The sequence below is a fragment of the Myotis yumanensis genome, unplaced genomic scaffold, assembly GCF_028538775.1.
Source record: "Myotis yumanensis isolate MYYU_CA2020_CCGP unplaced genomic scaffold, mMyoYum1.0.hap1 SCAF_4, whole genome shotgun sequence".
Lineage (NCBI taxonomy): Eukaryota > Metazoa > Chordata > Mammalia > Chiroptera > Vespertilionidae > Myotis > Myotis yumanensis.
Window position 1 is genome coordinate 101,710,536 of NW_027223755.1, and position 137,110 is coordinate 101,847,645.

Genomic DNA, 137,110 nt, shown 5'->3' on the forward strand with positions numbered 1-137,110 from the left:
TGTGTTTACTTTCCTATCTTTTTATTCTCAGCCTTCTGGGTTATTTATCTTAGCTTGTTCCTGTAAACACATTTAGTGTGTTTTCTTATGTGAGAAAATGTGTTCTTTAATAGGGAATTTGACTCATTCACATTTTCATCCATGTGCTTGGTCTTATTTTGTGTGTTCGATTGAAATACATTATTTCCTTTAAAAAAATTTATTGATTTTAGAGATAGAGGAATGGAGAAAGAAAGAGAAAGAGAGAGAGAGAAACAACAATCTGTTGTTCTGCTTATTTATGCATTCATAGGTTGGTTCTTGTATGTGCCCTGATTGAACCTGCAGTCTTGGCGTATTGGGACGAGACCCTAACCAACTGAGCTACCTACCAGGGCTTATTGTTTCATTTTTGTTTTTAAATTTTTTATTCATTTTAGAGAGGGAGGAAGGGATATATATATATATATATGATAGATAGATAGATAGATAGATAGATAGATGTGAGAGAGAGACATCAATTGGTTCCCTCCTGTTTTGCTGGGGCCAGGGATTGAACATGCCCTAACAGGGAACTGGACCTGAGACCTTTGAGTGCATGGGGATAATGCTGCAACCAACTTAGCCACACTGGCCAGGGCTCATTGTTTCCTTTTTAATCCTTCCCTGGACCAATCAGGTTTTTTGTTTGTTTGTTTGTTTATTTCTCCCCTTCCCGGCAGTTTCCACCTTTATTTTATGCTAATGGTTATATTAACTGTTAATAAAAACCTTAAAATCAATATCCAATCATGAATTAAGCGTTTCTCCAATGTCCCCCTCTCAGAATCAAACAAAGATCTTCGGTAAATTTTATTTTCTCTGTTTTACCACAAAGTTTGTTGAACTAGTCTGGAATTTCATTTTGAAATTATTAATTTATTCTTTAAACGTATCTATTTTCACTCTGGCCAGTGTGGCTCAGTTGGTTGGGCATCGTGCTTTGCACCAAAAGGTTGCTGGTTTGATTCCTGGTTAGGGCACATGCCTGGGTTTCAAGCTCCATCCTCTATAGGGGGTGTGCAAAAGGCAGCCTATCCATGTTCCGCTTTTGATGTTTCTCTTTCTCTACCTCCCTTCTTCTCTCTCTCTAAAAATCAATAAACTATGCCCTAACCGGTTTGGCTCAGTGGATAAAGTGTCGGCCTGCGGACTGAAAGGTCCCAGGTTCGATTCCGGTCAAAGGCATGTACCTTGGTTGTGGACACAACCCTGGTGGGGAGTGTGCAGGGGGCAGCTGGTCGATGTTTCTCTCTCACCGATGTTTCTAACTCTCTATCCCTCTCCCTTCCTCTCTGTAAAAAATCAATAAAATATATATTTAAATAAATAAATAAATAAATAAATAAAATAAAAATCAATAAACTATTAAAGAAAAAATATGTATTTTCTATTTCAGAAATATTTCCAAACAATTGCATTTATTCCACAACCATATTCAAACAATCATTTAGACTCGATTAATCTTTTTTCCTCATTTTGCACCACTGTTTTTCGTGTGGATATCTTCCCTCATCTTGAGTTCTTGACTCTTATCAGTTTGTCATTTGTCTGGATTTAAAAGTTTGGGTTTGGAATATAATCCCAGTTTTGGCATTTACCTGCTGTGTGATATGGCACATTTCTTAACCTCTCTGTGCTTTAGTTACGTCATTTAATAAAGAGAATAATAATAGACCTAGCTGGTTTGGCTCAGTGGATAGAGTGTCCGCCTGTGGACTGAAGGGTCCTAGGTTCCATTCTGGTCAAGGGCACATGCCCAGGTTTCGGGCTCCATCCCCAGTGGGGTGAGTGCAGGAGGCAGCCAATCAATGATTCTCTCATCATTGATGTTTCTATCTCTCTCTCCCTTCCTCTCTGAAATCAATAAAAATACTTAAAAAGAGAGAGAATAATAATAGTATCCACATCCTAGAGTCCTGAAGATTCAATGGAATAAGGCAGTGATGGCCAACCTTTAGAGCTCGGCGTGTCAGCATTTTGAAAAACCCTAACTTAACTCTTATGCCGTGTCACATATAGAAATTTTTTGATATTTGCAACCATAGTAAAACAAAGATTTATATTTTTGATATTTATTTTATATATTTAACTGCCATTTAACAAAGAAAAATCAACCAAAAAAATGAGAGGTGACACACATGTCATAGGTTCACCATCACTGGAATAAGGCAATGAATGAATGGATGGGGAAATGACAGATGTGGGATTCCTCCCTCCTATCTCTCGAGAAACTATCACTAATTTCCCCACTCGCTGTGCCCAATGATGGAACAGTTTTTTAAATTAAATATTTTTATTGACTTTTAGTGAGGGAAAGGGAGAAAGAGAAACATCTAGGTGAGAAAAAGAAAAAAATCAATGGGCTGCCTCCTGCACGCCCCCTACCAGGCATTGAGCCCACAACTCGGCACGTGTCCTGACTGGGAATGGAACCAGCAACCTTTTGGTGCAGAGGAGGACACCCAACCAACTGAGCCACACCCTCAGGGCTGGAACCATTTTATTATTTCTTCATTATTTAAAAAACTGAGATATAATTCACATACCATAAAATCCACCCTTTTAAGAGCACAAGACTGTGCAACCATCATCACTAATTCCATAGTATCGTCATCCCAAAAAGAAACCCCATATCCATTAGCAGCCACTCTCCATCTACCACACCCCCTGGAGCCACTGATCCACTTCCTGTCTTTATAGATTTGTCTATTTTGGACATTTCCTGTAAATGGAATCATAATAACATGTGGTCCTCTGCGTGGGACTTCTGAAGTGTTTTCCGAGTGCATTCACGTTGTTAGGTGTGTATTCTTCCCACCACGAGCGTTAGTTTTGTAATGAAATCTTGCACAGCCAGAGGAACAGATGCCTCCTCTCCAGAGCCGAGCACGGAGTACGTAGTGGGCAAGCGGCGGCCGGAGGCGGGGGACGCGGTGCCCCGTGAGCGAGCAGAGCGCAGTGCTGGCTGCTGGCAGGCGGGCGGCTGGGAGATGATGCCTTTCACTGTCCCAGGTGAGGCCACTGTGGGCGTCACCTTTGTGACTGCGGGGACTAGCAGTCCTGCCTCGCCGGCGCTCTGGCAGAACTCCAGGAGAGGACACAATGTATGTTTACATTTTTTAAAATATATTTTACTGATTTTTTACAGAGAGAAAGGGAGAGGGATAGAGAGTTAGAAACATCGATCAGCTGCCTCCTGCACACCTCCTACTGGGGATGTGCCCGCAACCAAGGTACATGCCCTTGACCGGAATCGAACCTGGGACCTTTCAGTCTGCAGGCCGACGCTCTATCCACTGAGCCAAACCGGTTAGGGACCGTCTACAGTGCGCCAGGTTCTCGGGATACCGCGCAAATTGAAAGGGACAGAGGCGCTGAGAGTGGATGAGCACGCACAGCAGGCGCCCCGAGATCTCCCTCTGAGATTGTTATTGCCGGTGCTTTCCGTGTGGAGACCGTGCGGGGCTGGGAGGCACCAAAGCGACCGGGAACTGAGCCGAGCGCACAGTGGAGTGCTGAGGGGGCGTGGCCATAGACGCCCCGCCCCTCGCGCCTCACCCCGTGCGGCGGCCACACTGCCAGAGTGAAGGGCGGAGCCTCCAGACGGTGACGGAGGGGGCGGAGCCTGTGGGCGCCCCGCCCCGCCCCGCCGCGCGGGGAGGAGGAGGACCCGGTGGCGGGCCGCATTGCAGCGCGAACGCGCGAGCGGGTGGCGGTGGACATTGCGCGTGGCGGGAGCGGGCGTCACGCAGGCAGACAGGCCACGGTCGCCCCTGGATCCCGCCCCGCCATGCCGTCCGCAGGCCCCGCCTGAGTCACGGCCGCCGGCGCCGGGCGGGCTCGGGGTCGGGGCCATGCGCGCGCTGCCCTGACGATGCCGCCCGCCCGCCTAGCGCTCGCCCTGGGCCTGGGCCTGTGGCTTGGGGCGCTGGCGGGGGACCCCGGGCGCGGCTGTGGGCCTTGCGCGCCCCCTTGCCTCTGCGGCCCGGCGCCCGGCGCCGCTTGCCGCGTCAATTGCTCCGGCCGCGGACTGCGGACGCTCGGGCCCGCGCTGCGCATCCCCGCGGATGCCACCGCGCTGTGAGTAACCCGCCGCCCCGCAATGCGGACCGGACAGTTGCCATGGCGCCGTGCGGGCGCGAGGACAGAGTTGGGCGGTGGGGGCCTAGCGGGGAGCGGGACGTGGGGAGGCCTCCGCGCGCCTGCACCCTCCTGGGAGAGGCTGGCCGGGCAGGCCGCCGGCCTGGCGGGCCTCGCAGGGCGTGGGCGCGTCCCCGGCCTCTAGAAGGGGAAACGGAGTGCGGGCCAGGCCTTTCCCAGGGCGAGGCTCCAGCGCAGTTAGGTCGGCCCAACTAAATAAGGAAAACCTGGGACCGCGGCCGGCTGTCAGCCCGCCTGGAGTGAGCCAGAGTGAAACAGAATAATCTCTGTTTCTGTGAAAGCAGAGACATCCCACCCGGTGGGGCTCTGCAAACGCGAGCTGACGGGGGGCGGAGGGTGGGGGCCGTGGCAGCGTGCGGGGGCGGGGTGGGGCGGTCTCTGAATGGAGACCGCAAACACTGAAGCCCTAATTAGGGACTAATAGGATTTGGCCGGCGGATACCCAGCACCTTAGAGCCCAAAGGGAAGCTAGGAGGTGGAGAGCTCTCTGTGGGATGGCAGGGAAGGGTTCCCAGGAGGGGTGTCTGGACACGGATTTGATGGATGTGTAAGAATTGGCCTGAAACCCAAGGATGGGCAGGGGTGGGGAAACTTTTTTCTGCCGAGGGCCATTTGGATATTTATAACATCGTTCCATCATTCGTGGGGGCCATACAAAATTATCAGCCTAAAAATGAGCCTAGCTATCTTTGGTCAAACATTTAATTAACTCACCCCCGGTGCCTTGGCAGGGCCAGACCAAATGATTTCACAGTCGGTCGGAGGGCTGGATGTTCCGTACCCCTGGTCTAGAGGAAGGGAGGAGGGAACCATGTCTGCAGAGACCTGGAGGCCGGGCTTGGTTGTGTGCAGCTGCAGTGTTGCAGCTGCAGGGAAAGTGTGAGGGAATGGAGGCAACATGGGCAGGGGTCCTGAGGGGCCTCAAGTGTCCTGTCTAGGGCTCTGATGTCATTCTGGGAGCACAGGGTGGTGAGGTTTACAACACCAAAGAGCTGTCAGGTTCGCATTTTGGAAGTAGTAACAAGTCAGCCTTTATGGAGAGCTTGCCTTGGGTGAGGTCCTGTGCCAAGCTCTGGTGGTGGTTGTCATGCTTAACCCTCACCCTAACCCTCTGAGGTGAAGGTACAGTGAAGATCCCCGTTTTACAGACGAGAAAACGGAGATGCAGGCGATGCATCTTGTCCAAGCACAGATACCAAGTAATAGCCAGTACGTGGCAGAGCTGGGTTTGACTGAGGTGCTCAGGATCCAGAGTTGGGATAAAAAGGTTGCAGGGGACCAAGATTTGCAGACAGTTTTCCCTGGGGGTGGGGGAGGCTCAGGGCCTGCTGATCCACATCCCTGTGGTCCCGTGTGGATTTCTTGGGCACTTCCAGGCACTAAGGCAGGACTCCATCTCTCCTTGGCCGAAGGTTGTTAAATCTGGGGGTGGACTCTGGCATTCAGTTTTGTAAAATTGTTCCCTGGGTGACTCCAGTCACCTTTAATTAGGGGGCCTGATGGTCAGTGTTTGGATGTTGGGGTGTGTGCTTCTCCTGAGCAGTCCAGATGTTCTTGGGGCTTTGCCAGGTGGACTTGGGGGAAGAGCAGGTTCTCCAGCACCAGCTAGGAGCTGTGGGGGCTGCTCTGGGCCTATTGTCTTGCTTCATGACCACTAAAGCATTTGCCATCTCTGCTGTCTCTGTGGAGATGAGCCTCCTGCCTGCCACCAGCGCTCACAGAGTTGCATCAGACCCACCCTATCCCTTGTTCCTGATGCTGTGGGTGAGATTACTTTAATCCCTGGTGGGCTGGGAGTTGCTAGGGATCTGGCCTGGCTCCTGCTGGCTAGTCCCAGCCGGCTTCTGGGAACTATCCAGGGAATAAACAATGCTGGTGGGTCCAAGGCCAGCAGCAGGGCCCATGCTCAGAGGCTCTAAGAGACAGTGATGGGGCCCAGGCCTGTTGCCTTGCATGTGTCGCCTTAGGCTCTGCTCCTGGGCTTTGGAGGTCCTGGGAGCTGGCGGCCTGGCCCGACCTGACCTGGCAGAATTCCAGGGTTGTTGGCCCCTCTGAGTGTGTGTGACAGGACCCTTGGAGGCAGGTGGATGGGGAATAGAGGACACTTCATGCTCTTCTTTACACCCCCAAGCTGCTTCTGGGAGATTTCCAGAAGGCTGAGGGCTAGGACTCAAGGGAGACTGGACCCTTGGGTGCAGATGGTGAGGCCCCTGCTGGCTCCCCATCTGCACTCTGTGGGCTGCCCCAGCCATTCTGCCTATCCACCCTGCAAGTCCCCTCCTCAGGGAAAGGGAGATAGATGAGCCTTCTCTTCTCCAAGGGAGAAGGGCTGAACTTGGAGAAGCCAGGAAGCCTTCTGGGCGAGGGTGTGGATGTGCAGGGGACCCAGCAGCCTCTTCTGGGAGGCTTGGTGCCTCTTTATCAATGTCTTGCAGCCACCCTCTATTTGGGACCCCTTGGCAGGACCTGGGTGAGAGTCTGACCCATTTGGGCTCCCAAAGCTCCCAGCCTTTCTTAGGTTAACCAAGCAGCCTGAAAACGGTGTCATCACTCAGCAAAATGCTGCTACTCTAATTGTAAAGCTTTATCATGGAGAATTTGAACATATATAGAGGTAGGCAGAATAGCCTGGTGAACCTCAGGGACCCACTGCTCTGTGGCCTAATCTGCCCTTCACCCCCACCCCCCTTTTTTGAAACAAATTCTAGCATCCTATTCTTTGATCTATAAGCATTTTGGAGTGTATGGCAACACCATGATTATACCTGCAACAGTGAGTAATTCCTTGATCCCATTACATGTCCATAGTGTTCAAATTTTTGGTTGTCTCAGTTTTTTAAAAATATATATATAATTGATTTCAGAGAGGAAGGGAAAGGGAAAGAGAGATAGGTCTATGATGAAAGAGAATCATTGATCAGCTGCCTCCTGCACGCCCCCTACTGGGGATCGAGCTTGCAACCCGGGCACGTCTCCTTGACTGGAATTGAACCCAGGACCCTTCAGTCTGCAGGCTGACACTCTGTCCATTGAGCCAAACTGGCTAGGGCAGCAGTCGTCAACTAGTGGTTTGTGAGGTTTGAAAGGTTGGCGACCGCTGGTTTAAGGAAACCTTTGGAGCAGTGGTTGCCAACCGGTGATCCGTGGACCACTGGTGGCCCATGAGGTCCAAAAGGTTGGCGACCGCTGGGCTAGGGCGTCTCAGTTTTTTATAGTAGTTTGAATTAGGATCCAAATAAGGCCCACACAGTGCAATTAGTTGGTGTCTTCTTTTTTTTTAAAAAGGTAGTCTTTTTTTTATTCCAATTTTTTAAAAATATATTTTATTGATTTTTTTTTTTTTACAGAGAGGAAGGGAGAGAGATAGAGAGTTAGAAACATTGATGAGAGAGAAACATCGATCAGCTGCCTCCTGCACATCTCCTATTGGGGATGTGCCCGCAACCCAGGTACATGCCCTTGACCGGAATCGAACCTGGGACCTTTCAGTCCGCAAGCCGACGCTCTATCCACTGAGCTAAACCGGTTTCGGCTATTCCAATTTTTTTAATTTTTATTTTTAATTGATTTTAGAGAGGGAGCGATACATCAATACATCCATCAATTATCTCCCCTATGAGCCCAGTATGTGCCCTGACCAGGAATCAAACCTGAGACCTTCCAGTCTATGGACGACACTCCAACCAGCAGCCTCACCAGCCAGGGCAATTAGTGTCTTTTAGATCTCTGCTGGTGGATAGGCTTTCCTTTCATCTTCCCGCCTGTGCACTTTGTTGAAGAAATTGGCTTGACAGTCCCTGGGGTTGGCTTGTGTCTCTGTGTCACCTCCTTGGCATCATCCAACGTATCCCTCTGCCCTGTTTCCTATAGATTGATGATAGTTGGATCCAGAGCTGCATTGTGTGGTGACCCATATTTCAAGTGCTCTGGAGCCCAGTGGCTCCTGTATTGGAAAGGACAGCACAAAGATAGGATGTTCGTGACCACAGAACGTTCTGGATGTGACAGCACTGCTGCTCCAGGTGTGGTCTGTCCATCAGTTAGTTTCAGGTGGGGGTGATTTTGGCCGACCGTTTCTCAGGTATTGTGTGCTGCGAATTTTGGCCAGGGGCCTTTCCTGGGTTTTGTGTACTGTCTTGTGCATGTTTTGTATCTGGGTCTAGGCTAGGAACAGGGACTCAATTGGTTTGCTGATTAAAATTTGGGGGGCCTTAGTATCATCTGTTGGCTGGGAGCACTCAGGGCCTCTCCCTTCCCTACCTGTACCCTTAAATGACAGGAGAGTGTGGGGGAGGCTCAGCCTCTGTTGTCTGCACAGGATGTGTGTGAGGTAAGGTGAGCAACTCCTGGACTTGGTCTGGCCTGGTGTGTGTGTGTGTGTGTGTGTGTGTGTGTGTAACATGTTAGACTGCAGGTGCCCCATGTGATGCTGCCTTAAGGGCTGGCTCAGCAACAGAGGGTTCCTTCCATGAGCCCTGGGCATGACTGCTGTGTGCCAGCCCTGTGCCAGGGGTCTTCAGGACCCACCTTTTTTGAGGCTCAGTTATGAGGGAGCCATTGTTAAACCATAGACAGATAATGGGCGGGGGCACTTTGGAGGGTCTGCCTACAAGGTCCCCCAGTGTAAGTGACATTGAAGTCAGGACTCACAGAAATCATGTAGGGGCTGGTGAGAGTATCCCAAACAGATGAGGGACAGCCTGGCAGAGTGTCAGATGGAGAGGTGGGAGGTGGGGCCTTTATTGAGAGAGCAGGTAGGGGCGGCATGGAAGGATCTAGGAGGAAAGTGGCATGGTTGGCATCTTCTAGAAAGAACATTAGCTGCTGTGTGGAGATAGCATGTACTAAGACAGTGGTCGGCAAACTCATTAGTCAACAGAGCCAAATATCAACAGTACAACGATTGAAATTTCTTTTGAGAGCCAAATTTTTTAAACTTAAACTGTATAGGTAGGTACATTGTTATTAACTTAATTAGGGTACTCCTCAGGCTTAGGAAGAGCCACACTCAAGGGGCCAAAGAGCCGCATGTGGCTCGCGAGCCGCAGTTTGCTGACCACGGCCCGAGGAGGATCCGTGTGTCCTGCACACTCTGCTGGTCTCACCCTCACATTTCCTGAGCTGCACATGACAGTTGGCACTTGGGAATTCAGACTATAAATGTGTGTGTGATGTTAGTTTCCTGATGAGACACAGAATGCAGATTTGCCAAAACAGTGGACAGGAGGGCACACACCTCCTATACGTGGTCCCCTGAATGGGGACCAGGCTGGAGAAAATGTTCAAGTCATCTATTTGATGAGGGACTTGTAGCCAGAATATATAAAAAACCCTTGTAACGCAATGCAAAAAGAGACAAATGACCCGATTAAAAAATGGGAAAACAGACATATCTCTAAAAGAGATATACAAGTGACCAATCAGCACATTAATAGATGCTCAGTGTTTAGCTTTCAGGGAAATGCAAATCAAACCCCAGTGATAACATCCACTGGGATGATTAACACCAAAAAGACAGACAATAACAAGTATTGATGAGGATGTGGAGAAATTGGAAACTTCCTCCACTGCTGGTGGGGCTGTAGAATGGGGCAGTCCTTTGGAAAACAGTTGGGCAGTTCCTCAGGAGAGTAAACATAGAGGTACCATAGGACCTAGCAATTTTGCTTCCAGATATCTATCCACGAGGAATGAAACGTACGTCCACACTAAAACTAGTATGGGAATCGAACCTGAGGCCTTCCAGTCTACCTCCTAGTGTGGCTCAGTTGGTTGTGCTTCATTCCATGCACCCAAAGGTTGCTGGTTCAATTCCCTGTCAGGGCACATGCCCCGGTAGGGGGTGTGCAGGAGACAGCTGATCAGTGTTTTGCTCTCACACATTGATGTTTCTCTCTTCTCCCTTCCTCTCTTTCTATAAATCAATAAACTATTCTTTTTAAAAAAAACAACAACAAACAAACGTGTATACAAGTGTTCATAGTAACATTATTCTTAGTAGCCAAAGGTGGAAACAACCCAAGTATCCCATCAGATGAATAAACAGAATGTAGTCTATTCACACAGTGGAATATTACTCAGCCTTAAAAAGGAATGGGATGCTGACACATGCTGTAATCATAGATGAATCTTGAAAACTTGATGCTGAGTGAAAGAAGCCAGACTCAGAAGGTCACATATTGAATAATTCCCCTGATATGAAATGTCCAGGGTGGCCAAATCCATGGAGGCAGAAAGCAGACTAATGTTGTCTACAGCTAGGGTGCGGGATGAGGGTGGGGCAATTATGGTCAAGGAGTGTGGTGATGAAAATGTTCTAGAAGTAGCCCTAACCGGTTTGGCTTAGTGGATAGATCGTCGGCCTTCGGACTGAAGGGTCTCAGGTTCGATTCCGGTCAAGGGCATGTACCTTGGTTTCAGGCACATCTCCAGTAGGGAGATGGGCAGGAAGCAGCTGATCGATGTTTCTCTCTCATCGATGTTTCTAACTCTCTATTCCTCTCCCTTCCTCTCTGTAAAATATCAATAAAATATATTAAAAAAAGAAAAAATGTTCTAGAAGTAGATAGTGGTGATGGTTGCACAACCTTGAGAATATCCTAAACCACTGAATTTATACTTTAGAAGGGTGAACTTTGTAGTATGTGAATTATGTCTAAATTAAAAAACAAATCTCTGAAGAAAATAACCACCACTGCCTTGTCCTAGCCCTCTAAAGTTGCCAAGTGCTGGGCTCTGTATTAGACCCTTTCTTGCCTTTCTCTCACGTGTCTCACAGTGCTGTGGGGGTGGAACCACTCTTGGTCCCATGTTACAGACCAGGACACTGGTCTCCTGGAGGTTGAGTCACTTCCTAGGGTGGCGTGACTGGTGTGTTGTGGCAGAGAGGTGATTTCATCAGCATGCTTTGGGGCATAGCCCCACGACTGCATGCGGGGGCCTGGGGTACAGCACCAGCAACCTGGCTTATAAATCAGAGAGAGGTAGCAGTGGGGGTATCCCTGAGTGGGACCAAGTGGGCTCTGGACTCAGGCCCCAGCTGCTTCCTTGGCCCTGCCCTTCCCACCAACTCCTCAGACCTCCCTCTGCCGTCTCTGTTCTAGTCCTTTCCACCGACTTCCTGTGTGGTTTTAGGAGGGAGGCATGAGAGCCCAGAAGTAGGGAATTCAGGCCCTGGGTCAAACCTGGTTCATATCCCAGCTCCTAAACTTCCGGTGTGCCCTTCGCCAAGTCATTCATCCTCTCTGAGTTTGTTTTCTCACCTGGGAAATGGTGCCATGAGTGGATACACAGCTCACGGGGTTGTGGGGCCTCAGAAGTAAAGGTGTATGGTACATCCACAGGAGTCAGTTGCCTATGGTCCCAATAATTGTAACTGTTGCCAGAGTGGCCCCTTCCATCTGTTCCTCTCCATGTTCTCAGAGCCCATTACTGTATCCTAAGCACTAGCCACCAGGAGATGGTTCCCTAGGACCTTCCCTGCTGCAAAGCAGACAGAACTCAAAAGCCTGAGTAGAAGTGCCCCTGAGCTGGTGCATATATGCCCATGACTTTGTTGCTTAGACCAAATGCCACAGCAGATAGAAACACAGATGAGGCTGAGCAGGCAGACTCCTACACACCCCTCAGCACCCAGGCTGGGAGACTACATCCAGAACCCTGGTCTGACCCTGGAAGCGCCTTCAACGCAGAGCCACACAGCTGGTGGGATTCGTCATGCCTAGGGCTAGCACATTCCACTTGTGTTTTTATCTCAGTTTTAAGCCTTTGTTTTTGATGCATTTAGGTGGGGATGTGTAAAACAGTGAAGTTACGAGGCATGAATAGAGTGCTGCGAACTCTCTTGAGCACCTTGGTCTTGGTGTGGAATCCACACGCATGTAAGCTGCTCAGGGTCCCCCGGCACATCGGCTCTGCTGCCACCTCAGCTGTCACGTGCACACCCTGTGATTTCACTGGGGGAGCTAACCTGTTATGCAGGTGCTTTAAGGGGACTCAGTTTCCTTTTTCCAGTTCTCTGCAGGTCTGGCCTGCAGCCCATGCCTCCACCCCGCTTCCCCAAGGCCAGGGCATCTCCTGGTAGACTTCCTATTAGGACCTCTTTGTCCTCTCTTCAAAGGCCATGCCTGGGGGCCACCATCATGTGACAACTGGCTGGGCTAGTTGGTACTGCCAGATGTGGTCCCACCCTCAGCCCCTCTCAGCTGCCCCTGTGCCGGTTGGGTAGGGAGTGTGGGGAGAGACCCTGGCTGGGTTCGGTTTCCAGAGAAGAAGCCATTTTGGATGTCGAGGCACATTTTCCTTTCTGGAACGTGGTGTGGTGGCAGTGCCGCGGTGAGAACCCAGTGGGCCCAGCCTGCTGAGCACTCTGGAATGAAAACATCCCGTTTCCCCTGCCACTGTCTGGGGTGGTGCGGTGTCTGGGCTCTCGGCACACCGGGGCCTGGCCCTGCCTGCTGGGTGTCTGCGTCTCCAGCTGGCCAAGGCGGCAGAGGCGCTGCCAAGTGAAAGGCAGCTGGAAAATGCAGCTCATGTCCTTTTTCCCCGGAACACCTCGTTCTCTATGGTTTGGCAGCCATCTCCGTCAAGGGGCCCAGTGATGCCCAGCTGCTGATGTCAGGGAGGAGACTGCATTTGGGGGCCAAGGTGGGCGGAGCTCTCTCTTCCTGAGGAGCCTGTGGGCCCAGGCCTGACAAAGTGTAGTGCTCCCAAGTTTAGCAGCCCCCATGCCCGGGAGGCACGGCGCCCGCTCCTGTATCCTGGGGCCACTCGGGAAGGGGCTTTATACCAAGGCAGAGCAGAGCCACCTTTTCCTTCTAGTCGGGATGGGGAATGAGGGCCAGGCTCAGGGCAAGGCCAACGGCACTGGAGGCTCCAGGGTCCCGCACCTCCAAACAGCTCTGTAGCCCTGGCCTCAGGCTGCACCATGCCATTGGCTGTGCCCAGCAGCCGAGTGGGTGGTGGGATTGCCGGCCATGCTGGACTGATGCTTCTGCCCCTGTGCTGGCCCCCTGGCCAGGTTGGGAGAGCCCGCTGCCTTCTTCATTCTTCAGATTCTGAAGAACTGATGGTGGGGTGCGGATGGTGGCTTCCCTGAGCCTCAGCATTCTCTGTAAAGGGGTGGTGCGGCCCCTGCTCGGCTGGCTGTGACAGGCCAGCGTGAGAGGGACATACCAGTTGAGTGCAGTGCCTGGGGGGCACCCAGGTGCTGGTTCTTTTCCTCTCAACTTGGAAGGGGGACCCCAACTCCCTAGCTCCAAGTGGAAGGGTGAGCTGAGCCCCTCTCCTGGGAGGGCCCCCTCTTTCCCAGCCCTGGCCCCCACCCTGGTCTGTTAGTACCCTGACAGTGGCTGATCTCCAAATGCACCTCCTCAGGGCTGGGCTGTGTGGAGGACACCCCACAGCTTCATCTGCCTGTGGTCCCAGGGGGGTCCTAGCCAGTCGTGTTACTGAACCAGACACCCATGGCTCATCCTGGTGACAGCTTAGTAGTAGGATGGCAAAGCTCCTTGAGGGAGCCCCACAGAACACCCTGTGAAATGGGCACCGCCTGCTGTTCCAAGCCCTGGGGCTGAGAGGCTGTGGCGGCTCTCACTCTGGCCTTTCCCTCCAGTTTTCAAGGCTGAGACGCCCCCCACCCCCCTTGCTGATTCCCTGGGCCCTGGTTTAGAGCCAGGTGGGGGCTTGGGCACAGAGCCAATGTGGGTCTGGTGGGCCCTCCCTGCCCCTTCTCCCTGGCAGGCCTGCCTCCTGCCCACCTCCCCAGCTCATCCTCTCTGCATGTTTTTCTTTAAATCGGCTCTCTCTCTTAAACTTGAATTCATTAAAAGTCATCGTTTCCGGCCCTGGAAGCCAGCCTCACTCTCCACAAATAGAAGGGAATGAAAACAAAATGAGGTTATTAGACTCAAACTGGCGCAGGACTGGGCTCCTGACTGCCTGTACCCAGTGCTACAGGACACATTAGTGAGTGACGAGGTGGCAAGTGGGTGGCACTACCTGGCCTGAGGGCTGAGGTGGGGGCAGGGGTCCCCTGAGGGGCCCAGGACCAGCACTGTGGCCTTTCTTCCCTTCTGCCTGAATCTGGCTTCCAGGGACTGTGTGTGGCGTTCCCCTTGATGGGTGGAGGGGAACCTGTTTCTCCCGGAGTGTATAGCACCTCCAAGGAGACGACAGGCTGGCCCAGCCAGAACCACTGACACTGTATTTCCAGGAGCTCTGAGGGTTCAGGCTGGAGGGAGCCTTGGGCCCTGGATGGGGAGTAGGGTGCCTTTTTCTGCTACCGCTGTGCTGTGCTGTCCTGCCGGAGGGAGGAGGCAGCTGCTGGCTTGGGAGGAGCAGGTTACATAACATGTGCAGGCGGCCCTTCTGGAGCCCATTCCCCTCAAGCCCTGTCTCCAGCACAGCGGCCAGCACTGGGGTGGGGGTGCTGGGCTGGGGCCTGGCACTCACCCCCGCCGCTGACCACATGTGTCTGGAATGTGCAGATGTTTCCTTGGGGGCTCTGACTGGCCCCCAGACCTCGCCCGGCATCTGGACTGGGGAGCTCTAGACTGGAGAGCAGGCACCCAGGCCAATCCCGTCCTCGGCCGAAGAGAAAACTTAGGCAGCTCTGGGCTGCAGGGCAGCTTCCCGCCTTGTCTGGGGCTTTATTTCCTCAGCTCTGAAAGGGACTGCCCTTGGAGCCACCCAAGGGACACTCCAGCCCTGCTGTCACAGCATCCTCTCTCCTTGGCCTTCACCTCTCCACCCACTTACCTTTGCACTCAGAGTCCCTTTCCATCTCTTTCTGTTCTGGTCCTGGGACTCCCTCCCCTCCCTTCTTTCTCCCCTCCCCTCTCTCCCCCCACCCCTCCACTGCCACCCTTCCTCACTGCAAGGCTTGGGATGTGAGCAGGGGCAGAGTCCTATGTGGGCAGGGGAAGCTGCCTTTGTCCATTGGATTGGGTGGGCCCTCAGCCCCTTCTGCTGGGCATCTCCAGCTTGGTGGTGGATGCAGGGATCCCCCCTTCCCTCACCCTACCCTCTCTCTTGCTTGGAGTAGGAAAGATCAGAGTCAGAGGCATAGGGATGTGCTATTGGTTGCTCAAACCCTGAAGACAAGGATGCAGGCCCAGGGGAAGCTAATGGTCCTCCCCTTGAGAATGTCTGATCTAGAAGGCAGAGGGAGTTGGAACCACCCCTGCATGGGGACAGACCGGGCTCCCCAGTGACTGGTGGGCCTGTTGGGGGAGGAGAAGGAGGGCCCAGATGTGTGGGGTAGACCAGGGATCTTCCCTTCTTCTCCATCACACTTGCCTGTCTTGGAGCAGGAGAGGGGACAGCAGAAGGAATGGGCTGGGAGTGAGAGTCCCCATCTCCGTGGGACTCGTGTTCAGTGTTGCAGGCAGTGGGGGCCCCTCCCAGCCGTATCCCTGGTGCCTAGGGAGGTGACACATGTCTTGTGCTGTTGTGGGTGTGTGCCTGTTCCCCGGTCATCCCCCCCCCCCCCCCCCCAAGCTGGCCTAATCTCTCCAACCTTGGCATCCCTGGAAGTTGCTGGCTTGGGGTTTGCAGGGACCTGGGATGGTCCAGCTGGCTCAGAGGGTGGGCCTGCTTGGCCTAGCATCTCTCAGGGTGCTGTCCAGCCAGGCTGCTGGCTCTCCTCCCGTGGGTCTGGCCTCTGCTGTTTCTGCCCACTGTGTGGGCTCCTATAGGCAGCTCCTTGGGCCTGCTGTGTCCTGTCGTTTTCCCCTCCCATGTCGTTTCCCCCCACTTTTGCAGGACTGTGGGCAACTGAGTGTGGGACAGGGTGTCAGATTGCGATGACATCACCTGGGGGTGCAGAGGAAGCTGAGGGGCTGGAGAGGGGATGGGGCTGGCCCGACGCCCTGGCGTTCCCCCAGAACAGTGATGGCAAAAGCAGATGGAGATGTGGAAAGTGGCTGTTCAGGGCCTCGGGGCTGTGGGGCTGGGTGAGGACTCTACCTCTGTCCCCTTCCAACGATTCTCCTTTTAGTGACCCTCCCCCATGACCCTTCCAGTGACCTCCACTCCAGTGATTTCTCTGCTCCCACCCTTCCCAGTGTACACTGAGCACAGAAATGGGTAGTGCTGCCCACTGTGCCCCCTAGAAGAAAGCATATGCCCCCCCATGTCTCTCAGACCCACTTTAAAAAAATATTTTTATTGACTTTAGAGAGGGGAAGGGAGAAGGAGAGAGAGAAAGAGAAACATCAGTGATGAGAGAGAATCATTGATTGGATGCCTCCTGCACGCCCCCTGCTGGGGATCAAGCCCGCAACCATGGCATGTGCCCTTGACCGGAATCGAACCCGGGACCCTTCAGTCCGCAGGCCCACACTCTATCCACTGAGCCAAGCCAGGTAGGGCCCAGACCCACTTTTGAGCATGTATCTCGGCTTACCTGATGGCAGCTGCCAGACTGAAAGGAAAAAGCCTCCTCCCACCCCCATGTCGGAGGGAAGGGGGAAGCTGGGTTCAGATGGGGAGAGCAGAGGTGTCCCTGCCCGAGGCCCCATCCCCATGTCCCCTAGTCCACAAAGGCTTCTCCCCTGGAGTTCTTGGAACCACACTCTGGGCATGGGTTCCTGTCCCACAGCCCTTGAGGCAAACAGACCTGCATGTGCAAGCACACACTCCCGTTCCCAGATGGAGAATCTCAGGTCTCGGTGAGAGTGGTGGGGCACCGAGCTCAGCGGCAGGGCAGGGATCTGACCCTGAGGCCACAGTGCCGCTTCCTGGAGTGGAGGAGGCCTGGGTCCTGACCTCCCTGGCTGGAGTGGCTTCTGACTACCCTTGCCCACCCTCCTACTTCAAGAGCAGAATGCGAGTGTGGAAAATCTAGGGTACCTGCCTGCTCTTGAGAATGGGTTTGTTACTCTGCACCTCTTCCGGCGCTTTCTTTAGTTCTCAGTTTGAACATTTGGGGAGCGGGGGCTGTGGTTTGCACCTGTGTTTCTTGTGCCCTTGTGTGCTGAGGAGGCACCGAGACACACCGCTGATGGGCTTAGGGCTCTCAAACTAGATCATGTCTCGTGTCACAGGTGAGGGCAAAGGACATCTGAGCCTCTCAGTGTGTGGCTACACTGGTTCCCAAAGCAGTCAGGCTCTCAGGGTGCTGGGTGGCATGACTGCATGAACTGGCACCTGCACTGCCATTTGACCTTCTTGCTGGGAGGAGAGCCTTGCCAAGTTAGGTGTCCTGGCATCCTGCCTGGTTGGGCCACTTGGTCAGAGCAGTGGTGGGGCTGCTGTGGGTCCTCCGGCGGAAGCCCCGTCCCTGTCTGGTCCCAGCAGGAGCTCGTCCACCAATGCCTCCCCCGCCCTGTAGGACCCCAGTCTGGTTTTGCAGAGGCTCCACTGCCGGGAGGACCTGCCTGCTTTTCTGCCAGCCTGGCCCATTTGACTGTGTTTGGAGTTCCCCTCAGCCCCTCTTGCTCACTAGAGGACCGTGTGCTTGCTCACTTGCTGCCTGTACCCTCTGACTGAGCTGCCCTTGGCCTGCTGCCCATCCCCGGCAGGCCTAGGCCAGTGTCAGTGGAGCTCTTCATGTCCATGTGCTGTCTGCTCGTCGGCAGAGAGAGACAGAGAGACAGACACACACACACCAGGTTCCCAGTGTTAGCTGACTGCGTCCGTAGTTCAATTCCCCACACCCCCTTAGTGGAAGCCACAGGGGGACTGGGCCAAGCCCCCTGCATTGGTCACTCAAAGGCCAGTGGTGTCCCCCCAAACTCCCTAGATAGCCCCCTGGCTATGTTGGGAGTCAGGATAGTGGGAGCAGCCTAGCTGAGACCCAGCCTTCAGTCCCTGTCCGTGGTAGGTGGCCAGCATTCAAATATTGGTTGCCATGAGGCTCCATGTGGACAGCAGGTCTCCAGGGAGGAGCAGTGGTCAGAGGCTGGGGTGGGGGTCATTTCCTGAGCCTGGCTCCAGAGGTGGTCCTGGTCGTGAGCTGAGCAGGTGGACTGTGCCAGGCATCCCAGTCAGCCAAGCCCTGGGACCTTGTCTTCCCCTCACCCCCATGACCTTGGGGCCTGTGTGTGTGGAGGCCCAGAGGCCTGGGCTGGTACTCGGTGCCTCGGCTCCAGGAGGACCTTGTTTCACACCAGCCTGTTCTTACTCAGCTCTTGTTGTGTTCAGAACAGGCTGGAGAAAGAGCCAGAGGGTGACTGACGGGAGCTGGGCTTCAGGACACTCTCCCACCCCAGGCTGCCATGGGAGCTTGGATAGGAGGGCCCATGGTGGCGGGGCCAGGGCCAGGGATGGAGGTAGGATGGGGAGGCTGTGTGTTTTAGGAGCTGGGCCTGGAGGAGGCATCAACGGACCCCGGTCTCTGCATGGCTGTGTGGTCACTGATGGGAAGACAGGGTTGGTGAGAGGCGTTCTGTGACATCAGAGGGCAGAGGCTTATGAGTAGGAGGTCCAGGCCTCATTTATTTAGAGACCATGGTCTGGGGTACACAGACCTATGGGAGCCTGGGGAGAGGATGAGGCGGATCGGGTGGTTAGGTGACTGGGGGTGTCTAAGTGGTCCATGGGTCCTCGTCCCAGGAGATAGATGGGCAAAGTGACTGTGATCTCCCCCTCTGGGCTGGGAGGGAAAGTGGGATTCTTGGCTAACGTCCTTATTGTGTCAGTCCCGTCTTCCTTTGCACAGATTCTGGTGGGGTCACAGTCTGTTTCAGGAGATTCCCTTGCTCTCATCTGTCAGTTCATCCACTCCTACACAGGTAGCACAGTTTAACATAGGGTCTACCCATGTTTCACCTTTTCTCGATGGTGCTTGCCCAATTATGCTTCTCACTGAATCTGTGTTATCTTGACCGTGTGGGGTCATGTTATCGAGGTCATGTTAACCTTGAGGTTTAACAGGGGCTGTTTCATCACTATGGTGCTGGGTCATCCACTAGGGCCCTATCCCTGTTCATCTGGACTTTGTGCCCCACTGTGTCTCAGGGACATTCAGAGGCCTCCCCAGTGGCAGCAGCTGGCCCCTGTGTGGAGGGGGGTGAAGTCTGCCCTCTGTGGTGTGGGATGGCCTTGCTGGGCCAACGGGAAGGGGACTGGGCAGGGCCTTGGATCTGCAGGAGAGGGGTCAGGGCATGGATGGAGTTTGAGGGGCCCCAGGCCTCTCCTGCCTTGGTTTCCCCAGCCGAGAGTTCATTCCGATTCTCCATTTTGGCCCTAGGGATAGGGAGCTTGGGGGTGGGTCCTGGGGAGCTTCCAGGACGGCCTCGGGGTGGCTTTGTGTCCTGCCCAGGGATCCAGTGCTGACCTGTGGCTACTTTGTTTCCCAGAGATGTCTCCCACAACCTGCTCCGGGCGCTGGATGTTGGGCTCCTGGCGAATCTCTCAGCGCTGACAGAGTTGTGAGTGTCCCCTTTGGCTCAGCTGTGGAATTCCACAGGGTGGGAAGGTGGCGGCAGCTTGTCACCATTGTGGTTATGGGGGCACCCCTCAGACCCTGCCGAATCCTCCCTTTCTTTCAGGGACATAAGCAACAACAAGATTTCTACACTAGAAGAAGGAACATTTGCTAATTTATTTAATTTAAGTGAAATGTAAGTTGCATTTTTAAAAAATATATATTTTTATTGATTTCAGAGAGGAAGGGAGAGGGAGAGAGAGATAGAAGCATCAGTGATGAGAGAGAATCATTGATTGGCTGCCTCCTGCTCGCTCCCCCACTGGGGATCGAGCTTGCAACACAGCATGTGCTCTTACTGGGAATTGAACTGTGACCTCCTGGTTCATAGGTCGGTGCTCAACCCACTGAGCAACCCGGCTGGGCTAAGTTGCATTGTTTTTGTTTTCTATTTATTTTTTGTTAATCTTCACCCAAGGATATTTTTCCATTGATTTTTTTTTTAGAGTGGAAGTGGGGGGTTAGGGGTGGGGAGAGGGAGAAACATCGATTGCTTGCCTCCTGCATGAGCCTGGACCAGGACCGATGATCGAGCCTGCAATCCAGGTACATGCCGTTGACCGGAATTGAACCTGGGACCCTTCAGTCCGAGGGCCAACACTATCCTGAGCCAAACCGGCTAGGGCTAAGTTGTGTTGTTTTTGATGGGTGTCAGTGGCTTGACCCACTGCCCCCCAACAACACCCTGCCCTCCTGACCTAGCCTTCATACTTGCTTCCTAGTTTGAGACCAGACTCTGAGGGGTTGTTTGTTCACTTGGGGGCTGGGGGGCTGACCTCCCTGGGATAAGGACGGCCTAGACTCTTCCTCAAGGCCAGGCCTGGTCCCCTGTACCTGCCCACCACACACTGAGTGCCTGGCCCTGCTCCTCCCACAGAAACCTGAGTGGGAACCCGTTGGAGTGTGACTGTGGCCTAGCTTGGCTGCCGCGCTGGGTAGAGGAGCAGCGGGTTCATGTGGTGCAGCCAGAGGCGGCCACTTGTGCGGGGCCTGGCCCCCTGGCTGGCCTGCCCCTCCTTCGAGTCCCCTTGTCTGACAGTGGCTGTGGTGAGTGTGGGCAGGGCCAGCTTCGTTTCCTGTGGTACAGCCCTTCCAAGCAGGGACTCTGCAGGTGCTCGGGTCCCCAGCCTACACAGTAGATGGGGACCTGGGGAACAGGGCTGAGACAGACTAACGGGGCCAGGAAGGCCCTCTGGACCAGGGTGTGGGCAGGGTGGGGGAAGACCAGCAGTGGGGTGGGGTGGGGTGGGGTGATCTGGGATCTAGAGTGGGGCCTGAGAGGCAGCCATCTGCCCCTTTCAGGTGAGAAGTACGTTGCCTGCCTCCCCAACAACAGCTCGGGTGCCACGGTGCTGGTGGCCTTCTCAGTTGCTCATGAGGGTCCACTGGTGCCCGAGGCCTGCAGTGCCTTCTGCTTCTCCACCGGCCAGGACTTCGCGGCCCTCTCAGAGCAGGGCCACTGCCTGTGCGGGACTGCCCATCCCCCCAACACCTCCTCCATCTGCCTGTCCTTCTGCTCTAGCTCCCCACAGCCCCCTGCCCCTGCCTGCGGGGGCCCCACCATCCTCCAGAATGTCTTCCCTGCCTCCCCAGGGGCTGCCCTGGTGGGGCCCCAAGGACCCCTGGCCTCTGGCCAGCCAGCAGCCTTCCATGTCACTGCCTTGCTGCCTGTCAGCTCCACACACTGGGACTTTGGTGACAGCTCCCCTGAGGTGGACATTGCTGGTCCTGCCAGCGTTCACCACTATGTGCTGCCTGGGCGCTATCACGTGACAGCAGTGCTGGCCCTGGGGGCTGGCTCAGCCCAACTGAGGACAGAGGTGCAGGTGGAGGCGGCTCCCGCTGCCCTAGAGCTCATGTGTCCAGCCTCGGTGCACAGTGATGAGACCCTTGAGCTCAGCATCCGAAATCGTGGTGGCTCAGGCCTTGAAGCTACCTACAGCATCATGGCCCTGGGCGAGGAGCCAGTCCAAGGTGGGTACTTTCCTGGGCCCAGGTCACCACTCCTGTTTCCCACCCCAGGGTCGGGGGGAGGGGGGGGCAGAGACCCAGGTGGGCACACATTAATGCCCCATCTCTCTCCCTGCTGGCCCCCAGTGGTGCATCCGCTATGTCCGTCTGACACCGAGATCTTCCCTGGTAACGGACACTGCTATCGCCTGGTAGCAGAGAAGGCAGCCTGGCTGCAGGCGCAGGAGCAGTGCCGGGCCTGGGCTGGGGCCGCCCTGGCCATGGTGGACAGTCCCGCCATCCAGCACTTCCTGGTTTCCCGGGTCACCAGGTACCTGAACCCAGCCCTGAGAGGCTGGGAGACTGGGGTGGCGAGGCTGAACACTATGGTGGGGACAGAGCCTGAGACAGTCAGGAGGATAAGGTGAGAGTGGCTGGAGAGGCCTCAGTACCAGCCGAGGCTAGCGATGGGGGCCAGATCCCCACCTCCTGGTTCCCTGTGTGGGCAGAGCCTAGTTAGACAGTGAAACCATATCCTGCCATCCTCAGTGTAGAGGAGGAGAAATCAGTTGAGGGTCAGAGTGGTCAAACCCATGCCCAAGGTCACTGGTTAATATGCTTGGCCCCAGTGCCTGGCTCTGACCACAGCTCCTCATTTCTCTCTCTGTGTCTATCCTGTCCCTCTGCTCGTCCCTGTGTCTGTCCCTATCCCTATCTCTCTGTCTGTTTCTGTGTCCATTCCTAGCTATGTGTCTACAGTTCTTGCCCCTAAGAGGGTCTTCCTACCTTGGCAGAGCTATGGAGAATATCCCTTCGGGAACTGATATGTGGGTGTCATGGCCCCCAAATGCCACACTCTGGGCCTCCCCACAGGACATAGTGCTGGTCTGATTGAGGCAAGATCCTTTGGCTGGGCCCCTAGCTGCATGGTGAGGGTGGCTGGATGGGAATTACTCTGGGCCTTGCTCTCCAGGTCATGTCTCTGAGCCTCGGTTTTCCCATCTGGAGAGTAGGGGCAGGGCCCACCTGAGGGACGGCTATGAGAAGCCTGCCCCTAGAGCGGATGAATGGAGGGGCACTTGTCTTTGGGGAGCCCCCTGAGTCCTCGCCCTCCCCATCATCTGCAGGGGCCTGGACGTGTGGATCGGCTTCTCGGCTGTGGAGGGCGCTGAGGCAGGCCCGCTGTCTCGGGGTGAGGCCTTCAGCCTAGAGAGCTGCCAGAATTGGCTACCTGGGGAGCCACATCCCGCTACTGCAGAGCGCTGTGTGCGGCTTGGGCCTGCCGGGCAGTGCAACACGGACCTGTGCTCGGCACCGCACAGCTACGTCTGTGAGCTGCGGCCTGGAGGTGCGCTGGGGCTGCTGGGCTGGGGGGTGCCTTCTGCCCTGGACCAGGACTGCTACTCTCCAAGCACAGTCTCCTGGCTCCAGAGCTCCTCCTACCCTTGGCTAAGACAAGCGCCCCCCCTGGCCCCCCCCCCCCCCGCCCCCCTGGCTCCTTTCTTAGCCGGTCAGTGTTCATTAGGTGTTTGCCGAGCAACTGCTGTCGTCCTGGGCTGGGTGTGCACTGGAGGAAACAGACAAAGATAGAGGAAGCTGGGGGGTTGGGGGGCTGCTGCCAGGTGGCTCAGTCCTGCCCTGGCCCCTTTCACTCTCCTCTTTGGCCTGGGACCAGTACCTCATTGCACACTTGCCACCACAGGCCCCGTGTGGGATGCGGAGAACTTCCTCCTGGGGGCGCCCAGCGGAGACCTGCAGGGACCACTGAGCCCCCTGGCACAGCAAGAGGCCCTCTCTGCCCCCCGGGAGCCCGTCGAGGTAGGCCAGCCAAGACCCTGCCCCCGCACACAGATCACTCTTACTGTGTGCCTCTTTAGAAAACAGCTGCCTTTTTAAGGGTCCTTTTTAATTTCCTGTGTGCCCAGTAGAGATGGTTTAGAACAGCAGTCGCCAACCTTTCGGACCTCGCGGACCACCAGTGGTCCGTGGACCACCAGTTGACGACACTGGTTTAGAAAACCCGCTGTTGCGCAGGGAGGAGAAGCCCCTGGCCTGGTATCCAGGAGAGTTCTGAGCTCCTGTGCCTTTTCTCTGTGTCTGTGGATTTTAAAAAACCCACGGTGGGGGTCCTGCTGCTCACAGATGCTTTGATACGACTTTTCCTCCCTAGCAAAGCGTGTGGGGAGCCTCATAAAGCCCCCTGTTGTGGCTCCTTCCCCTCTCGGCTGGTGGGGGCTACAGGCCAGGGTTTGTGGAGCTGAGCATGCCAAATCCCCCTCCTACCGGCACCTGCTCCCCACACCTCCCCCTTCCCCCTCCCCGTCCTTATCCCTTTCCACCTCACCAGGTGATGGTGTTCCCTGGCCTGGGCCTGAGCCGTGAAGCCTTCCTCACCGCTGCCGAGTTTGGAACCCAAGAGCTAGGCCGGCCTGCCCAGATGAGGCTACAGGTGTACCGGCCCATGGGAGGAGCAGGTGGGACCCTGTCCTGGTGGTGGGAGTTGGGGGGCTTGGGTAGCCTCTGTGCGTTGTCATGTCTGCTGGTCTCTTTACCATTGGACTGGTCTCCAGCCTCAAGGTGGACAGAATGGTGTCCACAGAGACCACTCGTGCTGGGGTCCCAGGGACAGATTGGATAGGGCTTGCCTGGGTGGGGGTTCTCCCGGCTCAGTCAGCTGGCCCGGTGTTGGGAAGGGGAGGGAATGATGGTAGAGGCCGGGAGTACTTTCTGGCAGGGCCCCAGGTAGTAGTGGACATCCTGACTGGAACTCCCTGTAAATCAGGACCTGTGACACCCTTCCTCTCCTCACAGGGGTCCCAGCAAACAGCAGTGAGCCTGAGAGTCGGTCCCTGGAGAACAGGACTGAGCTGGCTCCTGACTGTACACCAGAAGGAGTCTGGTGCCCCAGATCCAACATCTGCCTGCCACTGGACACCCCCTGCTACCCTCAGGCCAACGGGTCCACGGCAGGGCCGGGGCTCCCAGGGGCCTCCTACACACTGTGGAGGGAGTTCCTCTTCTCTGTACCTGCGGGGCCCCCTGCCCAGTACTCGGTGTGTGTCACTGGCCTGGGTGCCATCTGCCTCCCCCTCAGCCACCTGAAGTCTGGGTCTCCCCATTAAACAGACAATATGCAGATTCTTCCACATAGTCCACGGGCCCCCTGCCCACCCTGGCCTTGTCAGAGCCCTTGCTCATCTCCCAGCACAAGAAGCTCCCGCCCCAGGACCGTTAGCTTTCTGTGCCTTCTGAGGAAGGCTCTAAACCTCCTGGCCTGGCCTTTTCCTCCTCTTCTTTAAGTCTTGGCTGCTGTGTCCCTCAGAGGTCCCTCCCCTGTCCGGGAAGCCCCATCTGCTGCATTCTCTCTGTCTTGCCTTATGCATGTTCTGTTTGTCTGAGGCTGTCCCTTCTGTCCCTACCATGAGTGCCTGGGGCCCCTATGAAGCCTGGTAGAGTGAGTGAGTGGTGAGTGTTGAGATCCATGTGGAGGAGTGACTCCGGGTTACCCGCTAGGGTCCTACCTGCCTGTTGGAGCCCTGGCCCAGTGTTCTCTGCAGGCCCCTGACCAGAGGTGGCCCAGTGAGGCCCTGACACAGCCCCACCTCCCTCTCCTGTAGGTCGCCCTCCATGGCCAGGATGGCCCCCTGCTCCCTGGTGACCTCATAGGCTTCCAGCATGATGCCGGCCCGGGCGCCCTCCTGCGCTGTACCCCAGCACTCAGCCATCCTGGCCCCGAGGCCCCATACTTCTCTACTAATGCCTCGGCCTGGCTGGGCTGCCTGCCTACCCAGCTAGAGGCCAGCCGGGCTGGCCAGGCCTGTGACCTGCGGCTGCTCACTGCCACGGAACGGCTCACCCCCCTGCTGGGCCTCAGGCCCAATCCAGGGCTGAGGCAGCCGGGACGCTATGCGGTCCGGGCCTCAGTGGGCAACAGCGTGTCTAGGTGGAACCTATCCTGCAGCTTCGATGTGCTCTCCTCAGTGGCAGGGCTTCGGGTGGTCCACCCCACCCCCCATGATGGCCTCCTCTACGTGTCCACCAATGGCTCGGCCTTGGTGCTCCAGGTAGACTCCGGTGCCAATGCCACAGCCACGGTGCGCTGGCCTGGGGGCAACATCAGTGCGCCCTTCGAGGCCACCTGCCCAGATTCAGTGGCTGCCCTGGTGCCCAGCTGTGCCCATGAGGCCAACAACACCCTGTTCTCAGTGTTGGCACTGCCGAGACTCCATGAGGGCGAGTATGCAGTGGAGGTTGTGGTGGAGAACAGCGCCAGCCGGGCCAACCTCAGCCTGTGGGTGAAGGTGGAGGAGCCCATCTGCGGCCTCCGAGCCATGCCCAGCCCGGAGGCCCGTGTGCTGCAGGGCGTCCTGGTGGTGAGTGTGGCCAGCAGGTCTGTACGACCTCTCCTGAGATAAGGTGTCTGTGCAAAGCGTGGCCTCTCCCCGGTGATGAAAGAGCTTGGTTGGTTAATGAGCAGGTTCTGTTAGGTGGCCATTTATTCCTAAATTACTGAAAAGTCACTGCTGGAGCAGTGGCTCTAAAAACGTTTTGTCCACTCTCACATTTCAAGAAACAAATTGTAAAACTCTTCGCACACTTCTGACCTCATTAACCCTGGGTGTGTTTTCAGGCCCCGAGCACTTTTTGAGAAGGGGTCTGGTGCCACCTGGCCACATGAAGGCCTTCGGGGAAGGGACTGTCCCTGGGCCTGGGGTGCCCACCTGAACAAGGCAGCCACCAGCTCTGCACCTTTGCACAGGGACTTTGGAAGGCCTGTTTCTGACAGTCCTGCCACTGTACAGTGTGTCCCCCAGCTTGCCCAGTCACACCTGTTCACACCTGTTCTATCAGGTGATGCAGGTAAATATCTAGCATGAGACTCGTGTGCCTTCCCAAATGGCACTGTGCTGTTCAACTAAGGGGCTTGAGCAGGAGCCCTGGAAGGGGTGTGCCCATTCAGAGATGACAGGTGGGGAACTGAGGTACAGAGAGGTCAAGGTGTGACTAAACCCAAGGTCAGCCCCATACCATGTGGCTCAGTCGAGGGTGAGCCCTGAGGCCCTCCTCCTACCCCTTTTTGCCTCCCTCTCCCTGACAGTGTCTTCAAGTCTGTCCCAGGAAGCCCCACAGGGAGGTGTGTCCAGGATGGTAGACGTGGGCTGAGGGCAGAGTTGGTCCTCCACAGACCCTGCGCTGGGGCAGGGTCACCGTGGGCTGACGCTGTGCCCTTTCCTCAGAGGTACAGCCCCGTGGTGGAGGCCGGCTCAGACGTGGTCTTCCGCTGGACCATCGATGACAAGCAGTCGTTGACTTTTCACAATGTGGTCTTCAACGTCATCTACCAGAGTGCCGCGGTTTTCAAGCTCTCGGTGGGTGAAGGGCGCAGGAAAGGCTGCGGGCGGGCGGGCGGATGACTAGTGCTCGGCCTTGCCTTCTGTTTCTGTTCCGCGTTGCTCCTGCCCACCCTGTGGTAGCTGGGGGTGAGAGCCTGCTGGCTACCTGAACACCACCACCTGTCTCCACAGCTGACAGCCACCAACCATGTGAGCAATGTCACTGTGAACTACAACGTCACCGTGGAGCGGATGCATAAGATGCGGGGCCTGCGGGTGTCTGCAGTGCCACCGGTGCTGCCCCCCAATGCCACTCTGGAGCTGGCGGCTGATGTGCTAGTGGACTCGGCCGTGGAGGTGTCCTTTCTGTGAGTGCACTGGGCCCAGCAGGTAGCAGGGGTGCCAGGTTCTTTCTCAGCACCCCTTCCCCAGTCCCCTTCTCATCTGTCGGGAGGTGATGGGTACATAGGATCTAGGAGGGGGTGGGAGCTGCAGCAGGGCTGGGTGGTACCCTGAACGAAGGTACAAGAATAGTGACTATAGCCAGGCAAGGGTGCCCCCTATGAGACCGGCCAGCCTGTCCCACTCATCCTCCCAGATATTCACTGCCTGCCTGCTGCCCCGGCAGGTGGACCTTCGGGGATGGGGAGCAGGTGATCGGCCAGTTCAAGCCTCCATACGACGAGTCCTTCCAGGTCCCAGACCCCATGGTGGCCCAGGTGCTAGTGGAGCACAACACCACTCACACCTACACCGTCCCAGGTGAGGGCGGGCCCACAGCCCTGCTGGCCCCCACTGGGCAAGCCCTGCTAGGGGCAGCCCCTTTCAAGTAGCTTGGGGTGATGGCCCAGGGCCTTACTAGGGTGAAAGAGGGGTGGCTAGGGGTGAGGGGTGGAGTAGGTCACTGATCCCTGTGAACTGAATTTGCTGATAGGAAACTAGACCCTCCTGTGTCCTTCTCTGAGCCTTTTTTTGGAGAGAAGGGGTGGAGGGTTACTGTGTAGTTACTTTTAAAATCCCAGAACCCTCATACACAGAATGCAAAGTAAATAGCAGGGTTCCCACGATCCTTGCTTTGCACTGGCCTCACTCTGTTAACCCCAGTGAAGTCTTACTCAGAGACGGTCTGTTCCTCATCCCAGCTCTGCTGTAGCCCTGTGTCTTGCTCTGTGCTGATGGCACCTGACACACACCTCTCTGTGAGGACCCCGGGGGTGGGACCCAAGGGTGTTCTTTCCGTTTTGACCACGGCCCTACTCTGCCCTTCTGAGAGGTTCCTGCGCACAGCAGCCCTCATGGGGTTAGGGAGGGATTGTGCTAGCAGGCGGCATGGTGGCCACAGCGCCGTTGCCACTCGGGCCTGTCTCCCAGGTGAGTACAACTTGACCCTGCTCGTGTCTACCGCCTTCGAGAACTTGACGCAGCTGGTGCCTGTGAGTGTGCGTGCCATTCTGCCTGCCGTGGCTGTGGCTGTGGGCAGCCCTGTCCTGGTGGCTGGCCGGCCCGTCACCTTCTCCCCACACCCACTGCCTTCGCCTGGGAGCATCCTGTACACGTGGGACTTTGGGGATGGCTCCCCAGCCATGGTACATCACCAGCCAATGGTCAACCACATATACACCTCGAGGGGTACGTACCACATCTGCCTAGAGGTCAACAACACAGTGAGCAGCACGGGGGCGTGCACTGATGTCCGCGTCTTTGAAGAGCTCTGTGGCCTGCGTGTGAGCCTGAGCTCGGCTGTGGAGCAGGGCACGCCGGTGGTGGTCAGCGCCACCCTGGAGTCGGGCGACAATGTCACATGGACTTTTGACATGGGGGATGGCACGGTGCTCACGGGCCCGGAGGCCGCGGTGGAGCATGTGTACTTGCAGGCTCGGAACTACACGGTGACCGTGGGCGTGTCTAGCCCCGCTGGCCACCTAGCCCAGAGCCTGCCCATGCAGGTCTTTGTCCTGGAGGTGTTGTGGATTGACCCTGTGGCCTGCATACCGGTGCAACTGCAGGCCCGGCTCACGGCCCACGTCACAGGGAACCCTGCCCACTATGTCTTCGACTGGACCTTTGGGGATGGCTCCTCCAACACGACCATCTGGGGGGACCCGACTGTGACTCACAACTTCACACAGAGTGGCACGTTTCCCCTGGTGCTCATCCTGTCAAGCCGTGTGAACAAGGCGCATTACTTCACCAGTGTGTGCGTGGAGCCCGAGGTGGGCAACGTCACTCTGCTGCCTGAGAGGCAGTTTGTGCGGCTTGGAGACAAGGCCCAGCTGGTGGCCCACGCCTGGCCCCCGTTCCACTACCGCTACACCTGGGACTTTGGCACTGAGGATGCACCCTGCGTTGGGGCCCCTGAGGCCACATTCACCTATTGGGATGCAGGCTCCTACCTGGTGACGGTCACTGTGTCCAACAACATCTCGGCTGCCAACGACTCAGCGCTCGTGGAGGTGCAGGAGCCCGTGGAGCTCACGGGCATCAGGGTCAATGGGTCCCGTGTGCTGGAGCTGCAGCAGCCTTACCTCTTCTCCACTGTGGGCCACGGGCGCCCTGTCACCTACCTGTGGGAGCTTGGGGACGGCGCATGGCTGGAGGGCCCTTCGGTCACTCACATCTACACCAGCACAGGCCACTTCACCATCAGGGTGGCCGGCTGGAACGAGGTGAGCCGCGGGGAGGCCCAGCTGAACGTCTCAGTACAGCGGCGTGTGCAGGGGCTCAGTATCAATGCCAGCCGCACGGTGGTGCCCCTGAATGGTAGCGTGAGCTTCAGCACTTCGCTGGAGGCGGGCAGTGACGTGCGCTACTCTTGGGTGCTCTGTGACCGTTGCACACCCATTCCTGGGGGCCCCACTATCTCCTACACCTTTCGCTCTGTGGGCACCTTCAACATCATCGTCACAGCTGAGAATGAGGTGGGCGCTGCCCAGGATAGCATCTTTGTCTACGTCCTGCAACGCATTGAGGGGCTGCAGGTGGCTGGTGGTGGCGGCGGCTGCTGCTTCCCCACCAACAGCACCCTTCAGCTACAGGCTGTGGTCAGGGATGGTACCAACATCTCCTATGGCTGGACTGCCCAGCGGGACAGCGGCACAATCCTGGTTGGCAGCGGCAAAACCTTCTCACTCACTGTGCTTGAGGCTGGCACCTACCACGTCCAGCTGCGGGCCACAAACATGCTGGGCAGTGCCTCGACCAACCGCACCATAGAGTTTGTGGAGCCCGTAGGGTGGCTGTCTGTGGCTGCCTCCCCGAACCCAGCCCCTGTCAACGTGAGTGTCACCTTCTGTGCCGAATTGGCTGGTGGCAGTGATGTCATTTACACCTGGTCCCTGGAGGAAGGACTGAGCTGGGAGACCCCAGAACCGTCCACAACCCACACCTTTCCCACTCCCGGCCTATACCTGGTCACAGTCACGGCCAAGAACCAGCTGGGCTTGGCCAACACCACCATTGAGTTGGCCGTGCAAGTGCCTGTGAGTGGCCTCAGCATCAGGGCCAGTGAGCTGGATGGAAGCTTTGTGATGACTGGCTCCACTGTGCCCTTCTGGGGGCAGGTGGCTTCCGGCACCAATGTCAGCTGGTGCTGGGCTGTTCCAGGTGGCAGCAGACACGGCCAGCACGTCACTGTGGCCTTCCCTGATGCTGGCACCTTCTCTGTCCAGCTCAATGCCTCCAACGCAGTCAGCTGGCTCATCGCCACACACAGCCTCGTGGTGGAGGAGCCTGTCGTGGGCCTGGTACTGTGGGCCAGCAGCAAGGTGGTGGAGCCTGGGCAGCTGGTCCACTTCCAGATCCTGCTGGCCTCCGGGTCAGCCGTCAGCTTCCACTTGCAGGTCGCGGGGGCTGGCCTCGAGGCGCTCCCAGGGCCTCACTTTTCCCGCAGCTTCCCCCGGGTTGGGGACTACACAGTGAGCATCCAGGCCGAGAACCATGTGAGCCGGGCGCAGGCGCAGGCACGCATCCTGGTGCTGGAGGCCGTGGCTGGGCTCCAGGTGCCCAACTGCTGCGAAGCAGGCATCGCCACAGGCACTGAGAGGAACTTCACGGCCCGAGTGCAGCGGGGGTCTCGTGTTGCCTATGCTTGGTACTTCTCCTTACAGAAGGTCCAGGGGGACTCGCTGGTCATCCTGTCAGGCCGGGAGGTCACCTACACCCCTGTGGCCGCGGGGCTCCTGGAGATCCACGTGCGTGCCTTTAATGAGCTGGGCGGTGTGAACCAAACTCTGGTGGTTGAGGTCCAGGATGTCATCCAGTACGTGGCGCTGCGCAGCGGCCGCTGCTTCACCAACCGCTCCGCCCGGTTTGAGGCTGCAACCAGCCCCAGCCCCCGGCGCGTGGCCTACCACTGGGACTTCGGGGATGGGGCCCCGGCAGAGGACACAGAGGATCCCTGGGCTGAGCACTCCTACCTGCAGCCTGGGGACTACCACGTGGAGGTGAATGCCTCCAACCTGGTGAGCTTCTTTGTGGCACAGGCCACAGTTACTGTCCATGTGCTGGCCTGCAGGGAGCCCAAGGTGGACGTGGCCCTGCCCCCTCAGGTGCTGATGCGGCGCTCCCAGCGCAACTACCTGGAGGCCCACATTGACCTGCGCGGCTGTGTCAGCTACCAGACGGAGTACCGCTGGGAGGTGTACCGCGCCGCCAGCTGCCAGCGGCCTGGGCGCGCAGCCCGTGTGTCCCTGCCTGGCGTGGACGTGAGCCGGCCCCAGCTGGTGGTGCCTCGCCTGGTGCTGCCTGTGGGCCACTACTGCTTTGTGTTTGTGGTTTCGTTCGGGGACACACCCCTGTCGCAGAGCATCCAGGCCAACGTGACAGTAGCCCCGGAGCGCCTAGTGCCCATTGTTGAGGGAGGCTCCTACCGAGTGTGGTCAGACGTGCAGGACCTGGTGCTGGATGGGAGCAAGTCCTATGACCCCAACCTGGAGGATGGCGACCAGACACCGCTCAGCTTCCACTGGGCCTGTGTGGCCTCAACGCAGGTCAGATTCTCAGCAGGGCCAGAGGAAGGGGCGTCCTTCAGTCCCCTCGGGTGTTTGCACTCATGAGCCCAGCAGGGGGAGAGGGTTCATCTGCTGGCAGAGTCCTGGTGGGCTTGATCCCATCAGGGGGAGGGGTGTCCCCAGCTGTCCTCCGGGTCAGGCTCTGCTTTGGGGCGGGGGGGGGGGGGGGTGTCCAGGGTCTCACTGCCCCTGTTCTTGGCCACAGAGCGAGACTGGTGGGTGTGTGCTGAACTTCGGGCCTCGCGGAAACAGCATAGTCACCATCCCTCGGGAGCGTCTGCAAGCCGGCGTGGAGTACACCTTCAATCTGACTGTGTGGAAGGCTGGCCGGAAAGAGGAGGCCACCAACCAGACGGTGGGTGCCACCTGCCCTTGGTCTTAGCCCAGGAAAGTGGAGCCAGAGGCCTGCATTCCTGGGAGGGTGAGGGGGAGTGGGGGAGAGGAAGGGCTGCCAGGAAGGCTGAGTGCACAGGGCTGCCTCCTACGGATAGCACCAAACACCTTTAAGGTGTTCTGTGTTTAGTACTTCTAGCTGCTTCAGCATTATTTCCTTCCAAACCTTAGAGGAGCCGTACAGCTCTTGTGATTTGTGAAAAATAAACTGTCCCAACAGCACAAAGGCAACAGTGAGGAAACACATTCTCCCTGAGAGAGGCTGTCCTAGTCTCCTGACAGGGAGGCCTCTCTTCCCTCTCCATGGGCATGTGCTCTGCTCCCCTCTCCTGGACTGGCCAGGAGGTCAGGGCCCTGTGCAGTGAGCCCCTGACAGCCACTCCAGCTGCTGTTGAGCAGGGCCTTGCTGATGGGAGCAGGTGTGCCAGGCCCTGCTGGTGCCCGGGTTGGGGTGTCTGCCCCAGTGCCAGGCCTCTCCCGGACGGCCTGCCTCGGGAGTGTCTGGGAAGGTAGGCGCTCCGAGCAGGGTCCAGCCCAGATGGGCTGTCAGAGGTGGACCCTGCCCCCCAGGACAGCAGGAACCTCAGGAGGGGCTGTGTAGAACACAGCTGTCCTCATTCCTGTGTGCCTTCATATGTGAGCACATATCAGGTGCCTCCTGTGTGCCAGGCCCAAGATAGGCACTAGATGCTGCAGAAAATAAGCCCAACATGGTCTCTGCTCCTTTAGATGGTCCCCGCTCCCAAGTTGGAAGATACAAAACCCGATGAATGCCCTGGGTGAGGGCCAAGCTCACTGTCCTTTGGGAACTTGGACTTGGGGCCTAGAGGGGAGCTTCCCCATTTGGGACAACAGCGTGCGCAGAGGAAGAGGCCCTTCTCCTGGGCCCAACCACCCCGCTGACCTGGGCAGACTTGGGGTCTGGGCCTCAGAAGCAGAGGCCCTTATCTCAGGGCCTGGTGTTCCTGTCACCCCCCCACCCCCCATCATCTCCAGGTGCTGATCCGGAGTGGCCGGGTGCCCATAGTGTCCTTGGAGTGCGTGTCCTGCAAGGCGCAGGGGGTGTATGCAGTGAGCCGCAGCTCCTACGTTTACTTGGAGGGCCACTGTGACAACTGCAGTGAGGGCTCCAAGCGCGGGGTGAGCTGGGTGGACCTGGGTGGGCAGGGCTGGGTGTAGGGTCGGTGCTTAGGTGGCGACATGTCCAAGCCCTGAGGGCTCAGCAGCCCCCATCCTGCCCCTGAGTGCCCATCTACACCCACAGCTCTGGGCTGCTCGCACCTTCAGCAACAAGACGCTGGTGCTGGATGAGACAACCACCTCCACAGGCAGCACGGGCATGCGGCTGGTGGTACGGCGCGGTGTGCTGCGGGACGGTGAGGGCTACACGTTCACACTCACGGTGCTGGGCCGCTCTGGCGAGGAGGAGGGCTGCGCTTCCATCCGCCTCTCCCCCAACCGTCCTCCGCTGGGGGGTTCCTGCCACCTCTTCCCACTGGACGCCGTGCATGCGCTCACCACCAAGGTGCACTTCGAGTGCACAGGTGAGTGCGGCTGGGAGGGAGGCGGGAGGCCACGGTGATGCCCAGGGAGGCCTGCATGGAGCGGCTGAGGTGACGCTTGTGGCCCGCAGGCTGGTGGGATGCAGAGGATGCGGGTGCCCCCCTCGTGTACGCCTTGCTGCTGCAGCGCTGCCGCCAGGGCCACTGTGAGGAGTTCTGTGTGTACAAGGGCAGTCTCTCCACCTATGGGGCTGTGCTGCCACCCGGTTTCGCACCCCACTTTGAGGTGGGCCTGGCTGTGGTGGTGCAGGACCAGCTGGGTGCTGCTGTGGTCGCCCTCAACAGGTGAGCAGGGCCCCTGGGAGCAGGGCCTCGGGGATGGGAGCAGGGGCTGCTGCCTGTTCACCTGTGACCTCTGTGTGCAGGTCTCTGGCCATCACCCTGCCAGAGCCCCCAGGTGACCCCCTGGGCGGCCCCCCAGAACTCACCCCATGGCTGCACAGCCTCACGGAGAGTATGCTGCCGAGGCTGCTGAGACAGGCTGACCCCCAGCATGTCATCGAATACTCACTGGCCCTTATCACTGTGCTCAACGAGGTCAGTTCTGGGGCTGGGGCATTTGCCCTCAGCTGTTGGGTGCTGGGCCAGAGCAGTACTTCTGAGTGGAGCCTCGAATTCTTGCAAAGGGCTTGTCCCTGGCTCCCGACAAAGTCCCTAACCTCCTTGAAATGGCTTCTCCTCTCAGCAGGGGGCCGAGTGCCTTCATTGATGGTCCCTTCCTGGGACCCTCCCCAGTGTCAGATTCCCCCTGCCTTGCCTCTTCGTGCGCCCCAGAACCTCAGGAGGGCCCTTGGAGAAACAGGGTTCGAGTCACTGCCCACAGTATGCAGCACCTGAGATGGTCGGCACTGTGCCCACCAACACGGCTACCTGTTGTCCACTGATAGCTGCCTTGTGCCCACCACCCACAGTACGAGCAGACCCTGGCCACGGTGGCAGAGCCAGACTTAAGGTGGCAGCTGCAAGCCGAGATACGCAAGAATATCACAGAGACCCTGGTCTCCCTGCGGGTCAACACCGTGGACGACATCCAGCAGATCGCAGCCGTGCTGGCCCAGTGCATGGTAGGATGGGACCCGGGCTCTTTGGCAGCACTGGGCCTCCCTACCCAAGCGTCTCGCCGGCCGTGTGCCCTTCCTGGGGGAGCCCAGCATAAACCATAGGTGCCCCCCAGGATGACGCTGCAGGTTGGCCCAGGGCAAAAGGAGCAGCCCAGGTCTGGAGAGGGCTGACATGGCTTCTCCAGCCCCGAGAGGCTGCCCACCACCTCGCCTAGGAACCGGGAGCTGCTGGGCTGGGCCACATCTTGATGGGGTCGGGGGCACTGTACCTCGAGTGCCAGGGTTGCTACAGAGGCCTTAGCAGAGGAGCAAAGAGCCTTCTGGGAGTCTCCCTGTCTGCCATGTGGCCTTTGTGGCTATTTGTGTGGCTGGGGTGGCCAGTAGGGCCATATTACCTTGGGTTTTGCTGTAGGTAGGGAGGAGCCCCAGGAAGGCTCTCAACAGGGAGGCATGCGGGGGAAGCTGTGTTTGGGGTGGTTTGGAGAGACCCGATGGAAACAAACAGGCTGTGGTCATGGAGGTCACCCCAGAATCACAGTGAATGTGATGGAGTTAAGCTGGGCCAGGAGCTTAAGAGGGAGCTACCAGGCTGGAGCGAGGCTGGACATGGCCTGGGTTCCCTACAGGTGGCCAGCAGGGAGCCTGTGTGCCGCCCATGCCTACAGAAGACACTGCACAAGCTGGAGGCCATGATGCGCGTCCTGCAGGCCGAGACCACCGCGGGCACTGGGACACCCACTGCCATTGCCGACAGCATCCTCAACATCACAGGTGTGGGCTGGCGCCGGGGACCACATGGGACTCCTCCATTCCTCCATCTTTCTGCCCCCCTGCCGCTGCTCCGTTTCTCTCCCCCAACCCTTCTTCCCTGTCACAGTTCTTCCTACCAACCTCTCCCCCAACCCTCCCACCTTTCCTCCCAACCTCACCCCCCATGTCTCCTCCATCCACAGGCGACCTCATCCACCTGTCCAACTCAAACGTGCAGGACCTGCAGCCCTCAGAGCTGGGGGCTGAGCCGCCTGCATTGAGGGTGGCATCCAGGGCCTACAACCTGTCGTCAGCCCTCATGTGCATCCTCATGCGCTCCCGAGTGCTCAATGAGGAGCCCCTGACCCTGGTGGGCGAGGAGATTGTGGCACAGGGCAAGCGCTCAGACCCACTGAGCCTGCTGTGCCAGGGCAATGCCTCGGGTCCCGGCTGCCACTTCTCCATCCCTGCCGCCTTCAGTGGGGCTCTGTCCAACCTCAGCGACGTGGTGCAGCTCATTTTCCTTGTTGACTCCAACCCCTTTCCCTTTGGCTACATAAGCAACTACACCGTCTCCACCAAGGTGGCATCTATGGCCTTCCAGACACAGGCTGGCACCCAGATCCCCATTGGGCAGCTGGCCTCGGAGCGTGCCATCACCGTGAAGGTGCCCAACAGCCCTGACCAGGCTGCCCGGGTCCACCGCATCCCTGCTGGTTCCGCCATCGTCCCGCCCCGGGCTTCGGTCAGTGCTGTGGTCACCCCCAACCACAGCAAACCTGAGGCCGGGCTACACCTCCAGCTCACCTACACGGTGCTGAACGGTGGGTGCCATGGCCGGGCAGTGGGCTGCGGGGGAGCCAGGGAGGAGCAGGAACTGTTTCCCGCATGGAGTTCCTCCAGCCCTGCAGGAGGGAGGGTTCAGGGGCTCTCGGGGGTGTCGCCCAGATGGGTGGTCATCTGACCCTATACATGCCGCCCCCAGAGCACTACCTGTCTGAGGAGCCTGAGCCCTACCTGGCTGTCTACCTGCACTCGGCGCCCTGGCCCAACGAGCACAACTGCTCGGCCAGCAGGAAGATCAGCCTGGAGGCGCTGGTGGGCAAGGACCACAGGCCCTACACCTTTTTCATCGCCCCTGGGTGAGGACCGGGAGTGGCCTACATGCTGGGCCACTGGGTCTGACAAACGGGACCAGGACTTTTTGTCAGGGGTGGGCGAGCTGGACACGATGAGAACCTTATGTGCCGAGGTCGCGTGGGCTCCCGGCGGGAGCAGGTGTGCAGCAGAGTGACTGGGGCGTGGCCAGGCCTGGCCGTGAATGGTGAGCGTGGCTGTGGCTGAGAATACTGCGGTGACGTGAGACCAGGGGCGGAAAGGGTGTGGCTGTGACATCCCCCTGCTTCTACAGGACCCGAGACCTGGGCGGGAGTTACTACCTGAACCTGACCAGCCACTTCCGCTGGTCTGCGCTGGAAGTGTCTGTGGGCCTCTACACGTCCCTGTGCCAGTACTTCAGTGAGAAGGAGATGATGTGGCGGACGGAGGGGCTGGTGCCCCTGGAGGAGACCTCGCCCAGCCAGGCTGTCTGCCTCACCCGCCACCTCACGGCCTTCGGAGCCAGCCTCTTCGTGCCCCCCAGCCACGTCCACTTCATCTTCCCTGTGAGTGGGGCCATGGTCCTGAGCAGTGTGGGCCCAGCTCCATCCTGAGCCTGTGAGGCAAGGGCCACGCTTCCTGCGCCTGACGGCTCTGTCTTCCCAGGAGCCGGCCTTGGATGTGAACTACGTCGTCCTGCTGACGTGTGCCATGTGCCTGGTGACCTACGTGGTGACGGCTGTGATCCTCCGTAAGCTGGACCAGCTCGACGTTAGCCGGGTCCGCGTCATCCCTTTCTGTGGGAAGGGGGGCCGCTTCAAGTACGAGATCCTGGTCAAGACTGGCTGGGGCCGAGGCTCAGGTGAGGGGAGGCCACTTTCTTTAATAGCGATCGTCCTCATAGATGACAGGACAGGGCTCACTTGACATAACGCTGTGACCTGTGGACAGGTTGTCACCCTTCCTGAGAAGGAGGACAGTCTCTGTGCAGCAGGTGCTGTCGGCCTGGATGGTCCCGCTTTGTCCGGTCACACGGGACCTGCTAGTGTGCGCAGGGCATGTGAAAGCGAGCTCAGTGATCCAAAGGAGAAATTATTTTGTTGTTATTTTTTTGTTAATCCTCACCTGAGGATATTTTTCCATTGACTTTTTTTTTAGAGAGGGAGGGAAGGGGAGAAAGAGAAACACATCAATTGGTTGCCTCCTGCATGCGCCCTGACTAGGGCCAGAGAATGAACCTGCAACCCAGGTACATGCCCTTGACCAGGAATTGAACCCGTGACCCTGTGGTCTGCAGGCTGATGCTCTAACCACTGAGCACACCAGCCAGGGTGGGAAATGATTATTAAATGATAATAAATCATTGTGAAAACAATAAAGATTATTTCCAAGATGGTAAAAACCATTGGTTATAAACAGTACAGTATAACTTGAAACATTTAGTTAGTACAGCGTACTTAAAACAGACACACTGGGAATTAAAGTGTTTTATTTCTTTGTGAAAAACTTACCAAGAATAGTTTAACAGTGTTTTCTCATGTAACTCACAGTATGGAGTGACCATCTTTCTGTGCCCTGGCTAAAGGCCATATTCTAACACAGTGGTTCTCAACCTTCTGGCCCTTTAAATATAGTTCCTCATGTTGTGACCCAACCATAAAATTATTTTCGTTGCTACTTCAAAACTGTAATGTTGCTACTGTTATGAATCGTAATGTAAACATCTGATATGCAGGATGGTCTTAGGCGACTCCTGTGAAAGGGTCGTTCGACCGCCAAAGGGGTCACGACCCACAGGTTGAGAACCGCTGAACCTAACATTTCTCGTTTGCACTCTCCATATCATGAAACACCTTGGAGAGTTCTTTTAATATGAAGTTTTTGCCCCCATATTTGTTCTGTAACATCATTGTCCATTTTGTCACAGCCACTGTCCTTTTTTTTTTTTTTTAATATATTTTATTGATTTTTTACAGAGAGGAAGGGAGAGAGATAGAGTTAGAAACATGGATGAGAGAGAAACATCGATCAGCTGCCTCCTGCACATCTCCCACTGGGGATGTGCCCGCAACCCACGTACATGCCCTTGACCGGAATCGAACCTGGGACCCTTCAGTCCGCAGGCCGACGCTCTATCCACTGAGCCAAACCGGTTTCGGCAGCCACTGTCCTTATTTATGCTAGAAAGTTTGTCGCTGATGGCCTTTCTAGAGCCTCCGGCAGGGTCCGCACTCCCATGGCTGCTGCGTCAGTGGTTCATTTACCCTGGGTTCAGAGTTCACATCCAGCATTACCATTTTTCATTTATTTGCTGTACTTTCCTCTTTGCCGGCCAGTGCCCTGCTTTGATGGCTCATTCTTGTAAAACACGGGTGGCTTCCTTTTGGGGAGACCAGGAGGCAGCACCGTTACACACTGGGGGGTCTGTGGGAACTGAAAGACGCACCGTGACTGTCATCAGCCGGCTTTGGGAGAAGTGAGCGATGGCCACTGATCAGGCTGTGCATCCCTTATTTACACAGTGGACTGAAGAGCTAGCAGCCAAGTTTATATTTCACACAGTTACAGTTAACATACCGTCATATCTAACATATGAATCATGTCATTGGGGCTGTGTTTACTTAACAAATTAGGTAACTAAGATTTGTGTTCATAAGAGCTGAGCAGAGTGAGGGCTGCCTATGCTTGAATGAAGGAAGACAGGAAAAATCGGCTGGTGGGCAGCAAACCTAGAGTCCTACCTCCTCCCTTTCCATCCCCAGGCACCACGGCACATGTGGGCATCATGCTGTATGGGGCGGACAGCCGGAGTGGCCACCGGCACCTGGATGGGGACAGAGCCTTTCACCGCAATAGTTTGGACATCTTCCAGATTGCCACCCCGCACAGCTTGGGCAGCGTGTGGAAGATCCGAGTGTGGCACGACAACAAAGGTCTGAGTGGGCACCTGCTTCTGCCCCTCTCTCCTTCCCAACTGGCACTCTGCCGCCCTGACCCAGCACCCGCCCCCTCTGCAGGGCTCAGTCCCGCCTGGTTCCTGCAGCACGTCATCGTCAGGGATCTGCAGACTGCCCGCAGCACTTTCTTCTTGGTCAACGACTGGCTGTCAGTGGAGACTGAGGCTAATGGGGGCCTGGTGGAGAAGGAGGTGCTGGCAGCGAGTAAGGGCCTGCTACCCCTGTCGCACCCTGAGGCTGGAGGAGGAGCCAGCCCTCTGGCCTCCTGGAACCCCATCTGTGCCCTTTCTCTAGGTGACGCAGCCCTTCGGCGGTTCCAGCGCCTCCTGGTGGCTGAGCTCCAGCGTGGCTTTTTTGACAAGCACATCTGGCTCTCCATATGGGACCGGCCACCACGAAGCCGTTTCACTCGCGTCCAGCGGGCCACCTGCTGTGTTCTCCTCATCTGCCTGTTCCTGGGTGCCAATGCGGTGTGGTATGGGGTCGTGGGAGACACTGCCTACAGGTGGGTGCCTTGGGGGTTCGGATGTACTCCCTCTGCCCAACCCCTCTTCTGCCCCTCCCGGCCTAACCTAGCCAGGTCTCTCCTCTCTTGCCACATAGCTCGGGGCCTGTGTCCAGTCTGATTCCGTTGAGTGTTGACACGATCGCCGTTGGCCTAGTGTCCAGTGTGGTTGTCTACCCCATCTACCTGGTTATCCTGTTCCTCTTCCGGATGTCCCGGAGCAAGGTGGGTTGGGAACCTCGGAGCCTGGAGAATAGAGCCTCATTGCCTGTGCAGAGGGCTGTGCTGTCCAGCATGGCAGCTAAAGAGGGAAAATCAGCAAGGCCTTCAGCTGGAGGAAAGGAGAAATACAGTTGTTGAAATGATGGATGAATGAGGGGATGTCACTACCAACAGCACAGAAATTAACAGGACTGATAACTCAGAAGAAACAAACAAGTTCCTAGAAAGACAAACTACCAAAACTGCCTCAAGGAGAAATAGAAAACCTGAGCACGCATGTAGCAAGTACAGAGGTTGAATTTAAAACCTCCTATGAAGAGAAGCCCAGATGGCCTCACTGGTGATTATACCAAACAGTTACAGAAGAATCAGCAGTTCTTCCCAGGCTCAAAAGCAGAAGGGCACTTCCTAACTCACCCCACAAGGCCAGCATGGCCCTAACACCACAGCCAGACAAGGGCGCCACAGACCACTCTCGTTAGGAATATGCAGGCAAAAATCCTCAACAAAATAGCAAATCAAATCCAGCAGCTCATAAGAGGACTATACACATGACCAAGAGGGATGTATCCCAGGAATCCAGTACAGTGATATTAGCCATATGCAGCTGTTTATATTTAAACTAGAGGCCCGGTGCACAAATTCATGCACAGGTGGGGTCTGGCTGGCCCGCCCCAATTGGGGCCAAACTGTCCGGCCAGCTGCCTGCGGCCCCCACCCCCTGGTTGAACTGGTTGAGGGGACAATTTGCATATTAGCCTTTTATTATATAGGATAGGATCAACACCTTGGTTCCTCAGTTGCTCCAGCCACATTTGAAGTGCTCTGTAGTGGCTACTGCAAGCATGTCAAACTCAAAGGCTAACACGGGCCAAATAAACAAGGTTTAAGTTTATGTGGGCTGCAAAAAAACAAAAGCTTCAATTTTCATGGAAACAGGTTTATTTCAATACATGCTGAATACAAAGGGCTGAAATAAATGAGTAGTCATTAACACAAAATAATAGAACATCTTAATAAAAATTAATATTTTTTCTTGAACATTAACTTACTAGACACTGAATAACTGCACAAATTAATAAGCAAAATGCAAATAAACCTATTTTTCTTGTTCTCCAAAAGCGATACATTTCCTATTGCACACACCAAACAAGTCAGTACAAGACTAATGACGTGGCAGTCGGCTGCTAAAATATTCACTGCTAGTATTAGTGGAGAGAAATGGTGTGCCTGTGTGTAAGGGAAATGGATGCAACACAATTACAGTAAACAGTCATTAGCTAACATTGTAGTTCATTATTAATAATTATGTATAACAGGATATTGTAAAAATTAAGTTACGAAATTTTTATTAAGACGTTTCTTATATGCTGTTATAATGGCTGGGCCGCAAAAATATTCGTTGATGAGTTGCGAGTTTGACATGCTTAGGCTGCGGTGACAGTGCAGGTATAGAATGTGTGCGTCATTCTAGAACATTCTCTAGGAAAAACTAGACTCCGCCTGCTCAGGAGGTTGCATGTCTCCCTGAAATAGGAGCTAGAGCTGCCCCTGCTGACTACCTGCCTCTCCCTGCAGGTGGCTGGGGCCCCAAACCCCACACCCACAGGGCAGCAGGTCCTGGACATGGACAGCTACCTGGACTCTTCTGTGCTGGACAGCTCCTTCCTCACTTTCCCTGGGCTCCGTGCTGAGGTGAGGGCTCCCGACGGGCCCAGCCTGGGTTGGTGGGTCTCACTGCCTCTGGGCAGCTTGGAGTCTGAGGCTCTGTCTGTACTTTTCAACAGGCCTTTGCTGGACAAATGAAAAGTGACTTATTTCTGGACGATTCCAAAAGGTGGGGGCCCCTAGAGAAAATGTGGACCTTGGTGTAGGTCAGCTGCATGTGCCATGTCATGGTTACCTGGGCTGCATGTGCCATGTCATGGGTATCTGGGCTGCGTGTGTGCCATGTCAGGGGTATCTGGGCTGCGTGTGTGCCATGTCATGGTTACCTGGGCTGCATGTGTGCCATGTCATGGTTACCTGGGCTGTGTGTGTGCCATGTCATGGGTATCTGGGCTGCATGTGCTGTCGTGTGTCCTTGTCCAGTGTTTGTTGGCCCTTTGTGTTGTCACACTGTTCCAGGGGGGTGTTTGCTCAGAAGCCCCATGTATCCGTGTGTGACTGGATGTGCAGACGTGTTTCCTTGGGCTCCCCCTGCTGACCCGTGTCATCTATAGCCTAGTGTGCTGGCCATCCAGCGAAGGCACGCTCAGTTGGCCAGACTTGCTGAGTGACCCATCCATCATGGGCAGCACCCTGCAGCGGCTGGCACGCGGTCGGATGGGCCACATTCTGGGCCCTGAGGAGGACAGTCTCTCCCTGGTCAGCCCCTCCTCACCTGCCAAATACTTCTCAGCTTCAGGTGAGCAGGAATGGGAGACACCCGTAAGTTCTCCCAAGAGGGTTCTAAGGCTCAGGGTGGGAGGAGCCCAGCCTCCCTGATGACACATCCTGCTTTCTTTAGATGAAGACCTGATCCGGCAGATCCTGGCTGAAGGGGTCAGCAGCCTGGCCCCCACCCAGGACACTCAAGTAGAAACGGATCTACTCACCGGCCTGTGAGTGCCCAGCTCCTGGGGGGTGGAGCCATGTGTAGGGGACCCAGGCCAAGAAGCCCTGCTTCCTGCATGGGACTGGCCTCATGTTGTCCAGCCCCATGGCCCCAGTGTGGAGCTGGGGTAACGTTTGACCTCTGAGTCCCTCATTGGTTGAAAGGACTTCCTGGGGTCAGCCGTGGCCCAGCGAATGTTCCCTTTAGTATAGCAGGAGGAGGGACATTTGAGGAACAGAAAGGGTGGCTGTGACAAGAATCATCAGGTTTTTGAATGTCCCATTTTTTTCTTTTGAGACGACTTGTTTCCAATTTAGTAACAAGATTCACTAGGAACTCACTGCTACTTTTTGTTGTTGTCGTTAACCCTTACCCAAGGATATCTTTTTCATTGCTTTTTAGAGAGAGTGGAAGGAAAGAGGGAGGGAGGGAGAGAGAGAAACATTGATGTGAGAGAGACACATCAATTGGTTGCCTCCTGCACACGGCCCGACCAAGGCTGGGGATCGAACCTGCAAACCAGATACATGCCCTTGACTGGGAATCGAACCTGGGATCCTTGAGTGCGCAGGCTGGTGCTCTAACCACTGAGAAACACTGGTCTGGCACTTTGCTTCTTTTCTCGTATTTATTTTAATATCTATATTTCTATTCCTTTAACTCTTCTAATTTCAAGCAACCAAAAATTACTGAGATGCACAAATGGTCCCAGAACACAGAGAAAAAGGGAAAGTTTCTCCAGTCATTTTATGAAGACAGATAACCATGACATGATGGCATTTTTATGAAGAAATGCCAGTTGATTAAAAACTGTAACATAGGGAGATTCTAGGGTAGTAAGTATAAGCTGACCACCCCAAATACCTGAATACCTGCAGCAACACCACCCCCTGCGGATCCCTGCTCAGACACCGACCGTCTGCCCACAGCTTCTCCTCGTGGACAGTTAGTGTGCAGAACAGACTTAACAACATACACTGAGCACTTACTCCCCCCTGAGACAGTGCCACCCCGCGCCAAAAATTGTAGCTTCATCCTTGACTCCTTTCTGCATCCTTCTTCACACAAGTCTTCTCTCCACCTGCCCGTGCCCCTTCCATCCAGGCGTCATCTTCTGCCTGGTCCATTCCAGGGCCACCTTAGCAGAGTGCTCCATCGGCACCAGAGAGAGCCTGCTCCGTGAGGCAGGCCCTGTCACAGCCTTCCTGGGCACTGGTTAGCTACGGCTGCATAATGGGTTACCCTAAAATTCCGGGCTTAAAACAACTCAGATGACGGGCATCTTGGTGCTGGCTGTTGGTGGGAGGCCTCAGCTTCTCCGTCTGGACCACACCATTGAGCTGCCCAAGCGTCCCCACAGCGTGGCAGCCAGTGCCCCAGAGTGGATGGTCAGTTCCCTCGATGGTCAGCCTCGTTAGTCACACACTGTCATTCCACAAGGTCCTCTTGGTTTCTCCCTGGGAGGAAACTACGTAGGGGTGTCATGCCAGGAGGGAAATGTCATCGGGGCAACTTGGAGGTGTCCACCAGGACTGGGTGCTCTCCTTACGTGCCTCACAGCCGTACCCAGCCAGGCTCCACACCTTCCCAAGTCCTTTCCTGCCACCTTCCCTGTTACCCACTTCCTTCCGGCTACAACATCCCTCACTCTTCCGCCTCCATCTTTTGTTTCTGCTGCTCCCTCTGCCTAGCCTGCTCCTCCCCAAGACAAGAGCTTCATGGTCTACTTCCTTCAGGTCTTCACTCAAAGCTGCCTAACCAGAACCTTCCTTCTTGCCTTAAGCAAAGGCAGTAAGGTGCAATAACATGGACCCATGCACGTGTGCACATGCACGTGCGCGCGCACACACAGGTAGGCCTCGGTCCCCTCCCCTGCTTCCCATACAGTAAGCAATGTTCATGCTTAATGTTTGCTTCCCCCACTACTATGTGCACATTGTAAGTTTATGCACTTTGTTCTTTTCACTCAGTGCTTAGAATAGTGCCTATATTTCTAGGGGATCAACATACTAGTTGGGTGACTGAGGGAATCGGTGAATGCTTTCCAACAGCAAACAGTCTTTGCTGTCATGCGGCTTAGAGTTGAATGTAAATTTGTGTGTATTCTATGCTGTATCCACTATATGATTTGATACATGTTTATACACACATGTGAAATATAAACATGAACATATAGAAAAGGGATTAGAAATAACTGTAACAATACTGCTCCTGTCATGATGGAAATGCAGGTATTAAGTATCTGTTCTCTCTCTTTCGAAATTCAAATGTTTAATGAACTGTGTAGGGCTGGGGTGGGGTAAATTTGCCACATGTTGGGGATACCACAGCTGGGCCCATGGCGGTGGCTGGACTCGCTGCCTTTGTGTGGGGTGTGTGTGTGTGTGTGTGTGTGTGTGCGCGCGCGCGCGCGCGCTGAGATTGTAGAACTGTACAGACAGCTTTCTAAGTGGCTGGAGTGGTGGCCTCGGAGCCTTCTCGGTGTCGGTCATTGAGAGGTGACTCAGAAGCTGTCAGCATTCACCGTCTTCATGGGCTTGTTTTCATCCAGAGCAGGAGCTCTACCTGGACACACAGGCCTCTGTACATGGTCTCCACAGTGCGGCACAGTGTCTGAGTTCTGTTTCCAAATGGCTGATGTTGGCCCTTTTCTGGGTGAACTCTTGGAACCTTTCCTGAATGGTCTTGTAATTATAAAGCTGATGCATCCTCTCCTCCAGCTGCTGTCAGGTCCAAAACCTTGATCTTGAGGCTGTGCCTGAAGTTGGTCGTGAGTGCATGGTCCTGCCTGCTCTGGTTGATGTTTGCAATCAGCTCCTGGGCCCTCTCCTTCAGGATCTTGATGCTCAAGCCCAGAGAGGAAAAGGAGGGTCCTGACTTCCCATCCATCAGCAGCAGCTGGCGACTGGCCCTGGAGGCGGCAATAGGAGGGCTAGGAATCCGACTTCTGGCTGCCCCACCAGCTTCCTCTTGGCGGCCTCCTTGTCCTGCTGCTGCTCCTTGCTCTCCTCCAACGGCTGTGGCTCCTGGTCCTCACACTTCATGTGGGACATGTCTACTCCCTGTCGCTCCACCTTGTTTTTTCTGTTCTCTATTTATTATTAACCTACTTTCTACAAATAGTCTATGCTACTTTTGTAAGGAGAATTTGGCACTGCTATCCTCTGTGATCTCCCACTCCCCTGGACAATGTTGCCTTTGATCCTCTAGGACCGTGGTCGGCAAACTGCAGTTCTCGAGCCACATGCGACTCTTTGGTCCCTTGAGTGTGGCTCTTCCTAAGCCTTAGGAGTACCCTAATTAAGTTAATAACAATGTATCTACCTATATAGTTTAAGTTTAAAAAATTTGGCTCTCAAAAGAAATTTCAATCGTTGTACTGTTGATACTTGGCTCTGTTGACTAATGAGTTTGCCGACCACTGCTCTAGGAGATGCATAAACTAGAAATATTCAGGGTAGCTCCGTGGCAGGCAGGTTCTGAGATTGTGGGGCCTGTTCTCTTCTGTTTCTGTAATCAGGGCATAGCTGTGCAGATATCACCCTGAGTGTGTGCACTGCCTGCTCAGTAAGTGCCTGCCCCGGTCCTGCCCCCCTCGCCCCCTTTCTTCTTTCTCCCCATTTCCTCTCATTCTCTCTCCAGGGTAGCAGCTCTGGCGCTGGGAAGGCCAGTGGCACCATGAGAGACACGCAGTGTGTGGGTCCCATGGAGTGCTGTGTACTATTGGAATTTGTAAAACATACGTCCTCGTTCAAAAGTTAGTCTTAGGTTACAAAGGTGCACGAGCACAGGCTCTCTGTGCACCGTGAGCAGCGGGAGGCTGAGGAGGAAGGCCCGAGGCGTGGGCAGTGCTCACTGGAAGCCAGTCGTGGTTTGCTGGTGTGAAGAGCGGGCAGGGGGACGCTGCTGTAGTCCTGCTGTAAAGGCGATGGCTGCTGGAGTGGTGGCAGGACAGGTCACAGTTATGGGGCAAGGCCGATGGAGTAAGCAGGAAGTGAGGGGGCTGCCAGGACCTGGGGGCAGGAGTGAGGGGCAAGGCCCAGGGAGGCTCAAGGAACTGCCTCAGATGAGGTGGACAGTGTGTGGGCCGTCAGGTGAGTGTCCGCTGCTCCCCTCCTGTGCCTCAGGTCCAGCGCTCCTGGGGAGAAGACGGAGATGCTGATGCTGCGGAGACGGGGGGAGAGCGGCCTCCCCAGCCCAGGCCCGATGTGGGAGCAGCCCCCGTCAGCAAAGCTCGCCAGGACAGGTGCGCTGTGTCCCCAGGATGCCCCTCCCGGCCCTCCCTCTGGGCCCCTGGTCACCACCTGTCTCTGCCTCCCCAGGGCTGGTGGAGGGCCTGCGGAAGCGACTGCTGCCGGCCTGGTGTGCACCCCTGGCCCATGGGCTCAGCCTGCTGCTGGTGGCTGTGGCCGTGGGAGTCTCGGGGTGGGTCGGTGCCAGCTTCCCCCCTGGCGTGAGTGTCATGTGGCTCCTCTCAAGCAGCTCCAGCTTCCTGGCCTCGTTCCTCGGCTGGGAGCCGCTCAAGGTGAGTGGGATGCGGGGGCCAGGCTGCCAGCCTCTGGCACGCGTGGGCCTCTCTGATGCCACCCCTGGCTCAGGTTCTGCTGGAAGCCCTGTACTTCTCCCTGGTGGCCAAGCGGCTGCACCCTGATGAGGATGACACCCTGGTGGAGAGCCCGGCGGTGACACCTGTGAGCGAGCGTGTGCCCCGTGTGCGGCCCCCACACGGCTTTGCGCTCTTTCTGGCAAAGGAGGAAGCCCGAAAAGTCAAGAGGCTACACAAAATGCTGCGGGTGAGTCAGGCTGTCGTGGCCAGTGCCTGCCCACCCTCTTTGCCTCTTGGCCAGTGCAGCCTCTTCTCAAAAACCTCACATGCACCCCTTCCTCTCCAAAGAAGGCCCTAGGGCTCTGCAGCCTGGGTCCATCTCCCTCCCTTCACCCCAACTCCTGATGCCCCTAGTCCTTGCTCTGCCCCTTGTACCCACCTCCAGTGCCTGCTTCTGCCTGTTCTGGCAGGGCCCTAGGTGTGCCTTCCCTGGCCTTCCGTGGATCACGTGTCTGCCCCCAGGTGGGGTGTCTGTGCTGCCCTTCTCAGTGCTGGGTGCCCTGGCCGTGGGCAGTTGGCTGCCCAGAACCTCGCTGTTACCGCAGCTGGGCTGGGATTGGCTGACACGAGGCCGTCCCTGTCCCCCAGAGCCTCCTGGTGTACATGCTCTTCCTGCTGGTGACACTGCTGGCCAACTATGGGGACGCCTCGTGCCACAGCCACGCCTACCGCCTGCAAAGTGCCATCAGGCAGGAGCTAGATAGCCAGGCCTTCCTGGCCATCACCCGGTACGGACACCCTGGACGCATGTACACATCTGTTTGTTGGGCCCGGGTGGTGCTGATGCCAACCAGGGTTCACCGTGATCCTGCCCTTGGTCCAGCTCAACCCCCAAGGGACATTGGGAAGGGTCTTGACACAGTTTTGGTTATCAGGACTGAAGTGGGTGCTGCTGGCAATGGGTAGTGACCAGAGATACTGCTGAACGTGCTACGGCACCCAGGACAGACCATAAGAGTTATCTGTCCCCAAACGACAATAGGCCAAGGTTAAGGAAACGGGTCATGCCTCATCCCCTCTGACGCACTGACAGCCTCTTCTGGGCTGGGCCAGGCTTGCAGTAGTTGTGCTCCCTGGACCTCTGACCCCTGGCAGCACGGGGAGCTGAGGGGCGAAGCATGTGACTTGTTTCTGGTGCGGGCAGGTCTGATGAGTTCTGGCCGTGGATGTCCCATGTGCTGCTCCCCTACGTCCATGGGAACCAGTCCAGCCCAGAGCTGGGGCCCCCACGGTTGCGGCAGGTGCGGCTGAAGGAAGGTGAGCTGGGGGCCACTCTGGCACTTGTCCCTGCTCGTTTCCAAAGAGAAGCCTTTGGCAGGGTTTTGATTCAACTCCCTAGCCGTGCGACCTTACCCTCTCCCTGATTCATTTTCCTTATCAGTGAGACCAGGACATCCACCTTCAGGTTACTGGGAGGGTTTCAGGGGAGAGCATGTGGAGCTGGTCAGCAGTAAGCGATCCTGTTTGGGTCATGCTCAGTCCCCGCCCTCTGATTTCAGCTCTCTGCCCAGACCGGCCAGACTCAGGGGCGCACACGTGCTCAGCAGCTTCAGGTGGCTTCAGCACCAGCGACTATGGCGTTGGCTGGAGGAGTGCTGCCCATAACGGCTCTGAGATGTGGGCCTACTCTGCGCCAGACGCGCTGGGGTGAGCACAGGAGGGGCCAGGGTGTTCTCCAGAGGAGCCCCTCATCCCAGCCAGCATGGCTCCCAGGTTGCTGCAGGGCGGGGCTGTCTCACACTGCCCCTCACTTGCAGCGTCTGGTACTGGGGCTACTGCTCTGTGTACGACAGCGGGGGCTACGTGCAGGAGCTGGGGCTGAGCCTGGAGGAGAGCCGCGAGCAGCTGGGCTTTCTGCAGCTGCACAACTGGATCGACAATAGGTAGGCGCTCATGAGACAGGCTGCCTCGCTCTGCCGCGGCCCACTCAACCCTGGTCCCCTCATCAGAGATCCCAGTTTACTCCCACTCCCCAGCTTTGCCGCTCCAGATCAGTCACTGCACTTCCTCCCCCGTCCACACATTTCCCCCCACCCCGCCCCCACGACACCAGAGGCCCTGCCTCGGAGGTTCCTGCCCTCTCACCCCTCCCTTGTCCTGTTCCTCACCCCTGCCGTCTGAGAAGGAGCCGCGCAGTGTTCGTGGAGCTCACACGCTACAGCCCGGCTGTGGGACTGCACGCCGCCGTCACACTGCGTCTCGAGTTCCCCGTGGCGGGACACGCTGTGGCCTCCCTCAGCGTCCGTCCGTTTGCGCTGCGGCGCCTGAGCTCAGGCCTCTCATTGCCTCTGCTCACCACGGTAAGCTCCGCCCCCGCCCCGCCCCCAGCAAGCCCAACCCACCCTCACCCAGCCCCGCCCCCAGCGCCCCCTGACACCGCCCACACCCTCACCCAGCCCCGCCCCCAGCGCCCCCTGACACCGCCCACACCCTCACCCAGCCCCGCCCCCAGCGCCCCCTGACACCGCCCACACCCTCACCCAGCCCCGCCCCCAGCGCCCCCTGACACCGCCCACACCCTCACCCAGCCCCGCCCCCGGCACCCCCTGACACCGCCCACACCCTCACCCCAGCCCCGCCCCCAGCGCCCCCTGACACCGCCCACTCAGGTCCTGACCCGCCGCCGCCCCCTCCGCAGGTGAGCCTGTTGCTGTTCGCACTGTACTTCTCGGTGGCGGAGGCGCGTGCCTGGCGCAGGGAGGGGCGTGTGCGCTTGGCGCGGCCGGGGGCCTGGGCGCGGTGGCTGCTGGTGGCACTGACGGCTGCCGCCGCCCTCCTGCGCCTGGCCCAGCTGGGCGCTGCCGACCGCCAGTGGACGCGCTTCGTGCGCCGCCGCCCGCGCCGCTTCACCAGCTTTGAGCAGGTGGCACAGCTGAGCGCTGCGGCCCGTGGTCTGGCCGCCTCGCTGCTTTTCCTGCTCTTGGTCAAGGTGAGGGCTGGACCAGCGGGCACGGGGGTGGGCAGGCGGGGCCAGGGTTGGTTGGCTGACGCCCCTTGCCCACAGGCCACCCAGCAGCTGCGCTTCGTGCGTCAGTGGTCGGTTTTCGGCAAGACGCTGTGCCGGGCCCTGCCGGAGCTCCTGGGGGCAGCCTTAGGCCTGGTGGCGCTCGCGGTGGCCTATGCTCAGCTGGCTGTTCTGGTAGGTGATGGGGGGGCTCTAGGTGGAGGCTTAGCCCGGGGTGCACCCCTGACTCATGCCACCTTTCCCATAGCTGGTGTCCTCTTGCGTGGACTCACTGAAGAGTGCGGCCCAGGCCCTCTTGGTGGTGTGCCCCAGGGCTGGTTGGCCAGCCCTGTGCCCCGAGTCCTGGCGCCTGTCCCCTGTGCTGTGCACGGGGCTCTGGGCCCTGCGACTGTGGGGTGCTCTGAGGCTGGGGGCAGTCCTTCTCCGGTGGCGATACCATACTCTTCGTGGAGAGCTCTATCGCCCGGCTTGGGAGCCACAGGACTACGAGATGGTAGAATTGTTACTGCGCCGACTGCGCCTCTGGATGGGCTTCAGCAAGGTCAAGGAGGTGGGTACGGCCCAGTGGGGGGGAGAGGGACGCGCCCTGGGCTCACCAGGGCGCAGCCGGACTAACCGAGCCCCTGTGCCGCCCCCAGTTCCGCCACAAAGTCCGCTTCGAAGGGATGGAGCCACTGCCCTCCCGCTCATCCAGGGGCTCCAAGTCGTCCCCAGATGTGCCCCCGCCTACCGGGGACTCCGATGCCTCCCGTCTCTCAACCTCTTCTAGCCAGCTGGATGGGCTGGGTGTGGGCCTAGGCAGGCCAGGGCCACGGGTGGAACCCGAGCCCTCCCGCCTCCACGCCGTGTTCGAGGCCCTACTTGCCCAGTTTGACCGACTCAACCAGGCCACAGAGGACGTCTACCAGCTGGAGCGAAGGCTGCAGAGCCTGCACGGCCGAAGAACCAGCCGGTCCCCAGCCTTACCGCCCCCTGGCTCCTCCACAGGCCTGCAGTCAGCCTTGCCCAGCCGCCTTGCACGGGCCAGTCGAGGCATCGGCCTGACTACAAGCCCCAGCAGGGCCTCTTTCCGGGCCAAGAACAAGGTCCACCCCAGCAGCACTTAGTCCCCAGGGACCTGAGCTCACGCCTTTTCCCCGGAGTGGCCTGTGGCTTCACTCCAGCCCCTTGGGCCCAGGAGATAATGCTCAGTATTACTTTCTGCCACCCTCAAGGTCTAGGGCCAGGCAGAACAGCTGCATGCAGCTCCCCCAGAGCGGGCAGCACTTGTCTCTCTGTGGGCTTCAGCACTTTAAAGAGGCCAAGTGGCCAGTCAGGACCCAGGGTCCCCTCTCCAGCCCCCTGTGGGAGGACACAGCAGTATTGGACCAAGTGCCCGGCCTTTGAGATACTAATTTATTTCCCAAGTCCTCAGGTACAGCGGGCTGTGCCCGGCCCCACCTCCTGGGCAGACATTTCCCCCTTGCTAAGGATCCAGGCTGCGGGGAGGGAACCTGCACCCCTTATCCTCCCCCTAAATTATTACCTCTCCTGTCCCCTGCTGAGTGCACTTACTTCCAGCTGCCATCTATGTGTCTATTGTCAGTAATTTATATGGGGTTAAAAATGTATATATTTTTGTACGTCGCTATTTTTCACTAGGGCCAAGGGGCCTGGTGGCTGCAATGGCCTGGTGCCCACTGTTGCCTGCATGGAGGGGGAGTTGGGACTGCAGAGCTGGCCTCCTTCCCTTAGACATGTGCCCACATGGCCAGAGCCAAGAAAGTGACAGCTGCTGCTTGTTTCTGAGTCTGGCCTTGGGCAGGTGCTGGGGCTTTTGTTTGAGGGCATGGCTACTCCCTAGGCAGTTCTTATCACCACCATGGCCTTGCTGCCCTGCCCAAGGCCAGGCAGTGAGAGGCAGGGCCCAGGCCTGCTGGTGTCGGGTCTGAATCAGGAACAGCACTACTGTGGGGGAAGACTCCTCCCTGGGGCTGGCTCCCGGGGCTGGGGAAGGGGAGTGTGCAAACACTTGTGTGAGGCTTTCCTGAAGCGGGGAGGCCTTGAAAACAACCTGATGGGCCCCCTTAACTCTGTGGGCATGGCCAAAGCTTCAGCCTTGATCCTGCCCCTCTCCTCCTCCCCCCAACAGACAAAGTCAAATAAACGAGTTGGCTGACTGCTACCTGTGTCTGTCTGAGCATTGAGGGCCAGTGGGCACACGACCACTTTATTCATTTGCACAAATAAATGCTGCCCAATGCCTTGTAGGGGGCAGGGAGTCTAGCAGGGCAGCTGCAAGGAGCCCTGGGCATGTCCTCAGCGTCTTCGTGAGCTCCCCCAGGACCAGGCACTGCCCCAGCTGCAGCCTCACACGAACTCTGTGAAGTCATCCACGGAGGAGATGAGGCGCTTCCGCTGGCCTGTCTCATAGGTGGGCATGGGCTCGGCGGGGGCCTGCGCTGGGGCTTTGGCATGGCCCGTGGGGTGCATCAGGGGCAGGCTGGGGTTCGAGTAGTGGGCTTCCTCACGGATCTGAGGAGAGAGGAGGCCTTGGCAGCAAGCCCAGAGGGCAGCACATGTTTTCTCCCAGGTGAACATTGGCGCCCACCCTGGCCAGCCACCATTGTCTGGGGGAACCTCTGCAACCAGGTGCCCATCCTCCCTACCCGGTGGCGGAGCCTCTTGATGTGGCGGAGCCTGGCGATCCACTTGGAGGGATAGATGTCAGTGGGGTTGGAGCGGCTATGGTGCACCTGTGAGGCCATCTGGGGCAGGGTGGGCAGAGTGGTGAGTCCTCTATGGGTGGTACCTATGGCCTGTCCCACCTGCCCAAGATGCCGCCTCTGCTCACATTTGCATGTAGGGCCATCTGGCGGGCCACGAAGGGCAGGTTGCGGTCAGACACAATCTTGGCCACGCTGGTGTCCACAAGGCCCTCCATGTCTGGGGGAAACACAGCACTCACATGGGGCTCAGGACCCCGAAAGCCTCCCCACCAGGCCCCAGGCCTCACCTTTCCTGCACTGCAGCGACACCAGGTTGCACTCATAGTCCAGGGGGGTGATGATCACGTGGACGAAGTTGAACTGGCCCTGCTCAGACAGAAGCAGGGTCACCCCAGCACCAAGGCCACCTTCTGCCACTTCCTCATGAAGGGCAGCGGCTCATCAGTGCTAGATGCTCGCTGATGCCACTGCTGTTTTTGCACACTCCCTCCTATCCAGCCTGGGGACTGGGGCTGGTATATGTCCTCTTGGCTGCCTTATGTTCTAAAACCCAACTTCTCCCACACCAGGATCCCAGCATATGAATTTGCCAAAGTTTAAGTTCACAGTCATAATCTTAAACAGTCACAGAGCACCCCCCCCCACACACATACATACACACACACATACATACACACACACACACATACACACACACATACATACAACACTGTCTGGGGCACTTGCTGCCACCCAGCTGAAAACTGCCTCATTGTCAACTGAAAGCAGCACGCGTAGCTCTGCAGGCTCCCAGCCCCTGGCTCAGATGCCCTCCACACGCTGACAGCTCCCAAGAGCCTCACCAGCCGGCACGTCCCAGTACCGCACACTCACCTCACGGGGCAGCCTCACCACCCACGCCTCGGCACTCCCTGGGCTCCCAGCTTTGCAGCAAAGGAGAACCAACCAGCCTCCCTATAGGCACTCCTGCCCTCCACCAGTCTTCTGCCCAGAGCCTGTGTTCAGTAACCTCCAAAGCTTCCCGTTGCATCGAGAATAAATCTGAACCCCTCTGAGCACCAGCACCTCAGACACCTGGGCTGTGCTGGGCTCCCCACCCTGCTTGGCCTTGCGCTGTCTTTCTTGTCCCCACTCTGACAAGTTGCCAGGACTGAGCCTACCTCCTCCCCTTAGGACCTCAAGTCCAAGCACATGAAAAGGGGAGGGAATCCAGGGCCCATCCCCACCCCCACCACTCTGCAATGACAGGAGGTAGCAAGGGAACAGGGATCACAGCATTATGCGCACACTAAGCACCTACTACATGCACGCACCCTGCTAAGCACATGTGCATCCAGTTATTCCTCACAAAACCAAAGCTGTGTGCCACAGGCTCAAGGAAGAAACTGGCAGGGTTATCATCCTCATTACAAAGGACACAGGCTCAGGGGGGACCGGGCCACCCCAGCTGGCAGTGGGGGACACTAAAGCAAGTCAGTGCTGCTGCTTGTCACCACACTGATCTCAGTGGCACTCACTGCTTCTATTCAACATGTGCCAGTGGGCACTTCCCCAGAGACGTGGCCCCCAGCTAGGGTGCCCAGGGACCCAGATTCATGCCCACCCGCCCTGAAAGCCCCTTGCTCACTTTGATGGTACCCAGCTTGAAGTCCTCGCCAGAGTCATTGTAGACAATGGACACAAAGTCGTTACCCAGGTGGCGCTTCTTGTCACAGCGGTGCTTGTCCACGTCCTTGGTGGGCATCAGGGTGGCAATGTGGAAGACAGCTGTGAGGGAGAGGGGGAAGCTGCATGGGCCCGGCCCAGGCCAGGCAGGGTGCCGGCCAGGGGCAGTGGGGCCTCTATGCCTCTCGGCAGGAGCAGAGGCTCTGGGTGCCTGCAGGAGCCATGTCTCTGGTGCCTGGCCAGCAGCTTGGCTCCTCTCCCTGAGGGCAGAGCTTCCGGAAGCAGAGCTGCAACCCAACTGCTGCCTCAGTGCTCAGGCTGATGCCCTCAGGCCCTTGGACACCTCCCCTGCTCCCCTGAGGACAGGCCAATAGGAAGGAGGTTGGGAGGACACATGCCACAGGACGGCTCACACCTTGCATGATGTCATCATGCCAGCAGTACGTGAACTGGCCGTCCTCACCACACACGTCCAGGCCACCCAGGTACACCTTATCCGGCTGACAGTCCTTGAGCTCGATGAGCTTGCCCAGGCCTGTCAGGAACTCCGTGTACCTGTAGGAGCCATGCTCATTGGACAGGATGGCGAGTTCACTATTGCTCTGTAGAGAGAGAAGCATGGTGGCACCTCTCCCAAGTTGCCCTCCCCCGAGCACAGCTCCCAAGGGCCCCAGGGGGTTGCTGGGAGGCGGGGGTGGTTGGCGGGGGGGGGGGGGGGGGGTGAATGGTGTGGCTTGGCAAAGACCCCCACTTCTGTCATCAACCCGGACTCAGTACAAGGTAACTTCATTTCAACAGTTGCCCAGGTGACATCCTGGACTTCCCCCTTCTCCCATAATTAGTCTGCCCCAAATGTAGTCAGCTCAATTGTCAAAATACACCCAGAACCCTAGCCTTCCTCAGCACCCACTGATTACTCCTCAGACCTGTCCTCTCTCACTTGGACTGTCACTACCCCACTTCTCCACTCGGCAACCAGAGGATGCTTTTGAGGTTGAGTCATAGCAAACCCTTGACTCAAAGCCATCCAAGACCCTCCCACCTCAATGGGAATAGAAATGCAGCCTTATAGCGACCCACGAGGCTCTCGCTGATTGGCCCCTCCCCATTAGTTCCCCACCTCCACCTCCACCCCCTGCCCAGTGCTCACTCATTGCCAACCCTCAATTACACAAGGCGTGCCCCTCCCCAGGGCCTTTGCATGGGCTTTTCCCACAATGGATGCTCCCACACACCTGCACACATACTATCTCCCTCACATCTCTGCTCAGTGTCACCTCCCTTGGATCACTGACGAGAGCAGCACCCTCTGGGGTACATGTGCTTACACACTGACCTTTCTCACTCCTGGGTCCTCACATCAGAAGAGTACCTGGCATGGAGCTCAACAACCACTTCATACTCTAGCAACTTACAGGGTAACAGCTCTGTGGAGGACCAAGGTCCATACTCCCAACCCCCAACCCCCAACCCAAGCAGGAAGGCCGCCCAGCTCTGCCCTGGCACTCAGGCCAGGCCCTGCCTCCCAGCAGCCTCACCTGGCCTTCTCCCACGTACAGGACGGCAATCTTGTGCGTGTCATATGATGGGATCTGGTCGAGGAGCTGCACTGACCGCTCGAAAGACTATAGCCACAGAGCCTGGTCTGAGTCCAGGGCAGTGGCTTGTCCCCTGCCACCCGCCCTGCCTGGCCAGGCTCAGCCAGACGCCTGCCAAGGGAGGGCTCACCCCACCCAGGTAGATCACCACAGGCTGCCACAGGGGGCGGAGGCTGCAGCCTTCTGCAAGCCTGGGTTAAGGCCACCACTACCCAGAGCTGGCATCCCACTGTGCCCTGACCCCAGGCTCCAGGGAACCCCTGAAGGGGAGAAAAGGCATGCCCACCTCATTGGGCAGAAGGATTGGCTTGTTGGACTCGTCACCAAAGAAAGGCGAATGGTAGAGCTGTAGGAACACAAAGCTGCAGAGGGAAAGATGATGAGGGCCGAGCGTGGCACTGCAGGTCCCAGATCGAGGTCCTGGCAGTGCGATCACGGCACACACAGAGCAGCAGGGCCTGTGCCCACTGCCCAAGGACTGCCCTCTCCTGTGACTCCGAACAGCCCAGAACAGAGGATATGCAGACCTGTACCCCAGCCTTTTCTACCCAAGCAATTAGATGCCACGTCACCCGAGACTGTCCGGGAGCTCCAGCCCAGAGGGTGAGGCTCACCTGGGGTTGATACCTGGTACCTTCTCGGCATTGGAGGCTCCTGCTCTGCTTTTGAAGGAGTCCCTCTCCACCCTCTTGCCCCTGCGTGACGGGGCCGAATCGGAGATGGTGTAGCCTCGGGGCCGCAGGCCACTGGGGGAGCGGGGACAGCTGGAAGGCATGGGGCCCTCGGCGTGGGAGGGGCCCCGGCTGGCTTCGCCTGGGGCTGACCAGGCAGCGCCTTCCCCATCGAGGATCCCTGACTGTGACCGAGCCTTAGCCTCAGGGCTCAGCCGGCCAACATCAGCCTTGTTCCCAGGGTCCCCGAGGATGTCCTGCAGGGTCTGCAGTTCAGGTGAGGAGCTGGACTTGCTCAGGGGCTGCGAGGGCTGGAAGGAGAGGTCCACGGAGGGCCGGGCCGCCTCGGAGGAGACAGCCCGCTCGATGGGGATCCCCCCAGCAGACAGCTCCTCTGTGCGGAATGACTTCTCCTCCTGGCTAGAGGTTGAAGATGACTGGAAAGAATGTATCCCAAGAAAACATTCATTGTCACTGAGCCCACGTGGGGTTTACCTGGAGGCAATGAGGCCCCGCATGTCCTCCTGCCCAGGGCCACAGAGCCACCAGCACCAAGCTGATGATCCCAACCTCCCCCAGGACAGCACCTGCCTGTGCAACATGCTGGGCAAAAGAGCCAAGAACCCCACAAACCAAAGGCTGCCCCAGTGAGGAGCCACCCCTAGATGGAGCTCTTAGAAATCCACTGTCTGAGCAGAAGGGACTGGGAGGAGCAGCCATTTCTCTGATGAGAAAGGTGGGTTAAAAGACTGGCCAAAGCCCTGGCTCTATCAGTGGATAGAGCGTCAGCCTAGGGACTGAAGGGTCCCGGATTCTATTCCAGTCAAGGGCACATGCCCAGGTTGTAGGCTCAATCCCCAGTGGGGGGTGTGCAGGAGGCAACCGATCAATGATTCTCTCTCATCATTGATGTTTCTATCTCTCCCTCTCCCTTCCTCTCTGAAACGAACAAAAATATATTAAAAAAAAAAAAAAAAAGTTGGGGAAAAAAAAGACTTGCCCAAGTTCAGAACCACAAAGCTTGAGAATGGAGGGTCCCTGCCATCCGCTTGCCTGAGACCCTACCCCTTTGTCTTGGCTGTACCCCTGCTTCAGCCCCGGCCTTCGACCTCAGACCCTGCCTCAGTCTCACCCCTCCTCCCTCACCCAGTGGCTCAGGCTGGGATCTGAAAGCAAGCCTGGCTCTGAAGGCCCAAATGGAGAATACCCACAGGGCCCCTCAGGCCAGTGGCTCTGGTGCCCAGCGACACTCACCCTGCTGTAAGCCTCAGCGTGCCGACAGCGCCTGTCTGGGCCTAGTGTTGCCTCAAAGTCCTCCAGTTCTGGGGGCAGCAAATTAGCCTCGTCTGGACTTCCCTCCTCAAGAACCACGGCAGAGTCTGGGAGGACACACATGGCTGCTGGGTGCTGGTCCGGCCTAGGGAGCTCACGTGGCCTCAAAGGTACCAGCCTTTTCCCCATGACAGGGCACAGGTCCCCCCAGCAGAAGCTGACCCAAGGCCCTCCTTGCCTGTGGCTCTAAGCCACCCCTGCCCACCAAGCCAGCTGGAGTGGGTGTGAGCCCTGACACAGGGTGACTCCTACACGGGCTCTGGGGGGTCAGGATGAGGAGTCATCTGGCTTCTCTAATCCCCACCCACCCAGCCAGGTATCCAGAGAAGCGCCGCTGCTCCTGCAGCAAGACAGGGAGGCGAGGGCAGATGGTCCCCGAGAGGGCGGCCCAGCTCAGGAGGAGTGGCTGGACCAGCCCCAGGACCTGGGGAAAGAGGCCTGAGCTCCTCCCTGCCTGGGCTGGAGGAGAGACGGACACGGGAGAAGTCCCTGTGCAAACTGGGGAGCCTGTTCTGGGAAGCAGAGGCTTGCCTTCCAAATCCAAGCCAACCCCGAAGCCAGGTGTGCTCAGAAGGCATGATGCCCCAAAGCAGCGTTTCCTGTGCCAGTATCAGGGCCGGGGGCGGGTAAGAAGGCACCGAGGGTTAGCTCAGCCCAAGGCCACCCACAAACAGCCCTGCACATGCGCAGTGCGTTAGCTACCTGCCATAGCCCATCTGCACACTGCCCTTTCCTAACCGGCTCCTGCACACACAGGGGATCCAGGCAGACCAGAGTGCTGCCCAGGTCAAGCCCTCCCTGCCAGGGCCTGGGGGTAACAGGCCAGAGGCCAGTCTGCAGGGTCCTCAGCCAGCCCATGACTATAGGAAAGGCAGACAGCCCAACCTGTGAGACCACCAGAGGCCAGGGCAAGGTCAGCTCGGCTGAGCCGCCAGGGCCAGGCTCACCCCCAAAAAACTGTGCCCTGCCGGCACCTGTGGCTCAGCTGCTCAGTGTCACCTCATCAAACCTGAAGAAGGGGCTGGAAGGGCCCATCCAGCCTGGGAATAAAGCTCAGCCACAAAGGCTGAGCAGAGGGGTTCCTGCCGGCAAAGCAGACATTATGCACAGATATCTTCATGTGAGTCAGGACCCTGATCCTGGAGGGTAAGGAGAGGCCGACAAGATCACAGAGGGATGAGCGGAGGAGGGACAGTGAAAACAGCACCTATGAGGCAGAGCGGGGCTCTGCAGCAAGCCCTGCTTTCCTAAGGAGATGCACGAATACCAGCCCAGGAAATGCTCCTGTGCAACCTTCCTTGGCAACTAGACTGGTACAGGGGCGAGAAAGAGGCCACTGCAAGGGAAGCCAGCAGAGACTATGCACAGGTAGAGCAGAAAGGACAGGCACCACGAAAGTCTGGAGAGAGGGGAGGCCAGCAGCGTCCGGGCAGGTAGGTGGGCAGGTGCGCAGGGGGTCTCAGCTCTCTACGCTGCTGGAGTGGATTTGGGGGAGGGCGTGCATCCCTCCTCCTCGGGAACAGAGCTCAGCCTCTGAGCCTATCTGTGGCCAGAGGGTGGCCTAGGACGGCCCCAGTCCAGTCAGGCAGGGGCATTAGAGCTCACAGGCAGGCTCAGGCTATGTGCTTGGTGCATCCAAATCCACATCCCAACAAAAGTGGGGGTCCCCCTGTAGCCCCACACACTGAGCACCCCGAGAAGGGAGCAGGGCAAAGGCTTCTCACAGCCCTGCCACATCCATCCTTGAGTAGGACCGCGGAGGGGACATCAAGCCTGCCGCTCCCCCAGTGCCCAGTCTCTGAGAGTCTCGCCTGCTGGAGCAGGTCCTGCTCCCAAACATCGGGGTCGGCAGGGTAGGCACCCTCCTTGCAATGCCCGAGGCTGGCAGCACCAAGAAAGATTTGGGGACCCCATTGGGCATGTGCCCATAGTGTGGTGGGCCACACCGCCATCAGATGGTGTGTACCAGGTGGGAGACTGGCCAGTGCTCACCTGTGTTAGACCGTGGGGGCGGGGAAGGCTTGGCTGAGCTGGCTGCCGGCACTGACAGTGACTTGTACAGGGCCGTGTCGCGGCGCTCCTTGAAGCGCTCTGCGGCCATGAGGGCATTGGACAGCTCCTGCAGCGGCATGTTGTTGATGTCCGAGGAAAAGGGGCTGAGCGGGTTCTCCAGGCTCATCAGCCAGCTGGTATTCCCTGAGGGCAGGCAGTACCCCTCAGGCTGCAGGTCCATGCATCCAACCTGTCACCTCCCCACCCCCGCCCTCCCTGGGCAGCCCCTGGTACGCTGTCCTTTTGGGTATGCACCCGGGGCCTTCAGGGCTCTTCGTGCTCAAAGCAGAGTGATGGACCCCGGATCCCCAGGCCCCAAGGTCAGAGTAACACCTATCTAGTGGTCACCCTTCTTAGTGATGAGCAAGCCTCTGCCCCAGGTCAGCTCTTGCACCCAGACCAGGCTCAGGAGGCATTTCAAGGTAGCAGACTCCTCGCCAGTGGACTGGGCAGGGCCTAGTTTCAGAGGTTCTGGGCTCTGTCCTCCTCCACACAAGGCTCTGACCCTGGAGGGTATGGCTCAACCTTCCTTCCTGAGCCTCCTCACATCACAGTGTCTCACCTGACCCCACCCACATCCTCCTGCCCTATCTGGCCCTTTCTCACCTCGTCTCCTGCCTCCTGATGGCCCCCTCTCCAACGGGAACCCAGGGGGACTGGGCTAAAACACGAGTGAGGAGCCTCTCCGCGGCCCCGCCTCCAGGGCCTTGCAGCCCAGCATCCCATCCCTCTCACCACTCGGTCACCATCAGCCCAGACCATGACCGAGGTGCCTCCTCAACCCTGCGCCTTGGCTTCTAAGTCCTTCTTTAACCTGAAATACCTGTTATAGTCTGATTGTCTCCCTAAAAGTCATGTTGAGCCTTAACCCCCAGGATCTCAGAATGTGACTCTATTTGGAGATGAGGTCTTTAAATAGGAGATTAAGGTAAAATGAGATCGTACTGGTGGGCCCCATCCAATCTGACTGGTGTCCTCATAAGAGGCGATATGGGCAGAGACACGCATAGAAGGACATCAATGTGGGGACATGGGGAGGAGATGACCATCAATAAACAAACCAAGGCCTCAGCAAGAACCAGCCCTGCCGACATCTTGATCTCAGACTTCCAGACTCCAGGGCTGAGGAAATACATTCATTACGTAAGCCCCGCAGTCTATGGCGCTTCGTTATGGAACCTGGGCGGACTGTTTTGTTCCCACTTCGCCACCTGCATGTCCCCCACTGTCCACCTCTGCAGACCTAACTCAAATGCCCGTGGCCCAGCCTGCCTGTTGCTCGCTCGTGTGACTCCCCCTTATGGGTAAGTGTCCCCCACTACGTGGTAAGAGACCCACGCTGGCTGAGCACAGGGCCACCCCCTCAGTACCTGTGGGCCTCCGGACCAAGATCTCTGCCCAGCCCTGGGTCAGCAGGGGCACATAGGCCGCCAGGTTGGTCTTCTCCTTCTGCACCGGGCGCTGGGTGCTGGCGGAGGCCTTCTCAGGCTTGCTGGCTGGTGCGGTCTGTGGGCCCGGGAAAGCAGGGCTGCCTGGGAAGTGGGAGGCCGGAGTGTCCAAGGCACCAATGCGAAGGCCGTGGCCCCCTGAAGGGGTTGAGGGCAGAATGGCTGGTGACCACCTCTTGCCCGGTGCAAAGCCACCCACACAGAGCTGGCTGCTCCACCCAAGGCCCATCTGGCCAAGAAGCCCCACGTCAGTGCCCAGAACAGCTCAGCCCTCCCTGGGCATGGCCCTCTTAGGGCATTGGCTTTAGTGGACCCAGAACCACAGGAAGGGCCCCAGCACCTGTCCCATAACTGGACCATGGCTTATTCCAGCTGCATCTGAGAAGAGCCCAGGGGTGAGCTAAGCTAAAGGCCAGGATTGCTGAGGGCTCACAGGAAACACTGGCCGTGAGAACAGAACCCTCAGCGGCCTGTGTTACACCCTCTCCCACCCATGATGCGGGCTCACAGAGACAGCACCCCATCATTCAGGAACTGGGCCAGGCCTAAAGCCAACCACCTGGGCCCCTGGCTCTCAGGGTCTTGCTGAGCTCAGGGATCTAGAGACATGTCTGTGAGGGAGTGGGGTGGAGGCTCACCAGACATGGAGCGAACCCGGTCCCGGGCCCCGAGGCACACCTGCTGCCCAGCCTGGGACTCCAGTTTGGCTGGTGCCTCCTTTGTCTGTCTCCTGTGCATGCTGAGGTCAGAGCTGGAGACAGAGGGCCCATACAGAGCATGACCAGGGTGCCCCATGGGCTCAAGACCAGCACAGCACTGTCCCATGCAAGCCTGGGCACTGTCAGGGATGAGCAGGCAGGGGTGGAAGGTTCAGTCACCTCAACTCTGGACTGCCCTCCAGTTCTCCGGAGTCCAGGCCCAGAAGCGACCGGGTTCCAGTCCCCACACTCGTTGTCACGGTGATAAGCTTATTCCCAACCAGCCAGGTTTTGGTCCTACCTCCGGCCAGGAGAAACTCTCCCACGGGGGACCTGAAAGCACAGGAGTAGAGGCCCTGCTGCTGGACCACCCGGTGGAAGCACTGGAGGGGCATCCTCAGTCAGGCAGAGCTGCCCTGCCTGGGCCAACCCGAAGGAAGGAGCCTCACAGGCCACATCTGCTGCCACTACTCTGACCAAGTACAGTCACTGGTCAAAGCAGTGGCAGGAAAGCTGGCCCTATGCCCACCCTGCCCCGACCCTGGAGGCTGGCCCACACCTCTTAGGGACTGCTGTGAAGTTGGAGAACACGTATCTGGCCATCATATCCAGACATGTTTCTGTGAGCTCCAAGTGGAGATTTTTCAAGTTGTCATCAGCCTGGGCCATGGAGTTCTCATCTGCAGACCCCAAACTGGCGCTCGTGAGGGACGTCTGGATCCTGCTGGAGGGAGGGGCCATGGCAAGGTCAGGGCACTGGGCAGGCCAAATTATCTACCATGGGGACCAGAGATGGAGGCATGCATGTGCTGAGAGGGCCAAGCCAGAAAGACCCCACCAGTGCACGTGGCCACGGGAGCCACAGCTTGGCCAACAGAGTGGACATGTCACCCCAGAGAGGAAGTGCAGGAGCTGATTGCAGACCCAGGCCCACTCCTGGGAGCAGAGGCTTAGGAGGCAGGAGAGATAGGACATCCCCTCACCAAAGCACGGGAGTTAGGCGATGGCTTCCTGGCGGAAGTTTAGTCATGCACAGACAGCGAGACCACGGGACGCACGCACAAAGATTGCATTCTGCCCACAGGGCCTCCCATCGAGGACAGGAAGGGTCTGGGCTTCGTGTGTGGCTCTTTACCCTCACACTCAGGTCACCCTGTGCTCCACATGCACCCCAGTGACTAGAAGAGGGGGGCTTGTGCAGGTTTAATTCTGATACAAATGCCACATCACCTTTGCCATGTTTTGTGCATGAAAAAAGCTAAGAGGGAGCCTCAATGACCACTGCCCCTCCCCACCCCGAGCCAAACCCCATTCAGTGGAGGCCAGCCTGAGGCTGGAGCCCAAGCCAGGCATCAGGGAGGAGATGGGACTCTGAGCAGCAGGACACAGGTCTGAAGGGGCTTCCAAGTAAAGAGGCAGGTATCCCCTGCTTAGTGCAGCCTGGCCTGGTCAGCACGAACAGTGACCCCGAGAGCCAACACCTGCACCCCAACACAGCAGGGAGGAGACCAAGACTTCACCCCTCAAAAGTCCAGGCCTCCCGTGCCGCCCCCAGGCTGGCCCCCACCCCTACTGCCCTACAAACACCCCCGTTCCCTTTCAGCTACCACAGAAAGCAGGCCTTTTCTAGAAGAAAGCTCAAGAAGAATGTTCACTAGAGAGGATATGGAAAGCCAAACCCTGGAGAATGTGTTCCCACTGCTTTAACTTGCAAAGGCCCCTGATCACTGGGGACAGGCCTGCAGGAGGCTGCCAATGGACATTTGCTTCCGGCTCCCAGGTGGCCTGAGGAAGCCGTGTAGCCAGCCCGTGCTTGTTCGAGGCTTGGGGACAGAATGCAACCTTCCCACCCCTCACTGCCAGGCTCCCTGGACCAATGGCTGGGGTCAGCAGGGCAGGCCACTGTGGCCAAGAGGTGCCACTTGGGCTCTCCTGCTCCAGTCAGGGAGGGCACGGGCAGGCAACGAAGTCATGCAAGCAGCCCCATGCACCGCCACCCAGGTGCGCCCGCCTGGCAGCGCCACTTCACGGGCCAAGCTCCAGGGTCTGAGCCCCCCACCCCACAAAGCCCACTACCTGCGGACCACATGTTCAGACACACTGATGCTGCGGCACCGGAAGGCATCGGCTGCAGAGCTCTCCTTGAATTCTTTGACGGGTGGAGAGTTATTCAAGCCTTGTTTGGGGGGTCTGGCTATCCTCAAACTACCAGGTGAGGAAGGAAGGCCCAAGCCCCAGGGAGCCCAGCTCCCGGGAGGGGAGAGCAAGCCATTGGAGGGATGAGGAGGAAAGGTCACAGGCCACAGGGTCAGCATGGAGAGCCCGTGGGTGAGATGAACAAAAAATCATGCCAGAAGCCAGTTAGCAGGGGGAAGAAACAGAAAACAAAAACGCATGAAAATACATCTTGTAAACATGACAGAAAAAGGTTTCACTCGTGATACCAAAACAAAGAACACTAGTGCAAACTAAACGTGTGGATCTCCCCGCACGGCAGATTCCAGGCTGTGCTGACCAGTGTCCTGCGCCCTGAGGAAGGCCGCACTGCCCAGCGCAGGGACTAGGAAGAGCTGAGGCCCTGAGGGTAACTGTTCAGAGAGGCCAGTTCTTAACTGACGGCCCCCAGCCACCAGAGGCTTGAGAGAACAGCTTGTGACTTTTGGTCCCACTGACCTGGCCATTCTGGAAAATGCCGTATTCCCACTTAGGGAGAGCCAGAAAAGCTTAGGCAGGAAGGTGGGGGACAGGAAGGGGGGAGCCGTCCAAATGAAATGCAAACAAGAACACAAGGCCTAGCACAGATCTTTGTCAGATTTGGCAGAAGCGGCTGCGATGGTAGAGAAGAACATGTCCCCTAGTTAGCCAAGGGCTGGGAGGTGAGTTCTGGAGAAAGGGCACCCGGCCCGAGGCTGGGCTGACCACAGGGCCCTGGGTCCCCAGGGGAGGATGTTGGGGCCCTGAGGCTCCTCCCCATCCAGGCCAGGTGTTTGGCTTCTTAGGAGTCACAGATGCCCTAATACAACCCTGGGCTCGTTCAGTAGAGTCAGACCCAAACACAGATGTCCTACTTACTGCTGGCACCCCAATCCCCAGCTCAGCACCTCTTGCACTGGCCACCCAGGCAGGCCAGGACTGGCCACGGCCCAGCACGCAGTCTCCATGATGCCGCAGACCACACGGCCGCTTGGTGAGAAGAGCTCTGTGCTCTCCAACTGAACGTGGAACACTAGTGGCCTTCACAGGCCCTGCCCTGCCTCACAACCCAGGGCACCTTGGTGCCCAGCACAGCCTGCTCAGGGGCCTACCCTCAGCCACACGTCCCATTTCCATTTATTAGCCTGGGGACAGCCGGGCAGCCCCAGGCCCTGCATGCACCATGCTGGTCACAGGTCACAGCTCACAGACCTGCCCTGCCCCACCCGGACACCAGGCACACCCATGACAGGCCCCACACCTCTTGGGCCTCTCGTTGAGACTGGTGCTCCGTGCTCTGAAGCTGTCCTTCTCAGGGGTATCATCAAAAGACCGGAGCACGTTGGAGCGCAGGCCCTGTCAGAGTGGAACAGATTGAGCTGGAATTGGGGGAACTGGCCCTTGAGGCACCCACATGCTTCTTCCCTGTGCACTTATCCGCCCCACCCACGTGTGCTGCCAACCGGGATAAGCTGCAGGCCTAGGACAGCGGTGGCAGCTCCTGCCCCCATGCCCAAAAGTGTGTCCCAGTGGGCCAGGCTCAGCAGAGCAAGTTCCTGGGCATCGTAAGCATAGTACCAAACAATGCCCGACCTCTATCACCATCTATCACCCGCTCCAGCCATGGACAGCCGACAGCAAAGCCAGTCCCAGCCCTAACACTGGCTTACCTTCGTGATAAAAGGAACAAAGTCTTTCCGGAAGGGCAGGCGGCACCTAATGAACCACATAGCTATGACATGATGGGCCAGGCACACAATGTACTGATTGAACCTGTGAGAAGAAAGTGCAGGAGCTCCATCCCGGCACTTGAGAGAAATGCTCCAGGAACTGGAAGCACAGACCAATTAATTCCAGGGCACGGAGGCAACGTGGCTCTCTGCTCTAAGAGGCCTGGCTCCAAGAGGGCACGCACACCAGCACTTACTTGGAAGGGTTGGTATATGGCAGGGAGATGGCAAACACGCTCGCGTACTGCTCTGCTGCGAAGTTCCTGTAGAGATGAGGCAGCCTGGCCAGAGCTGCGAAGCAAGGAGATAGCCAGTGAGAGCGCCCAGGCTAGCCCGGCAAAGATGGCCCAAGGCTGCAGCGGGGGCTGAGGTTACCAGAGTCCTCTGTTGTCTCTGAAAGGCAGTGCTGTCATTTTGACCCAAGAGGGCTGCAAAGGAATAAAGGTCACAGCCCACCAATATGACCCTTGGCCCTGGCCCTCTATACCCAGGGCTGGCAAACTATGGTCCCTAGACCAAATCTGGCCAGTGGCCTGCATTTGTATGACCCATGAGCTAAGAATCATTTTTACATTTTTAAAAGGGTTGTAAACAAAATGAATGTACAGCATATGTGACCCTTTGCAGAAGTACTGGCCCTGTTTGGCTTCTGTTGTCCACACACCTGAGGGCCTACTTAGGGCCAAACACACACTAGGATACTGGGAATGGAGGGGTGAGCGAGGCACCTTTGGTTCCTGGAAGTCACAGTCTGAGAGGTGAGTCAGCAAAGCCCCTCCAAGCTGTGGTGTGTGCTTTGAGGGGGACAAAGAGGAGGCTGTGAAAGCCAGGCTGATTGCAGGGGCCAATGTCAGGTAACAGGAAGCTTCTGTGCAATTTAAACTGACACTGAGGGGAAAAAGGAGCCAGCCACTCAGAGGCTAGGAAGGAGGAAAGCATTCAAGGCACAGGTGCAAAGGCCCTGAGGCAGCAGAGGGTGGCATGTCCCAGGTTCCCAGGAGGACGGTGCACCTACATGCAGCCACAGAAAGGTTACGAGATGAGGTCAGAGAAGTCAGCTCAGGGTATTTCAGGCAGGGCAGGACACAGCCCCAAACTCAAGGGTCCACCCCACACTCACACATGCATGCACATGTGCACACATTTACACACATGGAGGTGCAGACACTTACTTGACAGGAACTCAAGAAGTGGAATGGCCATACTGGCCGTGGCCGAGATGTGTGTGAGCTTCACAACCAGGATGGGCAGAGCTTTGATCATGATGTCGGGCATCTCCACGCTGCAGATGGCCAGGGCCACCACACACTGGCTGGCGCAGCGGAAGATGAGGCCTTGCTCCAGGCAGTACACCATCTCCCGCTATGGGCAGCACAGATGCCTCAGACCCAGCCCCGGACAAACCAGCCCTCTGTACCCCCACCTGTCTGACAGCTGTTCTGGTGAACCAGGGCGTGGTCTACCCTCACCCGCTCTAAAATGTTCTGCACAGAAGGTCAAGGCTTATGAAGGTTAAGTGCCTTGTCCCAGGTTTCTGAGCATCTAAGTGGCAGAGCCACCAGCAGCTGGCCCCACCCAAGCTGACTGGATATGGGGGCTACTCCAGTCAGATGCTTCCTGACAGTTCCCCACCAGCCAACACCCTGGAGCCAGGACATACTGGGCCCATCATCCCCTGGGTTCTGGGACCCCCAACTTATTTAGGTTGGCCTAAATGAGCAAGGGGAGGTTCTGCCTGACACAGTAAGGCCGCTAGGCCCACACGGACCCCGGCATCATCCTCCATGAAGACAGCAAGGCTGGGCCAGTAGACTAAGGCCAAGTGCAGGCTTGGGCCACAGCCTCAGCACAAACCACCTGGCGGCTCGAGGCCCCACGGATGATTTTGATTTCCTGCAGCTGCCCCACCCCCCAGAAGTGTTTCGGGCCTCAAGGTTCTCAGGGAACTCAGCCCAGCATGGCTAGCTGCCCCTTGGGGGATACGAGGAGGGAACGGAGGAGGGAACGGGATGGGAAGTGAAGTGTGAATTCCCACAGTGCTGTGGTGATCAGGAACTCAGAAAGCCCAGAATCTTAGTACAGGCCTCTCTCCTTGCTGGCCATGACTTTGAGCATGCTACCTGACCTCTCTAAGGCAAGGTTTTGACAAAGAAAGATGTCAGGAATTTATTTTATAATTATTTTTTAATCCTCACCTAAGGATATGTTTTTATTTATTTTAGAGGAAGGGAGAGGGAGAGAGAAAACAAAACAAAACATCAATTTGAGAGAGAAACATCAATTGGTTGCCTCCTATATGCACCCTGAACAACCAGGGATCAAACCCACAACCTGGGTATGTGCCCTGACCAGGAATCAAACCCACAACCTTTTGGTGTATGGGCTGATGCTCCAACCAAGCTATTCTGGGCAGGGCAGGTGTTGTGGATTTAAATGAGATAGTAGTAAATGTAAGGGCTCAATGTGGGCCTCACTCACAGCAGCAATGAATAAATAAATCAAGCATTGCTATTCATGCTTGCTGCACCTGATGACAGATGTGGAGGTAGATGGAACTCAGGGGGCCCTCGGCCCAGCCACACTGCCTCTCAAAACAGGGCCAGCTCTGCCAAGAAGCTTGGCCACCTGGACTAAAGCTGTAGCAAGGACAAGCCAGGCAATATTCCTCAAAAAGACGCTTCTGCCCGGCCCTCATGGCTCAGTGGTTGAGCGTCGACCTGTGAATCAGGAGGTCACGGTTCGATTCTCGGTCAGGACATATTCCTGGTTTGTGGGCTCCATCCCCAGTGGAGGTGTGCAGGAGGTAGCTTATCAATGATTCTCATCACTGATGTTTTTCTCTTTCTCTCCCCCTCTCCTTTCCTCTCTGAAATCAATAAAAACATATTAAAAAAAAAAAAAAGATGTTTCTGGGTGTGTGTTGGGCGGGGGAGGGGGGCAATCTGGTGCTGCATTAAGCCCACACACCCCAGAGGAGTGCTCAGGAATGCCAGGGGATTCAGATGTCTGCAGTGCCAGGGTGGGTCAGGGGTCCAGTGGGCACACAGGGAAGCAAAGCCAGGCCCCTCGCCCTGGCCTAGCAGCCACAGGAAGTTAGGAGGAAAATGTTGAGTCCATTTGCCTGAAGCGAACACCCTGAGGATCAGACAGGCACCACAAAGTTCGACTGTCACTCTCCCATCTGGTACCTGTTTGGCTTTGTCCAAGTAGTTATGGTACGAGATCAATGCTGTCAGCACAGGAACCACAGCCAGATGTAGGTCAGTTCTGGAGAACCCTTCTGGGGTGCCTCGAAGTCGTTCGAGGGTCTTGGGACCTGAAAGCTAACAGACAAGGGCCAGATGTGAAGCCGTGCCTGGTGGCTAAGTCAACTGTCGGGCGGCCAGAAGTCCCTGGGAACACAGGCCCAGTGGGAGGAGGGTCAAAAGCCCAGGGGCCTCCTTACTTCCTTTTCCGGCCAAAGGTCTGCCTTTTCAGAGAGAGACAGGAAATGTGATTGATGTCCCTGTCACAGGAGCCCGGTGAGGAAGAGACCTCACACTCAGTATCCTGAGTTCTAGCTCCACATTGGGGACCTCCCATTTCCCGCCCCATAAGCTGGAAAGAAGGACGGGTCCTGGAAGCATGGTCTGTACTCTGGACAGAGATCACATCTCTGAAGGAAATGCTTTGATCATGATGTTGGTTTCACCATGCCTCCCAGGGCTTGAAGCCTTTTGGAGAGAGAGGAACTATGCTGCAGCACCACCACCAGTGGCACAGGAACCCTTCAGTGAGTGACACAGGAAGCAGCATGTTACCATGAAGCACAGAGCAGAAGACAGCTGGTCAACGCTGCACGGAGAGGTGAAAATGAGGACCTTGTAACGCAGCGACTCGGGCAGCTTGCTGAGCACAAGCTTCAGCACCTTCCAGTCAGTCTCCTGCAGGAAGAGGGGTCAGTCAGGGGGAGATGGAGTTTCCAAGTTTGAATCTCTAGGCCAGCGGTTCTCAACCTGTGGGTCGCGACCCCTTTGGCGGTCGAACGACCCTTTCACAGGGGTCGCCTAAGACCATCCTGCAGATCAGATATTTACATTACGATTCATAACAGTAGCAACATTACAGCTATGAAGTAGCAATGGAAATAATTTTATGGTTGGGTCACAACACGAGGAACTGTATTTAAAGGGCCAGAAGGTTGAGAACCACAGCTCTAGTTGGAGCTGAATAGCTGGTGGGGGTGGGGTGTGTGGACCCTCCTCTTCTGTTTTCCACGCTTCTGGGCAGGGCAACAGCTGCCCTTCCCTTTGCCAGGCCGAGTGAAGGCCCAGTGCAGAGCCAACATTGCCTCTCTCTTCTTAGCTGGATCTGGAACTTCCACCCACCTGGCTCCATCCTTCCCGTTCGCCCAACAGAGACCACGGGACGGCCTGCCTACTGCACTGAACCCCAGGGCCCTCACTGATGCCCACTCAGCACGACAGATAAGGTGCTAGTACAGGAGGAAAAGCTATTACACCAGCTCCAAGGGAGCAGCAGCAAGCATCCTCTACAATCCACGAGCCCGGGTAACTGTTGCAGGACTGAAGTCAACCCAGGGCCACAACAATGGGGAGGACATAGTCATGGCACCACCAGACCCATTTGGTGGCCCCCCAACCTCCATTAGAGGTGACCCTGCCATGAGCTACACCAACCGCCACAAGTCCTGAAAGCCTTCCTCAGACCCCATCTGTGATACGGAGGCCTTGAGAGTCACAGGAAATCTCTGACGGTGCCCTCCGCTGTAGCCCTCAGGAGCTCCCCCAGCCCGTTACAGGCTGTGCTGCCCCACCTTGCCCCGGCACACTGCTGTCCACTTCTTGCTTGCTGTCCCGTCAGGAAACGGGCCTAAACTCTTCTGCCTCCCCATCTCCACCCAGCTACACCTCTGCTAACAAAACTGCACCTACCCTACTTCAAAGCTTGCTTACTCCTGCCCCTGGAACCTTCCCCGCCTTTCAAAACTGCCTTACTTGCCCCTCCAGGTGCCCCAAGCAGATGTGACTGCATTCCCTTGCAGTCCCACAGGCCAATCTGCTCCGGAGGCCAGCCCTGCTCCGTGACTCCAGCTGTCTGTCTAGACACCTTAGTCTTGCACCAAAACCATCTCCTGGAGGCAGGAACGTTCCACACCCAGCTCTGCACACAGCAGGTGCTCAGCACATCATTACAGAACTGCTGTGCAACCTCAGGGCAGACACCTGAAAACCAGCAGCAAACCTCCCAAGGTCACTAATACAGGGAAAGGGACTGTATGACACTCTGCAGTACCAGTCATTGTTGTCTGCCATTAGGGAGCTCAAGGGACCAGCCAACTCACCTGCTTCAAACACTGCAGGAGGACACAGAAGACCAGGGAGTAGGGCAGAGAGCCAAGCCGTACGGCGGGGCCTGCAGATGCTGGGCCAGACAGCCCGGTGGGAGGGGACAGGGGGCCACTGGCCTTCTTCTCAGGGCCTCTCTCTACCTCCCTGTGGAAGCAAACGGGAAAGCACTGAGGCCGAAGCCCCCGATCCATAGGGTAAGAAGACCCACTGGGCCCCTCAGACACAGGGCAATCCTTGGGGTGAAGAGCAGCTAGCTCCACCAACCTGCCCCGTAACCTTAACGCCATGACACTGGGGGAAACGGGTCTGACAGTGGCAGAGGGAAAGAGGTCAGCCCACACGTACATGTAGTCACAGAGGCAGTAGGGGCTAAACCGCACAACGCCATCCTTGGTGGGCAGGCCAAGGCGATGCAGGGAGTCGGCCCGCAGCAGCAGCAGGAAGTCGAAGGCCTGCAGGGAATAGAAAGCGCCATCCACAGAGCAGGATCATACGGGACCCACGCCCTCAGACCCACACGTTTCTCAGGAAAGGCTGCTTCCACTAACAGCAAACACACCCCAACTTCTCCACGCAGGCAGTGGCAGGGGGTGAGCTGCAGCATTCACAGCCCTCTCCCTCAGAGCCCAAGGGCCCTGTGACAGTCCCATAGCAGATGGCAATGCTGTGGCCTCTCACACCATAGGTCCCACCCCAGGACAAAGGAAAGGGATGCCTTTCCTGCTGGCTGGACAGCACTGCACCAGGCCTGAAGTGCCGGAGAGCAGACCTCTACTCAGGACACTGTCACTTCCTCCAGTGAATGAAGGCTCACTTAACTGGGCTCCCTTTAGAGCTGCCCCATTAGGGAGATGCTCTGGGCAGGGCCGGGCTTCTGTCCCAGTGACCTCGGCTCAGCCTGGTGCCAGCACGCATAGTGGAAGCTCAAGGCAGTCTGTCCTGCCAAGCCCCCACCCCACACAGCCACACGCTTTGCTGCAGGTTGCCGACAGACTCTGAAGCACCAGGAATGGAACACATTGGTGTGACACCCTCTCTCTGTCCCCATCCCAGGCCACTGTGTGACTCCGAATGACATGCCACAGAAGCTCTCAGGCTGCAGGCAAAGAAAAGGGCAGCAGGTGCCACAGGTGGTACTAACGGAGGGACAGTCTGCTGGAGCCCCTTTCCCTCCCCGGGACATTTGCCACCAAGTCTCCTGTTCGAGGTCCCTATACCACCAACACTGAGGCAGCTGCTGGGCCCCCCGGGGAATCTACCTCAGGCCAGCCCAGCAGGCCCGTCATACCTGCAGCCGGATGCTGCTGGCAATGGGCAGGGTATAGCTGTGCTTATAGTGGAGCTGGATGTGACTGACGAGCATCTCGTACACACGCATAGCGTGGCTGGCAGGCAAGGTATACAGCTTGGTCTGCAGAGAAAGTATGCTGGTCACCAGGAGGGCAGGAGGCACAATGCAGCCAGGGAGCTGGCACCCTGGCACCCAGGAGGAGACAAACCAGAACAAGCTTTAGAGGCAACTGGGTAGCATCTACCATTTAAAATGCATGAACACTTCCAAGTCTCCAGGACTTTGCCCCTCAGACATCCCCACACACAGGCTCGCAGTAATAGCAAATATCAGAGCCAGCCTCGTCCCTATCATCACAGGGAATCAGTTACTACATCAGGAAAGTCCATCCAGCAGAGCACCATACAGCCGGGTGTGCGAGGAGACCCTGGGCTGACAGAGCACACTCAACACCACACGGCAGAGGAGGATAAACCAGGGCAGGACAAGCTCGCAGGGTGCTCTGTGAGGGGTATAGGGTGTCTTTTTATTTCATTTTTCTTAATTGAGTTCAGAGGAAGGGAGAATAGAAACATCAATGATAAGAGAGAATCACTGATCAGCTGCCTCCTGCACACCCCCTACTGGCAAATCAAGCCCACAACCCAGGTATGTGCCCTGACCAGGAATCGAATTGGTGATCTCTTGGTTCACAGGTCATAGGAGCCACATCAGTTGGGCATAGGTGTCTTTTGAAGTGATAAAGATGTTCTAAAAGTGTCTGTAGTGATGGCTACACAACTCTATGAATACACTGAAAACCACTGAATCATACACTTTAAACAGATGAATTGTATGGTATGTAAATCATATCTCAATAAAGCTGTTAATAAAATCAAACAGCCTTGCATATAAGCATAACTAATGGACATAAGACACTGGGGGGTAAGGGAGGGTAGGGGTTTGTCAAGGGCGGGGGGGAAAAAAGGACACTTATGTAATACCCTTTGTAATACTTTAAGCGAAAAATAAAAAATAAAAAAAATTAAAAAAAAAAAAAAATCAAACAGCCTTGGGGACAAATGGATGGCAGCCCTCCCCTCCTCAACTGCTGGGAGAGCTGAGGGCACTGTTGGGAATAACTCGGGAATGGCTCTGCACAGTATGGCCCTGACCAGGCTGCGTCCACCCCTCTCCATGCTGTGACAAGTCAGAATCACACCCAGGCTGCCCTCTTTGACCACCATGGAGTGCCCAGTTCTCCCAGGAGATGTGTCCCCTAAAGATCTAACAGACACAGCTGGTCATCACACTCCCTCCCAGAAGAGCGGAGGCCCACCTGAAGGATGACCAGGAGCCCCAGGACAGCAGTCTTCACGTCCTCCAAGGAGGCAGAGTATATCGCCATGTCTCTTTCCTCCAGCTCTGGGGGCGGAGAGAGGGAGCGGGCAATCACCTTTGGAGAGAAGATCTGTATTTAAATCCTGGTTCTAGGCTCCCAGAAGGAGCACCCATGAGATTCCGAACTTCCCCCAGCATGTACTTTCTCCTTTATTTCTCAAAAGGAGAGATGCACTCTATGCACCTGAGGAATCATTCAGACACTGTGGTGCCTTTCAAAATTAAAAGAAAAGGATGCTGGCTGTGTAGGCAGACCATGGCCAAGCCCCATCCCAGCTGACTTGGGCTACCACCATGGCCGCTTCCCAGGCCCCGGGCAGCAGGACATTGCTGAGCGCCCATCACTGCTGGGAGGCAGGCCCTGCCTCTGAGAGACCCAGCCAGTCATTCTGCAGAGGATGGGGACAGAGTCCAGAGCATGCTGCTGCATGCAGGGCTTTGCCCCAAACAGGAGGGGTCCTTCTAGCAGCCCAGGGACCCAGAGCCCCCGTAGCTCTCACTTTCTCAATGATGTCCAGCAGGCTGTTGAAGTGGTGGGTGTGGCAGCCTTCGGCCAGGTCCACCAGCAACTGGGTGGCCAACTTCCGGACCTGGTGGTCTCTGTCCTCAGGGATGTGGGAGAGCTGTGAGATGACCACCGTGTTGATCAGCTCCTCCTACAGCAAGCACAGTGGAGTGAGGGGAGCCGCCTGCGACAGAGGCTGGAAAGCAGCTAAGGCACCACTCCAAATGGGAAAACCATGGCAGGGACGTGTCAGCGCCTGAGGGGCCAGAGTCCCTCCCAGGGTGCTCTGCCTGGCCCCTCAGTTCAGGAGAATGGCAACGGCTACATGATGGCCCAGGCTAGGCACAGGCCCTCAGCCTCAGACATGATGCCACAGTGAATGTCCTCACTTGCTCTTTGTCACTGACCACCACAATTAACATCCTCTTACATGGAAGGCCCTCTGTGTGTGCGTCTGGGGTATGAAGGCCTTGTCCCTAAATCACGTAGTCCACCTTAATAGGACAGCATGACGAGAGCTTTTGGGAAGGCAGGGCAAGACTGACCCTGGTGGGAGGGATCCAAGAACCCAGAGCGGCTTCCTAGAAGAGCGGCACTAAGCTGGACTCTGAGGAGGGTGGAATGCCAAGACAGAGACTCAGGGAAAGGGAAGGCTGAGAGCGCAGGAGGACACCGGGAATGCCAAGTGCGCTGAAAAGCAAGGGAAGCACAGAGCCTGAGGTGCATCTGCTGGAGGAAAGAGCATGGCGGGCAGGCTCCGGCCACAAACCCAGTGAGAGATGAGCTGAAGGGAGGAAACTGGCAGTAGAGAGACAGGCAGGGCCTGGCACTACCCCAGCAGCTAGTGGTCGGCCTGGGTCCAGAGGGTGAGTGTGATTACAAAGACAAAAAGATAGAAAACATCCCCATGCAAGACTCTGCAAAAAACTCGTAACAGGACAGGAACTGTGCCCGCCTGGCTGCTCAGGCACACCTCTGAGCCCAGCACAGGCCTGGCAGAGGACACCATGGAATATATGGATGGATGGATGGGTAAACCAACAAGGGAGAAACGGACAAAGCCTATTGAGAAAACCTGCCACAAAGGAGTGGGTCAGATCCCAAGTCCCGGGCAGATCCCCGGAGGCTCTCAGTGCCCAGTGAGGGCCATGCAGGGCCCCGAGGGCGAGCCTCACCCTCACCCCTGATGCCCCAGGTGCCCCCGCCAGCCATCGGACACACACCTCATAGAACTGCCTGTTGATGAGCAGCACGAAGGACAGGACGTCCAGCACCTTGATGCGCACAGCACTGCGAGATTCACTCCTAGGGACGAAGGCACACCTCCTGGGGCCTGGTGGCAGCACCACTGCCGGCCTCACCCCCTGCATGCAGCCCTGCTAACACTGCATCCCAAACTCTGAGAGCTCCCCGGGGGACCCAGACCCCAGGCGCACTGCAGGAAACTAAGCCCTCCCACCCCAGCCTGGGGGGCAAGACACTGACTCTATTTCTCCCTGTGTGGGGCCCAGCTTGTCAACATCCAAGGAACTGGGGAACGAGACAGAGCTCGGCCCTCAGAGAGGCATCTTTCTAGACAACCACTTCGCATGAAGCAGCAGAGGCCTCCAGAATTCCGCCCTACAGGAAAGCAACATTTTCCTGCTCATTGAGAATGATTACTTCCAAGAATCAGAAAGGAAAGCCCTCACTCTTGGTGTCCTAGACCCCAGCCCAGTGGTCGGCAAACTCATTAGTCAACAGAGCCAAATATCAACAGTACAACGATTGAAATTTCTTTTGAGAGCCAAATTTTTTAAACAAACTATATAGGTAGGTGCACTGTTATTAACTTAATTAGGGTACTCCTAAGGCTTAGGAAGAGCCACACTCAAGGGGCCAAAGAGCCGCATGTGGCTCGCGAGCCGCAGTTTGCCGACCACTGCCCCAGCCCAAAGCATAGACACAGCGTCAGGTTCCAGGGCCCAAGAGGTCTCCAGAGTCTCCCTACCTGAAGAATTTCTCCATCAGTAACTGCAGGTTGTGAATCCAGCCAACCTTCGCTGGGTGGATTGACTGAGCCCTGTAGGTTATTAAGTTTAAGAGGGAGGACTCCTGTCAAAAGAAGAAAAACCTGTTGTGAATGAGCCACTGTGCCTCTCCAGAGATTCTGTAATAAGCACACCTTGTGCTAATGGCCCAGGAGAACAGTTTGCTCAGGGAGACCAGCCACTTCAAGGCCCAGGTGGGGAGTCTACCAAGACAAAGCTTTACTGGCAGCAGCAAAAATTCATTTAAAAGCGCATGTAAAAGCCTTGGCATTAAGCTGAGCATTTCTGGCACAAGGACTGCCTACCGCCGAGAGAGCAGACATGCTGAGCAACAAGTCTCCGCGGTGCTGGCCAGCACCTTCCTCCGCACAGGTGGGAGGAAACTGACAGTTAGGCTAGCGCTGTGCTCTGACCCACACATTGTTTTCTGACACCTTCACAGACTTCCCTGCTGGAGTACAAATCTCAGGAGAGCAGGAGCCTTTATTTCAAACACAATTTCAAACCCACGCAGCCATCGTTCCCAGAGCTGAGCAGAACCACCCTCCCTAGAAGCCTGGTGGAACCACCCTCTTGCCTGAGCAGCAAAGGCCCCACCAGGTTTGCGAGAGGTGGTCTTACAGGTCTTTGATCTGCACATCTCTCAATGAGCTCAAAGTATCTCTCCTGTGAGCCATGGAACTCGTTCTGATCACATAGCTCTTCCACTGTGGTCAGCAGGTCATGGACAATGGCTCTGAGCTCTGGGCTCTCCAGGCTCTGCAACACAAAGGTGCAATTACACAGGAGTGACTTCTGGCTTCCCTCAAGGACTCAAAACCAGCTGCATCCAGATCCCCCTCATGCCCTTCCACTGGACAGGGGGAATGACCCCCATAGTGCTGGGACCCCTGAGGCAGCCGGGCTGTTCCTGCTCATTCACCAACTCCAGGGAGTCCTGGCTGCGCCCACACAGGGACCAGCTCCCAGTACTTCACACACCCCCAGGCTCAAACACCCTCTGAAGACCCCAGGGAACGGTCTCCAGCCTGCCACTCTGGGCTGAAGCGCCAGCTGGTCAGTGGACAGTGAGGGATGAGAGTCCAGTCCTTCCTCCCCCTGGCTGGCCACCTAAACACTGGTCCACGCCGAGTCCCCCAGAAGACCCAGCTCTGAGCCCTTGCTAGACACGACTTTGTGATCTCTGCAGCCCCCACATCAGCATGTCCCCCTCCTGCTGTGGTCACACTGTCCATATTATACCAAGGTTATGGCTGGCTTTCTAGATGCTGAGGGAGCTGTCTTCAGGGTCCACTTCCAGGCCATCACATTGACCCAATCCTGACCAATGCCAGCACTGCCCCCTGAATGCCTGCTACATATTCCTGCTCCCAATGATGGAGTGCACTTGGAAAACCCCACTGTCTTTAGTGGATGGCGAGTTGACACCACTGAGAATCATCAGGGAACACACCAGGCAGGCTCAGAGGGAAGGGCTTATGAGAGCTATCGTTCAGGTGAGATCAGCCAGCCAGCCCCACAGGTCCAGGCCCTGGTCCCCAAGGAAAGGCCCTTGGGCCTGCTTGTCCATGGACTTGGTCCTCCCTGTGCCCAGTCTCCTCACTGGCCTGACCTGAAGCTGCTGAAGGAGGCGCTCGATAATGTTCAGTAGAATGTCCCACGTCACAGCCTGGAGCTCCCTCTTGTACTTCTTGATGAGCCTGGTTATAGAGAGGACGATCTCATAGGACACCACCTCGTTTGGACAGGTCATGGCCTGGAACACAAGGCCCAGGGAGCAGGCGATAGTTAGCCACTTCCTGCTCACCCACAGGAAGCCCCCATGAAACCAGGCATAAGATGCCTGAGAGGGCCACGCTCCCCACGCTTATCCCAGGGGCCACCCAAGTACCATAGGAATCCAGAAGTGTTTTCTACACTGGCTCCAAACGGCCTGACTCGGCTAAATTTCAGGGCCCTGCCCTAACAGATTTGGCTCAGTGGATAAAGCGTCGGCCTGCGGACTCAAGGGTCCCAGGTTCGATTCCGGTCAAGGGCATGTACCTTGGTTGCGGGCACATCCCCAGTGGGGGATGTGCAGGAGGCAGCTGATCGATGTTTCTCTCTCATAAATGTTTCTAACTCTCTTTCCCTCTCCCTTCCTCTCTGTAAAAAATCAATAAAATATATTTTTTTAAAAATAAAATAAAATAATAAATTTCAGGGCCCTGACTTACTGGCCTAGAGGAGCCTGAAAGCTACCTTGATGCAAGCTAAGCCCAAAGGCCCCACACTCCACTGCCCAATGAGGTACGGGCAGGGCAGGAAAAACAGCCCAAAGGAGATTCTTTGTTGACCCTGTACACAACACAGCTCGTCTGAGCTGCCTTCCCTGTGGTGAGATGAGGTTGGTAGGATGGCCCAGCTCACCGGGGTGCTGCGATAACTGCATGAGAAACATACACAGAAAGTACTCCAAATACGACCAGGCCCCATGGAAACAGAAGCCCCATCACTGGCCTCAATTCTAGAGCGAGTGATTTTACCAAATGAAATCCTCACCAGCTAATGTCGCCATCCCTGGCGGAACTTTGAGCAGTTCTAATGATAATTTTCAAGATACGAAATTCTTAAGATACACGATTTGCTTGAGGAAGAGACTTTCAAACGGCCCGAAACCTCATTTCCAGTTGCAAAGCAAGTGACTGGAAATATCCCCACAGCCCCTACAGCAGAACCCGTCCAATGGGTCTGTTCTGGCCAGGCAGGAAACCCGCTCCTGCGGCACAAAACGTGAGTTACCTCGTAAAATGATGGCAGCACAGATGTCGGGGAGTTCTTGAGAGAATGGAGTCGGTGGGCTCCCCAGAGAGCCATGCCAACAAAGAACACAGCTCCTCTCAGCAGAGGGGCATCTTCCATGTAGGCTCTGAAAATGTTCCCCAGAAGATGAATGTGAGCAGAGCCTGGGGCCAGCGTCGGCCTGCTGCAGGGCCCTAGGGTAGGCCCAGGGTGGGTCCAGGCTCCTTGTAGCCCCCAGAGGTCCCTGCACTTATGGGGCCAAAGCAAAGCTGGGTGAGGAGTGCTGGTCAGGGAACACAGAGGTCAGGGTCAGCAGCAACCATCTGATTCATTCACACATTGCTCACCACGGAGCCATGCTAGATGCCAGGGAATGGAGGTGAAAGAGAGGATACAGTCCAGGAGACACAGATAGGAACCAAAGAGCCACGTAAGGAAATGCCAAGTTGCTACCTCAAATCACAGCTAAGAAGCAATACCTGCTTGGGGTACTCAGGGAACCAACAATGGCGCCTAGATGTCAAGGAGCACTCAGAGAAACTTAAACAAGGTGAAAGATATTCCAGCAAGAGCAAAGGACACGTGCAGAGGCCCATGGCAAGACGGCGGGAGTGAGAGGCTATGGCTGGGGCAGGGCCTGACCACCGGGCCTTGCTGCAGTGAGGAGTTTGGTTTTGACTCTGAGAGCCCTGAGAGCCACTGTAGCTTCACGCACAGGGTGACAGAGATCTGCGATGGGAAAAGAACACGTGGCTGCCGTGTGGAGGAACGGACCGCAAAAGGCCAAGAGCGGGTAGAGGCGTCCATCGAGGAGATGAGAGCTGAGGGGGTGGGGTGGGGGCCCTCGGTGGACAGATGTAAGCCACCTCCAAGGGACAGAAGCAACAGGACTGATAATGGTTTGGCTGTGAGAGGTGAGGGCAAGGGCCTCAAAACAGGACCAAAGGTAGGCAGCCTCACTGGACAAGATCCAAATATGGGAGGGAGATTTCGAGTTCAGTTTTGAACGTTCTGATTTTACCAGCAGAAGCTGAAGAGGAGAGCAGATCAGGAGCATTAAAATGTACGCTCTAGTTTTAGGGCAGCTTCTGGAGCAGTCACCCCAAAGGAACAGGAAACCTCCCCGTTAGCCTATACCAGGCAAGAGCCGACACAGACAACTTCCTCACGAAGGCTCTGCAGCAGCAGATCCAGCACTTTACCCGCACCTTCTGCCCAGGCCTTCACCACACTCACCTGTCCTCCATGATGCGGCACATGTTATAGATAGCACTGTGGCCCAGGTGGGTGCCCAGAAGGTTACGCATCAGCTGGGAAACAAAACACACCAGATCCCATTGCAGATACAGGTCCCAGATACGAGTCCCAGGGCCCCAAACTCTGGCCAGCCCTGCAGAGCCACTGCTCCAACACCCTTCATGCCCAGCCATTTTCAACCATTTCTTCCCAAACACAGAGGCCACAGAGTTCCCAAAACGCCACCAAAACCCTGACTCAGCTCAACCACCTTGGGAAAATGTCGCTGGTCTCCCCTCAACAAGCCATTGTGTGGCCATTCCAAAAATCAGATGGCCATTCATTAAAGACTAGATGGCCCTTGTCCTGCCCTTGTGCCTGGCTTATAACTTCATCTAGGGAAGGACTCTAGGACAACAGTTCAGACCCCCACCTTCCAGCAAGGCTCACAGAGCTCCTTGACATTGATGGTGCGACAGAGAGTGACAATAAAGAGGGGGAGGCTCTCGGCTGGCAGGCAGTTGTAGCAGACCACGGCATCCAGCACCTGCAGAGATACCTGGGGGCGTGGAGAGAGGGGTCACACCAGCCCTGCCTCAACTCCTGCCCCTAGGGAGGCAACATCCCCAGCCTCCTTCCCACCCTCCTTTGGTCAGTGACTATTGCCCCTCCCCACTGCCAAAGCAGCCTTCCTCAGAACCACAAGAGCAAGTGTCTGGGGGGCACTTCTATATCCCAAACACTGTGGGTCAGCCCATCCTGAACTATGACCCCACAACAGAGGTCGCCCAATACCCTTACTTACAGGAGAGTGTGAGGCTCAGAGAAGCCGAGCAGCTTGCCTGGAGCCACATGCTCAGTGAGGGGACTTAATCCCAGAGCCCACCCAGACTACCCAGAAGGAGGCTGAAAGAAACTGCCTGAGAGCAGCTACTGACCTCTATGTCCATGGAGGACACAGTCTGCACACACAGCAGGCAGATCATGCTGTTGGAGGAAGCAGAAAGTCAACAGAAAGGTTATTTCCCAGAGGCTTCGTGGCTCCAATTCACTTTCCGATGACTCCACAGAGGAGCTCCGCCTCCCTAGGGCCCCACTCACCCACGACAGGCAGGTGCTCATGTTGCCCCTGCCCTCATGGATTTCATAGAGTGTTCAGAAAAAATGACAAGAAGAAAATAATTAAGTAGAAGGTGGCTATGGCCACTTCTAACTTCTCCATTTATCTGGTGGTTTCAACAGCTCTATTCACCCCAAGAGCTGAACTGAAGACCCAAGACAGTGGGACTAGGATCAGAGTAACGTTATTAGAATTCTTTTCTTACTGGACCATTGATGCAATATATTCATCGAGGTAACAGCTGTTGAATTTGACCAAGTTCACAAGCACCAGAAGGAATTCTGAGGACAGGCCGATATCCATCCACTGCAGGACAAACTCGGCTGGGGAGAAGAGGAGAGCAATGTACTTCCTTCCTCCCACCTCCTGCCCAGGAAAACACATCCCATCCCACTCAAGGCTGGGCACCCCATCATCAGTCCCCATGCAAAGGCAGGCAGGTCACACATGCACAAAGTCGAGGGAGGCTCAGCTGGAGCCTGAGCAGGTCAGCATGTCACAGACGCTGGAATTTAAATTCACCAAGCCCCAGCATGCACCGAGGGAGACCTGGGCTGAGAATCAGTAACAGTGCTTGTGCTTCTGATGCTCAGAGACCTGGCCCCAACGCTGAGGGTGCCAGCACCAGCAGGACACATGTTTAGGAGGCAGATTCCTGGCCCCCCATCCCCAGAAAGAATCTCTCGAAGGAGACACAAGCAATGCTTGGCGTTAGCCAAGTAAACTTAGACAGCAAACCTGACCATGACGCCCAGTCAGCATCTGTCCTGGAGGCAAACTAACAGCTGAGGCCCATTTCTGGGCAATACAACAGCAAGGAATTTAGTCCGATTTACTTTTTCCTCCTCCTTTCCCTCCTCCCCTGACCAGTGACATGAAATCTCAAGACTCACAGAAACCTCACACCATCAGAACAACAAGCAGAAAAGCCAGCAAAGGAGAGAGCTGGAGGTCAGACCCAGGGCACGAAGAGGGCAAGGAGGCAAACCCAGTGAGGCGGCCCCAGCCCCGAGAAAGCTCAGGGAACTCTGGGTAAAACACAGTCTAATGCCCAGATCAGCATCCTGCACTTCCTACAGCAGCGCTCAGACCACCTCCTGCCTGCCTGAAAGGCACAGCTAAACCACATTCCCCAGGAGTTCTGAGCCAGCAGGTCTGGAGGGAAGCCCAGGACTCTGCATTTTTAACAAGCTCCCCCAGGAGATTCGGTGGCTAACCCAGGTGTCCCGGGTAAGCAGAGCTGTGTGGTGCAGCGCTGTCTGCAGGCCATTCCTGCACACTGCAGCACTCCCGCAGGGCCCCAGTGGCTCCCACATCCCAGATTAAATTTGATCACCAAGGCCAGAGAAACCTCACACCCAGTGTGGCACCCACCCAGCTCTTCTTCCAAGTAGGTAATGTGTCTCCCATTATCCGTAAGGGCCTTGAAAACTTCCAGTCTTTCGTGGAGGTCTTCGTTGGAGGGGTAATCCTTGATGACCTTGAAGAAGAGGGCCCTGAGCACACCCAAGCGATCCCCCTGAAGACAAAACCACAAGGTTAGCAGTCCTGCTGGGATCCCTGGTCACCTGGGCTCTCTGAGCAGCTGGGCGAAGTCCAGGAAGTGCAGCAGGCTCCAAAACTCCCACCTCTGGGCCCTTTTTCCTTCCCACAGGAACTGGCTATGAGGGACAAACTGGGAACACCAGAGCAGCTCTGAGTAGGGAACCAGACGCACTGGTCATCGGCTGACCAGCATGTGTGAAGCACCCACTATGTACTTGGCTGTAGGCACACAGTAGGGACAGTGCAGTTCCATACCCCCACCTCTACCACACTCAGAGCCCAGGGTGGACACATTTGTGCTCACAGGACAATGACAACGGTCTAACTGCACTGGGGGTGATGGGGCCTCTGGGCAGGTGGGTGTGAAGGAGTAGAGGAAACAGAGGAGGGGAGGAGCCTTCCAGGCAGCAATGGCAGAAGGTGGCCTGAGTGGTCCAGGAACAGCAGAGACCAGTGAGGCCAAAGCACAGTGAGTACGGGTGGCCCAGGGAGAGGGAACGAGGTCACCAAGAGCACCAGTACAGTGGCTCACTCGTGCCAGGCACCATTCTCATCATTTTGCATAAACTGTCTCATTTACTCCCTAAATATTCCAGAGGAGGGAGGAGCCATGAGCATCCTCTTCATAGGTGAGATGGAGGCTCAGGGAGCTCCAGAGACTTGCCCAGCACCCACAGATACAAGAGGCAACGCCAGGATGCCCACTACGGCCGTCTAGCTACAGAGACCTTGGGAACTACAGGCCCTGGGCCTGGTGCCTTCACCAAAGACAAGAATCCAAGTGGGACCAGCAGGAGCAGTCAGTGGGTGGCCCAATATCACCCCACACACCCATCCTAGCTCCACCTGAGCACAGACCCAACACCCCTTACCTGTCCCTGCACGATGGCCTTCAGGAGAGCCAGTACTGCGTGGCGGGCCTCTGGTGGCCGTTCCGGCTGCAGCAGGTCTGCAACTGCCTTCCAGAGTGCTTCCACTGCATGCTGCCTCCAGCAAAGAGGGGAAAGCGATTAGGGTGTGCGGGAGCCCTCAACCGGAGAGCAAAGGGCAGAGCCGAACAACAGGGTTTTTGACTTAGATCTTGTGTCATTAAAGCCCACATCTTGTATGCCTGTCACAGCCCACAGTGACCATGAGCCTGACAAAGGGAAGCTGTAAGCCACTTCAAAACCCTCACCAGTCCACAGGTTAGGGGAGGGAGAGAAGGGCAGGCAGGACAGAGAAAACGCCCAGGCTGCCTCCAGAGATCGCAGGGAGTCCACCTGAAAGCTTGCTCTGACTCTGGTGGGAAAAGCCGGTAGAAGAGGCTCAGAACAAGAAGCACCACAGTGGCCTCTGGGCCTGTAGCCTGACATAGAAATCCACCCCCTGGCTTCCCTCTGTGTAAACACACCAGCCCAGCTATGGCCACTCAGCACAATTCCCTTCCCCGCCTCTGCTGCCTTGCTTGACCTCTCAGGAACTCTGTGCAAGCCTGGCCGGTGTGGCTCAGTGGTTGAGTATTGACCTATGAACCAGGAGATCACAGTCTGATTCCCAGTCAGGCCACATGCCCTGGTTGCAGACTCAATCCCCAGTAGGGGCTGGGCAGGAGGTAGCCAATCAATGATTCTCTCTCGACCACTGATGTTTCTTTTCTCTCTCCCCCTTTCCCTTCCCCTCTGAAATCATTAAACAACAACAAACAAAAAAATCCCACAAAACTCTGTGCAAGTTTCTGGAATTTGCCTCTAAATCCACCTAGCCCAGTGGTCGGCAAACTCATTAGTCAACAGAGCCAAATATCAACAGTACAACGACTGAAATTTCTTTTGAGAGCCAAGTTTTTTAAACTTAACTATATAGGTAGGTACACTGTTATTAACTTAATTAGGGTACTCCTAAGGCTTAGGAAGAGCCACACTCAAGGGGCCAAAGAGCCACATGTGGCTCGCGAGCCGCAGTTTGCCGACCACAGACCTAGCCCATGGGAGACCTGGCTCCTGTTCCCTACAGCTACCCAGTAGCTCTCGTCACTGTCCCTTCTCTACATTAACCATCCCAACTCTCTTCAACCAGGGTTTTCAGACGACTCACCCTTTCCTGAGCTCACTCCTTTTAGGAGTGGGACTAAAATGTCTTTTAGATGTTGTCTGACCAACTCAGGATACACTTGAACTTTCACCTCCTTTGCCCCATTCACAATATTCCTATTGATACAACAACCGAAGCCACAACAAAACGGACACTGAGCCCTAGCCAGGTTTGCTCAGTGATTACAGCGCCGGCCTGCGAGTTCGATTCCTGGTCAAGGGCACATACCTCAGTTACAGGCTCAATTCCCAGCCCAGGTCTGGGCACGTGCAGGAGGCAACCAATCTTATCTGTCTCTCTCACATCAATGTTTCTCTCTCTCCCCCATCCTTCTACTCTCAAAAAAATCAATGGGAAAACAAAACAAATCAACAACAACAAAAATGGACGCTGAGTTCGTAGACTATCCCAGCCTCGTAGACCTGTCTGTCTATTCCCATGATAGCAGCTCAACCACATTTCACCTTTCTGCACCTATAAAGGTAAACTTATGAACACAAATGCCTATTTTCACTTAAAAAAATCTTTATTGTTGGAGGTTTTACTGTTTTCACAGTTACCCTTGGTAATGTGCAGCTTGCACGTTTCAGACAGAGCTGCTGAGGGTGTGGTGGTCGCTCTCCCCCCTAGCAGATCTGAATCTGCGAGGTGTGAGGTCCACATCGCCCCCCACTCACACCAATGCCGTGCAGGGCTCGGGCAGAGCCCTTGAAGTGCTCTAGGACAGCTTCCCACCCAGCGCCCTGGACATCAGGAGAGCCTGGGAAGAGCTGGCTGAAGTAAGTATGCCTACGCTATGTCTGTAGGGCCGCTTGATACCACCAACCACACTCCTCTCCCGAAAGGACAGACTGGTGGGCCTTGAATTGTTCTCTGTGAAACCCACACTCTTCCCTGACACGCCTCTATTTTCCCTCCCCCCGAGTCTGTAATAAGAGGACAAGTGAGGACATTTCTGGAAACCACTACAAACCCTTTCTCCAATCTGCTGGGAAAACCTTTAATCCCCTTGCTCTCCATCTCCACATAGGATTGATCCCTCAGGGCTGTGCTCAGAGCATTTCCGGAAGCTTCCCAGTCACTAAGATGAAGTAACCCAACTGAGACAGACTTACGTCTTCAAATTTTTTCGTTTTTGCAACTTCACAGATCTGCCCTATCACCCGAATGCGATTGTTGAGGCCACATTCAACACTCAGTTCCTGGAAAAAGGAAAAGGAAAAGGGGCCGTGCTCAGGCAATAGATCTAACTGCCAAGCACAGACCACCCTAAGAACTGTACCGTATCTCCCACTCCGGAGACCTGCAGCAGACCTTTCTGAAATTAGGCATCACTCCATCTCAGTGGAGTGAAAACAGACTTTTTGTTTCCATCACTGCATTTTTTATTGTGATAAATTCACATCATATAAAACTCACCACTTTAAACCATACAATTAAGGCTCTGGTGGGATAGCTCAGTTGGTTAGAGCTTCATCCCAATATGCCAAGGTTGCAGGTTCGATCCCCGGTCAGGACACATATAAGAATTAACCAATGAATGCATAATTAAGTGAAACAACAAATCAATGTTTCTTCCCTGCCCTTTATCAATAAAAAAGTTAAACCATACAATTCATTTTTTAGCATATTTGCAATGCTCGTAACCACTTCCACTAATTACAGAACGTTTTCATTACTTCAAAAGGAAACCTCATACCCATTAGCAGTCACTCTCCATTCCTTTCTCCACCCAGGCCCTGACAAATGCTCATCTACTTTCTGTCTCCATGGGCTTGCCTATTCTTGATATTTCATATACATGAGTTACACATTATGTGAACCTTTAGGATTGGTTTCTTTCATTTAGCATGTTTTCAAGGTTCATCCATGTTGTAATTAACATGTATGAGCACTTTGTTCCTTTTTTGACATACAATACTCCTTTGCATGGCTGTATCACATGTTGTTTATACAGTTGGCCGTTGGACAATGCTGGGTTTGAACTGTGGGGTCCATTATACATGGATTTTTTAAAAACTTGGGTTTAAGGAGGCTTGACTTGTGGTGGTAAACATGCAATATACAGATGATGTATTACAGAAATGTACACCTGAAACCTATATACTCTTATTGACCAATGTCACCCCAATAAATTCAATTTTAAAAAACACACACGCCCTGACCAGTTTGGCTCAGTGGATAGAGTGTCAGCCTGCGGACTCAAGGGTCCCAGGTTCGATTCCGATCAACGGCATGTACTTTGGTTGAGGGCACATACCCAGTAGGGAGTGTGCAGGAGGCAGCTTATCGATGTTTTTCGCTCATCAATGTTTCTAACTCTCTATCCCTCTCCCTTACTCTCTGTAAAAAATCAATAAAATATATTTAAAACACACACACACAAAATTTGCATTTAAGTAGAGCTGTGCAGTTCAAATTTGTGTTATTCAAGGGTAACTAACCAGGTGATGAACATACGCTCTAGTTTCTGAATGGGATACTTTAAAAGTGCAAAAGCTGCCTTGTTGGTGTGGCTCAGTGGTTGAGCATCAACCTATGAACTAGGAGGTCACACGGTTCGTTTCCTGGTCAGGGCACATGCCCAGGTTGCTGGCTCGACCCTCAGTAGGGATGTGCAGGAGGCAGATGATCAATGATTCTCTCTCATCATTGATGTTTCTAGCTCTCTCTCCCTTCCTCTCTCTGAAACCAATAAAAAAAATTTTAAATAAATAAATAAAAGTGCAAAAGCTAAGTCCTGGCTGGGTAGCTCAGATGGTTAGAGCATCATCCAGACATGCCAAGGTTGTGGGTTCAATCCCCAGTCAGGGCACATACAAGAAGCAACCAATGAATGCATAAATAAGTGGAACAACAAGTTGATGTTTCTCTCTCTCCCCTACACACACACTTCCTCTCACTCTAAAATCAGTAAGTGAAAGTTTTTCAAAAATAAAAATAACCAAAGTACAAAGACAACATTTATTTATGGACAAAGTATGGTGTCAGGAATGCAGGGAGATTCAAACAAAGACGAAAAATAAAGACTTCTCACAGGGACTCACAAATTACTAGTTTACACATGGTCATAACGCTAATCACCTGTGGAGACCAGGGCATTCAGATCCCGTATCATAAAACAGGTTTTCTTGAATTGACATGTGAATACTAACTCATGTGCTGAACCAAGTCCTCTGACTTCCTAAATCTCCAGGAAAAAAGACATGTAAGCCTCCCTGGTACTGGGGACAGCAGCCCCATACAGCCGGTCACCAGCAACTCATCTCCCACGGAACCTGTTGACAGACCAAACCCAGCCTTCCTTGCACCTCCCAGGAGGCCAGCGGGGAAGACACAGGCAGCTCACTCACTCGCAGGATGTCCGCTGTGATGACAAACTCCGTCTGTTTGCCCTCTGCAGACCTGGGATTTGGTCTTGAAGTTCCCAGTCCCAACAGAATCTTGAACTTCTCCTTCAAGCCTGAATCTTTGCTTGTTGGCTTGGCCATGGTGGGTAGGCGCGCAACATGGGACTCTGCGCGGGGGCAACAGGCAGAGAGCTCAGAAACAACTCCACACACCTGCCCCTGCGAACCTACAGCCACCCGGGAACCCCAGAGCTCTGGCGGCACCTTTCCTCCCACAGCCACACTGTCCGGGCCAGAAATAAACCTGGGGAACGCCAGGCCGCCCGCCCCTTCGTGCATGGGGTGAGGAAGGGGAACTGGGAGTGGAGGGCGGGCACCGCGGGTCCTAGGGACCCCTGACGTTAGCCATCGCTCTCCCCTCCATGTAAAGGAGGACTCTCGGAGGGACGCGGGCAGCAGGAACCCCCTTTCACCCGCCAGGACTTAAAACCAAGGAGAGCTTGGAGCTCCAGAGTCAGGCTAAGGGGGGCGCGGCCTAGACCCGGACCCGGGCCATTGCGGGGTTCGCCCCCGCCGCCCCATCACCGAGTAGGCCCGGCGCGGCCGCCTCCCCTCGGGGCCGGGCCACACCGCGGTCAGGGCGGGCATCAGTGGTCGGAGAACCTCGAGGCACTCACCCCGAGCCGCGCCCGCGGCGCGCGCGGCCGGGCGGTCCCAGCGCGGAGAAAGGAGCGCACACCCCTGCCCCGACCTGCCGCCGGAAATGCGCACTGCGCAGCGGCTGGCGTCCGAGGCCGCTGCACGACTTGCTGGGAGTCGTAGTTCTAGGCTTCCCTTGGCCAAAAGAATGGGTGCGAGGCAAGTCACATGACAGTGCCGCGGGGGCCGCCGGGATGTGTAGTCCGCAGGAGTTCGACATGAGCACAGCGGGCACGAGGATGGTGACCCGCAGCTGGAGCCGGGGTCCTGGGGTCGGACCGAGGGGGAGTGGGGAGGAGGCCGCGCCGCTCCCAAGGGGAAAGTCGGCTGCAGGTAGCGCCCGGCCAGGGAAAGGCAGGAGGGGAGAGGGAGGGAACTGCAAGGAACTGAGGGCTGGGGTCCCGAGCCTCCCTGGAGGGCTCCGAGCTGCGCGGGCTGGGACCCGGAGGCAGCAAGCAAGTTCCTTGGCCCTACGCGCTGCTGGGTTCCCACCTAGCGCCCTGTTCCCAGGAGTCAGGGGCTGGGTTCCAGGAGCTCACACTACCCCGACCCTCATCTTGAACAGGGACGTTCTCTGAGGTCTCAGCAGCCTGTCCTGGAATCTCCCACTTGCGCCAAGCTCTCTGTGGGGCAGATTGGCTCTGTTGTCATAGCTGCTTACCTCTGAGAAGTCTGGTGCCCAGGACACCGTTAGCCAGAAGTCCTCTCTCCTTGCTAGAGAGCGATGTCTGCAGGATTGGCCAGAAGGGGATTCCCATAGGCACCCAAGGACCCCAGGGGTAGTCCAGAAAAGGAGACCCACCAGAAGCATAGCGAGAGGAACTGGGGCTAGAAGGGATAGGCAGGTGACAAGTCCAGCCAGATAGGCAGGAGCTTTGATGCCAGGACAGTGTTTAAGTTCATTATGAGTACAAGGGAAAAACCAATGAGGATTTTTAAACAGGAAGTGACCCAATCCAATTTTGATCTTACAAAGTTCTCTCTGACAGTGTGGAGACTAGATTAAAAGGCATCATGGTAGAGGCTGTTACCAGAGTTCTCATCTGTTAACTTGGACTTGGTCAGGGGGACAGTGGCACAAAGAAGGCTGACCTGTCCCGGATGTGTGCTACAGAAGACAGAGCATACCCCGCTCCCCAGTAGTAGATGATGGATGATGGGTGCTTGTCGAAAGAATGAATAATGAGAGATGAGAGAGCAATTAGGGCAACACCTTATCCTTACCTATGTCCCCCACTGAAGAGACTGAGTGACATTTTTTTGCAGAAGGAAGGAAAAGCCACCACCCTGTGAAGCGTCAGCGGAAGACACAAAGCCTGAAAGTGGCCTATGAAGCCTCAGATGGTGAGAAAGGAGAGGGGATCAAGCCGCTCAAGGTGCCAAGCTGGGAGCCTCAGGACTGGCAGCAGCAGCTGGCAAACATCCGCACCATGAGGAGTGAGAAGGACGCACCTGTGGACCAGCTGGGGGCTGAGCACTGCTATGACCGCAGTGTGCCCCCAAAGGTAGGGAGGGGCCCAATTGCCTGCTGACCCTCTTCCGAACAAGATGCTTGATTCCTTTCAGGCCTGACACCTGGCAACTCTTAGCTGACACCACCCTGAGAGGGTGCACACCTGGCACCCAGAGCACTCACTGGGCAGCATTACTTGCTTCATTGTGGCCAATCAACAGGTCAGGGGTACCTGTGGCATGAGGCCTCGTGCTCTGCCTTCTGCCAGCACTGTGCTGAATCATCAGGGACATTCAGTAAATTTGCTGATAGAGAAAGAGATTTCTGCACGTCTTTAGCCCAGAGCCTGGTCTTTTGATCAACGTGAATCTAATCCCAGTTCTTCCACTGGGTGGAGTCTGCAGGGCCTCAGTTTGCTTGTCTGCAAAATGGGTAGTAGCATCATTCACATAGCGATAACAATAACAGCCAATGGTTGCTGCACTGACATTGTGCCAGGTACAAGTCTAAGTATAGTGAAAATTCATTTAAGCTTCCCAGTGATTCTGAGAAGCAGGTGCTATTATTGTCCCCATGTTATAGATGAAAAGCAGGCCCAGACCAGATCCCACCACACACCTCCCCCCATTGTCCAAGGTGGGTAGGAAGCTGACGTCCGGTCTGTTCCCACATGGGTAAAGGACTTGGCTAGAGCCTGGCCCACAGTGAGCACCCAGGACCAACCATCTCTCTGGTCCCTGTCACTGTGAGCAGGTGCAGAGGTACCAGGTGCTGCTGTCACTGATGCTCTCCAGCCAGACCAAAGACCAGGTGACAGCGGGTGCCATGCAGCGGCTGCGGGCCCGGGGCCTGACGGTGGATAATATCCTGCAGACAGATGACAGCACACTGGGCGCACTCATCTACCCCGTGGGCTTCTGGAGGGTGAGCCCAGCCTGTGGCAACGAGGGCCAGGGTTGCCACTGGCCTGGAAAAGACATCGGGTCATTGAGGGCGGCTGTGGGGGTGGCAGGAGGCTGGGTTGGACATTTCTGGCCACAGGGGCCTGGATATGAGTTCTCACTAGAGTCCCCCACCCCTCTGAGCTGCCACAGGGGGCCAGGCAGTGGGGCCTCAAGTCCAGGCCTTGGAACTCCTTGGCCTTTCCTGTTTGCAGCCCACCCCTTCCTTCCTCCACCTCCCCACCCAGCTGCCTGGCCCTTCCCTTTCTCACTGAGGCTGCCCATCCACCTTTCCCTTTGTTTACTCCGGGCTTCCCTGGAGTGTGTTACACCCTCCCCTCCAGAGCCCCGAGAGGCCACAGCACAGGGTGGCCAGTAGGCAGATCTATTGAAGGTGGCCAGGCGGGTGTGGCTACTTCCCTAGGCACTGGTGTGGGTTGCAGTGTGTCAGATGGGTTTTAAATAGCCCCGTCTGCTCAGGCACAGGATGGGAACCGCCCAGCTGGCCTGTTGGCTGGCAGGGAACCCCAGACTCCAGCCTTCCTTCCTGAAGGTCCAGGTGCTGCTGAACCCAGCTCCTGGCATGGCTGGCCCTGCTTAGCCTGCCTGGCCTCTGGGGGTAATGAGGGGCAGGGGGGAGCGCAAGCTGGACCCCCAAGACATGCCATTGGCCCAAACAGGTGGAAGGCAGGGGTCCAGGCATGCATTGGGCCTCCCTCAGGCTGCCTGTTTCCCTTGGTTCATTCCTACCTCCTAGGGCCGTGGTCGGCAAACTGCGGCTCGAGAGCCACAGGCGGCTCTTTGGCCCCTTGAGTGTGGCTCTTCCTAAGCCTTAGGAATACCCTAATTAAGTTAATAACAGTGTACCTACCTATATAGTTTCAGTTTAAAAAATTTGGCTCTCAAAAGAAATTTCAATCGTTGTACCGTTGATATTTGGCTCTGGTGACTAATGAGTTTGCCGACCACTGTCCTAGGGGGACAGGAGCAAACAGGTGCCTCTGAGTGTGTCCTGGGTAGCTTTGGGCACCTGTGCTTCTTCCTTGGGCCTTGTCCTCCCAGGCTGGACTCCACTCCCACCTTCAGCACTTGACACCGCCCCCCCCCCCCCCCCATTTTTCAGAGCAAGGTGAAGTACATCAAGCAGACCAGTGCCATCCTGCAGCAGAACTATGGTGGGGACATCCCAGCTTCTGTGACAGAGCTGATGGCACTGCCAGGTGTTGGGCCCAAAATGGCGCACTTGGCCATGGCTGTGGCCTGGGGTACTGTGTCAGGCATTGGTGAGTGGCATGTGCCCATGAGGAGGGTGGGGCCAGCTCTGAGCTTGCTGACTGCTGTCAGGGTTCCCCACGTCCTCTGACCTGTAACCCCAATTCAGGTCTCCTCATCCACAACTCAGCCCAAAGGGTCAGAAAGATACTCCCAGCACTGAGCTAGGCCTGTTCTGCCCTGAGACGAGTACTAATCCATTTGCTGAGCACCTACTGTGTGCTGGGCTCTGGGGATGGACTCGGTGTTGGTGGAAGTGATAACTCATCCAAGAGCTGAAGGGTAAGGCGGGGCCAAGAGGAGGAACAATGTTCCAGGCAGAACAGCATCTGCAAAGCCATGAGGCGGGAGAGAGGGCCAGAAGCAGGAGGCTCTGGATGAGTGTGGGCAGATTAGGGTGATGCTGTGAAGACAGGGGAACCCAGGGAGAGGAGGAATGGGCTGGGGGGATGGGGAGGAGAACTGGGAGTGGGGGAGCCTCTTCCTGGAATCCCTTTCCTGGGTCCAGGCCTAGCAGCCTGGCATCGGAGGATCCCTGGGTGGAGACAGGTTTTGGGTCAGGGTGCAGCGGCTGCTTCCTAAGGTCTTTGCCCAAGAGAGTTGAGGCTTCTGAGGCCCCCGCAGCAGCCCAGCCAGCCCAGAAACCAAGGCTTGACCCGTAAACACCCTGTACTCCCCAACCCCAGTGCCTCTCTGGGACTCCTGCAGGCGGGGCTGGGAAGGGGTGGGAATCCCCTCAGCTTCCACAGCTTGTGTAGCCTGCCCCCTGGGGTGGGGCCCTTTTCCAGCACTGCCCATGAGTGGAAAGGCAGCCCCGAGAGCCAGAACGGGGCCAAGAAGGGGCCAGGGCAGAGCCTCCCCTAGGGCTCCTGAAGAGGCCAGCCTCTCAGCAAATACTCGGCTTATCGGGGCAGCTGTCCTCAGCTGCTCTTTCCCGGGAGTGGTCTGGCAGGTCTGAGTGAAGAGCCCCCTGCCCACCGCCCTACTCCGGGTGTCAGAATGTCACCCTTTCTGGTTGCCTGTGGGCCGTCAGCCGTAGGGAACCCCTGTGTAGGGCAGGCTTTGCCTCCCAGGGGCTTCCCCAGGAGAAACTCCCTCGTGAGAAAGCTGATCCCAGCTCTGCCTCCCCACCTGGGTGGCCTGGGGCAAGGCACTTGGCCTCTCTGAGCTTTGGCCACCAAGCAGGGGACACAGTTGCCCTCCTGGCCCAGCCCACAGGAGGTTCACACAGTGTGGTGTGACCCTAGGTTGGGCCTCAGGGAGCACAGTCACCTCCATGTGACGGAAGAGGAAACTGAGGCAGGGGGATCCAAGGGTGCAACCCTCTACCTGGGCTTGTTAGCAGCAGGAGAGAAGGCAGATGCAGGGACTGGCTTTCTCTTTGACAGTGAGGGGGAGAGGGATTGCAGATAGCTGGGCAAGGAGGCCCGGGTGACTGGGTGCCCAGGCTGGGCCCTGGGGTGGCTGTAAAGGGGAGCAGGGGCTGCAGCTGGCCTGGCTGTGCTGCCCACTCTGTTCCTTACAAGTGCTGGCTCTGCAGGCAACAGCCTCCCGCTGGCACCCTCAGCCCGTAGCTGGGCCAAGAGGCACTGCTCCCTGCACCCCAAGTGAGGGCCCAAGTCCTCTGGTTCCTGGCTACAGCCCTGCCCAGCAGTAGTGGTGGCCTGGTGACCCACTCTCATGTCTGGCTAGTACTGTGCAGTTAGGGGCCCTCAGAGCTCTGTGTGGGAAGCCAGGGCGACTCACCAGCCTGGGCTAATGGTTGGGACCATGGGCAAGAACGGGGTGTCTGGGCCTGCCCCACACTCACCCCACCCTGTCTCCAAGCAGCAGTGGACACACATGTGCACAGAATTGCCAACCGACTCAGGTGGACCAAGAAGGTGACCAAGTCCCCGGAGGAGACCCGTGCAGCCCTGGAGGACTGGCTGCCCAGGTGCCGCAACAGGGCAGGACGGGCTCCCCCCCCCCCCCCCTTCCGTCTCTCTCTCTGCATTAACCCACTCCCACCCCACAGGGACCTGTGGAGTGAGATTAATGGACTGTTGGTGGGCTTCGGCCAGCAGATCTGTCTGCCTGTCCGCCCTCGATGCCAGACCTGCCTCAACCAGGCCCTGTGCCCAGCTGCACAGGGACTCTGAAGGCCCTGTGCCCAGCCACACGGGACTCTGAAGGCCCTGTGCCCAGCCGCACGGGACTCTGAAGGCCCTGTGCCCAGCTGCACGGGACTCTGAAGGCCATGTCTTCTGCGACTTTGTTGGGGAGCTGCAGCCCGTTCATAATAAAGTTTGGGGTTTTGCAACAGTTGGGATCTGTCTGATTTCTACCCTTGGGAGGCCAGCATGTGGACGTGACAATCTGGGCTGTGTAAGTGGGGGGTGGGTGCAGGAGCCTAGACTGAAGAGATGGATCGTGGGAGCCAGCTGGAGCCAGCTGTTGAGAAGCCTGCTGGTGACGCTGGAGGCCTGGGCTTCCTCCCCCCTCAGCAGCTGGCTGAGGGCCCAGAAACACCCCTCTCCTGAACTTGTGCACCCTGAGAGCCTGCCACTGCCAGGAGGCCCTACCCCCCGTGCTTACAGAGCCACCTGGCCTCCAGAAGAACACCAGGAAGCCCAGGCTGGGTGCCACAGGGCCCGAGGCCTGACCTTTGTACCTGCTGGGGGGTAAGGGGGGCTGTATGAAGGCAGGGGGTGCCAGGGGCGCAGGAAGCTTCACAGAGAGGTGTTGGCAAGACAGCTGGGCCTCGCCAGGCAGAGAAGGTGAGCAGGGGCCTCAGGGTGAGAGGAGGGCAGGGCTCCAAGGGCAGGGATCCCAAGTGGTCTGGAGAGGGCAGGCGGAGAGGGAAGCAGGAGCTGAGAAGTGTTGGGACTTGGCTGCCAGGTGGATGGATTCAGGGAGGGGGAGGTTTAAGAACAAGACCTGCTGCAGTGGCTGGTTGCTCAGTGGTTAAAGCGGCAGCCCACTGACCAACAGGTTGTGGGTTCGATTCCCGGTCAAGGCCATGTACCTCCGTTGCAGGTTCCCCGGCTCGGTAGGGGCCTGTGCAGGAGGCAACCAATGGATGTGTCTCTCTCCCCGTTCTCCCGCCCTTCTACTCTAGAAGTCAATGGAAAAAATATCTTCGGGTAAGGATTAAAAACAAATAAAAATTTAAAAAAAGAATGAGACCTGTTTCCAGCAGCTGAGATTTGGGGATGGGGCTGCTAGGTTGCTACCTTCCGGCCTGGACCACCATTCCCCCGTCCCCAGAGGAAGGACAGAGGCAGCCAGGGGTGTGAGGACGGCCTGTTTATTCCAAGGGCGCAGATGCGCTATGGCTTACAGGGCAGACGGCAATGTCGGTGGGTTTCAGGGCAGAGTCTGTGGGGTCTACTGGGGGAGGGCGCCAGGCAGGGGCCAGGCCCAAAGCCTGGAGGCACTCCTGGGGCAGGCTCTCTCACAGCCACACCCCCCAAGCCGGGGGCTGTGGCAAAGGAACAAGGGGCCTGTCCAGAGGCTGCCCTCTTCAGGGGCAGGGGCCTCCATCCTCCGGCCCCTCCGAGAGCCCAGACCCTGCATCCCAGACCCCTGGTGCGGTGGGGACATGGGGGGCCTGGCCGAGTGAGCCCCCACACCAGGGAAGGCAACGGCAAGGCTGCGGGGAAGCTCCTGTAGCCACATCTGGCCTCCCAGCCTCACCTGAAGCCCCTCAAATCGCCTGCCCACTGCCTCTGTCCCAGGCAGTTCCTGGGACTCCCACCGGCATGGCTGCTGCCAAGAAGGAAGGGGTGGGGAGGAAATGGTTTGTAGAGAAAGGTTTGTTTTATTGCAATTATTTAGAGAACATGTCCTGGTGGGGGCGGGGCTCTGGTATTAAGTGAAAACATGTGTGGAGCTGGAGCTCTTTTTGGAAAAAAAAAAAAAAAAAAAAGCAAAACCACAAATTCCTTCAAGTCAGCAGGCCCAGGCAGAGCAGCAAAGGCCCGGCCCCTAGGGTCACCGCTGCCTCTCCCTCTCTCAATGTCTCTCACACACTGGGGGCTCCCTCTCCCCAGTGTTGCTGCCACGTTCCCCCAGCACCCACAGGAACGGTAGGGGGATCAGGACAGGGACTCACTGGGATGTGGGTTGGTTCCTGGGTGGTGGTGGGGCCACCACGGCTCCTGGGGGTGAGGATGCACCTCCTCCAGTCCACTGAGGCTTGGGGAGCTCTGGTCTGGGCCCGAGGAGGGAGGCCCAAAGTCCGTGCAGGGAGAAGGCCCGGGTCCAGCACACAGGCAGCCGGGGGTTCAGAAGTTGCTGAAGATCTCACGCTTCTGGTTCCAGTCCATCTGCGGGGCCCGCTTGTTGACCCTGGTGGCTTTTGCCTTCTCCTTGGCCTCAGCCGCCGTGGGGCTCAGGTGGAGGCCACTCTCCTGAAAAGGATCGTGCTTCCAGGTGCTGCGGTCCTGGGGGCGGACAGGTAGCCAGAGTGAGCCCTGGACCCAAGCCCCCAAACTGATAAATGACCCTTTCCAGGGAGCTTACACCGGAGGCCACCTGGTGGGGCTGAGGTAGCGAGCCCAGGAGGGCTTCCTGGAGGCAGTGGCCCCACTGCCCAGGTTGAAAGCTCCATAAATACCCACCCCAAAGGCCTCTCTGGCCCCCCCCCAGAGTGTAAGCGCAGCAGAGGAAGTGGATGGACATTTGCTACCTCATTGTCCTTGTCTAAGCCAGGCAGATCACTTCGGGATGAACACGCTGAGCCACCACTGAGCTGGGAAACCAAGGGCAAGGTGTAGTAGCTTCAGAGGCCCTGCCCTGTCCTGTCACTATGTTCGCACACGTACATACACGTACACCCGCACACACAGAGCTGCATTTATTCCTCCATTCGGCAGTGGGCACCGACCCTCTACCATGCTCCAGGCCCAGTGTAGGTAGGACACTGGACACTAAACAGTGAACAGGCAGGTGGCCCAGCCCTGGCCAATCCACAATGGGGAGGAGCCATTTCGATGCATGAATCACCCACATGCGTGTCACCTGGGGCAAAGCCAGGGCCAGCTTCCTGAGGAGAGGCGGACACTCCAGGTAACCAGACAGTGCTGGGCAGAGGGAACAGCCAGGGCAGTAGCCCGGGGCCGGAGTGCCGTGTGGGGCTGGGGTGTGGCGGACCCAGGACAGGATCCACAGCGGGCGTTAAAGCTGGGAGTGTCGGGCCAGATTGGGTGTCACAACCTCAAATATACAAGGACAAATATGGGGGAACTCCGTCAGGCTTGGGGACCCCTAGAGGTGCCACTCCAGTCTCCTGGACCCACCCTGTCCACCTCCACCCATCCTCTCACCTGGGCAGGGCTGGTCCCATTGGTGACAGGTGATGGCAGTGGACCTGTGGGGACAGTGTGTCAAGGGCTGCCCGGCCCCCCACGCTCCACCCCCCACCCTAGACCCCCAGGGCAGCAGCCCACCTTCCACATGCTCCTCGGTGGGTGTGACCCGCAGCCTCTTGAAGTGCTCGTCCGTCTCCGGGTCCACCACCAACAGCCGGGCCTCATCCTCTCGTGCCTTGATGCTGGCAACCACCTCTGCGTGGCGCAGTCCCTCCACGTTCTGCCCGTTCACCTGTCGCCGGCAGCACAGGGCAGCGCTGAGGGCAGGCCCCCACCAGCCCCCCAAGCTGCCTGGCCAGGTGTGGCATCAAATATTCATCGATGTTGTCACCAGCCACGGCAGCAAGAGGAATGCCAGCTCAAGTTCCCAGAAACTCCCCTCCTCCCAGGGAGGACCTGGGGCTCACACACACACAGGGGACGCGGGCACAGACACGCAGACGGTGCACACAAGCACAGACACGCACACAGGGGACGCGGGCACCTGCCACCCAACGCCCTGGTGATGGGTACCTCAATCAGTCGATCTTGGGCACGGAGGCCAGAGTGGGCGGCCGGTGAGCCCACGTCCACCGAACGGATGTACTGTCCTGGCCGGGACTTGTCACTGTGCAGGTTGAACCCATAGCCCTGAGGGCCCTTTCGAAGGTGGCAGAGCCTCGGGCGAAGCTCCCTCGGGGGCCCATTGACATCCTGCAGGCACACGGGACAATCTTCAGCTCCGACCTCCCACTCCCAGAGGCCACTGACACCACCCAGTGTGCAGCACAGCAGTGGTGGTGGGCAGGAGGGAGCCACAACCCCGCCCTGGGCATCAGGCCCTGCCCAGTGGCAGAGACAAACACTGTATACCCACACCCGGCGGGGGGGGGGGGGGGGGGGGGTATTAGGCTGCCTGTGACTGAGATCCAGCTGTGACATCTTAGGCAAAGTCTTAGTTTCTAAACCCCCAAAATGACTTCTGATAGGGCCAGGGGCCTTAGGGATATCGGGAGAGTTAAAGGGCTCAAGGACAGCACTGAGCACAGGCCGGGTCCTACGAGAGGCCAGGCGAGACCAGCTGCCACTCAGCTCCATGTCCCAGTTATCCAAACATATGTTCGAAAACATGCTACACAGACACACCAGGCTGTCCTCATGGGCCCTGCCTGCAAGCCCCCCTCCCCACCTCCCTCTGTGAGTGTAGGGCTCGCAGAGTCCTGGGCCTGGACAGTTTTGTTTTCTCTCCCACAGGGCTGGTGGCAGTGCTAATGTGTTTGCTTTCACATTCCAGAGCAAGCTGGAGCCACCCTCACCTCCACCCCTACCCCACCCGCCCAGAGACTGGAGGATGACCGGCTGGGCTGTCGCTGCACCAGCCCAGTGACAGGGCCGAGGGTGGGGCCTGCCCTGCTGCCCTCCCTGCTGAGACACAGGGGCTATAGTGCCCTGAGGGTCCCCCATCCACATCCCAGGGCCCTGCCTCGCTTTACCTCTGGCATCCTGCAGTAGGGCTGTGGCCCAGGGAGCCTTGCTGGCAGGGGCCAGGCCCCAGTACCCCCACCCAGCCGGGGCCTGGGGCCGTCAGTGACCACAGTGCTGAGTGGCCAGCGGCTACCGGTGCTCAATTAAACATGGCGGTGGCCGGAGTGAGCAGGCAGGCAGCAGCTCAGGTTTCCCGGGACGCTCGGGGCTCCAGTGCGCGTGCAGGTGACAGCGTTCAGGGTGGGAGTGCTCACCAGGCCCCAGGCCCCTCCCTTAAGGGTGCTGGAGGGACCCTGGGTCAGGCTGGGGGTCACCCTCAGGGAGGGTCTCCAGGCCTTGGGTACCTGCCCCCCCTACAACCCTGGCCACCCCCTGGGCCATTCCAGCCTCCAGGCCTGCAACCTGATTCCAAACCCCAAATCTGACTGAATGCTCTGGCCTGCCAGTTGGTGGCCACCCAGCTGTGGGACCAAAAGTGTCTTTCCTCACAGGGTGGGTGCCTTGCTGGGGGGCCAGGCACTTCCTGCCTGTCAGGAGCACCCTCTCCCTGTCCAGGCTGTGCCTTTCCTCCAAGACCCCTTCCCTGACCCCCAAAGATGGCCTAGAACCCCCTGGGGACCCCCACTGCAGGCCCCCATCTGGCCCTATAACCCCAAGAACTCCAGGGACAGAGCTGCTGCTCTGCAGTTCCCTGGGGCCTCAGCTGGGCCACATGGTCTGAACTGGAGGGTGAGACTCTCACAGACACACCTGGAGGTACAAGTGTGCAGCTTTGAGGGGGGCCCACACCTCCCCAGAGGCGCCGGAGCACAGACCCCCAAGGCTGGCTGGGACAGAGCAGGGCCAGGGCTAAGCATGGAACCTGGAGTAGAACGTACCATGCCTGGAATGTGTACATGGGCCCAGGTAGCAGAGGCACATCCTATGGTCAAAGAGACCAGCTATCCAAACATATGTTCGCAAACATGCTACACAGACACATAAGGCAACCCACACCCATGAAGGGATGGCCCAGTGCGAGGGGCCCTGTGGCCTCCTCCTACACTCTCCACATTAACCTTCAGGGCAGGATCTGTCAAGGCCCCCAAAAGGGAAAAGAATTTGAGGGGCACAGATTTGGGGGCATCCCGGGCATAAGGCCAGGCTGAAGTCACATCTGGGTTCAAAACCATACTGGCCATCCCGACCTCAGTCCAGCACAGCTGCCTCTCATCACACAAGCCAGGAATGTTCTCCTAATGTCTAGCCTCAACCTCTCTCCTTATGAGAGACCAGGGCCCACGGAGCCCCAAACCTGGCACCGGACCCACAAGCTGAGGGGCTGCAATCCAATGGCCCAGCAGGGAGGCCCTGCGGGAGAGCAGGCAGCAGTGGGTCTGGAGGGGGCGCAGGCGGCCGGCGCATTGCTCACATTCCTCACTCGCAGCCCTGGCTCAGAGCACTTCCTGCCCTCTCCCAGCCAGGCCCTCAGGCTCCCACGGCTCCCAGCAGGGCCGCCCCAGAACTGCACGAGCCCTGGCCTCCCAGCTGCGCTTGTAACCAGACAAAGAGGCTGGCATGAGGGTACCCCAGGATCCAGGCTGTGCCGCCCCCCCCAGATGGTGACTCACCAGCCCTGGCAGAGGAGAAAAGCCCCATTGTTGTGCAGGGTCCGGCTTGCTCACCCCAGGGTCCTCTCTCCTAACCCTGGGGGACACGGGCTACACTGGCTGGGGGGGTCCTCACTGCCCACCCTGCCCCCCCCACACACCTAACCTGCACAAGCCCCTGGGATGGGCTCGGTGGAGGGGCTCCTGAGACCAGGGTGGGTGGTGTGGCATTCCAGGAGTGGGCCATGGAGGCGGGACAGATGTGGCGGACAGTGAGCATCCAGCCGGCGTGGCCTGAACTCTCTGGCTGGCCCAGGCTGCCACCCCGTTTATCTACCTCCCACTGAGGCCCAGGTTCCCCAGGGACAGGTGGGGACATGGGGCTGAGTCACTCTGGGGAACAGGGTGGTGGCTGAGCCCCCCTCCCTTATTCAGGCTCCAGCCCAGGACCCACACCCCCACTGACTAGGTTTCCGTCCCAAGAAGGGAAGGAAGTTGCTGGAAGGCCCTGCCCTGCTCCCAGGACTCATGGCTGGGGAGACAGGGAGGTAAGGGAGGAACCCCGACCCAGAACAAAAGACAGTCCTGCTGCAGCTCATGGGGCAGAGGCAGGAGCAAGGAGCCCCAGAACCCTCTGGCAGGATAAGGTCCGATGCCAAGCAGCCACCACGTGCAGGACTCCGTTATCTCACTCACTCTCAGCCCCCAAGGGCCTCCAAAACCAGAGGGTGGGGGCCCAGACTTCCTGTGAGGACGAGGAGGGCCCAGGGTCTATCAGTGCCCCCACCTGGCACCACTGCTTGCTGGTTGCCCTGGCTCTTTTGGGGGCTGTCCCCTATCATCACTATCAGGATTGGCTGCACTGCAGATGCAGCCACCCCTAGCCCTGTCTGGCCTGGGACTGAGTCACCACTGACAAGGCCCTGACAGCCCCGACAGCCCCCCAGGGCCAGCCCCACTAGTGTCCTCCCCTGCTCCATCCCTCTCCTCCCAGCCCCAGGACAGGAGGTAACAGGCTGAGAGGGTGTAAGTGGCCTACAGGGCCCTGACTCCAGCTCAGCCCTTACCTCCCAGGGGCACGAGGGGTGGGGCCTTCATCCTGCACCAAAGCAAGCCACACACATGCACCTTACCACCTTAGAGCAGAGCCCTGCATGCAAGCATTGCACCCCCCCCCCCCCCACACACACACACCCAAGGCCCAGTGCCTCCTCTGATGATCTGAGTTCAGCCAACAAAATTGGGGGTCGCTATCCTCTGGCCGGCCTGAACCACAGAGGAACCTGCCAGTCAGGCCCCACTCAGTTCCTCTAAAAATATACCCAGAGGAAGCCCCCTCCCAGGGCTTCCTGCAGCCCCAGAGCCTGAAATAGCAGAGGGGGAAGGCTCCACCCAAGGACTAGGTGGGCCACCCCATCCTGAAGATAAGGCCTGAGGCAGAATTTTTTCCACAGGAAGGTGAACTCAGCCATTTGTGTCCAAGTCAATGGACAAATGTCTGGAGGGAGGGGCACTTCCTGGGGGGGGGGGGGGTGGCGTGTGAGATGCCCAAGAAGGAGGAAGGCTCCAACCCTCAGGCCGGGGAGGGGCCAGCCAGCATACCATCCCAGGACCCCCCTGAAATCACAAATCTGACCCTAACACCCCCCCTATTCCAGCTGTTTTCTGGCCCCAGGACAAAATGCAAACGGCAGGGCCTGGCACCATCAACCCCCCACCCACCTCCAACCCACCCGGGGGTTCTCTGCCCTAGAGCACACATACCCCTTCAGAACAAAAAGCACAGGCCTATGCTCCAGGCCAGGTCACAGGCACAGGGAGAGGCGGGCGCTGGGATCCCCTGCACACCCAGAAACTTCAGCTCTCACACCTCCACTGGGCTTCGGCCAGTGGTTTTCAAAGTGGGATCTGGGGAACCCCTGGGCTTGAATCTCCTAAAGGGATTGATTTTTCTTTAAAAATAAAAAAGGGAGAGAGGACATGAGAGACACTAACATGGGGCTTCCAGGAGGGAGGAACTAGCAGCCCCAGGCTTTTCCTCCCAGTGTCTGGATGCTTCCCAGGTAGGGTCACCCCCGCTCCCCCGACACACACCCCAGGCCCAGAAACCTAGAAGGAGGTGAATTCTTTTCCAGCTCTTCCAGCCTGAGGGTGGGGAGAAGGGCACGGAGAAGAGGGAGGTGCCTCAGCCCTATAAACCATCAGATGAGGACTCAGCTTAGAGGAGTCCCCTCTGGTGCCCCCAACCACACACTGTCCACAGAGGGCCAGCCCCTACTCCCAAGGCCTTCACAGAACAATCAGGTGCCTAGAGACAGACACAGGGACAGAGCCAGACAGATAAACACCAGACACAGGCACAGAGCTGGGCTCATTCAGTCCCAGGACATCCGAGCAGCCCCGCCCTAGGGTGGGTTCCTTAGCCCCTCGACTGGGGAGGGGGCCTTGTCAGAGTGGCCCCTACCTAGATCAGGCGGCTCTGAGCATCCTGGAAGAAGACTGGGGGGCGAAGATTGCCCTCCTCCTACCCAGCTTCAAAGTCTCAGGGTATATAGCCAAGAGGGTAGTCACCAGGGGCAAAGAAGGGCCCTAAGAGGCAGAAGAGACGGAGACAGTGCCTTCTGGAGAGAACCAGAAACAGAGACTGCCATTGAGAGGCCCAGATGGTTCGGGGAGAAGCCAAGGTGGTCCCTGTGGGCAGAATCTTGCCATACCTTCTGGCCATCCTTGGAGCCAAGGCTGCCTGTACGTGTCCAGACCGGCTTTGGCTCCCAGGGGTCATGGGCGGGTGGAAGCCCTCGCTGGGCCATCTCCTCAGTGCAGGTCAGCTGCCGCCGGCGCAGCTCCTCGTCCGTCTCCTTGTCTACCACCAGCAGCCGGGTCTGCCCTTCCACAGCCTTGATCCTCTGGACCACCTGGGACAGGCAGGTGGTGGTGGGTCAGCAGCCAGCTCTCTGGGCAGCACGTGGACTGTGGCACCACCCAAGGCTGGCCAGGCTGACCTACTAGGGGTGGGTGGCTGGGCAAGAGGCCTGCCGGCTCCACCCCCCACCCCCGGCTTCAGCCGCTCCCTCCCTCCTCTCCTGGGGCTCCTGACAGAAGGGCCCAGGCGACAAGGGCCTCAGTGTGGTCCCAGGCCCTGCCTCAGCCCAGGGTCCTCTCCAGGAAGCTGTGTGAGGCAACCGTGCAGGCGTGCGTCTGTGTCAGGTCTGTCCTCAGTCTGGGTTTGAGAGGGCGGCACCTCCCGGGTGTCAGTCTGGGTGTGTCTGTGCCCATTTCTGTCTTTCTCGGTGGTGGAGCATGGAAGGCTAAATCCCTGCCTCTAGGCCGTCTCTTTGCTCCAGACCATGAGCATAGATCCATTCCTGCTGGACCTGCAGGGTTCCTGTGGTAAGGCGCCTACTCAGGTACCACACATGATGCTGTGAGCAGGATTCAGCCCCAGCAGGCAGAGGTGTGGAGGGGCAGGTCCAACTGTGGGGCCAGTGTGATATGTGGCCCATCTGTGTGTCTATGCAGGTGCCTGTGTGTCTAGAGCATGTGGGTGTCATGGGGCACGCATGCCAGTGTATGCCAGGCAGGGAGAAGGAGCACTGGGCATTGGAGTAAGGAGGGCAACATCCCCATCCCCACCCCAAGGCCCGGGGCGGGGGGACAGATGGGGCTCCCATCAGCTGCTTGGCAGAAGTTGTCAACAGAGAGGAGGGTCTGAATCAGACCCATGTTCCCTGTCCCTCCTCTCTCCCCATGCAGCACTCTGCTGCTTCCCAACTGTGGTACCCAAAGGAGTCACTCAGCATCTCCAAGCATCAGTTTCCTCATCTGTAAGATGGGAGCTATAACTGCAAGTCCTCCCTCCTGGGCAGTAGGAGGATCCCATGGGGTCCTGTGTGTGAAGTTCTAATTTTTTTTTAAATTCATTTTTAGAGAGAGAGGGAAGAGGAAGAGAAACATCAATCGGTTGCCTCCCGCACGCACCCCCACCGGGAATCAAGCCCTCAACCTGGGCACATGCCCTGACTAGGAATAAAACCGGAGACCTTTCAGTGCAGGGGATGACGCTCAACCAACTGAGCCACACCAGCCAGGGCTGCAGTACTAAATTTTTATTTTTTATTTTATGAGAGAGAGAAAGAGAGAGAGAGAGAGAGAGAGAGATTGAGATTTTTTATTCCTGCTACCCAGTCAGGGCTTGTGAAGTTCTTAGACCAGCACCAGAAGCCTGGGACAAGCAGGGGCAAGGGCGGCAGTGACTGTTGAACAGTGGTGAGGTACCACCTCTGCCAGCCTCTCCCTGTGGTCTGTCGAGCCAAGCCCTCTAGCCCTGACCCCCACCTTCGTTCAGTAAACAGCCTTATCAGGTTGACATTCTGGGTGGAAGACAGAACAGCAGACAGATGGATAGACAAGGGCCCAGGAGCTCAGCTCCCGTCTCAGCCAAGGACCGATATATTAATCTCTAGACCCCAGGGCTGGGCACCCAAACGGATCACTGATGCAGAGGTGCAGGGGGGACGGAGAGGAGCCTGAGCAGGAGCGGCTGTACACCCGCCAGGTGAGTCCCTGGCAGTGGGAGATGGACACCCTCAGGAGTCAGAACCTGCAGAGAGGAGACCCTGCCCTCCCTCCGGCCTTCATCTCCGGCTGCAGGAGGCAGGGGCTGCGGCCCAGTGGCACCTGCAGGGCCGGGCAGCCTCCAAGGAGAAGAATGTGCTGTCACCAGCAGTGATTCCCACTGGGATGCAGACACCATCAGCCAGGACACCCCCGAGGACACTGGCTGCCAACACACACTGACGACTACACACAGCCAAGCGGGTCAGCACGCAGGCCTGGACACACACACTCACACACACACACAGCGCGCAGCTCACACACATCCAGGCGTGCAGACCTGTGTATTTTCACATACAGCCCAGCTCACACACATGTCCAACACACATCGCAGCTCGCATACACATGGCCAAGCAAACAGATCTGTCCACGCACATACCCACCTCGGTGCAGCCCTGCATGTTCACATGCACACAGCCCATACACACTCACGGATGCAGGCACACACAGGGGTGCCCTCACTATGACACCTCCTAGGTTCGCGTAGATAGTTGTCTGCCCACATGGGTGATCCTCTGAGAAACCGGCACGCTCACACTCAGACCCAGGTGAGTCCACAAGCTTGTACACAAGTTGCCTCTCACCTCCATACTTGGTGCGCTCAGGCCAGAACAAGACTAAAGATCTAGACCGCAGTGCGGGCCCCTCCCTGCCAGGATTCCCCCTCGGAGGTGCAGTGCTGCTGAGCTTAGGGGGTGGGGTACTAGGAAGGAGGCCGGCGGCCGCTGCCTCCGTGGCTCCGTCCCCCACTTCCTCCAGCGGGGGTGGGGGCACGCAGGCCCTGGTGCGACCCCCTCCTGGCCCGGAGCAGGGAGCTGAGGCCTGGGCGCAGGCAGCGCCGGGCCGGGTGGTCGCGCTCCCGCGGAGGGGGCCCGGCGAGCCGGGACGGGGCGCAGGCACCCACCTGGTGGTGCGTTTCGCCCTCCACGTTGACGCCGTTGACCTCGACCAGGCGGTCTCCAGCGCGCAGCTCGGCCGCCTCGGCCGGGGACCCGGGCTCCACGCGCCGGATGAACTGCCCGCGACGGCCCTTCTCGCCATGCAGGTGGAAGCCGTAGCCGTGCTCGCCACGCACCAGGCAGCACAGGCGCGGCCGCAGCGGTTCTGGGGTGGCCATGGCGCTGGCGACCCACCCGCGGGCCAGGGGCTGGCCTCGGCGCTCGCAGCCGCCGCCAGCCAGCCAGGGGCGCGGGCGGCTCGGAGGCGACGGCGGCGCTGGGGACCTGGTGTTGGCTTCCGCGCCTCCCGTTCGGCTCCCGTCGCCTCGGGCCGGGGCTGGAGCTCAGTCTGCGACACCGCCCCCGCACCGCCCCTTCCCCGCCTCCTCCGCCCCCGCCCTGGGTCCAAGCCATCCTGGCCTCGCCCCTATCTCGGCACCCCGCCAGCCCTGGGGAGCCCAGAGGAAGGCTGCAGGAACTGGGGGTTCAGAATCCCCGGGAACCCCTCTGTGTCGCCCCCACTCTGGACAGCCTCCTTGGCGTCAGCACCTTTGCCTCCTATTCCAGGCACATTTATTGAGCACCTACTGCATGCAGGGCGCTGCACCAAGATAGGGAGGTGGGAGAGGGATGGAGAAAGGGTCCTAGGGCCCAAGGAGTCCCACACAGGAGACAAAGCGTAGCAACAAGGGCTACAGCTCTGCCCACCTCCTTGGGAAGCACCACCAGCACGGCCGTCCGTGAATCTGGACCCCTCCTGTGCCCACAGCTGCCCTGGCCCAGCGCAGTCCCAGGACGGTCCAAGAGGCAAACGGAGAGGTTTGAAGTGACTGCAGCCCCTCCCTGTCTACTGGAGGCCAGTAACTGAGTGACTCCCCGCCGCCCCAGGAGTGTTTGCCTGATCTGTGCCGTGTGGGTCCATTAAGCTTTCCTATCATCCTCTCCCTGTGCCAGGACCCCTCACTCCTGCCCATTGCCGGTGACTGAAAAAATGGAAGGAAGTACACTTGTCTGGCTGAGATGAGAAGGTCTTGGTCTTTGCTACCCGCTTCCCCATCCTGACCTGGGATATAATGTGCCGAGGACTTTGGTATCTGAGCTCTGGCCTGTGGTCAGCACTCACAGGAGCTGTTTTCATACGTAGGAACCAATGGGTGGATCTCCCCTCCTCTGCCCCCAGTCCTCCCCTGCCCCCATCCTCACTCTCCCCAGCCTCCACCTCCTCCCAGAAAGAGTGCCCCCTTCTGCCACCCAAACAATAATAATCACAATGGAGAATCATTGCCTCCCAGTGCCTTTTATCCGGAACAACCCTAGAGGGCTCAGTCCATTTTACAGATCGGGACTGAGGTTTGGAGAAGAGTCTCAGGCCAGGTTCCCAGCTCCTCTTGAGCCGAGGGCGGTGAGATTCCAAGGCCACACTCTTCACAGCTTCAGACACTGGAAGACAACTGGATGCAGGCTCCCCCTTGGTGCACCCCTCCCCCCACATACCTGGTCCCCAGGAGTCAGGCACAGCCAGCCCAGGCAGTTCCCCATCGAGGGCAGGAGCAGGCTCCACGCAGGCGCAGTCCTTGCTGCTCCTTCTCCAGTGCCCTGGGCCTGGGCTCCCAGCTCCCACCCAAGCACAGGGCCCGCCTCTGGGCAGCCTCCTGGGCCAAAGCCCCTTGGGTGTCCACACCCCAGCTGCTGCCCCTAAAAGCCACTTAGGCCAAAGCTGCATGGCTACTCCCCCACCCCCACCTCTGAGTTCCTGGCTGAGGCTGCCATAGGCTCCCCTCTGGCTGGCCACCTCCATTTGTCTGTTTGCGTGTTCCGAGGCTGCCTGTCTGGCCTGTGACTGGCTTCCCTGTACTCAGCCTAGTGCTGCTGCATCAGGAGGCTGTGAGGATCGGTGTGGGCAGTGAGGTCTACCCTATACCACCCCAACGGGTTACCCCAGAGCAATGAGGACCACCCAAGACCTGCCAGTCTGTAGCTTTGGGGCCACACCGGAGTTGAAGGAGGTGGCTCAGTGGGAGACCACCAGACAAGGTCCCCCGGGTCAGAAGGCTTGGAGACCTCCTCACTCCCTGGGACAGCAGCTCCCCATCAGCCTTGGGCCTTTTGCACCTTCCACAGCGAAGGACTCAGCCTGTGAGTGAAGACGGATGGGAACAACACAGCTGGAGGGAGGGGTCACAGGGCATGTGGTCACAGCCAGGGGCCAGGCACAAACACTGGATCCAAGAGCAACAAAGGAGGCCCCAAAGCCGGGAAACACAAGGGAAGGTAACAAGAGTAAGGAGGGGGTGGGTAACAAAGGAAGCGGGTAACAACAACAAATAAATAAAGGCGCAGGGAAGAACTGTAGGTAAAAATTCCAAAGGGGGCACAGGAATGAGCGAGAGGGAGCAGGGCCAGTGTGGAGGGCCTCAAGTAACAGTCCGGGGGTAGAGGGGTAGGGGGTGGGGGTGGGGGTGGGGGAAGGGCGACCAGCAGCTCTCCTGGGCAAACTCTGCTCCAAGCCTCCTCCAGCCTGAGCCTCAGGCGCTGCGATGAAGGCGAGAGACGCAGCACAGGCAAAGGCGGAGGACCAGGAGCGTGGCTGAAAGGTGCCCAGGAGCTGCGAGCTGTTTGGGGTCTCTGGGAAAGGAAGAGGGGAGGTGGACGGTGAGGCGGAAGGAAGTCAGGTCGGAGGTGGTCTGGGCGGTCCCCCTCCCCCAGGCCTTCCCACTCCTGCCACCTGGCTACGCGGACCTTGCAATAGAGGGCGAGGAGACCTGCCGGGGCTCCCCTCCCCTGGACAGTCGTTCGGTCCAGCCTGGGAAAGGAGGGGGCTGTCCCCTGAGCTCTGAGTCCAGCTCCGGCTGCAACACCCCAGCGATAGGCGGGGCCTGGGCCTGGGCGGTGACTTGGGGTGTGGCTGTGGGCAGAGGCCTGGTCACAGCAGGAGGATGGATGGGTTCGTGTCCCTCTGGGGGTGGGGTGGGGGGGACCTTACGCCTGTGTAAAGGCCCCGAGCTTCCCCGGCCGGAGCCGCCTCCCTCCCTAATGGCACTAATGGCCCCGCGGGATAGCTGGGACCTCAGGCTTAGGGCTCCTCCCGGAGACGACACCAGGCCTCTCTTCCGAGCCCAAAATTGATCAGCGGGACCAGGGTGACGGGGAAAAATCTGAACGAGACCCAGAGACGACGGGGAGAGAGGAGGGGAGAACCACGAGTACCAAAGAGGGAGGGGGGGCGGGAAGCCAACCCAGGACGCCGGGGCGGCCGTGCCCCGCCCACCCCGCTCGGGTCCGGCCAGCGACCCACCCACCGCTGGAGGCGCGGAGCCGGGCCGTAGCCCAGAAGCGCAGCCGCGTGGCGCCACCTGCTGGCTCTGCGTGGGATCGCATGGCCCGAAGGGCTGCCCCAGGCTCCACCCCTCTGACTGCGACTGGGTCCAGCTCTGCGGAGTGGGGATTGGAGTGAGGTCGGCGCGCCAGGGCTGCTTGCAATACAGGGACTTAGGGGTGGCATATGAATGTAGGCAGAGAAGCCAAGACTCTGCAGAGCCCCTCATGGGCTACTCTCCCTCAACGTACCTAGCACCAACCTCTCTGGCCTGGGATATCTCAGGTCACATGAAATCTGGCCTTTCGCCAAGTGCTCCAGCACTTGTGACCAAATATTTGCTGACCACTAGATGCCAAGCACCGTTGAGCACTGGGGAAACATCTCTGAGACCCATGGAAACGGGGGTTTGTGTACGTGGCAAGGGGAGGCGAGGCCCAAGGCTAGGGAAGCCCCTACATAGGAGGACTGGAGCCAATAACAGGGGGATAAGAGGTAGAGGGTCCTTGAGGAGGCAAGGGGACTCGGTGGTGGGGCTCTTTCTCCCTAGGGAGGAGCATGGCTGTTAAGGGGGCAGGGGTTCCCACTTCCTCTCCAGAAGCCTTCTGCTGAGAGGAGGAAGGGGTTCCCAGGAAATCTAGGTTTGGAACGAATGCTGGGAGATCAGGGAAAGGTTGGGTGGGCTGCCAGGTCTTGAGATCCCACCTCTTTGGGGAAGATAATCTCCCCAACCTGGCCAGGGGGCATAGTGAGGGAAGCTGAGCGGGGGTGAGGCTGTGTGTGTGTGGGTGAGGTCTGGGCTCCTGCTTTCCTCTATACCTTAGTGAATGACAGCAGGAACCCAGGGTCTGACTTATCCCTCTCAAGGGCAGACCCCTCCCTTCCTGGGGACCCCAGGGCCTGGCCTGATGACCCCACCTCCGAAACAGGAGGGGCAACACTGGCAGAGAGGGGAGAGGGGAACCCAGGCCCAGGTAGTGTTTCTGCCTCTGTCTCTCTCCCCTTCCGTCCCTCTTGGACATACAGATGGAGGCGTGGGGGGGGAGGGGGGGCAGGTATTAGATTCTACTGGGCAGCGAGAAAGCTCCTGACATTTTCCAGGGCGTGGGCACAGCTGTTTGCGTCCCAAAGCTAGATGGCAAAGTACACACAGCAGAGGAAAAGGGTCCCACGTGAGGCGCAGGAACCAGGCAAGTTTTATTGATCAAACAGCACGGCTTGGCCAGAGCTTCGCGCTCTGGAGGCCAAAGCTCCTAAGCCTGAGTCAGGCTCCGGGGCGCCGAGGGCCGGGACTGAGCTCAGGACCGCCCTGGAGCAAGACGAGGCCCGCGAAGGCAGTTCGCTGCTGGGACCAAGGCTGAGCGGGAGACTCTGGAAAGAACATAGCAGGACCATGGGGAGAGGGCTGTGCGCTCTCCGCTACCCCACCCCCACCCCCACCCCTGCTCCAAGAAAGCCTTCCACGGCTTGTAATGAGGGATGAATAGGTAGGAAGGTGTCATCGGGCACGCGGATCTGCGCTCCGTGCTCAAACCTCCCGAGTCCGCTGCCGTCTGAGGCCCCTCCCTCTTCCCTGGAACCTGGCCTGCTCCGCTGAGGTCCAGGAACCCGGCACCAGCCGCTGCTCGGGGTGCAGGCAGCTTGGTTTCAGGCGCAGGCTCCAGGGCGCCCTGACAGGGGGCCCTGCGCGGGATCTACTGAGTCGCGCCTCCCATGGTTTCTGAACCCCAGAGGGAGGCTGGACAGCTTGGCGGGCGCAACCTGGAGTAGAGGGTGTCTATGGCGGATGCCCAAGGGAGTGCGCACGCAGGCCGAGGGTCCCAGGCAAGGGGGCCGGCGGTGAGGCGCAGCGCAGCCCCACGAGCAGCCCCGCGGCGCGGCCCACCCTGTGGCAGCCCGGACAAGCCGCGTGCTTCACACCAGGCGCCTGCGGGCAGCGGCAATTCGAGCGGCGGCCCCGTACAAGGCAGGGAGCTGGCTCAGCTGGACCTGGGTGTGAGGTGGATTGGGGTACCTGGGAGCCTGAGCGCAGAAAGCTACCGGCGGAGAGTTGATCTCTGGTGGGTCCAACTGTAACTGCTCACGGCCCCTCCCCTGCTCACCCCGCGGGACTCGCTGGGCTCCCAAGAGCGCGGAGGAGGGATGCGGGGAGAAAAGGAGCCCAGGTTGCTGCGTCTGGATGTGGGTTACTGGAGCACCCTCGCTGAGCAGGCCTTTATTTTATTTATTTATTTTTTAAATATATTTTTATTGATTTCAGAGAGAAAGGGAGAGGGAGAGGTGGAAACATCAATGAGAATCACCGACTGGCTGCTTCCTGCACGCCCCCCACTGGGGATCCGGCCGGAAACCCAGGCAAGTGCCCTTGACCAGGATCCAACCCAGGACCCTTCAGTCCGCAGGCCGATACACTATCCACTGCGCCAAACCAGCCAGGGCTGAGTAGGCCTTTAGATAGAACTCATGTTGGTGCTCCCCTAAGGGTGCCCTTTTCCCCTCCAAAGAGTAAATGCCAGGGCATAGGGGCAAAGAAATGCCCCTTAGCCAGAGTTTTTTTTTTTTAATATATTTTATTGATTTTTTACAGAGAGGAAGGGAGAGAGATAGAGAGTTAGAAACATCAATGAGAGAGAAACATCGATCAGCTGCCTCCTGCACACCCCCTACTGGGGATGTGCCCGCAACCCAGGTACATGCCCTTGATCGGAATTGAACCTGGGACCTTTCAGTCCACAGGCCGACGCTCTATCCACTGAGCCAAACCGGTTTCGGCACCAGAGTTCTTTTTAAAAATACATATTTTTATTGATTTCAGAGAGGTAGAGACACAGAAACATCCATGATGTGAGAGAATCATTGATCGGCTGCCTCCTGCACGCCCCACACTGGGGATCCAGCCCATGCAACCCGGCATGTGCCCTGACTGGGAATCTAACCGTTCATAGGTAGACGGTCAACCACTGAGCCACACTGGCCGGGCCCAGAGCTCGTTTTGGTGGGGCACCAGCAGAGCAAAGACAGGGAGGCTGGCAGAGCCCAGGTTGGGTCAAATAGAGCTGATTGGTGGGGGGCCCTCAGCACCATTTAGGACCCCTCTGTATATCTCCTCTCCAGGGGCTGTCTCTTATTTTTACATAACCAGCTCTCAAATCTGTTCCCACACACTTTGCCCTTCCACTCCTAGCTTCTCCCCACAAACCCATTTCCTAGCTGCAGCAGAACAAATGCTTGAAACCACAAGTTTGGCCACATCAAGCCCTCCCTAAGTGGCTAGTGGTTCCCCAAGTCTCCCACAATAGTCAGACCCTCTTCGTACCCCAGCCCTGGGCCGGGCAGAAGAAGGGCCTGGCAACCTCCAGCCTCCTCTGTAGTCATGATCCCCCTAAGACCATTTCTTGGGCCCTGGCTGGGCAGGTCTCTGTCATCCCTATACACCAAGTTTGCAGAAGGCACGCGGGAGAGGGAGCCCAGAGCTGGATCAGGGGAACAAAGGGCAGAAGAGCTTGATGAACCCTGGGGGCTCCCAATGTGGAGTGCAGAGGGGGGGCTCAGTGACAAAGCCTCTGCCATCCCTCGCACCAATGGAGGCCTGGAGCCGAACCTTCCTGGTAGGAGGTGAAGATCCTACTAGCTCATGAGAACTCTCCTTCCTGGAAAATCACCTCTCCTTGCATCCACACAACAGCCCCTCCTAGACAGCAACTGATCACGGCTTCAGACTGTCTGCATACCACTTTTCCCCAACACCACACAAGCCCCCCACTGGCTGGGACCACATCTGCTTTGCACGCATGGCCCCAACCCCAGGCACAGAGCCTGGTTCCCAACATGAATTCCATCATAATGACATAGTGAATGAGCAAATCTCTCCACGTTGTCCTTTTTTTAAAAGAATAGTTTATTCATTTCAGAGGAAGGGAAACATCTATGTGAAAGCCCAACATCGATTGGCTGCCTCCTGCATGTCTGCCCTCCCCTTGTCCCCACCCCCCCCCTCCCCCTGAGCGCTCGTGAACACACACACACACACACACACTGGAGATTGAGCCCAAAACTCAGGCATGTGCCCTTGACCAGGAATTGAACCAGCAACCTCCTGGTAAATGGGACGATGCCCAACTGAGCCACACTGGCCAGGGCTCCATTATGTCAAAATTATATATCATACATCAAATTCTAATATGAGGGGAAAAATAAAGATGTCTCCATGCCACCCTTCCACACGCCAATCCTGCTTTCTGGGGGCAATTGCTTCCAACTCCTGAAGCTGTTTCTTCTAGTATTAAACGCATTTTAAAACCACAAACTGCCCTAGCCGGCTTGGCTCAGTGGATAGCGCATCGGCCTGTGGACTGAAGGGTCCCAGGTTCGATTCTGGCCAAGGGCACATGCATGGGTTATGGGCTCAATCTCCAGTGGGGTGTGTGCAGGAGGCAGCCAATCAATGATTCTCTCTCATCATTGATGTTTCTATCTCTCTCTCCTTCTCCCTTCCTCTCTGAAACCAATAAAGAAATATATATATATATATATATATATATATATATATACATATATATATATATATATCCCAAAAAAACCACAAACTTACCTGTTATTGTTAAAATTGGTGGTCTTTTAAAGGTCTTTAAGTGCATGCATCTTCTTTTATTTTTTAAATATATATTTTATTGATTTTTTGCAGAGAGGAAGGGAGAGGGATAGAGAGTTAGAAACATCGATGAAAGAGAAACATCAATCAGCTGCCTCCTGCACACCCCCTACTGGGGAAGTGCCCACAACCAAGGTACATGCCCTTGACCGGAATCGAACCTGGGACCCTTCAGTCCGCAGGCTGACGCTCTATCCACTGAGCCAAACCGGTTAGGACCATGCATCTTTTTTTTAAAAAATGTTTTTATCGATTTTTAGAGAGAGGGGGGAAGGGAGAGGGATAGAGTGATAGAAACATCGATGAGAGGAACATCATCCATTGGCCGCCTCCTGGAGATCGAGTCCACAACCCAGGCATGTGCCTTGACCTGGAATTGAACCGGTGATCTCTTGGTTCCTGGGTCGAGCCACAATGTCTGGGCAAAGTGTGCACATCTTAACATGTTACATATGTATACACCTGTGTGTACACAGCCCAGATCAAGATAAATTTCCGCTCCCAGGGGTGCTCCTTTTGCCCACTCCTAGTCAGAAGCCCCATCTATCACTTTAGCACCATTGACATTTGTGGGGTTGTACTGAGCACTGTAGGATATTTAGCAGCATCCTTGGCCTTTACTCATTTGTGTAGGTAGACTAAGCCCTCCCTCAAAGATGACTACACCCTAACTTGTGAATATTCAGTTTACATGGTAAGAGGGAATTAAAGTTGCAGATGAAACTGAAGATACTAATTAGCTGACCTTAATTTGACGCCCCAATGTAATCACAAGGGTACTTCAGTTTGGAAGGAGGCAATCAGAGAGGTGACAAGGGAAACAGAGGTTGGAGGCTGCACCTGGCAGATGGAGGGGCCACAAGGCACAGAATGCAGAGACCTCCAAAAGCTGGAAAAGGCAAGGACTGGATTCTCCCCTAACGTCTTCAGAAGGAATTTTGGCAGCCTGCCCTGGCCGGGTAGCTCAGCTGGTTAGAGTGTTGTCCTGATACACCAAGGTTATGGGTTCAATCCCCCGGTCAGGGCACATACAAGAATCAACCTTTTCGGCTCGGGGGAGGCTCAGGTGCAACTTTCTTCGGTCATCCTGAATCGGGGTCACTGACACCCTTCACCATGCAGCTGAAGTGAAACCCCAATGAAATCAAAGTCATATACCCGAGGTGCACCAGTGGGGAGGTGGGGGCCACATCTGCCTTGGCCCCCAAGATCGGCCCCTTGGGCCTGTCTCCAAAAAAGGTTGGTGATGCCCAGCCAGCGTGGCTCAGTGGTTGAGTGTTGGCCTATGAACCAGGAAGTTGCAGTTCGATTCCTGCACATGCCCAGGTTTTGGCTCAATCCCCAGCATGGGGCGTGCAGGAGGCAGTCAATCAATGATTGTCTCTTATCATTGATGTTTCTATCTCTCCCTCTCCCTTCCTCTCTGAAATTTAAAAAAAAAGGTTGATGACATCACCAAAGCAACTGGTGACTGGAAGGGTCTGAGGATTACAGTGAAACTGACCATTCACAACAGACAGGCCCAGACTGAAGTAGTGCCTTCTGCCTTTGCCTTGATCATCAAAGCCCTCAAAGAACCACCAAGAGACAGAAAGAGCCAAAACAAACATTAAGCGCAGTGGAAATACCACTTTTGCTGAGATTGTCATCATTGCCCAACAAATGCAGCACTGATCTTTAGCTAGAGAACTCTCTGGAACCATTAAAGAGATCCTGGGCACTGCCCAGTCTGTGGGCTGCAATGTTGATGGCCGCCACCCTCATGACATCATAGATGGTATCAACAGTGGTGCAGTGGAATGTCCGGCTAGTTAAGAACTACAAAGGAAAATATTTCAATTAAACATTGTTTGATAACAAAAAAACCCCACAAAAAACCAAACAGTACATAAGGCAACTGGTCGATGTTTCTTTCTTCCTCTATTTCTTAAGTCAGTAAAAACATATACTCGGGTAAGGATTAAAAAAATAAAATTCAATGTCAGAGAAACATTGACTGACATGCACCCTGGCCAGGGCTCAACTCCACAACCTTTTGGTGTACAGGATGTTTCTTTCTTTAACTAACCGAGCCACCTGGCCAGGGCCTGTCATTTCTTTTATATACTTACTAGAGGCATGGTGCACGGATTCGTGCACGGGTGGGGTCCCTAGGTCTGGCCAGCGATTGGGGCTGATGGGGGGGCGGGCGGGGCACGGGCTGGCTAGGGGAGGGACTGTGGGAGCTGGGCCAGTCGCAGGAGGTTGACTGTGGGAGGTTGGCCAGCCGCAGGAGGTTGACTGTGGGAGCACACTGACCATCAGGGGGCAGTTCCTGCATTGAACATCTGCCCCCTGGTGGTCAGTGTGCATCATAGCAACCAGTCGATCGGTCGTTTGGTTGTTCAGGCTTTTATATAGAGAGGTTTTGTTATTTCACCCCAAATGCTGTAAGAGATATGTCAAGCTCCTTGCAATAAAATTTCCTAATTCTCAAGCACACAAGGTCTCCCATCACATCATCCATTCTGTATTTACTCTGGAGACCTTCCTCTGGGAAGTGGTGGGCTCCTGCCCCAATCTGGACATCCACTTTCTAAGCCCCTGCACAGGAACTACGCAAATGGGGACATAGGAGACAATTTGTCTTTTTTATGTTAATGACATTTTGTGTTGGATTCAAAGTTTTTCTGAGCACAAAATTTGTATATGAAAATCACATTCCCTCGGAAATTTGAGGAACTTCTAGCTTTCAGCATTCCAGGATTATAAGTGATTCTCTATCCTTTTTAGAGGTTGGACTTGGGGTTCCAACATAGCAGGGTCCCCCAACAATAAGCAATTCTCAGATGCTATAGGGTATCCAATCATTCAGCTAAATCCTGACACCACCTGAAGACAGATGACTCCACAGGTAGGGCTCAGTCCTACAAGACCACGCCCACCCTCCAACATACCTCAGCGATTAGCCAGCCGCAAGCCCAGCTGTTTCTAACCAGAGCTGGCTACACATCAGATTCCTGTGACCCACTCCTTGGGCTTGGTTCATTTGCTAGAGGCTCACAGAACTCAGAGAAACATATTACTTTCTAGATTACAGGTTTATTATCAAAGAATATGACTCAGGGGCAGATAGAAGAGCCACATAAGGCAAGGCACCAGGAAAGGGCAGGCAGCCCCTAAGCCCTGTTCAGGCGCATCACTCTCCCCGCATTTCCACAAGCTCACCGACCTGGAAGCTCTCACAAAAGGACCAGCGAACTGCCCCTCTGGGTTTTTATGGAGGCTTCATTAGAGTTATGATTAAGTCATTAGGAGTTGGTGATTGATTCAACCTCTTCCCGCTCCTGATGTACGGGGATGGGACACAAAGTCCAACCCTCTAATCACATGGTTGGCTCCACTGGCAACCAGCCCCCATCCTTATGTGCTTCCAAAAGTCACCTCATTAACCTAACAAGATACACTTGGGAAATTCCAAGGGTTTGCAGCGGTTCTCAACCTGAGTCGAGACCCCTTTGGCGGTTGAACGACCCTTTCACAGGGGTCGCCTAAGACCATCCTGCATATCAGATATTTACATTATGATTCATAACAGTAGCAACATTAGAGTTATGAAGTAGCAACAAAAATAATTTTATGGTTGGGTCACAACATGAGGAACTGTATTTAAAGGGCCAGAAGGTTGAGAACCACTGGTTTAGGGAGTAGTAAAGCCAGGAACATGGATGAAGACCAAACATCTTATAAATCACATATCACAGTCCAACCTCTGGTTTTTGAACTCGGATCCCTCACAGCAAATTACTTAAGTCAAAAGATACTGGTCCAGCCCTGACTAGTGTGGTTCAGTGGTTAGAGCCCACTCATTGAAAAGTCGCAGTCAAGGGCACCTACCTGGGTTGCAAATTCGATCCCTGGCCCCAGTTGGGGTGCAAGCAGGAGGCAACCAATCAATATGTCTCTCACATTGATGTTTCTTTCTTTCTCCCCCATCCCCGCCCCCCTCAAAATCAATGGAAAAAACATCCCCAGGTGAGGATTAACAACAAAAAGATACTGGTCCAGCCCCAATTGATGTGGCTCTGTTCGAGTGTTGTATTGTACATCAAAAGGTGGGTTTGATCCCTGGGATCAATTCTCTCCCCCATCCCCTTCCTCTCTCTAAAAAAGACACTTGTCCATTACTAGAATCTCATTCAGCCATGAGTAACTATCCAGCCGTCATTTTATCATATGCAAATGTCTTCCAGGGTGATGTCATTCAGTTTGCAAGCGGCCATTCAAACCTGTCAGGTTCCAACAGAATAGGTGGTCTCGGGAAAAGCATGGCTTCACCCCTTCAGACTGTATCATCTCTTGCTGAGCCCCTCTTCAAGTATTACAAAATAAAATGTTGCCCTAACCGGTTTGGCTCAGGGGATAGAGCGTCGGCCTGTGGACTGAAGGGTCCCAGGTTTGATTCCGGTCAAGGGCATGTACCTTGGTTGCAGGCACCTCCCCAGTTGGGGGTGTGTAGGAGGCAGCTGATCAATGTTTCTCTCTCATCGATGTTTCTGATTCTCTATCCCTCCTTCCTCTCTGTAAAAATCAATAAAATATAAAACAAATAAAAAATAAGTAAAATAAAATGTTGGATTTCCCTTGTTGCATAACCCAATTATTCACCCCTTTGTCCTCTGCTATTATTTCTCCTTCTCTCCATTTGTTGTTTCTATTACCCAGACTTTTCCACCCTTTGAAGGGTCTTTAGGTTCTGCCACGTCCGGGTCCAGATTGCAGGCAGCCACGCTAGTTCAGCCAGTGCCTCCCCCGAGGCCACTCTCACTCAGACAGGCTGCCGAACTCATGGGCTGCCCGAACCACTAGGCAACACATCAGCATCCACTGTCAGCCCCAACTCTGCCTGACGGGGTGAAGGCACAACCTATCCCCTCAGGCCCTTAGGAATTCTGGCATAAAGGCTTTAACAGTAGTTAACAGTTTCTTGCTTAACAATCCTCCCTGCTTCCAGCACCCGCAGTTGTACCCCTGGTCCTGGGACCACTGCCAGGTAGGGGGAAAAAGCTACAGTAATGTGGGCAAGAATTAGTCACACCAGCACCCCCCATCCCTTCCCCAGAACAGTAAGCCCCCCTCAGACTGAGTGTGAGCACACACTGGAGAAGGCATATAAGCCAGCCCTTCCTGCCGTTTTCGATAACCAGTGTTTGAACTGCCCATTTAAATCCTCTATCAAACTCCGACTGAGGAGGACACCTCTCTGCCTATTGCGGGACATTCAGTACTGGCTGTAAAGGGTGTTCCTTGGTTCCAAGAAATGTAACCTGGTGGTACAAACAAGCACAGTACTTTCCGTTCCTATCCTTGAACAGTATTCTGTGCATCATTTGTATCTGCCATTCGGTATGCAAAGCCCAGTCTGGAGTTCAATGTCTATTCCTGGTAGGACCCATTTATAGCCCCAAAGTGCTGCTGGCATCGGTCCAATATAACCCACTTCCCCCAGGAAATCTCCCCCAGAGGCATTTGCAGTCTGTCCCTTGTTGACACAGTCCTTGTGCCTTGCAGGGTGCAAGAGGACTATGTCTAGATTCGGTCCATCTCTGTATTGCCGCAGCCCCCCTTGTCCACTCACGTCATGGGCCCAGGTGCCACAACTGAGCGCACCGAAGGGTCTACTTGGTGGTGCCAATCGCCTTCCGAACTTGGAAGGGGGTTCTTCAGATGGGCATCAACTTGTCCTATTTTAACGTACCCCTCAAAGTCCCACAGGGACTTCGGCGTCCCTTTAATAAGCCAGATGTCCATGGCCCTCATGCCTGACCATTGGCTACTGCCCATGACTGAGTAAAAACCCAAAGGAAGGAGCTTTCACTGCTGTTCAATTCTTCTGTCACTCCTGGAAAAACAGCAAGCAATTCAGCCCATTGAACTGATCTCTTTTTACCTTCTTTGATCAGAGTCGTGGCCTTCCAAACAGGATGTTGCCCGTTTACCTTGGAACTGGTGTTCACAAGCCAAGCAGCTCTTTGTTGCTCAGCCAAGAGCTATTTATAGGGCACTGTCCAAGTGACAATAGAAGCTAGCAGCTCCTCACAGTTCCTAAGTCAGTCCTAGGGGAAAAGACACTTCCTCCTTCTATCTCCTTGCTATCGCCAGGCAGCATGGTCTTGTATAAATCAATTCCATTTCATTATCTTACTCTTCTGGGCCCTGTAATACCTATTAGAGCATTTTTCTGTCATCACCCAAGACATGGTGGGTATTCCAGGTTTCAAGATCACTTTATGTCCTTCAGGCATGAGTAGCTTCAGTTTATGTCTGATAGCAAAGTAGAAAATGCTCCACAAATGAAAATTCTCTTGTCCAATGTCCCAGAAGCCATCAATAGGAAGTGCTCATGAATGCTGCCAAGCCCCAGCCCACACGCCACATGGGCGATTGCACAGAGAAGCTGCTCTAGCTTCTATTCCATCCTGTGTGGGCTCAGGCAATCACACAGGTCTCCATTCAGCATGTCCAGTTAATGTGGCCAGAAGGACGCATTTACAAGCCTGTTTTACAAGACGAGGTAGGGAAATGTTCCCCAGTTAGATACAATGTCCACCCCGTAACACAATCAGGTAAGAGACACGACTTCACATGAAGCCTGCTCAATTGAACTCATCTGTTTTTACCTTCTTTGATCATAGTGGCCAGTTCTCCTAACTTTTACCTGAATTCCATCAACCCTCACATTTCTAACTGGAGGCCCTATTGGGACTTACCAACTGGTCTTGGTTTTACAATAGTAGGTAGGGGAAGTGTGCCCCAGTAGGACACAATATCCACTCCCATAAAACATTAGTTAAAGGAGACACAACTTTAAAAAAATATTTCAGAGAGGGAAAGAGAGAAACATCAATGATGAGAGAGAATCACTGATCGGCTGCCTCCTGCACGCTGCACTGGCGATCAAACCCACAACCTGGGCATATACCCTGACTGGGAATTGAACCATGACCTCCTGGTTCATAGGTTGATGAACAACTTCTTTACATAAAGCTTATTTAAATATTCCAGCTCTCATAATCTACCGATCATTAGATTTTCATGTTCTCTCAATCTCATTGAGTCAGATTCAGCAAGAGGCTTTGGTGCCACAGTTCATGGATATACATACCATTATCAAGGAGTACCTAGAAACTTCTCTTTTCCATTCCGACCATTTTACCCACTTTTGTGTAAAAGGCTTTAAGTCCCATAGTGAGGGTCAAGGCTAGGGACCGGGGCCCTTTTGCCAATCCTTAACTTGATTAACTGGCCTAACCGCTGTCCTGGGCAGGTTGCTTGCACAATCTTCTTAGCCTCCCAGGTTCTGCAGTGCCTTCCTTCTTGGAAGGAAGCTACAGGAGTGCTGGGAAACTTGGTTTCATCATGCTACTCAAGACTGGCTGGCAGGGCAGGCTCTGGCAAAGCTGGGAGGTGCCCTCTGAGTAAGCCCATAGTCTCCCCGACTGTGCCCGCACCCCACATCTCTCCCAGGCCCAGGTCCATCTCTGTCCACCCCGTTACAGACTGACAGCATCCCCAAGTGTCTTTTTCTGATAGGGCACAAAGTAGGTGCCCACAGAGCATGAATTACAGAACCCACATGGCTCCTTTAACATAAATGACTACTTTAAAAAAGAAAAAAGGCCCTAATCAGTTTGGCTCAGTGGATAGAGCGTCAGCCTGCAGACTCAAGGTTCCTAGGTTCGATTCCGGTCAAGGGCATGTAACTTGGTTGTGGGCACAACTCCAGTAGGGGATGTACAGGAGGCAGTTGATCGATGTTTCTCTCTCATCGATGTTTCTAACTCTATCCCTCTCCCTTCCTCTCTGTAAAAAATCAGTAAGATATATTAAAAGAAAAAAGAAGCCGCCGAAGCCGGTTTGGCTCAGTGGATAGAGCATCGGCCTGCGGACTCAAGGGTCCCGGGTTCGATTCCGGTCAAGGGCATGTACCTGGGTTGCGGGCACATCCCTAGTGGGAGATGTGCAGGAGGCGGCTGATCGATGTTTCTCTCTCATCGATGTTTCTAACTCTCTGTCTCTCTCCCTTCCTCTCTGTAAAAAATCAATAAAATATATTTAAAAAAAAAAAAAAAAGAAGCCTATCCCCCAACAGTGTCGTTCCTGCCTCATTTCCAGGAAGAGAAAGTCAGATTCCCTGGCAGATGTCACCAGCCCAAGCTTTCCATGAACAAACCTGGGAAATGTCACAATGCTGGACGCAAACAGCTCTCAAAGTGCAGCAAACCATGGGAGCCACAGCGAGGTGCTCCCAGCCAGCAGCTGGCATTGCGGGGAGGGAGGGGGAAGCTCCCTGACGCCCTCTGACCCTTCCAGGGCTTCCCGGTCAGGACAGACTCAGAACCCCCCACCCCCACCCCACTGGAGAGCTGAATGAGCCCCCCAGTGGGAACTGGCAAGAAGAAAAATTTCATGGAGTTCTCCATCTACCCAAGCACCCTGAGGAGACTTCAATGGTTCTATCTTCCCCTCTGGGAGGGCATCAATAGATGAAAAATGCCAGTCTCAGTACAGGGCCAGGGTTGAGGTAGGGGCAGGAATACAGCTGGCCAAGTTTGCTTCCAAAACAGATTGCCTCTTGCTTCTGGAGGTGCTCACCTGCCCTGTTTCCTCCACGAGAACTTTAGCCGGAGAGGCAGTAGCTTGTCTAGAAGGGAAAGCTTCACTTTAGTGAGAAAACATACTGATCATGACTAAAACATGAGAGAGAGGAAGCTGAATCTGCCAAACCTTGAATGGTCCCGTGGGCAATTTAAGATGTCCAGGAGCAGCGTGAACAGGCTTTCCAGGGTCATACTGTGGACAGGTGGGAAAAGGTAGATGCTTTCATGGCCTTATTAATATTTCCCCACCAACAGTGATTCATAAATGCTACCACTTTGTCAAACGGACCAATGGTTTAATGCATGTATAATAGTCAGGAGTGGAAATTTTAGAGTCTCCAGCAGAACTGAGTCCAAACCAGAGCTTTCTCGTTTTATCAAACCAACGATTGTTGGATTTCCAATTTTGTTTTTCTTTTGCTGGAGCCAACTGTTGGGCGTCTCTAGCCAGTTTTCCTAAGTTTCAGCTGTGGAAATGATCCCTTTGGACCATGACAGAAGTTTGACTACTGCTGGTTCCCTTAAGGGACACATCCCTTGAGGAAGTGTCAGCAAGGGGATTTCCTTTAACTTACAGAGAATCCAGTTTAGAGTGCTCCGGGCTCTTAATAGCTAACGCAGCAGGTAGAAGTATAAGTGACGGCGAACCTATGGCACACGTGTCAGTGGTGACACGCGAACTCATTTTTTGGGTTGATTTTTCTTTGTTAAATGGCATTTAAATATATAATAAATATCAAAAATATAAATCTTTGTTTTGCTATGGTTGCAAATATAAAGAAATTTCTATACGTGACACGGCACCAGAGTTAAGTTAGGGTTTTTCAAAATGCTGACACGCTGAGCTCAAAAGGTTCGCCCTCACTGAAGTATAACAGCCAATGGTTCCCGAACATAGGGCCACTTCTAATTTTATTTGCAGTGGAATTCGGCCTGCTGTGAAGTAGCCTCGGTTAAAATGTTGCCTTCATGATTTCAAAGGAGGTTTAGCTTACCCAGTGCAGGACTTACAAGTTTCATTCTTTAAATATAGGCTGTCTGTAAACCATGAGAAATCAGCATTACCCAGAGGAGCCTGTCGTAGATCCTCACCAGGACTCAGGTGGTGATCCATCAGTGCCACGCGGCCACAGGAGCTTCACCAGGACTGGAGGAAAGAGTGGCTGGACTCAAGTCATTACGTGAAAGTTATGTAAGGCAACTTACTGAAAAATGCTGAGTGTAGAGAGAATCTAGGAGAGCCTCTACTGCATGGGGCACGAAGACGGTTAAAGGGGATCCCACAATTTCCTCTGTGATTTTAACCAAAAGGGCAGTAATGGCTCTAAGAGGGGTACTGTCCCTGAACCACGGGGTCCAATTGCTGACCATAGCATCCTAGGGGTCTATGGTGATCCCCATGTTTCTGGGTGAGCACTCCAAGGGCATTCCCTTCCTTAACATGTACAAAGAGTAAAAGGGGAATCTGATCATTTGGGTGCCCAAGAGCTGGTGGGTTCATTAAACTCTCCTTTAAGGCTTTAAAGGCCATGTCGTCTTGTTCTTCCCATAAAATTGGGTCAGGACTGTCATTCTTTGGTAAAACTTACAGAGGTTTTGTCCTAAGAGATTTGGGATCCAGTTTCAACTATAGCTGAGTAGCCCAACAAAACCTTGCAACTGATGCTTAGTTTTGGGCCTTGGGAAACCTAGGACACCATGAAGCCTATCTGGGCCCAGGGTAGTCCTTATTCTGGTATCAGATGTCCCAAAGAGCAAATCTGAGTTTGGACAAATTGTAATTTTCATTTAGAGAAGTTATGTCCCTTTAAGGGCAAAAGGGACATACGTTCTAACAGGCGTATGCTGTCTTCCTGCGAGACCTGGGAGGAAGAGCAAGTAAATCATCCACGTCCTGAAACAAGGTAGAATCTTTAGGGAAAGTTATGTCATCCAAGTCAGCCTTCAGGATTTGTGAGAAATAGGGCTTTTAGTAAAACCAGAGGCATTACTGTCCAGGTAAATTGTCTTCCTTTCCAAGTGAGAGCAAGAAAGGTACTGGCTAGCTTCATCAAGTGGAATTTTAAAAATGCACGGCATAAATAAATTGCTGTCAAGAATTGACTTCCACCCTAGCTGGTTTGGCTAAGTGGATAGAGCAGGGGTCCTCAAACTACGGCCCGCGGGCCACATGCAAATACAAATATTGTATTTGTTCCCGTTTTGTTTTTTTACTTCAAAATAAGATATGTGCAGTGTGCATAGGAATTTGTTCATAGTTTTTTTTTAAACTATAGTCCGGCCCTCCAACGGTCTGAGGGACAGTGAACTGGCCCCCTGTTTAAAAAGTTTGAGGACCCCTGGGATAGTGTCAGCTTGAGGACTGAAGGGTCCTGGGTTTGATTCCAGGTGTCCGGGTTGCGGGCTCGGTCCTCGGTTGGGGGCGTGCAGGAGGCAGCCGATCAAAGATTCTCTCTCATCATTGATGCTTCTATCTCTCTCTCCCTCTCTGAAATCAATAAAAATATATTTTCAAAAAAAGAATTTACTGCCAACAAGGATGGATGTTAGTGGTGTATGGGGATTAGAAACAATAGGGTGTCGCCAATGTTGCTCAGTGGTTGAGCATCAACCCATGAACCAAGAGGTCACTGGTTCGATTCCCCGTCAGGACACATGCTGGGGTTGCAGGCTGGGTCCCCAGTGAGGGGTGTGCAGGAGGCAGCTGATCAATGACTCTCTCACCACTGATATTTCTATCCCTTGCCCTCTCTGAAATCAATAAAAATATATTAAAAAGAAAAAAAGATGTTTCTATCTGTCTATCCCTCTTCCTTCCTCTCTCTAAAAAAAATCAATAAAAAATATATTTTAAAGAAACAATAGGGTGTTGAGGGATAACAATGCTGTTTACCCCTTAGAGGTCCTGAACAAAACACCAGCCTTGGATCTTTACAGGTAAAATGGGAGTGTTGCTGGGACTAATGCAAGGAAAAATGAGGCCCTGAGTCACTTTTTAAAAAAAAAATATTTTTATTGACTTCAGAGAGGAACACTAGAGATTGAGCCCACAATCCGGGCATGTGCCCCAACCAGGAATTAAACCGTGACCTCCTAGTTCAGGGGTGAGCAACCTTTTTGTGAGTGCGTGCCAAAACCAGCAAAATCTCTGACTCGAAATTCTTCTGCGTGCCAACCCTAATTTTTTGAGAACGTTATGCCTACCAGATATCTCTTAAGGTGTACGTATGTTAAGAACCTTGAAGAAATAATAAAATTCATTCGAGCGACAAAAACACAGTATATGATGATGAAAAATACATTTATTTATTTATTTATTAAATATATTTTATTGATTTTTTACAGAGAGGAAGGGAGAGAGATAGAGAGTTAGAAACATCGATGAGAGAGATACATCGATCAGCTGCCTCCTGCACACTCCCTACTGGAGATGTACCCGCAACCAAGGTACATGTCCTTGACCGGAATCGAACCTGGGACCTTTCAGTCCACAGGCTGACGCTCTATCCACTGAGCCAAACCAGTTATGGCAATACATTTATTTTTTAATGTATACATGTACACTGATAGTCCGACAGAAAACTTCATGACTCTGTTTGATATTATCAGTGGGACTTTTGCTGCTGTATCACTGATGACAGAGATTTTACGTCAGGTTTATATTCCGTGACCTTCAGAGATATGCACAAGCTACTACTTTCATCCGTCAGGCTACTCCTATTACGAGACTTAACAAAATTCATCACTGAGAACAAAGATTCACAAGCGTATGTGGATGAAACCAAAACACTGGTCGGATCTAGGAAGGCAGGGAGAGTTAAGGCAGAGGCATAGAAACTGCTCTTCCCCTCTCTCGTCAATCTATGCCTATGGTCTTTAAGATAACTTGTTATGTAAAATTATTTATTTATCTAAGATGCACCTACACTGAATTTATCTGAAAAATAAAAAAGTCGATATTAAGAAAAAAATTGTAAATGGAAGATTATAAGAGAGGGTTTCGTGTGCCAGCCAAAGTTACTGGCGTGCCATGTTTGGCACACGTGCCAGGGGTTGCCCACCCCCGTCCTAGTTCATAGGTTGACACTCAACCACTGAGACATGCCGGCTGGGCAGAAGCCCTGAGTCTTATAATCTACTAGAGGCCCGGTGCACGAAATTTGTGCCCAGGTAGGATCCCTAGGCCTGGCTGGTGATCAGGGTGGATCAGGGATTTCCTGCTGCCGGCCAGGGCCTTCCTTTGCCCTGCGCCGCCCAATGGTGGTGAGTGCACATCATAGCGGGCAGTCGAACTCCCGAGGGAACACTTTGCATATTAGCCGTTTATATATATACTAGAGGCCCGATGCATGAAATTCGTGCAAGGGGCTTGGCCCTCGCAGCCTTGGTTTTGTCCAGAAGGTCATCTGGCTGTCTGGTCTAATTAGCATATTATGCCTTTATTGTTATTAATAGATTATGGGCTTCATTACTTATGGAGAATTAATTTGGAAAGGGGGTTTGAGCAATCTATTTGAATCTTAATAGATATGGATTCTGCCAATATCAATTGAAAATTTTACCCATAAAGATGACAAAAAAAAAAAAAAAGATGGCAGCTAGTCCAATAGGGACAAATCATCAGGGTTCCTAGATTCAGGTACAGTATGGTCAGAAGTGGAATAAAAGATGCTGAAGAGTCAATCAGTTCACCTGATTAACTATTTTGACAGTCAAATTCTAGAATGATTTTCCCCTTTCAGGAGAAAGAAATTCTGGCAGGTCCCTTCCCTAGGAAGTCTCAGCTTAATAAATGAATAGGGACCTGGCCAGGTATCTCAGTTGGTTGGAGCATCGTTCTTATGCACTAAGGTTGTGGTTTCAATCCTCGGAAAGGGCAGACGATCAACCAATGTATGCATAAATGGGTGGAACAATAAATTGATGTTTCTCTCTGGGGGGAAAAAAAATCCAAAGAAAACTGCTTTAAAACAAACAGAGGTACAAAGAAGGATGCCCTGGCCAGTGTGGCTCAGTTGGTTGGGGTCATCCTGTGCACTGAAGGATTGTTAGTCTGATTCCTAGTCAAGGCACATGCCAGGGTTGAGGGCTCAATCCTCAGTTTGTGTGTATGTGCAGGAAACAGCTGATCAATGTTTCCCTCTTGCATAAACGTTTCTCTCTGTCTCTCTAAAAAGCAATTTTAAAAATATATTTTTTAAAAAGTGTATCTCTTAAAGGGCATAAACAAAAAGAATAGATTCAGAAACCTATTGAGGTTTAAAATCCCACAATTAGAGACAAAAAAAGCAAACCTTGAGTATAAACCAAAGGTAATCCTATATAATAAAGAGGTAATATGCAAATAAAAAAAAAAATCCCACAATTAGAACTGCTTTATTAATCTGAAGCAGGGCTGCTTTACAGCAGTGGGTTGAGCTTAGGACAATGATTCATGGCCAATCTGGAGAAAAGTTTCTCCAAGCCGATTAAGAGGGAGGATTGGGAAGAACACCTAGTAGTTCTCAGAGCCACATCACCGGTGATTAGGAAGACTTTGGGAAGGCTGGAGGCACCTGAAGCGCCCAAATTTGCAACAATCTCTTTTACAATGTCCCGGCTCTTTGCAGTAACAGAAGAATCTAGGAGGCTTTTGTTTTTGTAGAGGGGCCTTCATTTGCCAAAGCTGAAAATAAAAATTCTTAGCAGTCTTGCTCTAGCTGGTGTGTCTCAGTTGGTTGGGCGTTGTCCCTGCACCCAAAAGGTTGCAGATTTGACTCCTGGTCAGGGCACATGCCTGGGTTGCAGGCCAGTCTCATCCAATGCTGAGACTGGTCCTTGACGACTAGCAAATGAACTAGCTGATTATAAATTGGAAAACCCAGGCTGGTAGGTTTGAGTAACTATCAAACTCTTCAACAGATGTTTGAGGGTCCTCAGTTGCTTTAGGAAATTCTCTAAGGCTCATAATTCAGCTTTAGTCCAAGGAACATATGAAGCTTGAGGTCTATTAGGATCCTCAGAGGGCTGAACTTGAAATTCAGAGAAGAAAGGCAACAGAGGTAGAGTTGCAGGCAAAGAAGCTGATAGTGGAAGGCCAGATGGCCTCAGAGGAGGATATGGAGAAGAAGAGCCTGAGGCAAAGGAGTTGGGGTAGGAGGGGTGGGGGGGGTGGGGGGTAAAGGACAAGAAAATGCTGGAGGCGAGGAAGCCATGTCCTCTCTCTTTGGAAGTTCAGTATCTTCAGTTAATTCTCAAACTTTATTGCACAATGAGGCAATTTCAGATTCTTGGTAACGTTTGAAGTTTCAAAATAGCATTTTATTTATCTTTGCCAGTTTTAGCGCATGGATTGTCCAATTGTTTTAAAGAAAAGTTTGAGAGTCTCAAAGATTCCCCAAAATGGCCACTGATACTTTTTTTTTTTTTTTTTAATGAGTCTATTGATTTTTATTTTTTTAGAGAGGAATGGAGAGGAGAGATAGAAACATCGATGGGCTGCCTCTTGCACGCCCCCTACTGGCGATGAGCCCGCATCCCGGGCATATTCCCTGACTGGGAATCCAACCTATGACCTCTTGGTGTATGGGTGATGCTCAACCACAGAACCACAACAGCTGGGCCCCACTGATACTCTTAATTACTTTTGTACTTTTGGCTAGACAAGCCCATTTAGTTAAATATGTACATAAAGAGTCACTGAGACTTTCAAACATAATAATTTCAGGCGGAGTGCCTTTAGGAAGGGCGTTCCGCAAATATTTAGGTAACTGTCACCCTATATTCAGAGGCTTTTCTAAACAGCTCAAGCAACCTGCAGCCAATCTCACTTCAGAACAGCTTGATCACAGAGAGTCCTGGCCCAAGGCATTTTTTTTTTTTTAAAGCAAATTCTTTAGTGGAGACAGTTTGTTCTGGGAACACACAATCCAAGGCTGAATAACAAACAGTGCAGCCCCTAGAAGCACTCTGATTCCCCCTAGGCCCTAGGGAGTCTGGCCAGAGTACCAAACTAGCTCACGAACAAACGAGACCTTTAAGCAAAACAAAAGACTCAAAACAGTTCCAGAATAAAGCTTGAAAAGCTCCAGAACAAGAAGCGGAAGTACAGCTCCGAGAGAAGACTTACCCTTTCCAGCTCCTGAATTGGAAAGGAGACAGTGAACTCAAGACAGCTCTACGGGCGCCAGCACCTGTTTGCCCCTCAGGCCGAAGCAATCGGGGTCTCTTCTCTGGATCCCGAGAGCCCCCAAAATTCGTCGGTAAAAAAAAAAAGTCGACTAGGCATTTCATCACCAGAAAGAATTTATTCAGGAAAAAGGAAGGACTGCAGCTCAGAACTTACAGACTTGGTGAGCCACGTGCATTTTCGGCCGAAAAAGGATGGAGAAAGTGCTTTACAGAGGGCACAGGAAGTTAAGGGGCGGGGCTGACACGACCATAGAGCTCTGTTGTAACGCTAGAGTTCTTCCGGTAGGCCTCCCCCGATGTGGGGTGTGAGAGCGCCCCCTTCAGGCCTCTCAATTCTGTCTAGTTGAGGTCTCTATCACAAATGTTGACACTGGCAACCTTATTGAATGGAGCCCCTGGGTGAGCCCCTGGGGAGGGCGGCCGAACAAAAGGGTCTGGGGAGAGATGAGCGGAGACCTCCGCGATGTTCGCTGGCCCCAGAGCAGTCGACATCAAACGTGCTACTCCAACCGGCGCTTCTCTGGGGCGGAAATCGCTCCTGCACTTCCGCCGGGCTGGGCCGTTGTTGGGCGGGGCGCTGACGTCCCCCCGGAAGGGGCGGGCCCGCCAGGAGACTGGCGGCGCCGCGCCGGCCGGGAGGGGGCCGGAGCCCTTACCATGGCGGCGGGGGCAGACGCCGACAGTCGGCGCGCGGCCCTGGAGACGGCGACGGCGGCGCCCGAACGGGGCGGCGGGAGCTGCGTGCTGTGCTGCGGGGATCTGGAGGCCACGGCGCTGGGCCGCTGCGACCACCCGGTGTGCTACCGCTGCTCCACCAAGATGCGGGTGCTGTGCGAACAGCGATACTGTGCCGTGTGCCGCGAGGAGCTGCGCCAGGTGCGTCGCGGCCGCCGGACCGCGCGTTCGGGGCGCCGGGGCGGTCACGGGGGCGCGGCCGAGCGGGGCGGCACCGGGCGGCGGGCAGACGGCATCCGGAAGGAGACTTTCCTTCCTGCTGTCCGCCCGCCGGCCTGATGGCGCCTGTTTCCAAAAGGGAGGCCTGGCGGTCCCCCCGGGGCAGTGTCCTGACCGTGCGGCCTGCTGTGGGGCGTCCGGGGCCGGACGCCGAAGGTGGCAGAGTTGGGTTGAAGAGGGAGTGGTCCCTTCGGGGACAGAGCCTGGGGACTTGCCCTCCGTACCCCGGGAATTCTTGTCGGGCCATAGACATGAGTGTGGTCAGAGTAAGAACTCCACCTGCTCGTCTGTTGGAGTTTATTCCTCAGAAGTCTCCATTCTGGTGGAGGAGACAGGGCAAGTGGGCACCTCCAGAGGCAATCTGTTTTGGAAACACAGGGTCAAACGTGGCTTTTCCAGCCTGGCTGTGTTCCTGGCCCAGCCCACCCCACGGTACCGAGACTGGCATTTTCCATCCATTGGGTGGAGTTGGCACTCAGACCTGCCCACCAGAGGGGAAGACAGAACCATTAAAGTCTCCGCAGGGTGCTTGATGGGTGGGGATAAAAGGGGCATGAAGTTTTCCTTCTTGCCAGTGGGTCTGGGGGCTCATTCAGCTCTCCAGTGAGGGGGGGAGTTTCTGAGTCTGTCCTGACCGGGAAGTCCTGGAAGGGTCAGAGGGCGTCAGGGAGCTTCCCCCTCCCTCCCCGCAATGCCAGCTGCTGGCTGGGAGCACCTCGCTGTGGCTCCCATGGTTTGCTGCACTTTGAGATCTGTTTGCGTCCAGCGTTGTGAAATTTCTCAGGTTTGTTCATGGAAAGCTTGGGCTGGTGACATCTGCCAGGGAATCTGACTTTCTCTGCCTGGAAGTGAGGCGGGAACGACACTGTTGGGGGATAGGTTTCTTCTTTTTTCTTTTTTAAAGGAGTCATTTATGTTAAAGGAGCCCCGTGGGTTCTGTAATTCATGCTCTGTGGGCACCTACTTTGTGCCCTATCAGAAAAAGACACTTGGGGATGCTGTCAGTCTGTAACGGGGTGGACAGAGATGGACCTGGGCCTGGGAGAGATGTGGAGTGCGGGCACAGTCTGGGAGACTATGGGCTTACTCAGAGGGCACCTCCCAGCTTTGCCAGAGCCTGCCCTGCCAGCCAGTCTTACCCGGCATGATGAAACTCTTCAACGGCTAGGTTTCCCAGGACATCTGTAGCTGCCATCCAGGAAAGATGGTGCTGAGGAGACCATGGTCCTGGCACTGCTGGTCTCATCAGAAGTGAGCTGATACTTACGTTTGTCTGCTGTAGCCAACAGCTGGTCTCTCCTGTGGGATCCATGCCCTCCCCAAGTGCTTTGTGGCAAGGGGGTGTTGACATGAGCAGTCAGCAGGGTCCAGCTGGGGTGTGGTTTGGCATCAGATGGCCCTGGGTGGCCCTAGCCTTCACAGGCCTGCCCCAAATTGCTCAGCAGCAGGAGGGTGTCCCGGGAAGTTTGGGGAGATGATGCTCCTCTCCATCCTGCTTCACTCCCACTCTTTTCTTACAATATTTCAAAAGTTGATTTTTAGAGAAAGAGTAAAGGAGAGGGGGAGAAAGAGAAACATGGATTGGTTGACTCCTGTACGCACCCTGACCAGGGATTGAACCGGTGACCCCTCGGTGCACCAGATGGTGCTCAACCAACTGAGCCACACCGGCCAAGGCACTCCCGCTCTTGAACTTGCAACTTTGCCCTAACCCTTTCTGTTCCCTTGTTGAGCTCTACAATGTCCTCTGAATTCCTGTGTCCCATACCAACTTGGGAATCCCACAGCAACCCCCAGCCCGGGAACCTGCCTCAGCTCTGCCCTCCCTGATGGGACTGACTCTTTGAAAAACAGCTGGGAGGAAAGTGTGCCAAGATGCCATGTGAAACAGGCCAGCTCTATTTGCTGGTGAATTCCTGCACCTTGACAGTGTTTCCCTGTGCCGGCCTATGGGGAGACCATGGTCCTGGGCACGGCTGGTCTCATCCTAGCTCTGCAGCTGCTGGTCAGGCGAGGAGCCAGATCAATCTAGGCTGCTGGCAGGTGCTCAGGGTGGAGGCTGAGTGCATACAGGTTGAAACTGATGTCAAGTCCCCCTGATGGCATCTTTCTCAAGGTAACTTCTTCCAAAAGATGATTCTTGCATTGCTCTCCACCTTGCCCTGGTCCCCAGTGATGTCAGAGAGACTTGATGGGACTGCTCTGCAAAGTGGGAGGGGCCCTATAGGCAACCTAATGCAGCCCCACCCCCATTTCACAGGCAGGCAGGGGGTGGCTAAAGGCAGGTTTTGCCGACTCAGGTCATACTTTTCTGTTTTTGGTGCCTCCTCCTCACCACCTTTGTCCTGGACCTTTTCTAAGATTGTCATCATCTGGGCTCCTCTGGTGCCTGTACTCTCCAGGTGGGACAATCCCCAGGGCCCATACTATATTTTCTCCCTTGCTCAAGGCCATTGTCACTGCCCACCCCTCACCATCTGGCTCACTCTTGCTAGTGGTCACTACTGGCAGCACCTTTCCTCTCGTGACTCACTCTTACTAAGTGCTCACTGCATACTGGGAGTGGGAGCAGCAAGGTCCCAGTCTCATCCCTGTGGAGTGCTCCAGTGTGAGCTCTGTCACCCCCATCTCCCCCTTCCTCTCAGGGACTAGCCTGGCCATCCTGGGCCCCCCAGGGGTGCACTTTCCTCCTTGGTCAATTACTGCTTCGCATACCCAGGGGCTGCCCAAGGTGGCCCATCCTCAAGTGTCCAGACCTGGTCTGGCCTTTGTCCTTGGACCCATGACCCGCTTCCATCAGGTGATCACCAGAGTGGGTAGGTCTTGGGCTACATTTGTTGGACCCCTGGTGAATTCCTGCCCATCCCTGGCTAGGCCACCATGCCCTTGTCCTTGTCCACCATTTCAATCTTGCCACTTGCTCAGCCTCTGCTGGGGACCAGGATATTAGCCATACCAGGCTGCACTGCCGTACTCTCGTCTCTGGTGCAGGCCTTGGGGGTGGGGAAGAGTCCAGTCTCACAGTTTGTCTGGGAGGGGTAATTAGCATTTCCCCTCTCCAAACCTGCCACCTTCATTCTCATAAAACCCCAGCCATGCCCACAGTCACTTTCCTTTCCCAAGCCTTTTCCTATGGTTCCATTCCCTTCGTGAGCCAATCTAGCGTCTCCCTTCTGGCCTGGCTCAAATGTGCCCAGCCTGGCCTGTCCCACCAGAGTACTCAGGAGGGACAGGCACCTACCCAAGCAGCCTGGTGATTGGTCTTGAAACCTGCACCTTGCCTCTGTCCATGGCAAGGGTGCCTGCAGCCCAAGGAGACACCACCCACAGGAGATGGCCGCTGAAAAGAGGGTGCTGGAGCAGGGAGGTGGTGTCATGGGGCATCCAGCACTTGTCTTTTCTGGGGAAGGAGTCTTTCCTCTGCTAAGTCTGTTGTGCTTGGGTATTCCTTGGCAGCCTCAAGGATTCTCTTGCAGGCTGCTTGCCTGGCCACCTTGCAGGCAGATGCTGGGGCTCCTAAATCTGCAGCCTGTGTTGCCTCAGCCTAGCTGCGGCACCTCATTTGGCGGATAGCTCCTCCAGCAGCATCCTGCCTGGCTCTCAGCCCTGGGCCTTCAGACCCTGGGTCTGGGCTGGAAAGGTACCGTCGTGAGGACTCAGAAGGCAGGGCTGGGCATGGGCTTGCCATAGGAGGGCAGATCCCTGAGAAGACTCTAGCTCAAGGTCCAGGCCTGTGGATAAGCTGGGGAGAGATGTGGAGGGTAACCCTTTGGTGTTAGAGCTGCAACTACCCCCGCCCCGGCCCCCCCCCCCCCCCCCCCCCGAGTACATGGGAGCTCTGCTGTGACGAGGCTCCACTCTAGCTCAGTATGCGGCAGAGGGCAGTGCCTGGCCTTGCCACACATGAGGGCCAGGGGAAGAAAGCCTGTGGGGCTCTGCTCAACCCCACACTCCCCAGAATGGGTGTGGCTGGGCCATAACACCCCCTTTGAGCTCTTGTAGGGGCAGAGTAGGGGGAAGACTTGGGTGTCAGCCTCCTCCTCCCACCCCCACTCTCCAGCGTGTCCTCAGAGGTGGAGGCTGAGCTCCCGGGATCCTTACCCAAGGAACCAGTTTTAACTACCCTGCTGCTGGGGGACAGAGTGAGCACCTGCTCTCCCTAGCCAGTCCTGTACTTTCCCAGGTTCATGGCCATTCTGGTCCCAACCATCCTCCCTGGCTGAGCCTAAACATAAAGGAATGACTTTGCCGTGACCTTTCTTAGTATAAAGATCCCTCCATCCCCAGTGTGTTGGTGAGGACTCAGAACTGAGGCCAGCGATCAGCTCCAGGCTGGGAGGACAGTGGTGGAGCAGGAAGGGGCATGGAGAGGAGACAGGCTGGCGTCCTGACCCAAGGGAGGGAAGTAGGGGCCAGAGAAAGGGGGACTGGAGGATAAGGGAGGCCTGACACTGGGACAGGGGTCTGGAAGGACAGAGCAGGCCCAGCGGGTTTTATCCAAGAGTGAGCATTGGGAGACCCCTGAGGAGCTGCTGAGCTGGTAGGTTTCCGCATCCAGCCCTGTGCATACCAGCTTGTCCCTTTGGCTCCTACAGACAACCCAGTTAACAAGTAGGAAGCTGGGCAAGAATAGCCTGGGCCATGACTGAGTCCCACGGAGGAGCCCTTCTCCTCTCCTGT

General features: G+C 55.9%; 6 protein-coding genes and 2 pseudogenes across 24 annotated transcripts in view; 4 read left to right on the forward strand and 4 right to left on the reverse strand.

Annotated features, from left to right (window-relative positions):
- Nucleotides 1-3,704: 3,704 nt before the first annotated feature.
- PKD1 (polycystin 1, transient receptor potential channel interacting) lies at nt 3,705-52,783 on the forward strand. 3 transcript variants are annotated; one of them, XM_070413252.1, is made up of 46 exons: nt 3,705-4,101; nt 19,485-19,556; nt 19,677-19,748; nt 20,490-20,659; nt 20,915-21,586; nt 21,710-21,893; nt 22,690-22,910; nt 23,265-23,380; nt 23,910-24,036; nt 24,374-24,615; nt 25,180-25,935; nt 26,800-26,931; nt 27,088-27,263; nt 27,524-27,657; nt 28,267-31,883; nt 32,110-32,259; nt 33,294-33,437; nt 33,562-33,841; nt 33,931-34,144; nt 34,225-34,396; nt 34,771-34,923; nt 35,547-35,691; nt 35,874-36,494; nt 36,656-36,812; nt 37,082-37,334; nt 37,435-37,630; nt 39,531-39,701; nt 39,786-39,929; nt 40,020-40,230; nt 40,329-40,455; nt 42,031-42,147; nt 42,240-42,289; nt 42,675-42,859; nt 42,962-43,055; nt 47,176-47,294; nt 47,371-47,573; nt 47,647-47,841; nt 48,243-48,382; nt 48,799-48,911; nt 49,154-49,301; nt 49,412-49,537; nt 49,780-49,954; nt 50,293-50,583; nt 50,659-50,793; nt 50,867-51,169; nt 51,258-52,783. In XM_070413252.1, the coding sequence occupies exons 1-46, from the start codon at nt 3,896-3,898 to the stop codon at nt 51,723-51,725; spliced, it is 12,897 nt and encodes a 4,298-aa protein (XP_070269353.1). In that variant the 5' UTR covers nt 3,705-3,895; the 3' UTR covers nt 51,726-52,783. The 3 variants fall into 3 exon arrangements, with proteins under 3 accessions (XP_070269353.1, XP_070269354.1, XP_070269355.1); XM_070413253.1 differs by lacking the exon at nt 50,293-50,583; XM_070413254.1 differs by lacking the exons at nt 50,293-50,583; nt 50,659-50,793.
- On the reverse strand, nt 45,389-46,294 carry LOC139008404 (synaptonemal complex central element protein 2 pseudogene; annotated as a pseudogene).
- Nucleotides 52,784-52,787: 4 nt separating the features above from the next.
- On the reverse strand, nt 52,788-90,135 carry TSC2 (TSC complex subunit 2). Of its 4 annotated transcripts, none has more exons than XM_070413256.1 (41): nt 90,054-90,135; nt 89,380-89,543; nt 87,142-87,228; nt 84,826-84,936; nt 83,783-83,927; nt 82,614-82,731; nt 82,227-82,275; nt 81,722-81,847; nt 81,289-81,362; nt 80,053-80,179; nt 78,884-79,027; nt 77,893-78,030; nt 77,232-77,335; nt 76,465-76,546; nt 75,237-75,392; nt 74,675-74,791; nt 73,354-73,476; nt 72,411-72,517; nt 72,059-72,209; nt 70,515-70,637; nt 69,903-70,037; nt 67,887-68,076; nt 66,912-67,005; nt 66,655-66,757; nt 66,246-66,340; nt 64,868-64,996; nt 63,351-63,512; nt 62,972-63,124; nt 62,732-62,844; nt 62,016-62,231; nt 60,586-60,789; nt 58,516-58,640; nt 57,205-57,698; nt 56,877-56,952; nt 56,531-56,617; nt 55,408-55,594; nt 54,955-55,094; nt 53,615-53,693; nt 53,453-53,544; nt 53,268-53,366; nt 52,788-53,133 (listed from the first exon to the last, which is right to left on the reverse strand). In XM_070413256.1, the coding sequence occupies exons 2-41, from the start codon at nt 89,515-89,517 to the stop codon at nt 52,969-52,971; spliced, it is 5,358 nt and encodes a 1,785-aa protein (XP_070269357.1). In that variant the 5' UTR covers nt 89,518-89,543; nt 90,054-90,135; the 3' UTR covers nt 52,788-52,968. The 4 variants fall into 4 exon arrangements, with proteins under 4 accessions (XP_070269357.1, XP_070269356.1, XP_070269359.1 ...); XM_070413255.1 differs by having other exon boundaries at nt 63,351-63,515; XM_070413258.1 differs by lacking the exon at nt 64,868-64,996.
- Nucleotides 90,136-90,269: 134 nt separating this feature from the next.
- NTHL1 (nth like DNA glycosylase 1) lies at nt 90,270-96,027 on the forward strand. Its single transcript, XM_070411599.1, has 6 exons — nt 90,270-90,408; nt 91,342-91,580; nt 92,282-92,452; nt 93,593-93,752; nt 95,572-95,677; nt 95,759-96,027. The coding sequence occupies exons 1-6, from the start codon at nt 90,270-90,272 to the stop codon at nt 95,880-95,882; spliced, it is 939 nt and encodes a 312-aa protein (XP_070267700.1). The 3' UTR covers nt 95,883-96,027.
- A 1,844-nt stretch (nt 96,028-97,871) lies between these two features.
- NHERF2 (NHERF family PDZ scaffold protein 2) lies at nt 97,872-108,043 on the reverse strand. 5 transcript variants are annotated; one of them, XM_070413259.1, is made up of 7 exons: nt 107,667-108,042; nt 104,863-105,063; nt 99,609-99,788; nt 99,174-99,327; nt 99,051-99,094; nt 98,414-98,476; nt 97,872-98,168 (listed from the first exon to the last, which is right to left on the reverse strand). In XM_070413259.1, the coding sequence occupies exons 1-7, from the start codon at nt 107,877-107,879 to the stop codon at nt 98,010-98,012; spliced, it is 1,014 nt and encodes a 337-aa protein (XP_070269360.1). In that variant the 5' UTR covers nt 107,880-108,042; the 3' UTR covers nt 97,872-98,009. The 5 variants fall into 5 exon arrangements, with proteins under 5 accessions (XP_070269360.1, XP_070269365.1, XP_070269361.1 ...); XM_070413261.1 differs by having other exon boundaries at nt 98,081-98,168; nt 98,414-98,471; nt 107,667-108,043; XM_070413264.1 differs by lacking the exon at nt 104,863-105,063 and having other exon boundaries at nt 107,667-108,043.
- Nucleotides 108,044-112,314: 4,271 nt separating this feature from the next.
- Nucleotides 112,315-114,391, reverse strand: NPW (neuropeptide W). The gene is given in 4 exon segments (XM_070413774.1): nt 112,315-112,387; nt 112,855-112,934; nt 112,936-112,990; nt 114,333-114,391. Coding segments are annotated over 4 exon segments (267 nt in total).
- A 2,392-nt stretch (nt 114,392-116,783) lies between these two features.
- LOC139008291 (large ribosomal subunit protein uL11-like) lies at nt 116,784-117,482 on the forward strand (annotated as a pseudogene).
- Nucleotides 117,483-132,088: 14,606 nt separating this feature from the next.
- ZNF598 (zinc finger protein 598, E3 ubiquitin ligase) overlaps nt 132,089-137,110 on the forward strand; it is a 15,216-nt gene continuing 10,194 nt past the window's right edge. For 5 of the 10 annotated variants that reach the window (XR_011471285.1, XR_011471284.1, XR_011471286.1 and 2 more), the window contains exon 1: nt 132,092-132,352. Coding sequence is in view for 7 of the 10 variants with exons in the window: in XM_070413269.1 (XP_070269370.1) it covers nt 132,134-132,352 (219 nt within the window). In the remaining 3 variants the exon portion in view is untranslated. Of the gene's footprint in view, nt 132,353-137,110 lie in introns of all 10 variants that reach the window. The other 5 variants (XM_070413268.1, XM_070413266.1, XM_070413271.1 and 2 more) reach the window with 4 other exon arrangements.

Excerpts from the sequence above, each read along its gene's own strand:
- NHERF2 (XM_070413259.1), bottom strand. The coding sequence starts at position 107,879 with ATGGCCACCCCAGAACCGCTGCGGCCGCGCCTGTGCTGCCTGGTGCGT. Across the intron at positions 99,095-99,173 it reads CACCGAGGAGCATGTGGAAG|GTCCACTGCCATCACCTGTC; the intron begins GTGGGCTGCTGC and ends CTGTCCCCACAG. Across the intron at positions 98,169-98,413 it reads GCTTAGACAAGGACAATGAG|GACCGCAGCACCTGGAAGCA; the intron begins GTAGCAAATGTC and ends GTCCGCCCCCAG.
- PKD1 (XM_070413252.1), top strand. The coding sequence starts at position 3,896 with ATGCCGCCCGCCCGCCTAGCGCTCGCCCTGGGCCTGGGCCTGTGGCTT. Across the intron at positions 24,616-25,179 it reads GGCCCCCTGCCCAGTACTCG|GTCGCCCTCCATGGCCAGGA; the intron begins GTGTGTGTCACT and ends CCTCTCCTGTAG. Across the intron at positions 25,936-26,799 it reads TGCTGCAGGGCGTCCTGGTG|AGGTACAGCCCCGTGGTGGA; the intron begins GTGAGTGTGGCC and ends CCCTTTCCTCAG.
- TSC2 (XM_070413255.1), bottom strand. The coding sequence starts at position 89,517 with ATGGCCAAGCCAACAAGCAAAGATTCAGGCTTGAAGGAGAAGTTCAAG. Across the intron at positions 81,363-81,721 it reads TCTGTGAGCCTTGCTGGAAG|CTGATGCGTAACCTTCTGGG; the intron begins GTGGGGGTCTGA and ends TTTGTTTCCCAG. Across the intron at positions 66,758-66,911 it reads CCATATACCAACCCTTCCAA|GTTCAATCAGTACATTGTGT; the intron begins GTAAGTGCTGGT and ends TTCTTCTCACAG.
- NTHL1 (XM_070411599.1), top strand. The coding sequence starts at position 90,270 with ATGTGTAGTCCGCAGGAGTTCGACATGAGCACAGCGGGCACGAGGATG. Across the intron at positions 91,581-92,281 it reads ACCGCAGTGTGCCCCCAAAG|GTGCAGAGGTACCAGGTGCT; the intron begins GTAGGGAGGGGC and ends CACTGTGAGCAG. Across the intron at positions 95,678-95,758 it reads CTGGAGGACTGGCTGCCCAG|GGACCTGTGGAGTGAGATTA; the intron begins GTGCCGCAACAG and ends CCCACCCCACAG.